The sequence below is a fragment of the Perognathus longimembris genome, chromosome 6 (assembly GCF_023159225.1).
Source record: "Perognathus longimembris pacificus isolate PPM17 chromosome 6, ASM2315922v1, whole genome shotgun sequence".
Classification (NCBI taxonomy): domain Eukaryota; kingdom Metazoa; phylum Chordata; class Mammalia; order Rodentia; family Heteromyidae; genus Perognathus; species Perognathus longimembris.
In genome coordinates, this window is record NC_063166.1 from 57,653,802 (window position 1) to 57,797,980 (window position 144,179).

Genomic DNA, 144,179 nt, shown 5'->3' on the forward strand with positions numbered 1-144,179 from the left:
TCCAAAAGTTACTTCTCTGCCCAATTCTCAACTGTAACAATTTTTACTGTTTTCTCTGAGTTTTCTCAGACTATCTTGATCTCATAGTAATAGATACTGGTTTATGTGAAACCAGAGTTCTAGACCCAATGCCCACCGCTTTGAAGGTTCTAACATATCAGTTCCAGACCCTTGCCCTAATATGACAAATGAAGGGACTATTAGTGGTAAAGGTTGAAAGAAACTTACAAGACACGAAGAGGCCATGATAGCACCTCTATTTCTAGACAGCGTTGAGATGAAGCCAAAGATAGAATCCCTTCAAATTTCTTTGTATCTAAAGGTGTTTGACTCCTTTTCCTACTAACAAGATGAAAGGCCTTGTGCTTTGTACAGGTTGATGATGGCCTAATGAAAGAGCCTGTTCCTTAAAGCCACTAAACGAGAAAGACAGCCAACCATATGAGAAAGGATCTACACCAGCGCAGCAACAAAGGCCTAATACTCATAATCTATAGAGAATTCAAGAAACTAACCTCCTCCAAGCCCAGTAAACCAATTATTAAATGGGCAAAGGAGCTAAAGAGAGACTTCACAGGAGAAAAAATAAAAATGGCAAAGAAACATATGAGGAAATGTTCAACATACCTGGCAGTATAGGAAATGCAAATAAAAACAACCCTGAGATACCACCTCACTCCTGTTAGAATGGCCTATACTCTGAACTCAGGCAACAACAAATGCTGGAGGGGATGCAGAGAAAGAGGAACCCTTCTCCATTGTTGGTGGGAGTGTAAACTTGTACAACCACTCTGGAGAACAATATGGAGGCTCCTCAAAAAAACTCAGCAGAGACATATCCTATGACCCAGCCATACCACTCCTAGGCATATATCCTGAACAACAGGTCCCAGGATACCATAAAGACATCTGCACATCGATTTTTATCACAGCACAATTCACAATAGCCAAAATATGGAAACAACCCAGATGCCCCTCCACAGATGAATGGATCCAAAAAAACGTGGTACCTGTACACAATGGAATACTACACAGCGAGTAGAAATGATAAAATAATGGTATTCACAGGGAAATGGTCAGATCTTGAACACATAATGTTGATCGAGACAAGCCTAGAACAGAGAACAAAGGCGCATGGTCTCCCTGATATGTGGTTGTTGAGGCGGGGAGGGAGAACAGCAGAGATCATGTCTGTAAAATGAAAAACTTCTTTTCAAATAGTATTTCCACTTTTGGTCAGCAACTTTACAGTATCTCTGAAACCAAACAATTACTAAATCAACATAAAAAGGTCTAGGATAGACATATCTGAGGATCACAATAGCTCAACTGCTACATACATATGATTATATAAGATGAGGCTAAGCAAAATGAACTCCAAGAGATGAAAACAGGAGAATTATATTGTTGTCGTTATGTTTAATGTACTAGGTGAATTTCCTTTTTCATTCCCCCTGTAGTCACTGTATATGATTTTGATGCCTGGATATTGTATATATGCTTATCTGAACTAGGGAAGGGAAACAAAAATGAGGGAGGTTGTAACAAATAAGACAAGAAATGTACTCATTACCTTATTATGTAACTGTACCCCTCTGTACATCACCTTGTCAATAAAATTTAATTTAAAAAATTTTACAAAAGCTCTGCCAGGCCAATTAACCAAGAATAAATATATCAAAATATATTTATAATAATTAAAAATAACAGTATAAATATAATTTAAAATACAAATTTCTGCTCAAAGATGTAAAAAACTGCTGGGAAATCAGAGGATCCTTAAAGTCAAACACCCAGCCCATTTGCAAACTAGGCAACACCCCAGGGGTGTTGTTCTTGCTAATAGCAACTTCCTTGGGAAATTGAAAGCTTAGGATCCTGATAGGCTCTGATCAGGAAAGGTACAGGGTAGAGCACTTTCTTTAGGTCAGTAAAAGTTTCCATTGTCACCCAGACACTGCAACCCCCAGACTCATCTGCGGGTTAGCAAACAGTGCACTAACTCTATCCCACTTTCCTTAGACAGATGGTTCAATAAATCGATTAACTAGAAGTACCGTGTCATTATTATGGTGTTTGCTAAAGAATATTTATTTTTCTTGACTAATTAGCCAGTTGGACATGGCTTAATACATTCAGTCTGGACTAGGATTTAGAAAAACTCTTTACCCATGACTGATGCGTTTTGCTTACTGAAAATTGCTAAAGCATAGGAGGAGCCTTCTTATTGCCAAGGTACACATTAAACCAAACCTCAAACGCCTTAAATCCAATATCTGTCCATGTTAGGGTTATTTTATTGGTCTTTAATGAATAATCAGTATGTGTATTCATTTGGTAATGATACATATTCATTGGTTATATGTTTGTTGGTGCATAGGGAGAGCTTATATCTTTATGGCTATTATGCATTTATGAGGATATACTGAAGTCAGAAAGGAAGTGCACAATAATTAGTTATCTACAAGTCTTAAAGTGCTTCACAGAAAACTCATCCTTGCAAATACATCTAGTGAGTCAAGAAAACTCTGGCTCAAAAAGTCTTTAAAATCACATCTTTCCAGACATTTGATTTATGAAGAAGAGTCTTACTCCTATCCTTACTCTAAGATCTCATATTCATTCTAGCAAATAACTCATATCACAAACTCATTCATTCCCAGTGAAGAGTGACTTGAATTCCCATGCCAAAGGTGACATGATGGGTGTGGAGGAGTAAGCAAAAGAAGACAAGAGAGAGTTCAGTGTGATGTGTGGTGCATCAAGTGTGGAGCAGATCATAGGGAGGTGCTGCTGGATGCAGCTTCTGTGCTGTACAGCTAGTCTTGGAGGAGGGAAAGTTAGGGAACTCTGACTCACAGAATGCCATACCTCACTGTCCTTTCTGATGGAAGTGACTATGGATTCATTCTATCAAGGAGATTCTCAGCCTTGCCCAAATGAAGATGAAGGACAGACTTCCTTCTCTGGTTCTATTCAATCTACTACAGTGCCAATACATGCTTGCAGAAGGATGACACAGTCAGACTCCTTTGACCAGTGTTGCTATTCTCAGTCCCCAGCCACTCCAGGTAGAATTGTCACTGTATGTGAATCCTACATACTCTTCTATGAGCCCAAAGGTCTTGCAGAAGGAAAATGTGGTGGTTATTTGAACTGAGATTAGATTAGTAAACGACAACCCTGGATGTGTCTCTGTGGATGATTCCAGAAAGGATTAACTAAGAAGGGAACACTCACAAAGTACATTCTGATTACCTAGAAGGAACAAAAGGAGAGAAAGAAAGCCCTGCATGCAGGTATTCTGTTTCTCTGTTTCCCAGATGCTAGGATGTTAGTTGCTCTGCTTCACTGTGTCCTGCCTTCCATGAAATCTCTGAAACTGAGCCAAAATAAGTCCTTTCTTCTTGCTATGCCAAGGAGTCTATTGATGCAACCACTGGTGTGTGGTAATGTGAAGGAGAATCAAATTGGAAGGCATAGGGGTCAGGTGGCTAAGAGTTCAGGATCCAGATCTATCTGAGACATTGGGGTTGGGTCTCCGTTCTATAATTTGTTCACCAGAGGTTGTTGAGGAACTTGAAAAAACACACACACACACACACACTTTGCATCTGATCTCTTATCTTGTCCATGAAAGTTCAGAATTGTTGATTCAGATTAAGATAGACAAGATATTTGAAGTGTCTGATGGATTACAGTTTCCTAGGGACATTCTCAAATGAAATAAAGGAATAAACAAAAAAATTAAGCAAATTCACTTGACCAGTAAGTTTAGAAGCCCACACAAAGATCAAGTTTGTTTTTAGAATGTTTTTATGAAATCACATTTATTCTCAGTGTTTATTTTTTTCCTCATGTATTTCTGACTGCATTACAATTTTTTGATACTTGCAATAAGTTGTTAAATTTTGACACTGTCCTGAACTACTAAACTATTTTGCTCAGAAGTTCTATTTTCTTCCAAGCTAATGCATTTCCAGCTTATTAGTAAGAATATTTATATCAGTATTTGAAAATATGATACAGCTTAATCGAGGTAGCTGGTGAAAATATTTTCTTTAAAATCTTATTTTGGTTTTCAAAGTCAAGAAATAAATTGACACATGCAGGACTGAAAGATATCACCTTTCCCTAAAACACATTAGCCTTCCCCTTATTTTCATTACTATGAAGTTTAGAGGATTGAAATGAGCAACCCGTTTTGAAGTAAATCATGAGGAAGCATTTTCAATTTGATTTTAGGAGTGAGTGATCTGAACATAAAACAGAGTCATAGAAAAAAAAGTATTTCCATAGTGGTATAAATAGAAAGGAAAGTTTCATAAGAAATAGTAAGAGCTGCTAGACTGCATTCAGGAAGCAAATACAGGAGGATAGGAGTTCTAGCTTAGGTTACATAGCCAGATCGTGGCTTACTGCAACTCTCCCCTTTGCCCTCCCCTCCAAAATGAATGATCCCAAACATAAAAGTTGCAATTTATAATCCCATCAACCCCATCTATCTGATCTCCTAATACCATTTCTTTGAGGGGAGAGTTTCAGCATAAGGATTTGAAGTATGGTAACACTCTTGATACTTAGTTCACATTCTTTCTCTAACCCATTTTCCAGATGCTTTGTATTCACTGCTAACAACTCAAACCTTCTCCCCTTCTTCATTGAGTTGCCCTTAGGTAATGATTAGCCATCATGGCTAGAAATATATACTCTGTATTCCCACAGAAGTAACCTGAAGCTAATTCTTACATAGTATACAGATGAGCATTGTCAGGTCTGTGGTCCATTGCTAAGTGTTCAAGATCCAGTCAAACTGCCCATCAGCTGAGACCACATCTTCACTTAGTTTCCCCTGTTCCCCTCCCACTTCCTTCTCTGTCTGAGTTTCTCTCTATAAGTTGCATGAACCCAGACTGCTTTCTCAAGCAATAGGTCGAGTAACCTGTATTTAAGATAGTTATTTAATTTACCACATTCACTTATCTATGAGACTTTTTCCATTTTTTTTGTAGTGCTGAGGATCAAGCTCAGGACCTGGTACATGCTTTGCAAATGCTCTACCATTAATCTACACTCCCCAGTCCCAGCTATTATCTTTAATATGACTTATGTGAAGATATCTATATAGTGTCCTTTATATTACATTGAGATAACAGGATGAAATCTTCAATTGCTACGTTTTCACTGCAACTTTGTCATGTAGGTCACCTTACGGTATTATCAAAATGGCTCGGTGGACCTGAATAGGGCCCTGAACGCTGCATTTCCTTAAGTCTCTGGTACCTCTGTTGCTGCTAATCCATGCACTGTATTTGACTAGTAAATTCTACTATATACCAATTATTTTAAGTGCTTCTCATTATGTAGCACTTTGTTTTATAGAGTAAGCACTCCATAAGTTGGTTGTTGGGTTATGAATTACTTAAAAACCATAGGACTTGAATGCATTATGATAGAAAAGAGGTATGCTCTTGAAGTGTAGATTCTCTCTTTACATGAACAGTTCTAAGTAAAAGTTACAAAGGGGGGCTTTTAAAAAGAGTTTCTAGATAATCTGAAACAGAAATATTTCCTGAAACTAATTTATTCTGTTTTAACACCCAGAGTTAAAAGGCCAATTAGTAATAGGATAGTACTTCTCAGACATACCAACATAAAAGTGGAAAATAAAAAATTTGAGATGAATTAGGATGCAATTTCTTCTTTGGTTTGGGAGCCAATGTCTGCTTTGGGCTATAGCTCATGAGTCTCATCTTCAACTTGTCATGCTTGGGCATTCAACATGACCCCATAGAAACAGTAAGAAAGTACAGCCAAGCTTCTGCTGGGATGTTCATCTCAGGTCACAGGTATGTGGGAGGCTTTCATCCCACTGTTTATATGGTCTATTAATTAGAGATGGCAAATAATTGATCTACCATTCTGGAGCCATGAAGTAATTACCTGACTCTGTTCTTAGTCAAAATTGAGAGTCCTTCAGTTTTTAGCCTTAGATCTAACTCTTGTAGTAAAAATTTTCCTTTATTGTGTTTTTCTGAGAAACTATGTGAGCATAACAAATCCTAAGGCCTAGACAATGGGTATATAGAGTAAGATAGCTGAGATAGTAGAAAGATGTAACTCTGGGTACATGAGAATTATTCAGACAGCTATGTGAAAATACAGTAGTTCTGGGGCAGAGGCAGGTACTGAAACACTTGAGCCATACCTGGAACCAAATTTTTGCTTTTCGGTTATTTTTCAGATGGAAGCTTTTACTTTTGCCTAGGCTGACATTGGACTGTGATCCTGCCATTTTTTTTCTTCCTGTGTAACAAGGTCCCACTCTAGAGTTGCCATGCTTGGCTTACTTATTTAGATTGCAATCTTACTAACTTTTTACTTAGAATAGTCTCAAACTGTGATGCTCCTGGTTTATCCCTTCTAAGTAGCTGGGATAGCAGATGGGAACCACTGTATCCAGCCCTAGAATTTTTTTTTGTTGTTGCCAGTCCTGGGGCGTGGACTCAGGGCCTGAGCACTGTCCCTGGCTTCCTTTTGCTCAAGGCTAGCACTCTACCTCTTGAGCCACAGCGCCACTTCCAGCTTTTTCTATATATGTGGTGCTGAGGAATTGAACCCAGGGCTTCATGTATACGAGGCGAGCACTTTACCACTGAGCCATATTCCCAGCCCCCTAGAATTTTTTTAATTCTCAGAAGGCATACGTGGGCTCAAAGTGATCCAGAGAATTACTGTTTCTCCCATCCAAGTACTAACCAGGCCCGACCCTGCTTAGCTTCCGAGATTAGAAGAGATCGGGCGCGTTCAGGGTGGTATGGCCGTAGACGAGAATTACTATTTCCAATAAACTCAGGTGATAACTGACAGAACTGGTTCGTGCTTACACTTTATGTTACACCACCATTGCTGCATGTTGAAATCACCTGAAGGAGATTTTAAATTTTCCATTCTCAGGCTGAGTACCAGCAGCTTCAAAGTAGAAATCTGGGTATCAGTTGTTTTTAAAATTAATGATTTCAGTGCTCAGTGAAGACTGAGGAGGACTGGTAGAGAGAGCAAAAGAAATCAGTTACCCTTAAATGTAGAGAAGGCTACTATGAGAACTCATACTTATGAAGATCAGCTTTCTGATAGGTTTAAATCCTCTCTGCCACCAAATTTCCAGAGGCCTGGGTGCATATCATCCAATCTAAACAACCGCCAGTTTCCTTATCTGTAGGTGAGTATTATAAAAAGAGTACCTTCCTCAAAGCAATGAGCTCATAATTTAGAGCTTTTGGCTCGAAGACTGATAGGGAGTAATAAGAACAGAGTGTATGCACAAGGAGATGACTGAGTCATTTATTTTCTTTACTGATTCTATTATGCGAAGAATAAAAAATATCCCCCAGCCACACAAACTGCTCCTTCTTACTACTTGCTCATGCTCAGTGTTCTTTACTTTAGAAAGTTCATGTTGTAGGTGTTGTGAGAATGGAGTAGCTTTTTCAACACAATTTTCCACATAGACAGATGGGAACATTTAACACTAAGAATTATTCATCCTTCTGTGAATATGTTTCCCAGATATTTCCCAATCACAAGTTTAAAGGGTGAGAATGGTATAAAGTGAACATCTTGATATTATAGAACACCTGAAGGGCAATAATAGAGAATGCTTTTAAAATTACTCTAAGCATTCAATCTATCCTTAACCCAAGGTCTTTGCAGTTAGTTCCCTCCAGAGGAAAGGTCTCTTTCTGGCTCCTGAGCCTGTGTTGACATGGAACTTGTTCCTGCCAATAGAATATAGTGACTCATTCTTAATCTGGTCCTTAAGAGTACATGAACACTTCTGTTCATTCTTTTGCTCTTCTGTCTCCATCACAGACAAATGTCAGTTCAGCTTGCTGGAGTGTGAGAAATGGGACATTGTCAAGTCCACTAACAGTTTCAACTAGGCTACAAATACATGGGAACATTGAGGCCAAATCGGCAAAGTTGTCTGGTCACCTGGGAAATCATAAGTAGTGTGAATCAGAGAAACATTCACTAAACCCATAGAATTAGAAGAAGTAATAAGTTGTTGCAATAAAATGAGTATCAGAAGGCTGAAACATGCCTCGTCTAAGGAGGGAAGGGCTTAAGGGAAGGAATGGATGAATGAAGAGAGGAATTTTGGATGAATGCAGTGGTAACACTCAATGCACATTTGTAGAAATGGGGCTCTGAGAGCTGAGGGGATGGGTGGAGTTGCTATAGATACAAGAGTGAATCATGGAAGAGATGACACTGATCCAGGTGCATTGCCAGCATAAATTGACATGTTGAATTAAAATTCCTTTATACAATTGTATAATGATTATCTAAATCTAAATATATATTAAGAATAGAAGTGATTGTTTTAAACAGCTACATTTTGGTGTGGTTTGTTATAGAACACAAGCTAATTCATAAAGAGATTGAATAAAATCAGTTTTTTTAAATCTAGAAAGTTGTATAGAATTGGTTATCTGAGCATATTACATATAAAATACATAATTGAATCTATTTTTTTATTTTCACAAACACACTTTTTAAATTTGAAGTCTTTAGGTTACTTATTCAAAGAACAGAATATTATTTTGTTGGTTTGCTTTTATTTAATCAGCAATCTGTAGACAAATTCAGGAAGCCACTAGGAGCAAAGACCTCCAAATGGATTCTGTTCCACAGAAGAACCCAGTGACATTTCTAGTGTGTAGGTCACTGACAACAACAATAATAGAGTGTGCTTTTCCATTTTAGACTTAAGAGATTTAGCAGATGCTGTAAGTTACTGACCTATCTATAAAGTCATTCTAAGGAGCAGGGATTGAGGAAAGGGGTCAGTGGGAAAACCACTAACTTTGCTTTCAAAGAAATTGCCTCCCAGGAACACGGACACAGCATTTATCTTTACAGAGCCTTTGGCAAAGCCACAAAGGAAAGAGTTTTGAGGCCATGAGCTAGTGGCACTGTGTACTTTATCGGGGTTGCAATCCCAGATAATCTGATTTACCCCTCAGGAGAGATAATATAGAACTACCACATCTTTCAGCAACACAAACTGTCCTTTTGTGAATGGGTTATAACTGTGCCACTCAATAAGACTCAAATGCCAGAGAATTTAGAATCCAATAATTTCATGCAAGAACAACTTGGGGTTTCATTTTTTCAAGTTTCCAGATAAATTGGCATGCAAGCTTATTGATGCCAATGCACATGTAAGATACTCCATTTGGCGGTGTTGTCTCTCTGTGTGATTTGATTTAGATAATTTGTGCTTTGCAGTGTGGAAGGAGCAGCTAAGAAATAAAAATTGTTCTCTGAGTTTACTTAGGGAGCAGTGACTGTGACAAGGATATATCAAATCCAAGAGTCAGTGATTATAGAATCAATGATTTTTAGTTTGTCATAAATAATTTTACTGAGCATCATTTTTGTAAAGAGAGACTGGGGACCAAAGTTTTGGCGACATTTTCCTTGTCTTTATAAAATGGGTAAAAGTAAAGGGAAACCAGATAAAGAAGTTAAATTACACAGTACAGAATTGCAAGCAAAAACAGCCTACAGGAGATCAAAGATACATATCTTTTTTTGTTTTGTCCTACTTGACTTTGAAAATATCAGAATGTTTGCTATCCTCTATTATCAGAACCACTGACTTTGGGCTTTCTGAGGGGTATGAGATAACCCCCTCAAGTTCGAAGAGAATTCCATTCCCTCTTTGCTGAAGAGAGGCCCATAGACTGAAATTACCTGACAAAAAAATAAGTCAGGGAGCCTTCACTTATCTAAGATAGCCATCCAGTTTTACCCTTCAACATAGTTTAAGGTAGGCCATTTCCTCCAGAAATACTAAATGTTTTTTTTTATTACTGTCCAGTTGTACAACAGTTCAGAGATACACACTGACAGGACAAGAGGTGGGGCACAGCAATTATCCGCAAGGTGGGATGAGGTGAGAAGTGACCAACCTTGGCTATGTCAGGATGGGGATTTAATTTAGAACTCTCAAAGAATGTATTCCAGGTGCTCCCATTCAGTTTATAGGGCACTTTAAAATGCCAATCACATGGACTACAATCTGTGTTTGTTCAGTTAAATTTAATGAAAACATAACACTAGTGTGGATGTACCTTGGGTCAAAGAATTTCTTTAAAATAATATTATGTCTGGTCTTTAGAATAACTCTGAATAGTGGGCATTATTGCTTCAGCTTCACAAATGAATACATTGAGGGTTAGAAGTAAAATTTCCTGTCAAATGGAAATATCACCAATGCCTGTGAGCTGGGAGCTGAGGTCAGGCCTGGCTTGTTCTCAGCTCATGTTTGTTCTGAAATGCCCAGTGTCTCAGAAACCCTATTGAAACAGCAGGGCAGCCTTTTAGATTTCATTTGCATATCTTGAGAAAGAAACATTTTTTATTTTTTAATTTGAGGTAACCCAACCTTTGGCTTCCAGCTGATTCCAGATCAGTACAGGCATGGTTTAAATAAAAAATACATGAGCTCTTCCTGACCTCTTCCAGATGCAAGATTTTATGAAGGATCCTGTAGAGTCTTCTCTAGTGGCCATGCCCCTCCCTCCCCTCCCCACCAAAATAGCTGTCGTTATAGCAATGTAAACTCTAAGGGATAGAAGCAAACCAATGCCCAAATAAGAAAAATAGCAAGTAAAAGGAAGAAGAAAAAAAATCTGTACCTTGTTTCTTGTTTTATAATCAACTGACTTCCAAGAGTAAAATTATGGGGTGGGATAAGACTGAATTTTACTACCATGACCAGGGTTTAATCAGCTAGTGCTTTTCTAACACAATAAGGGGAAACATTTTCCTGGAATCTGTGGAAGTCAATGACTACAAGAATATAACACCTATAAGAAGATTTCATCAAGAGAATACCGTGAATGTCTCTCCAGCCACTAGATATGGGATGGAAGGTGGCAAGAAAAGTCTAGTCTTTGCCTTATTACTTTCTGGACTGAGTTGTAAATATGTTTGAAAAAATAATGAAGTTATTATTAAGTTTTTCTGCAATGTCCTTCAATGTCCTTTCAGAGGGGAACAACATATATCTGACTGAGTGTTTTCACAATATACATGCCTCTATCCAACAATGTCTGTTGAGATTGATTTTTCTGCTTAGGTTGATGTAAAGGAGAATTATTCTTCAGATGAGAAAAACTTTTTATTTGAAGTCCAACATCAAAATAAATAAATACATAGTTGGGACATCTTTAATGTACATTTTGATATAAGGAATACCCCTTCAAGTTTGGTAAAAACTTCCTTTTGTTAGGAGAAGAATGACATAGAAGAGTGGATTTCTTTAAGGTAAGAAAAAACTCCACTTGGGAAGATATCATTATCCCAAGGCCCAATATACAGCGAATTATCGTAGTTTAGAGAATTATCATACTAGGGAATTATCACTGCTTGTGTTACCTTGCTTGATTTTCCTTGCTACAATCTGAGGGTGGGGGAGACAGAGAGACAGAGAGACAGACAAAGAGACAGAGACAGAGACAGAAACAGAAACAGAAACATAGACAAATAGAGGGACAGAGAGACAAATAGAAAAAGAGACAGATGCACGGACAGAGAGAGTGAATGGGATACTTTGTAAAGCATAAATTATAATCTAAAGGTCCAAAAATTAACATTTACTCCAATTCCCAAATTTTGTATTCTATTTCCCTTTTCACTAAAACACACACACACACGCACACACACACACACACACACACACACACACACACTTACAGAGAATTAGTACAGGATTTATTCCAGGGGTTTGACCATTTGATCTGTAGGTGCTAAGTCTAAGTCTGTTATTTATGAAGCTGTAGCAAGAGCTTCAGTTTTCAGGGCAGGCAGGTGCAAGGCCCAGGCAGGCTGATTTAGAGAAGGAGAGATGGAAGACAAGCACAAATCCACAAGGATGGATTGGAACTTCTACCAGTTTTCTTTCTTACTTCAACCAGTGCCTTGTAAAATCTAGAGCTCTTCATTAGGTGCTAAGCACACACCTGAGTCAGGAGCCATTAAAGTGGAAGGAGGGGGCAGGGAACGCTGGAGGAAATGCAGTCCTAGCTGCTGTTTTATAGCAGCATGTACCAAGAGATGAATGACAAGGAGTATGGATGTCACTGGATCTTGACTAATCTTTCAAAAATAAGAGTAAGAGGCTAATGACTCATTGCTATTCTCCAACTCTCTGAAAACTCTTGTGGAATACCCTCACTATCAACATAGCAGAGAGAAGCTCTGAGAAATAGAGTACAGCCTCATCACACTGAAATGTCACAAACCTAAATCAGGTACCTTCATGAGAGAACACTGACACTGACCCCATAGTACAGCTGTACAGTAATACAAGCTCAGGCATAGAATGATGACAGAGAGTGATGCCTATGACCAAGATCCAAAGACAGATGAACAGCTTGACCGGACAACCAACTCCACACACACGCTCTCAATATTCCTCATACCTTTCCTTCCTCAAGACATCTTTCTCAGTTTTCTCTTCATACTTTATAGATGAAATACATACCTGAGCCATATCCCTGCACACACATCCAAATTCTCTGAGACAAGACCACGATTCTTTCTTCATAACAATCATTGTTTTCTAAACTCTGTACATTTTTCTTCTAGAGGTTTGTAATTACAACAAGCTCTGTCTTTCTTTCCAGATAAAATATTTATATCAATTGGATGAGAGGGTTATTTTTTGTAGTAATACCCCTTCATAATTCAGCCTATTTGCCAAAAAATATAATTCATTGGGAAGTAAATACATATGATATATTATACAGGATGCAAACTTAAGATACTTGTGGTTTAAAGGCACTTAATATACATGAGAAACCAAAAATGCTTTGTTAGAAGGATGAGTATATAACAAAATTCTGGGTGTTGTACAGCATTTCAGTATCTTGAAATGTCTTATAAAATGACTGTTTGTTATATACGTGCATGTATTCATGTATGCATGCATGTATTAGTGTTAGTGTTCACAGAGGTGAAAAAAAGAAATAATTTCTTTGGGGACAGATGAAATGTGGTGAGAAAGCGAGATAGGATTGAGCAGGAGGAGGTAGGTAGGCAGTATATTTCAGTGGGAATAAAGACAAAAGGAGTAATTGTAGATAATCTTTATAGAGAAAGAAATGAGACTGAGTCAATTGGATGGAGTGTATTTTGTTTTCAAAAGATGTTCAACCACTAAGCTCACAAATCATCTACCTCACCGCTTCTCTTCCAATATAGCATAGACACATTTTTACTGAGAGACAGAATCAGTACTCCTTCCTTAAGATTGGCAGGCAGATGACTTTAATAGAATTGGCTTTGCGTGATGTCTAAAGCAATGACATCAAAGGGCTCACACAGTATTTTTGCCTTGTGTTCTCAATCTTGGGAAGGGCACACAACTTGGAATCCTCAGGTGTTGGGCTCTGGCAATACCTTTAAGGGGCGGTCCTGAGAGGCTGTCCCCTCTCCCGCCCCGGGGCTGTGTGGCTGTTATCCACTCCTACCTTTTCCCCAGGTCCACAACCCGAAAGGCGGCCCAAACCAGCCCTGCCTCCCGTCTTGGAGCACATGGATATCATAATGGCGCTGAGGGGAGCCCAAGGGGGCAGTCCTGTGGGCTGTGATCTCCGCCTCTGGGGGAAGTTCCATGACATCACTGTGATGGACAGCCAAGATCAGCCTATCACTAGTGACTCCAGATCCCTCTCCTTCCTGCTGCCATTACTGTCATATAAACCCCTCCCCTGAGTAAAACCGTGGAATTTCGAGAAGTCTTCCCAAGAAAGCCCATGTGTCCTGCGTCCTCATTCTTAGCATGTGAGGTGGGGAGGGGCGTCTTGCGGTCACACACACCCAAGGCTTGCACGTAGCCCTCACTTCAGCTTTGCCACCTGCGGGACGGGCGGCTTATGCTCGAGGGTGAAAGGGGACTACACAGGAGGTAATAAGGCCCTACACTCAGGGTAATAGTCTGTTTGCCTGAAGCTATCAGAATGAGGAGAGCATGTATTAGGAAATAGATGCCCAAAGAGCTCCAGCTGATGCAGTCTAGGTGCCCAACATATAAGTGATTTGGTCTGAATCATTCCAGTACTCAGCTTTGGGTGAGTCTAGTCTCTGTCGTCTACTTACCAGCACTCCAGCTTCAGGACCCAGGTATGACTGAGCAGAGTTGTTCCAGCCTCAGAATTCTCTGTATTCCTGCAACGAGGAATCTGTGGAGATTTTGAAATACTATTTTGCACCACTGAGTTTCAGTAATAATTTGTTACAGAAATTTGGGGCTGCAAGGAGCCATGTAGCTTAGTAGAGTAGATAGAAACATATGTCCAGAAAATATAAAAATGATCTAGAAGAATAGTTATTAATACAACAGTAAGAGTAGTTCAAGTGTTGTTATCACTGATAGTGGTAAAAGTAGAATTTGCGTTATTAAGTAAATATATATAATTTATGTCATATATATAATTTACGTCAAAGTTTCATTGTTTCATCAGATCCTGAAAATACTAAGGGTACTGCTTTTGTCAACCCCATTTTATAGAGGAGAAACCAGAGGTACGGAGAGATAGACTCATTTCTAAGGGGCCTGTAAGCGGGTGAGACAGATAAGGCTTCAGGTAGCAAAGCTTCATAGACTGCCCTTAAGTACCTGAAGACTTGGATGAAGGCTGCAAGGCAATAGGAGTCTTTAAATTACTACTACAGACAACTAATTATTCAGGCTTTCTACCGGAAATCATACTAAGGATTATAAGTAAATTGTCTTACTCAGCAATGTGAATGTCTGAGTAGGAGTGTGAATAATCTGAAAAACCTCAAATGGATGCTTTAAGGTGGGGGAAGTAGGAGGATGGAAGTTTCAAAATGTATTCATCCTTGCTCATAAATTTTAAAAAAACATTTAAAATATTTCAAAATAAAAATACCTAACATGATCACCCCAGAAGATACATGTTGTTACCTATTTTTAAGTTTTACTTTTGTTTAAGATTTCACAAAATATTTACTATTTTTACCTGTGCATATTTGCATATCCTGCATGGACATTATTTCTAAAATATTGGGTATAGTAAAAAAGAACAGTTCTAAAATGTTTTTAAAGGTGGTCATCCCAAGTCCATAAGCAAAGAGGTGAATGGAAGTAGAATGAAAATAGCAATGTAGATTGTGAATTCAATAGAAGTAGTTGCTGTGTGGCCCACAGCAAGCACTCAGGAAGTCCTCTTGTTTTAAGTTGACATTCTCAATAACTTTGAACAGTATTGGAAGAGAATGCCTGCAGGCCTACTTTAAAAATTAGTGTTAATATCCAGTGATGCAACATTCATTGTGAATCACTCATAATCATTTTCAGGCCCAGAAGAAAATTAAGTTCTGTGTTTCTCCCCTCATTTACTAGCAGAACCTCCCTAAATGAAAGCAGATGCAAATGTGTGGCTTGCTCATACACATCCAGAATCTACCATAAGATATTTATCTGATAAATCCAACCCTTTCAGAAACTGACATTTACTGCAAGATGAAATCTGTGGTGATGGGGCAGGAATTCTTTTTTTTTTCTGTAATATGTGCAGGCTATTTTAAACCTGTAAACTGCTCTCCATCATCACCTGTGCTTGGTCTCACTGGTGCTGTTTAGATTTAAACTAAGTCAGGAACTCCAAGAAAGCAAGGGCTACTCCATTCAACACAAATGTGCAACCCTGAGGCAGAACCCTTAGGTAGAAAAGGACTTGATATAGGAGACACAGTACCATTGAGTGATGGACAGAGTCAGTGATGCTTCATCCTCACAGCACAACATAAACCCTTTTCCACATCAACTGTGTGCTGAAATGTAGAAATGGAGCTTGAGTAGGTGTTAATCCTAAAGACCCTTTATCTCTTTTCTGCCCTTCTGAAAGGATAACCACAGGAAAGAATCTTGGGCTGGATTCTACTCCTAAATTAAAGAACAGTTTCTTTCTGCCAACTCTGTTTTTCCTTCCTACTTGGCATACATGCAAGGAAGCATTACAGGTGCTTTCTTGTAACCACATGGATCGAGGTAAAAAGTAAAGGAGGTAGATTGGGCAGGGGGTGGGGGTCTATAGTGGAGAGCTGGCTTTCCTTAGATTGCTTGCTTCCACAGGTCTTGCTTACCCTCTTGTTTCAAACCATTATTGGTCAAGTGTAATGTGGTTGTACCCAACCTCATCCTAAATCATACAGTACTGCTCTGGGTAGAGACATAAAGATCTTCATTGAAAAAGGAACAAGAATTATATCTCCCAGCTTCACAGCCCCTATAGGTTTTCATGGAATCTCAACCACCAAAAATGTATACTAGCTCTTCCTACAGCACATTCTTCATGCCCAGGACAATTGCCTACATTACCGCCTAACTGGACACAAGAATAAAGACCTTGGTTACATTGAAGAAGATGCATTATATTCATATACAGCTCTGGAAAATGGAAAGTCGGAAAGAAAAGATTGCATTCTTTTGTGAGGAATGTTATAGAAAAGGAAAGAGGGGCAAGGATGCTTTCAAGAAAGTCCAAACTCATGAGGAACATAAGGGAAAGGGAAAGAGCATAGGACTGCCATCAACAACACTGTAGGACAAAGATTGTTTTAATGACAGATATGCAATACACTACTTCTTATCTTTTAGCATGGTTTCTTTACCTTTTTGTGCATCAATTGCCTCACCTGAAAAATAAACACTGAAGTTTTCCTACATTATCTAAGTGTTCTGAGGGTTATGTAATGCTCTCATTACAGCACTTAGCACATACAATGTACATTATACTTGACAATATGGTTTTGGGAAATTGAAATATATTTTCTAATTACAAGCTACTTCTGCCATAGTCATTTATCCTCTCATTTCCTGGTAAGAGGGACATCTTACCTAACCCTTTTTTGTTTTTAAGTCCCTCAAATTTGCTTTTGAAAACATGTCCCTGCCCCCTCTTCCTTTGGTTGCTTTCACTTAATTTCATCCTTGTAAAAATATGGTTTATGAAGGATTGGTTAATATTCTGTGTTTTAGTCCCCATGTCCTGTTTGATATAGGCCTGATGGTAAACATTCTTAAGCTTCCCAATGGAGATTCCCTGCAAACCAAAGAACAGAATAAAACTAAACAGCTCCAAATTAACATTGATTTGTTCTAGGCCCCATGGCCTGCTTCTTCATAACTTCCCTGCCTCGTTTCATTTGTATCCCAATTGGTAAATTGGAAGGTAACAGTTCTAATATGTCCTGAGAGATTGTGAGTGAGGTGTGTGTGTGTGTGTGTGTGTGTGTGTGTGTGTGTGTGTGTGCTACATTTTATCCACCAGTGTTTTGTAATTTGATTGCATTTGGGCACCATGTACTCTGCCATTTAGCTCTACTCACCGGCTGCTCTTAGGCTTTTCACCGGTAGGAAAAGAAATTTCCCACCCATAATGCACTGAAGCAGAACCTCTTTCTATCCTGAGCCCTGGGTAATTTTTCTGTGTGTACCATCTGTTCTAATTCACCCCTACTTTCTGTTTTCTGGTGTTTCAAATGTTCCTCTTAAATTACTCCTAGGTGATTGACTTTCTGACCTGGTTTAGACTCTAGTCCTGAGAGTAAATTTTATTCCTGCATTTCCTCTGTGACATTTACAAGTTGCAGTATCCTACCCTTTAGCACAGAACTAGCCACAAAGAGATCTTCATCTAAACTGGACCCAGGTAGAACAAGTTGTAGATTCCAGGAAGTACAAGTTTATCTGAATTTTCTTGGAGGGAGAATATACCATAAAGTTAAAAGAAGAGAGCCTATCAGGTAAAGGTAATCAAAATAATACATGGAAAAACAAGAGTGTGTACAATTGGAGCATGGAGAGAAAATTCTGCAATCTGATTGGGCAAACAACTTTATCAAAGAGTGGGTAGGGGCTGGGGATATGGCCTAGTGGCAAGAGCGCTTGCCTCTTATACTTAAAGCCCTGGGTTCGATTCCCCAGCACCACATATACATAAATGGCCAGAAGTGGCGCTGTGACTCAAGTGGCAGAGTGCTAGCCTTGAGCAAAGAGAAGCCAGGGACAGTGCTCAGGCCCTGAGTCCAAGGCCCAGAACTGGCAAAAAAAAAAGAAGCCAGGGACAGTGCTCTGGCCCGGAGTTCAAAGAGTGGGTAATCAGCAGAGTACATTATGTTCCTTAACACTTCTTAGTCATCATATTCCTTCATATTCATCATCCTTCATACACATACACACCAGGCAATCTATCTTCCCCTCTCCAACACTAGAATTTTTGAAACACTGTCACCCCAGCAGCTACTAGCTTTCAAAACAATTTTCCACAAGCAACGAGGAACAATCCCTGTTCATTAAAGGCAACTTCAAATTTAATTAATAAATAGCTGTTTTAAAAAAAATCTCCAATAGTTAAATATCCAGAGAAGGTCATGTGTTTGCCACACAAATAATCAAATAAATAGATGAACAGGAACAAAATGACTCTGGAAGTGTAACTGTTCTATTATTAATTGTCAATCTGCATATCCTCCCCCCCCCCCAATTAATACCTGGAATGGGATCTGAGTCTTTTGAAACCTAATTACTGGCTTATCACTTTGTTGATTAGAGTCCTACAAAAGTCATTGTGCCTGCTTCATTTGCATGTGCTCTGCCAGCACCACCAAGTGGGGTGTCCATCACTTTTTGTCATGAGAAGGCTATGCTACAGTTTGAACATGCTGCTGACATGCATACTGCATTCCCATCACCCTGCAGTAAATGTTCTGTCATTCATATTCCTTATTCACTTAAGATGATGTGTCTCTGCCACCGATGTTTTCACCTATTCCTATGCATGTATAATGAATCATTGTAGGATGATTTCGTTAAGAGGATTAAGAGTGAGTGTGGAGGATCTGACTTCTATACATGGTATTCATCATTTTTCCTAAACAAATGTATGATTAAATTAATGGAACACTTCCCATTGAAAGATGTCACTCTTCCTCAGTGCCCTGAGAAAGATATCTTCTTACCTGGTATTCTAGGACAGGGATTGCTGCGCACTGGTATAAGCAAATGAAGAGTAGCTTGACAATGTCCTTCCATTGGACTCAACATGGATGAGTCCATGTGACTCTCCCTGGAAATAGTCCATTAGCAATTATATTCATTTCACTCCTATCAATTAGAATTTCCAGCATTTGTGTTTCTCTGTGTAGCTCTCACTTACATCCCCAGATTTGCTAGTTGAGCCTTCTCTCATCTCCTGAGCATTCAAGATAAGCCATATGAAGCTTCTCATCCACTTTGATGATAAAATTAAAGCAGGTGGGATGCAGAGATATTCCTTTATGGATACGACCTCATCATGCATTTGATTCTACTTTATTTATTTCTAGAAAGTCTGTCTTTGGATTCTATGGATTACTTGTGCTGCTAATATCAATCAATTAGGCTGTAGGTTTGAATAGAGAAGTTGGCAGAAGTTGGGCAATACCAATGGGATGAGAAGTGTCTCAATGCATCCAGTGCACAGGACTGTGAATGATATGAGTGTGTCTACTTCTCCAGTTGCATCTGTTGACAGATCCTTCATCTGGCAAACACGACAGCTCACTTGGCCACCTGTGAGCATAGCTGTTCTCTGCTAGACCTACCATGACTCCAGTCTCAACAAAAATTGTGGTACATTCTACTGGGAGTTCTTGTTTTCAGTTCATTCAATCATGCTCTTTCATCATGACTTACCTCAGATTTTACTACCTCTGAGAACTATTCTATAACTCTCACAGGATGTCTAAGCAATCCTCCCACACTTATCACTGTACTTCAGGAAATGCTTTCATGGCATGTATCATGTTCCATGATACCTGCCTTATCTTGTTCTTGTTAAGTCCCTTCACTTAAACTATCATCCATGAATTGAAAAAAAATCACTGCCTGAAATTTCTGAGTGAGAGAAATGATCTACAATTTGATTGATGTGATGATGACCTTGGCATTTATATATCAAATTCATCAATATATATATTCAATGCATTTTAATTTGCATGTGGAAATATCACCTCATAAACATATAATATGTTACTATTACACAACAACAATGAAGAGTATTGCATTGCATTTTATATCCATTTGATTCTTACCACTTTTCATAATCCCTACTATGACTGAGACAGAGATAAGTTCATTTGAGAGGCTGGATGGAGATGTGAGAAGTGGGTGAGAATGAAGAAAGGGGTGACATCCATCGAGATGTATTGTTCTCATAAACTGACAGATTGAGTTGAAAGCCCTGTATAAAACTACTTAAGGATAATTTAAAAAATCTTTTTAGAAGGTCATAGTGACAAAATTAAAAATAAAAAGGCATAATTTTTTGAGAAGTAAGTGGATGTATAATGTTCCTATTTGTGTTTGAAAAATAAACCTGTTCTTTTATGTGATTATGTTTTGATTTTCATTTCTGAGAGAAAGGTCTAAGCAGTATCATTTGTTTTCAATTTTACTCTCTGATGACCCAGCAAAAAGAGGTTCAGGCCTGAAAATGTTCAGCATGAACTGGTCAGAAAGAAAAGTGAAGTGTTCTCCATGATGAGACTAAGAATAGTTTCTTAGGAAGGTGGTGGAATGAAATTATTTTGATGGATTTCTCCTTCACCTTGGATTCACTTGGTAAAAATCTGCATATTAGTTAAAGGATAGATTAGAATTTTGAATCATCCCATGACCTTTTTTTTGTATCAGAAGACTTAAAAATGATCTTGGAATTTATTAATTTAGCCCGTTTCACTTTCCCAGTAGAGAAACAGAAGTTTCTTGATCTGTAATCTTTGCGGATGCTTTTGTAGAATTGTATAGAAAAAGTACTATAATCAGCAGTGAGCCAGAAAGGTATGGCCCTTAGCAGCAGGGAAAATGAGAAGACAGTATTACAAGTGGTGCCTTTGTAGGTTGTCATTTTTAACACTTATTTTTAAGCGATGCCCATGAGAAAGGATTCAGAGTGTTTACCCACTTAAAAAAAATTACAGCATCTATGGGGGGGGCGAGCATAGGTATTTTGTCCAAGAAGAGATATTCATTGAGCAAAATGTGGATGTCTATAGAGAAGTATAGATTTTATTTGGTAGCGACAAATGCTCTTGGGAGCAGAGAATAGAAGACATCATGTCCAGTCACCAGAGCATGTGTTCCTATCATTTTTTGTGGAGAGTTTTGGGAATATAATCATAGTCATTACTTGCAATCTTTCATGGGCAATCCAAGCGATGATAGCACTTCACTGCAAGCCCTTTACAGGCTGAGCATGCCACTATGTTCCTTCACACACTAGCTAGTATTTACATTACATATTACTTCAAATATTGCTTCTCTGCTTTGGGACTGATTGATGGAAGAATTTCTATGCCAAAGGAAATATTTAGTGAAACTTGATCAGTATTTTCTATCTCCCTCTATTTATGAAATGTGGAGGTGTTTAGGGCAGAAATGTGTGTGGGTGATTTCTTTTTTCCTTGTAGGACAACACAGAACCCAGCGGGGAGTTAGATTCACCTGAAATTGCTGGTGAGAAAGAGAGGAAGTGGCCCACTTTTCAGAGGATTGTTCAGATTTTCAGAACTTGAGCTTTCTAGTTGGCGTGGCCTGGAAGTTGGAGGTTAAAATGGCCAGTGCTTCAGACTTTGTATACCTTAACAATAAAATCATGTTACATGGCAGAAGAGTAACATCTGACTTATGGACAACTTGTTCTAGAAAGGCAGCTTAATGTAGTTTCAAGTACATAAAATAAAGTGAATTAGCAGATCGAAGTATTGATTTGCAGGTGATTCCTTTGGAGAACAGATAAGAATGGATGACAATTAGCCTATCATGATTTGGGTTGTTAAAGGACTTTAACAATTTATTCCTTTAACTAAGGTGAAAGCCAGCCTTACATTTTCACTTACTCCCTTACTACACTTAATCCTGAGCAAGAAAGCATTATTCTAAAGAAATGGGAGCTCTAGATTTTCTTTAATTTTAATTTTATTAGTCTCATGTAGTTGTACAATACAACATGTCAATTTGTGAGAACAAGGCATCTTGATCAATGTCACCCCATTCATCATTGTCCCTCATCTCTCCCAACCCCATGCATTCCCTCAATTTACCTGGTTCCATTTTCACATACATACACTGAATATGATGATTGCATTTGCCCACGTTTCTTCTCTCCATTCCTCTCTTCCCCATGCCACTTTGGCCTCATTCTTTCCCCACCCTGACCTAATATTGATTATGCTAAGCTGTTAAGTTAGTTGTTCAGTGGAGTTTCACAATTGAAATCCTGCCTTGCATATACTACCATATTTTAATTACATGGATTTATGTAGCTCTTATGTGTTATCTCCTGATCTATCCACCAACCCCAATTATTTGGTGAGAGTGAAAGAAAGGCTTGGGGTATCTATAGGTAAAGTGCTCCACTCCAAGCCATTTTCAAATAAAAGGCACTATCCCGTAAGTTCCCTGTGCAGTTTTTTCCCATGGATGAATTCTGTTTAATTCAGAGATGTAGGCAGAATTAACAGAATTGCTCCAATTTTGTTTTGCAATGTTCAGTTGCTATAGGTTCACAGTCTGTACATATCTCCTGTTTTTTTTTTTATTTGTTGTTCATTGTGGTGTTGGGGCTTGAACCCAGTGCCTGGGCTCTGCCTCTGAGCTTTTTTGTTCAAGTGGCATTCTACCATGTGAGCCACAGCTCCACTATTGGCTTTTGTTTTTGGTAGCTTTGTTGATTTTCTTGCCCAGGCTAAGCTTCAAATTGCAATCCTCAGCTCTCAGCCTCCTGAACAGTAGGATTGCAGGCTTGAGCCACAAGTGCCTCTCACCAAAGGGCTTATTCTTTGACAAAGATAATAGGGCTAACTGGAGGCCTCTAACAGTGGCATCCACAAAAATGCTTAAGTGGCAACCTTCACTGTTGGAAATCAATAGGTGACTCTGTTTCCCTGGGCTTTTTGGGTCTTCAACTTCATGATGTTTGATAAACATTGAATTGTTCCACTTTTTGTTTTTTATCTGTGTACATTCTTTTTTAAACTTTTGCTTTCAAAGTACTTTCACTTTTAAACCACATTTTTATTAGCAAACCTTAGTTGTACAGGAAGTTTATTGTGACTTGTCCATATATGCATGAGATATATCTTGATTAAACACTGGTTTTTCATCATTCTCCCTTATCCTCAACTCCTTCCCAAATGAATCTCAACAAATTTCATTGTTCCATTTTCTCCCTTGTACATAAAATATTTCGGCCCTATTTACATTCCTTCACCCTCTCCATTTACCTTCCCCATTCCTATTAGTACCTATACCCTGGAAGAACATATTTTACATTCCTGTCATTTAAAACCACACACATGTTAATTGTTCAGGAGGTTTTCAGCCTGATATTTCACAATTCATGTACTGTATTTTCATCATCTGCCTTACCCTCCATTATTCAACAACTTCCTATGCTTTCTTCATACAAATACACAAAGCATTTCAGCATTCGTCACCTGCTAACATTATTTTTTGTCTGTCTTTGGGCTTGAATTTGGAGCCTGGCCACTGTCCCTGAGCTCTTTTACTGAAGGCTAATGCTCTACCACTTTGAGACACTGTACCACTTCCGGCTTTTTTGAACCTTGATCCTCAGATCCCAGCCTCCTGAGTAGCTAGGATTATAGGTGTGAGCCACTGGCACCCAGCTGCAGCTCTTATTTTTAAAGCGGGGACTTGAAGGTTTTAGGGTAGGAATAGGACAATGGCAAAAATGACAAGGGAAATGGGAGACTGAAAAGTTTTGAGGGGACCTTGAGTGAGGGCTCTAGTCTTTCATCAGAAATAAGCTGAAGGGTGGAAGTCAGTGGGAAAAGTTATTTTTTTAATCAGTATGTCTATAATAAGCAAAGAATGGAAATATTCTTTTCTTTTTCCCTGTGTTCCCCATCCTCACTATCTTTCCATCTGATTAATAACTGAGTCTGGTGGTGGTTTGCCTCTTTTTCTGTTTTTTTCAACAAAAACTTCAAGCTGCACTATTTCTGGAACCTGACTTTTATTAACCTCCTTAGATAGAAGAGCTATAAGGTATTTTCTTCTCACTTCAATTTTCACATACACGTAAGGAATTTTCATCTAAGGTTGTATCCTGTTTGATCAAAAAATAGCAAGCCCTTCAAAGTCCAAAGGGAAATATAATTGCCATGCTATATGGATGAAAAAAAATTGTTCTCACCTCCTTTTTTTTTAGCTACAGTCATGGCTGCCAGATCGTTTTATTAAATACACAGTCCCAAATCAAACCCTTTGTCTAGGAAGCCAATGGGTATTGGAAAAATTCCATTAGAAAAAAAATGAAATCAAGCCTGTATATGATGATAGAATGGTGCCTATGATTCTGAAAATAAATGAGGATTTTGGCTCAGGAGGGCCTGCTTTGATACACAAATACTCTGCCTAATAGGGGCAGGTAAGGTTTCTGTGGAAAATTCCTAGTATCCATGAGATTGGCTGTAAAACTCCTGTGCATATAAATGTTCTGAGTCAGAAAATGGTCATCTGCCAAGGCTCTTCACAAGCAGGAAAAAGTAATCAATTTGTCAGAATGAGGTTAAAGATATTGAATATCTAGAGTCCCTTGATCTAGAGCTCAGCAGAACCTCCCATGGAGTTTCTTCAATTAAAGTAAGAGTGGTTTAGGCTGTGACTTTTCAAGTGAAAGAAAAGCTAACAATGATGTACTTGAAAGTTCAAGGTTAAAAGCCTTTCTAACACAGGCAAGTCTTTACTCATGTTGTCCTAATATATCAAAAGAATGTTACAAAATAATATTCTATCATGTATTTCTTTTATGTATATAATTCTTTAAACTAATCTTTAAATTGGTGTTAAATTGGTTCATTATTTATCACTAATATGTTGCTATCCTCCTCCTTGTCCTCCTCCTCATCATCATCACCCTTCTCCTCCTCCTGTTTCTTCTTTTCTGTGCTGGTCCTGGGCCTTGAACTCAGGACCTGGATGTTGTCCCAAAGATTTTGTGCTCATGCCTGGTGTTCTACCACTTAAGCCACAGCTCCACTTATGGCATTTGATGGCTAATTGGTGACAAGATTCTCATGGATTCTCATGGATTTTCCTGCCCTGGCTGGCTTTGAACCACAGGATAACAGGTGTGATCTGCTAGCACTCAACTTAAGATTATGTCTTCTTATTGAGAAAATTGAAAAACCGATATTTGGGGCTCTCCAGGAAAACCCTGGCAAAGTTTTAGGCTACTAAACTAAATGGAGGCTTGCTGTTTATCTGATAACAGCATAGGTATTGATCAAGGGTGACCATGTGTATAAACTTTATTTGAAGTATATTCTTAAAGTTCATGACAGTTTTAACAAAAATTCCAAGAATTTGTTGTTATGTATTAGGCTCTAATATCTTCTTGGAAATCAAAGATTACTACAGGTAATCATCCTTTGGGAGTGGGCCATTCAAAGGAATGTGTAAAAGTAATGTTTTATGAATTTTGAGGACAAAGATTTTAATAATTCCAATATTTATGATCATCGAGATTAATGGGCAAGATGCATGCAAGATTTGTGGAGCTCTTAGCCAATAGTGGGAGAATTTGAACAAGTATTGGGAGCATGGATGGATCAATGGTGGGATTCAATGAACATTCAGCTCAGTTCTGAACATTTTGCAGAAGATTCAAGGCAAAGCTGAGCATTACCTCAGCAAGATACAGATACCTCCTGGAAAGACCAGTTCTAGCAGATGAGAGCAAGCACAGAGACAAGTTCCCACCAACAAGTATGATGATGTCCAGTCAGCAAGGAAACACTGTCATCTCCCTCTTCCTTCAAAGGAACTGGAACCTAGAAGAATCTGAAGAAGGACAGTTCTTTTTATACAAATTAAAAATGTCATCTATTATACTGAAACAGACAGAATTGTAAAAATTGAAACTGATTAAAAAACTGACAAAATTTAGTTCAAAATTCAATGTGATAAAAAAGAGGTTTAGAAAAGTCGTGGTTGATAAGTTATTTAAAAGAAACAAAGAAGAAGAAGAAGAAGTTTTGCATTTTATCACTTTATGGAATGTCAGCTCCAGGCAATTAGTGATTTTTACTTTTCTCATTTCTGATGTTGCCATTTTTAAAGTAGTAAGTTATTTGGAAAGGTATATTGAATGAATCTATATTCTCTAGTGGGTTAATATTTTATAACTGTTTGCAAATACAAATGAAGATAAATCAAACTATTAATATTAAAGCTAAGGATGTTATGCATTAGTGATTTTTAATGTTCCTCTCTTTGAATTTCTGTTAGTGCCTACTTGTTTCCAGGAAAAGTGACCATCCTTCTGTCCCTTCCAATCTTTCACCTTCTTTCTGTCTCAAGTCATTGGCCTCTGCTCATTCTCAACTTGGACTATAGTCCCAGAATTTTCCTCTTCTGTATTTTCAGTTTTATTCAACTTCCAATTCATATTCTATACTTACTCTATACCTCACTGTCCTGTATTGCATGATACCCCATAGCAGTCCTAATAGCATTCTATTTTTTGGATTTGTTTTTTGGATAGCCTGTACTGCTTCCACTAGAAGATGAACTCTATGTGATCCTTTTTGCCACTGTTTCTCACATGCAGAGAGGCCTGTTCCTGGAGGCTGTGTTGGGCTGGGAATGTGGCTTAGTGGTAGAGTGCTTGCCTAGCATACATGAAGCCCTGTGTTCAATTCCTCAGTACTGCATACACAGAAAAGGCCAGAAGTGGAGCAGTGGCTCAAGTGGCAGAGTTACAGGCTTGGTCAAAAGAAGCTCAGGGACAGTGCCCAGGCCCTGAGTTCAAACCCCAGGACTGGCTGAAGTAAAAGAAAAGCAGTGGTGTTTGAATGCACTGAAACAGGAACTTGGGTTCAGGCTCTTTCTTTGGGATATCACCCAGGAATCAGAAATCATAGACAGGGAAAGTGAGAAGATTTAGACAATTACCAGTGAATGCTAAAGTACACACCACAATATGAAACGGAGGCTTCATCCCACCAGAACCATCAAAGGATGTGTGGGATTTTTCTTAATTATTCCAGTGAAGTTGGGGTGAAGCTTAGGTCTTTATCTGACTGTCCTTACATCTCATTGGCTGATGTTTGCTACAAGGAAAAAGGCCTCTTTACAGTTTGGGATCCAGACGAAGGCTGAAAGCCAGTGTTACAGATGCTTAGAGTGAGAATTATTTAGTGATCCGCATAGAATCAAAGGAAGCCCAGGTTCTAGGGAAATGTGCTGAGATAGCTATGAGAGTACGTAGTCAGTGAACATTGAAGGATGATTTGTTCACCCATCAAATTTGAAAGGTGATTAAATCACCTATCTAAAAGATAATTAATAAAACAGAAAGCAACATAGAGTATTGCCATATTAATACATAGCATGCCTCTAATATTATAAGGCAAGTCATATAAAAGACTTCTCCTCCACCTCTAGAATGATCCAAGAGAAAGTAAACAGTTAAGGCAGAAAGCTAAACATTATTTTTTTTCAGGTCAGTTATGCAAAATAATAAATGACTTCCTGGCAGATTTTCCTGTAGCTTTTACAATCTTATTTGGTAGAGACATATATATGTAAAAGAAGAGCAAAAGTTTTTGATAATTTATTGTTCATTTAGGAGCAATGATTTGTTCTAGTGGCTTCTCTTTTATGAAATAACTTAGGAGATGATAACTGTGTTTCAGAATAAGTTAGCTTTTCCCTTACTCTGAACACTACTGCACCTGCTCTGGGTTCTGTGCCTTAATAACCATGTGAAGAAAATAAGATCTCGTGTGATACTTTAAAATAGTGGCAGCACCAAGAAGTGGTCTTTTCAGGCTTCGACTGGCTTTTTGTGTTATTACCTCGCAGGCATTTCTAAATCATGTAGGTAATAATACTGTACTTGCCACAGCTCAACACCCACCAGCTCACTACTGCCTCCCCAGTCAAAATCACATGGAAATTCTTTAACCATTCTTTTTTCCTGGATCTAGTGGCTGTGGTTCTGGCATAAACTATAGGGTCTTGTAGCTTCCCTATACTGTTCCCCTTGTGAGAGGAACCAGCACATTCAGGCAGTGGAGCGAATATGTGATTGCTAAAGTCTATGACAAATTGGACAGGTCCCTTGGAGTTCAGACTTGGGTAGGAACACAGGCTTTATCGCCCCCTTGTGGTTCACAGAAATCTAAACGCGGGATTTAATGGCTGAGAATGGGTCATGCAAGGCCTGCTCACAAAGCTAGTCATTTGTATCTGTCTTGAACTTAAAAATGCAACATCATCAACAACAACCCCTTGTGATCATTTCAAGTTTGCAGAAAATTTATAAGAATCGCACAAAAAAACTCTCATGCATTCACTTTTAATAATTTGCCTCATTTATTTTCTGTCTGTCTTTCTTTTATTTTTTCCTCGCTCCAAACTGTTATATAATAGATTAGGAACAGTGTGCTTCTTTATTCTGAATACTTCAAAATGCAATTTCAAAAATTGAGGATAATGTTTCACATAATTACTAAACAGTTATCAAACCCTGGATATTCAAAAGACATAATACTCCTGTATAATCTGAGCCCGGAATGTAAATTCAACCATTCTTCCAATAATATATTTCAAGAAGCATCTTTTAAAATGGGATCCAGCTCAGCATATGCATGCTTTCTGGTGAGTTCTATTCTTTAGATCTTAATCTGGAACAGCTGCTTAGCCTTCCTCTTTTGTATCATTGCCATTTTTAGAGAAAATTCAGGCAAGTTTTGTTGGTTTCTTGGTTGCTTGCTTGGTCTGTTTGTAATTACTGTCTATATGTAATACCTTGTGTGTGACTGAAACTCCCAGGGGACCAAAGAGAATGAAATCCAGCAAAAAGGAGCATATCTAAAACCCAGTCAGAAAGAATGACCAAGATAACATAAAGATTCACTCAAGCAAACAGGAAATGTTTTCATTCATGCCTGTCTCCTTCTAAGGACTCACCATCTCTCTCCCTAGACAAACTGGGCCATCTCATCCAACTACCTCTGACAGGAATTAAATGACCTCTTGCCTCCAGAAATCTCATTTTTCAAAGCACACCTCACAGCAGTCATGAAATATGAACATTTCCACCCAGTTACTTGTATCTTACTTACAGGGTAATTGATAGCTCTCCTATTTCTCACCTCATGTGAAAATATAAGGCACACAATATAGAATTATTCAAATGCATTCCTGGTTTGGCTTTCTTTATTTAAAAGAGCTCTTCTCTTTACTATTAGCAGTTATCAACATTAGATAACTCTTTGAAGTTTTCACCTATTTGTAATATCAAAAAGGACTCAGGAAACATTACATGACACAATTAAATGATGATATCCTAAACTGAACCATTTCACACACAAATAAAACATCAATAAGTGAAATATATATCCCTTGGCCAGGTACCAGGCTTCAAATCCAAGCAGACACACTTACTATTTTCTTGGGCTTTATGGTTGAGTGGATGAGAAAGAAAATGAATTATTCAGTTACAATTGATAAGAAATGCTATTAAGAAAGTAACCCATGGTGCTGAGGTACAGAAAATGACTTGCTATCAAGACCTCAGCGCCTGAAAGTCCCTTCATAGGAAGAATTCTTCTAAGCTCAGGCTCTGAAGATAAATAGAGGGTCATCAAACCAAGGGGAGCAGAGAGAAAGAGAATGATTCTGACAGAAATTGCAATCGGTGTAAAAGCTTGAAGAAAGTAGGTGGAGGAGGAAAAATCAGAGGAATCACAATCTTGTGACATACAGCGAATGCCACAAATTTTATTGGCTCTATACCACAAGTACTTATTTGTACACTTAAGAGCAGCTGGCATATAGTTTATCCCATGTACAACGGCATCAAAAGAATACCTGAGCATCAAACTATCATCCAGCTGGGCTCAAATCTAACACGTGGATTGAATTCATGTGTTCTTCAATGTGCTTATTCTGGGGATCCTGATGATATTCTTCTCATGAAATATCACTGGAGAAACCTCAAGACACTTGAACACACTTCAGAAGTCCATTCACCTGAAACAAATACTAGTACACCTTTGACCAAAACAGATTACAAAACCCAAACCCACTGTGATAAAAGCATACACTTGTCCCTCTTTCAAGAGGTGTGTGTGTGTGTGTGTGTGTGTGTGTGTGTGAGAGAGAGAGAGAGAGAGAGAGAGAGAGAGAGAGAGAAAGAGAGAGGAATGATTGTTGAAAACTAAACTGTCACATATGGGCCATCCCTATGGTATAACATAAACAACTGGAGAGTCCAGCTAGGATCATGTCAGCTACTTACAAAGTTCAGACTTCATCCACAAATAGTTTTCAATTGGTAAGAAGTCAAACACATTTTATGTTCAAGTGATTACATTGAAGCTAGGAGAATAGACTAGCAAAAAAAAAAAAAAAGAAGAAAATTGAAGCTTGGAGAACTGTAAGAAAGGTATTGTGTAGACAGATTCATTTTTAAAAATTACCTCAGGTAACTAAGCACAATATTAAGATATCCCAGACTAAGTTTGTAATTTTTTTTAGCTTCTTTAAGAGGCCAGAACAGAAATCAAGATTAGAAAAGGGCTGAAAGACAAAACATTTTGAATCACAACTCATAAAATACATCAAGAAACCCAGGTATCTGTATTTTCTATCATCTTTCTTTTCTTAATAATTATTTATTTATTGTCAAAGTGTTGTACATAGGGGTTACTGGCTGTTTTATAAATACTTTATTTTTAAAAAGTTCCTGCTCTATTATTTTAAGGAGTGAACTCACAAAACTGAGTCATATTTGATACCATTAATAAAAGTAGGATCCATGTCTAGAAAGGATCAGCAATCATTTGCCAATTTACAGAACCTTAAAACCTAATGTTTACCCATGGAATATGACCTATTAATAATGTGTTGGCACTCCATTACTGTAGAAATTCACTAAGATAAAACAACTAGTGAGGAGAAAAAGTTGACTTTGGCTCGTAGACACAGAGAATTCACTCCACCATCAGCTGGCTCCATTGTATCTGGGTCTGTGGTGAGGCAGTTGATGATGGTAAGATCCTGTGGCAGGGGAAGTTGTGTAAACAGGAATAGGATTGGATTATCAGGCTCCCTTTGAGGTCATAGTCCCAATGATCTAATATCTTTCCATTATGCCCCACCACTTCTCTTAAAAGTTCTACCTCTATTCAACAGTTCTGTGAGCTGGGGAGCCTACCTTTAACAAGTAGGAAACATATTCAAACCACAGAAATTGACATTTTTTATAAGATGCCCAGGTGATTCATAGGCATAAGAAAGTCTGAGAAAGCACTGCTGTAGGAAATGTAAGGTGGCAATACAAATCCAATAAAAAGGCAGCTTTCGTTGTTCAGTCACAGCCCTGCATTTTCAAAATACTAAGGTTAGCAAAGTGGTGCATACACAGATGAATTATTCCAGACCTCTTCTATCTAAGGAGCTTGCAATTCTGTAGGTTTAAAGTCACGTAGAAGCTTCAAACCTAAATATTACAGTCTATGATAAGAGTGTTAAGATAAAGTGTTAGATCATTAGCAACCAGTTTTATATATATATATAAAGCTTCCTCCAAAGAAATGTAACTGGATCAACCAAATGTGAGAAGAAGCAAAAAGATGCTTTGGAGCCAGCTGGTTTAAAATTGTATAAGGAGGAAAGTGAAGTTAAAATTAAAGATACAAATAGGAAATCCTGTATCAAGGATTCTAGAGGGAAGTAATCTCACTTGATATTTTTCTGTTCCATTGATCCATGCTGATTCTGGCCCTTGGTCAAGAGAGTAGTAAGTGATGAGAGCAGGAGCCAACAAATTCTTGTGCACTGAGGCTTTGTTTTGGAGTGGTATGCTGACACCACCATGATGTTGAAAATTCCAACAAACTAGTCTAGGTGAGAAGTCATGCAGAAGGAGAAATTGAGCCAGTTTAGTCTTTAGAGATGAGTGCATTCCATGGTCATTTATGATATTCAGGGCAATCACATAAATTATTCTAGGTAACACCAACAGGAAAGCCACCCAACCAACCTACAGAATACATAAGAATGAATGAATGTGAATTGACTTACAAACTACTGAATAGTAGAGTGTTGTTTTCTAGATCCAATTGATAACTACAAAAGATCTTTTAGGTTGATTCATTTATTACCTTACTTAATCTTTGCGATTTTCTGATGAGCTATGATTTACTCATAGAGAGAGCTAAGTAAATATCAAAATTTAACTTTGAGGAAACATCTCAAAAATAAGCAAAATAGATACCTTCTCTATGCTAGTCTGTAATGTTTCTTTTCTTTACTCTCTTTTTTTTATATGTCTTTAGATTTTTTCCCTGTCAGCATATAGACAACTATCTAATTCTTTGTAATATCTCGTTTTCTCTAGAAGGGATGTTTCATAATTCATGCAGCTATTCCCCTGCCGATGGGCATTACATTGATTCTCATTTTTTAAACTATTAGAGACCATTTTGTATCAAATATTTTTATACACATATTTCATTGCACATTAGCTAGTGTAATAGAAGCACAGATTTCTCAGAGTGTAATTTAAGGCTTAAGGTATGTGTGCATTTATTTTGTGATGTTTTTATTTATCATGTTCATATTCAATAAGGTTGAAATAATTTTTATACTCATCAAGAGTATATGAGAGTGCAGACTCCTATAATAAATTATTAATAATACTATAAATTATTAAATATTTGGATAGCTTCAAGTCTGATAGACAAAAAATGATAAAGCTAGCAATACATTACTAGTCCATATAAGAAGTGAAGATAATTTTCTTGATATAGAAACTACTCTTTCAACTTCAGAGTAAAAGAACTGAACACATAAAAAATATACAACATTCATGACCAGAAACCAGATCCATAAGTAGTTTATACTTAGGATTGGAAAATTTGTTCAACATCATTTTATTATGTATATTCATATTAAAACAAAATGAGACATTGTTTTTTAATCTACTACACTCAAAGCTGTTCACAAAAAATGTCCATAATTTTATGTAGTGAAATGTATCAATCTTCTATTTTTTAATTGTCAAGATGATGTACAAAGGGGTTATAGTTACATATTTAAGGTAGTGAATACATATACATTTCTTGTCATACTCGTTAGCCCCTTCCCCATTTTTTCCTGCCTTTCCTCTCCCCAACCCACTCCCCCTTGCTTTCATCATTTTTTTAACCTTCCCATTGATGGATATTGCCACTCTAGTCTACAATATTTCTGAACTTTATGAATATTAACAATAAACAATTCCTCCCAGGTCAGGTGGTATATGCATTTCTTTCCTTTTGCTTAGTGTAATCAGTTCCTTATTTTTTTTATCTCATTTCTTCCCTTAATTGAGCAAATTGTAAAATTGTAAGTGTCAGATGGAGCTTATTAGAATTTCAAGCCCTAACCCAGAGGCCTAGAGTCAGAATATCTGAGGATACATATCAGCAATCTGTAGCTTCACATTCTCTTCACATGATGATCATGCATGAATGAGGATTTCTTCTTCTTCTTCTTCTTCTTCTTCTTCTTCTTCTTCTTCTTCTTCTTCTTCGTATTATTATTATTATTATTATTATTACAGTCTGAGTCCTACCCTTTAGCACAGGGTGGTCTCAGTCTCTTGAGTGCTGGGGTTACAGGTGTGTACCTCCTGCCTGGGCGCATGCTGAGGTTTGAACACCATTGATTTAGACATCTAAATGAATCAAATGCAATTACAAACACTGCTTCCCACAAGTTCATTATCATTAGGTAAATCATGTACAATAAAAGGTTAACAATGCATACCACAGTGCTGGGAGCAATCAGTTTTCTCTACATTTAGGAATTTTTTCTCTTTTTTGTTGTTAAGTCCAAGATTATTTGATTTGGGGTGTGGGCTCTCTCTCTCGACTTCCCCTCGCTTGGTGGGGGGGGAAGGGGCTTGTCCGCCCCTTCCTGGGTGGTCCATTATCGCTCACGCGGGAGCGATGGCCACGGGTAGCCTCAGTGGCGTGTGGTTGCAGGGTGCCCCAAAGCCGCCAAGAATGACACGGATGCATGGGTCCCTGGAGAAAACCTCTAGGGCTTCTGTCTATTCAAATGAGGAGCCTCCCAGATATACTCCAAAGGCGGGCACAAGAGAGGGGCCCCTGATTGGTCCCAAGGGGCTGTCCGTCAAGTGATGTCAGACTTCCTTCTCTTCCGGTTAAAGACAGGAAGGGGAGGGACAGGCTGAGGTCAGCTGTGGCCCCTTAAAGGTGCAGCTGACCCCAACATTGGGGGAAAATAAACTTCCAGCAAACAAGAATTCTGTCTTTGAATGATGTAACTATGTACTTTGTTCTACCTTATGATCCAGGTCTTACTTTATAAACCGAAGATTTGGTTATGCAATTACGGCAGAGAAAAAGTGGTATTACGTTTTTGTTGTAGGAAAACATCTGCACCTGACACCTCTATAACACAGATGAAGTAGGAGGAGAAACTGGGATGTTTTCATACAGAATCTGACAAGAGAAGGGATAGTTGTGGAGAAACATGATTAGACCAAAAGGGGAAATGGCTTACAGGTAATACATTGGCAATCTAAAGGGAGTACACAGCAAACTACTTTGCTGGAGCTCTTTGTGGTTACTCTGTAGGGTATTTCTTCTTCTTCTTCTTCTTCTTCTTCTTCTTCTTCTTCTTCTTCTTCTTCTTCTTCTTCTTCTTCTTCTTCTTCTTTTTCTTCTTCTTCTTTAATGCCTGTTACATGAGGATCTTCAAAGGAAAAAGGGAGGGGTCCCCGAGTGTCCTTCATAGGTTTTATGGCTTGCTTCAGGGAACTAAATTCTATTTTCTATGACCCACTTGGGGGAAGAACAGTGATGGGAGAAAGGAGGAGGAAAAAGTCTGAGAGATTTATTTTCTTGCTTCTACAGTCTTTGGCATGTCCTTCAGCACTAAACTCTCCAGGGTGCCAAAGTGCTATATGTTGGGGGCAATTGTGCTCTGAACCCTGACAAGATTCACATGGCCTTTTCCTTCAGGGACCATCCCAGCAAAGAAATATAAATTTGAATCATAACAAGCACAAAGAGGATTACAGAAGAGAAGTAACCAGTTGCTCAGAATGCACCTATCTTAGGGTCTTTACCTAGGAGTCAGATGATGGACATTGCAGAAGAGACATCTCTGCTAATATTGTCATTGTTCTAGAGAAAAAGCTACAAACCATTCCTTGAAACCCAAATTTTGAAAAAGATCTGCTAGATTGGGGGTGTAGCTTAGTGGTAGAGATTTATAGAGCATGCACAAGCCCTGTGTTTGACCCTCAGTACTACCAAAAGTATGTAAATAAATAAGCAAATATCCCACCCCACTGGGATCAACATTATAGTAGTTTATGACACCAATGTTTTCAATCCATTATCTACATAAAAGAGATCTTTTTTACCTCATCTCTTCAAAGAATGCTTGGTTTGGTCTGAATTCCCTCAGTACAGATTTAAAAATCTATTTCCTTCTCCACATAGAATGATCCCTTTATCATTCTATGGACAGTGGAAGGCAAACTCACTGCAAACATGAGTCCAGTCAGGGGCACAGCGGCCTTGCTTTATCATAAGACAGAGACCACTATGAAATGTCTCAAAATACGCTCCATTAAGAGGACCTTCCCTGACATTTGTTCAACATTTAATTCTCAGATCATAGAGGTGAGCAAATGGTTCTAGGGGTGGAATTTTAAAGGGCTGAAAGTTGATTAAAAGCTGTGCTTAAATCTGGACCATTTAATAACAGAGTCTCCACGGGGTTAATGTGAAGCGTGGCGGTTATGTTTTTCATCTTCTTTTTAGAGTTCCAGCAAGGGGATTAATCCATCCTTGTGTATTCATTCTACTACCAGAGCAACAATTCATTTTGATTATTATGTTACAAATACCAGTGACATTCAATAGACCTTGCAGAGAAATTTTTATGAGTTTGGGCAAATATCCACTGCAGATCAGATATAGTAGCTTTTGGTTCTGGAACCTCACAGGGTCCTTCAGTGACATGCACTGAATTGGAATGTTAGCCTGGTGATTTAATTCACCATTATGACCTAAAGCTGCACAGTAAAGGCAAGCATAGTTCATATGTTTAAAATATCAACCTTTACATAGACTTACAGATAGTAGTAAATTTCAAAATCCTTTCATTACTAGCTATGATCTGCCGACTACAGCCTACAGCATAGATGGGATAACTGGCATATTCCAGGGTGCTAGGCCAGCTTTATGGTAGGATAACAAGTGAAATTGTGTGTGTGTGTGTGTGTGTGTACATGCATGTGTTTGTATGTTTAATAAACTCTGTTGGAATCCTAACAGGAATTATTTCTTCACTTCCCCTGGTCCTGTATATTATCTTCCCATTCATCAATATACTTGGGATCACAGGAATATTGAAAGGAAATGTAACCAGTCTGCTTCTGTTTTGTTACCCTGGGCATGGCAGAAGCTTCCTTACTGGGGATTGGGCTACATGGAAAACCCTGACTGGCCCACTTCTTCTCTTCCTTTTTCACTTGCATCTGAATACAGCAGAAATGCTCTCAGCCTTCTAGGGAGAAAAAGCCAGGTGTGACAGTTCCTCCTGTTTGAGAAGGATGTCTTTCTTTTCTTCTAGATTGAGGATGTGGTCCTTAGTCACCATGGTCTCTGCTTCACATTTAGAAAGAATCACTAAGACTGTCATCCAAAGGAGAAAGGGAAGGCCTATGTGTAAGTTTATTGTCTGCAGTTGGCTGAGAAATATCACACATGCCTGTTAGCAGGATTAGGCTCATCATAACAACTGCCAAAGAGTATCATTAGCAGTATACAACCACACAAAAATGGAAAAGTGCATCCCTTTCAACAGAGTTTGTTTTTGTTTTATTCTCCAAGGCTATTGAAACTCCAGGGTTAGCATGAGCATATTTTCCCCCTGCCAATATTTTCAACAAGCTAGAAAAAGTGTATCTAAAAGTAAACAGTCAAAGATGTGAGACTTCACAATAATAGAATAAGAACTACAAATCAGAAGTCTGGTTCATACCGCAAGCACAACCTTCCTAGCTCACATGTTCTATGACTCAGCCAGAGGCCACCCAGCGGTCAGTCATGATGTGGAATCATATTCCTGTTCTCTTCCAGTCCACACTGTAGATAGGACACTTTTTTTTAAAGCTAAAAATCATCAAACGACTGAAGCCTAGAAGAGAAAACAAGTCTCTATTTTAACATAGGCATACGAGGCCTGTCAAGACAAAGAGCGCTCTCTTGATCTCTTACACAAACACACATACATACTCTCTTTTTCTCTCTTTTGTTCTCTCTTTCTCTTCCTCATTCCATCCTTGCCCTCTTACCCTCTTCCCCAACCCCCATCATGAGCTTCTGCTTGGTTTAGTTCCAAATAGAACCAGGTGACCCCTGTCTATAATATTAGCTCCTCCCACCTCAATGCCTTATCTTCACAGATGCAGAACACAGCTGTACCACCATTACCTCCATCATCTGTCTTTCTTTGCCTGGGCTTTTTAAAATTTCTGTTGACTAGAGCCTATCCTGACACCTCTTTCCACCAGAACTGGCTTCTAGCAATAACTAATGGAAACTGTAAAAGCAGTGCTCCCTCACTCCTAGGGTGCCTAAGGTACAGAAATATACAGATTCCAAGAATTATCCAGGGGAATTAAGTTCCAGCTATCCTTACCGCAACTTGATTGGCTAAGTCCCCTTCATCCTCTACCTCTCTCTTACATTTTTGTCCAACAGACATTCCCGAGACAATCTATCAGATACTATCTTTGCATTAGACTTTTTGTCCCAGTGTCTGTGAGAGCAACTCGTAGAATTCAACAAAGAGCCACAGTGAGGAAGGGAATGGCTCCATTTGGGCAGTTGGCATTTCTTTTCAGATGCTCAGATGCCCATTTGGTCTTTCAATTTATCAGTACACACTGGAATTTTTCTAAATGCTCAAAGAACCTATTCAGCTTTGCTTAGGAAACAACATTTATCATGTTCTCTTCTTTTCTACAAATTCTTAGCAGTTATGTATAATCTTTGCATCAAACATTCTGTAATGAATGTGAGACACCTGGCAGCTGGTGGTGGAGAGAGACAGAACTTGGGAATCAAAGAATCTTGATGTTAAGTGTAGACAATCCTTTTTATGAGAAAAATTAAATTATAGTCCTTCTGTGCAGAAAGGGTATAGCCTTCCTCTGATATCACCTAAATGGATGCCTTTTACTGCCTCTTTAGGGGAACATAGAGTTCAGACAAGACCTTGAAGTCTCCAGTGTCTTTTATGTAGATAATATCCATTTAAAAGAAAAATCAAGGTTGCCTTGAATAGAGAAAGAGTGGGCAAGAGAGGCTCAATCTGCAAGAGGAAAAGAGGTAGAGAACCCCTGGTAATGAAACTATGGCTCTGAAGAAAGCTCAGATTATCTTTTGCATGAATTTGGGGCATATCAAGAGATTAATCAACACTGGAAGCTCAATTAAGACAGGATATCTCCATCCATCTAACCATCCATCCATCATTCATTTATTCATCTATTTTTCCTTTTATTCTTCTATCACTTCTATCCTTTGCAGCTCTTTTCTAGTTGTCTTTCGATCAGCCTTGTATCATTTGTTCTAATTGTTTTCCATTATTTTCTTTCTTCTTTAATCTCTTCAATCACATTTTTACTCCTTATTTGATCCTTCTTTCCACCCTTTCTCCTTTCCTTCTATTCATGAATACTTACTACATTGGCATTGGGACTTGATGTTTAAGGGTCACATTGAGTCAGGCTATCTAGGTTCAAACCCAGCTACAGTATCATTACACATAAGTATGTGGACAATTTTCTTAAAGTTCTTTTCATACTTTTGGTTGCTAGTATTTTGTTTTTCAGTGCTAGGAATTAAATCCAGGGTATTGTGCAGGGGAGAAACACTTTACCACTGAGCTATATTCCCAGCTCTTGATTATTTTGTGAAAGTCTCTTTACAAAGTAGTGCAAGCTGACTGGGAATTCAGCTCAGGATGGTCTTGAACTCATGAACTTCCTACCTTGGGCTCTTAGTGCTGAGATTACAGGTATACTATACACCCAGTGTGTATGTGTGTGTGCATGCATGTATTTTATATATTGGAGCTAATATTATTAGCCTGCTGTATTATTCTAATGTTTAGATAAATATATATAACAAATGTACATATTATATATTTACATACTGTATGTTATAATATATTAATATACATTTTGTATCATCTATGTTAGTGTATATATGTATATAATGTAAACAACAAAGGCTGGATTTGTATATTAACTGTTCCATAAATAATAGCATGCTCCTAGTATTCTGATAGAATCTATAATGATATATATGTAAGACACTACTTACTGAGGATTCTGTGTCTGGAGAGAGTTAATCCAACGTCCAAAGATTAGCAGATAATTCACTTTTCAAGAGGAAGCTTAGCTTACCGTGTTCATTTACTAAAGTGCCTAATTCAGCATTATCACCTCTGGCAAATGGTGAAAGATTCGAGGGTCTGATGTTTCCAAAGCACTGCTGCCCTCTTACAGCTCCTGACCTTTGGCCCATTATAGTTCCATTCTATCAAGTGTGTTCATCTGAATGCTGATTTGTACACTGGGTTCCTTGCCAGCCTCCTGCAATACAATTTCATGAGGCAATAAAATATTCTTGTTCGGAATAACTGCAGTTTAACAGAATGGAATGAGATTTAGGTTTCTTTGTTAGGAGGAAAGGTCTGCATGTTCTTTTGGCTCTATTGAGATGGGGCCTTTCAAGTGGTGACTGCTACTCTAGCACTTTCAGTCAACACTTTTTATCCTTTTGTTCCTTTTATTCATTTTTAATGGCACCAAGAAATTTCACACCAATACTTATGAACCATCAGGATTAATTCAAGAAGTTAAGGAAAAAAATAAGGTTAGCTGGGCACTAGTAGCACATTCCTGCAATCTTAGTACTCAGGAGACCAAGATTTGAGAACCACTGTTCAAAACTTTCCTGCTCAGGCAGGAAAGTCTGTGACCCTTACATCCAGCTAACCACCAGAAAACAAAAAGTGGATCTGTGGCTCAAGTGTTAGAGTACTAGCCCTTAGGGAAAAAAAAATTCAGGGACAGAGGTTAGGCCCTGAGTCCAAGCCCTATGACCAACCAAAAAAACAAACAAAAAGCAAAGCAAAGGAAAAAAAATAAAGGTAACCTGAGTGGGACTTCTGAAACTCCAACTAGAGTGTTTGAACAAATCTGCCTTCTGTCCTATGTCTCAGAGTCAGAACCTGACCAGTGCAACAGAAGCTGATATCTAAAGTCTTCATGATGGGCTGGGAATGGAGCTCAAGGGTAGAGTGTTTGTCCAGCATGCATGAAGGCCCAGGTTCGATTCCTCAGTACCACATAAACAGAAAAGCCAAAAGTGGCACTGTGGCACAAGTGGTTGCACACTAGCCTTGAGCTAAAGAAACTCAGGGACAGTGCCTAAGGCACTGAATTCAAGCCCCATGACTGGCAAAAACAAAAGTTTACTAAAATCTACATATTCACAAAACAAGAATTTACAACCTTTGCCAGAGTGAAGTGTTGCCTGGTGTGAAGTGATCAGATGTTAGAAAAGAGCAGTTTAGATCATCCTGTGGTAACAGAAGCAGTGCAAATCTCAGTGCTTATTACGGAATGTTTAAAGAGAAGACTTCATATCTGGCTACTGACTAATCAGACAGAAGTGAGTAGAAACTCACCTCCCTCTTAAAACCCAGATATCCAAAATCCTACATCTCCGATTTTCACCATCTTAGCATGTGACATGCAAGGTGTCTGAGACAGGCAGCAGGGAAAGAAGGGCATCCACAGCTCTTACAACTATACAGTGACATTCCTTATTTCTGTGTGTGGGATCCACTGACCAAAATGTATTTCATGGCTCCAACCCAATAGCAAGGGCTGGACAAATGAAAACACAGAATATCTTGGTCATAATTAATCTAGATGCAGACATGGCAAATCCAAAGCAGACAGGTAGTGTCAAAATGGTAAATAATAATAATAATAATTATTATTATTATTATTATTATATAGTGAAGAAACTGGATTGCCCCTAAAAGACAATGAGAGTGCTCAGACAAAAGCATCAAAGAATAGAGGCTCTGTCAATACTCATCCAGACACCAGTATAGCCTTTCTTAGAGCCATGTGGCTTAGTTTTAAAATTAAACTCTTTGTGAGTATAAAAATGCCAAGCTGCAGCTCTGTTCATCCAACCCTGAAAAGACGATACATTCTTCGTCTTCAAATACTGTCTAGCACAGTATGTGCCTTGCCAGGAATGTAAGGAGTACACTCTAAATGTTCAACAAATGATTGTTTAGTGCTGCTTATGAGGGTATATTGGCGATATAAGGAAAATGTCATTATTCATTTGAAGGTCACATGTCATTGTTGAATAAAGCACATTCTAAAGTGCAAGCTCTTTGAATACGTAGTGATTTATATGTCTTATTTATTTTAGATTTCTGAAGCAGCATCTCACTACATAGCTCAGGATGGCTTCAAACTCATGATTCTCCTACTTCTTGTTCCTGAATGCTTGGATTATATATGCATACCACTATACCACATTCATGATAATTAACTTTTATCTTGAATCTTTCCCTGTTTCCAGTCACAAAACTTAATGAACACACCTACCATGAGTCTATATGAAGCTCATTAGGCCACAAGATTTACATGGGCTTTTAATTATAATTCCTCTATCTCTTCTCCTTTCTTACCCAGGGATATTTACTGAACAACTAAAGGCAAGCCTCAAACTTGTGACTCTTGGAGGTACATCATTGCCTTCTGAGAAGCAGCAGCAGCTTGCCTAGCTTCTATAGAGTTTTCTGGATTCAGTTGTTCTATATCTTCTACCCACATGCCTTGCTGTTTCCTAAGCCACTCTTATTCCACTGTCTGAATCTAGGAGGCCCTCCTACATTCTGGACTTTTGGCCACTCAACTCTGAGGTCTACCTGCTTCTGAAAATCTTCTCCTTTATCCTCTACAACTCATCTTCATTGTATCTCTTTTACCAGAATTGAACTACACATAGGAAGAAGTACTTACTATTCTTACCATGTATCTACTCCTTAGATAACCAATTGAATGTGATATGGGCATAACTCAGGCAAGATTGGGTCTCTCCTCACTGTATAAAGTAGGAACAGACAGATTAACCAAAAAACTATATTATCCTGGGTGGTGATCAATGCTACAAAGAAAGGAAACAGAGTGATGTTTTGGCAAACTGAAGGGACCAGGAAAAACTTACCTAACTCAGAGAAAGAAGCAGCTCCGGATGGATGGAAAAAGTGACATGACAGCTAATATGTCAGGAATGTATGGACCTGTGAATACAGGACAGCAAGACAAGAGTCTCTTCTTTCTCATCCCATATGCAATAGAGGAATGTAGTGTTTCTTTTTTCTGATCTTCATTATGTTTGTCTGGATCCTCTTTGGAAGCAAGGACATAAATTTATATAACATGTAATAACTGAGCATCTCAGAGAAAGCTATCATTTCTCCCCTTTCCTGAGTGAGCATCTCTCCATAGAGCTAGACAAAACACCTGCTTTGATCTGTGGTCAAACTGCTTCGACCTTACTTTCTCTGTTTGGGCCAATGGCTGATGATAAATTAGAATAGAAACAACTGCTTGCTTTCTGCTTGCTTTCAATCAGGCAGACAGCGTCCCTCTGACTGATTAAGTCCCTGGGGAAAATATTTTCTCTGTTCCGATCACAGTTGATTGATGACTCTGGAGTGCAGTTACTGCTCCAGCCCTTATTCAAGGAGGCTATCAATTTCTGCAGATTTCGGGGCCTTGTCTATTACCATCTATCTCAGCAGGTAGAGAAACTGACTCAGAGACACATGTGGTTGTTTACCCAGCAAGTACTCAGTGAAAATGTTGAGGGTGGAGTAAGAGGAGGTTGAAAGGATGCAACGACATTTACTCACAAGACAATATGTTGGAAATTAATTTTACAAATTAGGAGGGGGGCTGGGGAGAAGGAAGGTGGGACAAAAATGAGGGAGGGAGTAACAAATATTACAAGAAACATACTCACTACCTTATGTATGTAACTGTAACCCTCTCTGTACATCACCATGACAATAAAATTAAAAAAAAAAAAAAAGGACTGACTCACCAATTGGATCAGCATTGGGTTCCCTCACATGAGATCAATCTCATTGTTTGGTTTTATCCAACACTGACCTTCTTTCTCTCCCTACCTTGGTGTAACATTGTGGTGTATTCCCAAGGCAAAAGCAATGACCAAGGAGGGAAAAAAAGGGTTGGATTCTATGCATGATGGATTGGAGAGAATTCCACTGTTTCAAAGTAAGAATGTTGGGCTGGGAATATGGCCTAGTGGCAAGAGTGCTTGCCTCGTATACATGAGGCCCTGGGTTCGATTCCTCAGCACCACATATACAGAAAATGGCCAGAAGTGGCGCTGTGGCTCAAGTGGCAGAGTGCTAGCCTTGAGCAAAAAAGAAGCCAGGGACAGTGCTCAGGCCCTGAGTTCATGGCCTAGGACTGGCCAAAAAAAGAAAAAGTAAAAATGTTCTCAAAGAGGCTTATCTAGAAGAAGCTCTGCAGTCTCCTTTTATTTTAAAGCACCATGCTTCTTATGCAATAGGAAAGATTCAGGAAAGTAAAATAAAGAACTTGGATAGATACTAGTTAAAATAGTAGTGTCTTTTACTGTGCCTTTCTAAAAATAAGTTATCCAATGTATCTACATATTAAGCTCCAACTTCTTATCATGGGGACACTCTAATGAGGGCTAGATGTACAAGAATTCTGAAGATACTGTAGTTACAGTCATCTCAAATTGTTCTTTTTTCAGCAAAAATTTGGAATGACTGTTATTATAGTACTACAAAGACAACAAAGGGAGATTATTTAATTAACTTTTTTCTACCTTGCTATGGAAAAAGGACATGTGAAAAATAAGTAAAAAAATGATTTACCCTTCAAAGTATTTCTTGATTTACTTTATGAAGACCTTATCACTTATTTTCTTATATTTGTAATGTGAAATGTCCTTATCACCTTATAATATTCAACAATTCATCTAAAAGTGCTTCTTCTTATGTTCTTTAAAGGGTGAACTAACCCAACAGTGATATTCACAAGACAATATGTTGCAAACTGACTGTACAACACAGAGTGGGGAGGGAGGGATGAGGGTGGAGGGAAGGTGGGAGAAAAATGAGAAATGACAGGAAATGTGCCCATTACCTTATTTATGTAACTGAAACCCCTATGTACATCACCTGAAAAAAAATTAAATAAACAAAATAAAATAAAATTTTTAACGTTCCAATTATTCTTTCTCACTCACAATGAGACAGTCAAGGTGATTAGAATTAAACAGTTTTGCATAGAATTTTAATAGAAATTCCTAAATTCCATTTCATACAAAGTTTAACTGAGATTAGAAAAAGGATGAACAAAGTATTTTGTTTCTCGGGACGCTGAGAATGGACTTGGAAAGTCAGACATTAAAAATAAAGGGAAACCCAGAGCTATAGAGGAGAGCCCTCCTGGAGCCAGGCCATATATCTTTACAAGTTTCCATGCCGACTATCCACAGATGCTAGTAATCAACCACAGAAATACACAGCCATTGAGCAGCTTGGAATCTTTACTCTGCAGGTTTTGCCGGTCCTGATGATCCTGATAGTGCTTCCATCTTTTCCCACAGCTTTTTTCTCAGCATGGCTAAGATGGTAGCTACTCCTGAAGTAGACCCACATGTGTTTCCCACCTAGTTGGGGAAATCTTGGCTATTCTCCAGTACAATGAGATTCATTTTCATTGATCAAAGTCTTCCTTCTCTAATTACTCCAGGTTTGGTAAGGCTTCCCAATCTTACATTGTAGAAGAGTCATGTGACAATCTTAAGGATGTTTGTCCCCACATTACTATTTCAAGCCAGTTCCCCAAGGTTCCTAGGGATAGGGCCCAGGTTTAAATTACCCTTGGTATGTTCAACTTCTATCTTAATCTGTATTACAATCTGAAAAGTGTAGCATGAGGATTAAATTTGTTCTAAGGTGGGAATATGAGGTACTGCAAAGCTACTTTTCAAAGCTACTTCAGAACTACTTTTTGACTCCTTACTTGAGTCCATGAATTAACTAGGAGCAGGATAAAGGTTAGTTACCTCTGATCTCTCATTGTGTGTCTATGTCCTGTGTTCTGAGCCATTATCCTGGGAGGAGCAGACCAATGATTCTTATAACAAGGTCCCATTTGAGCAATTGTGAGATCATGGATCCTCAGACCATCTCTGACACCATGTCTGGCTTCCAGTGACCAGCTCTGAGCACACTAATGATTTGGGGATGTTTTATCTATGTACATATTCTCCCTTCTTCCAGCCAATTCCCTTATTTTAAACTAAGAAAAATGTCATCCCCAAATGACTGAAAATGCTATCCTTTTTCCCGTGGCATGTTCATACCATGAAATAAATCTCCATTTTTCTTTGCTTCATTATGTCTCCTTATTTGGCAAGTCTCTTCAAATGGCCAGACCTAACCCATGCAATTCCTTAAATCTGGACCAGGGTTAAAGACTCCAGTTTCAGAAATGACCTGTTTTGCTTTTATAAGAAACCATTTTTGATGGCAGACAATGCAAGGGTGTGTCATTTGATACCTTTAAGTTTTTGTAACTTAGTTTAGTGATGATGCATAATGAAGAAATAAGCAAATACTTAGCAGACTTTCAATACCAATTGAGATTTGGACTTATTTTTAACAATAAAACAACCCTAACAGGTACTGTGGTACAGAGAGGTTAAATAATTGTACAGTAGCATAAATAACTTGCTAGAAATAACTTTTAAAATCTATATTTTATAAAGAATAGGGCCTATCAAAGGATAACAGGACAGGGCACATATTATATCATATTTTCATTAGTTAATGAGTAGATGGGTTGGTCTCCTCTAAGCCCTCTGGGGAAAGGTCTTCACATATAGGCTCCTTAGGATGAAAATTCTTAGGAAAGATGTGATGGTAGAGCACTGGGGAGAGGAAGAGAGCAGGTGATTAAGATTTCTAAGCATAGCAGAGAGACAGGGGTGCTAAGCTAATTGTATGGTATGGCTGGCTCCTTAGCTGCATGTTTAGGAGCTAAAGGCACAGTTCTGTGTTCTGTTCTGGATAGTTACCTCTCTGGAAGGGACTATGAGTTAGACTGATTTTTCATTGAAAAGTTCTAAATGTGAGATGGATGCTTCCTATTGTTGGCTCTGAGTCCTTCTGCCTTCTTAAGAAGTGACATGATGTCTGGAGTGGCCAATTCAGCAGTGATCCCATTAGAGCTAGGCCTGTAGCTCCAGGCTGTTCAGGACTATTGGATTTTCTGTGTTTTCTGAGCAATAAAAAACATACTTTTAATTTCATTAATTCCATCCTTCATTATATTAACCTCCCACATGACTAGAAAGTAGAGCTTGGACCCAGGGCAACAAGAAACTGGCCATATTAACCACCGGGGCACTGAAGATTCAGGTCTCCCATGAAGAGATTGCTTCATTTTGCTTTTAAGCACAGAAAACCAGCCATGAAGCTAGACTGGCTTTTGCTACTTGCTGCCCACAATATCAAATTCCAATCCATGGCAGAGAGAGGAGCCAAACTGGTTATACAAAATATCCATCTGAGGAATTTAAAGCTGTTTTTGAAGTGATGAAAGTTTTTTATATTCAAAGTTATAATATTTCTCAGAGAGCATAGAAACCAATTTGCTCTTGACATTGGCCATGTTCTGCTGCTATGATGGTTATGCCTAGAAACTTGATTTTCTGTGGCCATGTTCACACTGCACATTGCTACTGATGATGATCAGAAATTTCTATGGCATTGCTTTCTTTCTACTAGATTACTTTTGGGAACCCCCACCTTTGATTGTTTCCTTTGGTATAGGTCCCAGGGCTTGAACTCAGGGCCTGGGTGCGGTCCCTGAGCTTTTGTGGCCAGCATAGTGCTCTACCACTGAGCAACAGCTCCACTTCTGGGTTTTTGGTGGTTAATTGAAGATATGAGTCTCTTGAACTTTTCTGCTCAGGCTGGCTTTGAATCGTCATCCTTAGATATCAGCCTCCTGAGTAGCAAGGATTACAGACATGAACTACTGTCACCTGGGTAGCCTTTTGTTTTTAATAGCAGTAGTTCTATAATGATAGAGCTACAGGTGTTGTTGGGACTGGCTGGCGGAATGTCACAAACATACCCTTGCCCTAGCTTCAAGAACAATGGGGGAAAGTGTATGGCATGTTAACTTCTAGGATATGCAGGAGTTTCAAATCCATATGGAAAGAATCATACCATTATACAGATGGCAGGCCATCAGCTTTTTATTCCATAACATCCATTCTCTAACTCAATATTTTCTGCTGCTAGTTCATGCTTCATAAAGCAGTCCACAATTTGGCTAGGGAGTATCCATGTTCAAATTTTGAATGTAGTGTTAATCAGATGTTTTACATGTCAGATGCTAATAGTAGAAGAAGGGCCAGGCCTAATGCTAAGTGTCTTCCTTCACTGTCTTACTTCATCAAGTAAACTTACCTCTAAGAGGGAGGTACTGTTTGCCTTATTTTGAGAATGAGCAAACAAGTTTATATAGATTAAATGCCTTGTTTAAGATTATATAAGTAACATGTAATCCTGGTAGCTTGAGTGAAAGAATTGTGATTTTTTTCATTCCTCTCTTTTGTTCAATCCCTTTGTCATGTCTTTGCCATTCTTCCCTCTGAGGCACAGTGCATGTAACTTCCCCATCATTTTCTACTTGTCCATGTGTTTTAGCATGATGAGGGATATATTGGCAGACAGGATACAAGCAAAGGCTTGAAATTTATCTGTGCACTAGGGAGTTTAAGCTTATGTTCTTCAAGTAGCAGTTAGCTGATCAAACTATAGGTAGCTGATGGTGTGTAGAAAATGATAACCTGGTGAAACATTAGTCAAAATGAGGCTAACCTAATGACGCCAAGCTAATCATCAGACATCAGAGGCAGAAAGAATGGCTATTGTTCTAAACTCATGGTTTTGTGATGCCTTTATGCACAATATTGTTAGCACAATAACTGGTTACTATTGAAAATCAAATGGAGCTGATTAACTTTATGTGGAGTCATGGGATTCCCCTGGTAGAGATACAGAAAAATAATTAAATGAAAAATAATTGAGAACAACTGAATTTCATCTATAATTGAGTGCAGAAATAGTTGAGTTTGCTTGTGTTCTTGTTTTTGTTGTTGCTTATTTTGTTTTGCTAAGAAATTTCAAAGAATTCAGAGGACACATGCTATCTACTACAGTGGAGTAAGTTTTATTGGCAAGGTAGAACACAAATAAACCTTGAGAAAGTGAAGGAAACAACCTCACAGCACAAGGTGATGGTCAGGGCCTATGATAAAACCCATTCACCTAATGCCAGGAAAGTAAAAAGAGAGATGAAAAGATCCCATAATACCTTCAGAAGGCAAGCCACTGATAGACCTAGGAACATTCCACAATGCCCTGTCTACTGAATGTCTACCTTCCAATATCCCCACCCTGTGGGCCAGGACCTCAATGTATGAACCACTGGGGGATGAACAGCTTTCACACCATTGGAAATTCTGAGTTGTCCCCAGAGACTGAACTGCTATCACTAACCCAACTGGCAATTTCATATAAGCCTATAAGTGAATGTCTTTCTCCACTGAAACCATTTTGGGAAGTCTGGAAGAGGTGATTGTTACTCAAGGCCAAAGGAAACATGAAAATTCAAGGAGACATGTCATCACAGCCAAACTGACTCTCCAACCACCAACAACAAAGAAATGTAGAACTAGAAATTGTGTGACATGGAATTCAAAAGAATTGTATTGAAGAAACTCAGTGTACCACAGGAACTTAGAAGACAGGAAATGCATAAAATACATGAACAAAAATAGAAGTTCATCAAAGACAGAGAAATATAGAGAACAATGAACAAAAGAGTACACCAACTGCTACATTCAATAAAAAGCTCCAATGACATATTTTATTAAACTGGAAAACTTGTGAATACAAAAGCAGATTATTTGAAATTATCCAAAGAAACAAAAAGAAGGGAAGGAGGGGAAGTGAAGGAAACTAGATGGACATTGTTATTGGCATAATATTCACATTATGAGAGCTCTAGAACGAGAAGGAAAAGTAAAATAATAAATGTATTAAATGAAAATTTGTATTTGCAGGGGAGAACTCAAATTGTGTAATTCCTTAGAAAAGCTAACAATCCAATGAAATGAATACCAGAAAACTGGTACTTAAAAGGTAGAAAGGGGGTGTTAAAGGAGTGGGGCAGGTGAATAAAGAGAAGGGGAGAAGTATACAATCATATTCAATACATATTCTATGAAATTTAGTAAAATTGTGGGGAGGGTTTGGGCTGGGAGAGTTGCAGGAGAATGATGAAAGGGCTGACATCTATCAGGAAGCACTGTGTTCACAAACCGGTTTGTTGAATTACCATTCAATTCCTTTCTACAACTACTTAAAAATAATAGAAATATAATTAACACTAAAGAAATAAGGAAAGAAAAAGTTCCCAAATACATGGACATAAATGAGCATTTAGATCTATTACTTGTGTGTGTGTGCATGCTCACGCATACACACATAGTAGCTTTGAAATTTGATGTACTCCCATTTTTCAATTCTTGCTATCATTTCCTAAGCTATTGGAATTTTATTTAAAAAGTTGTTGTCTATATCTTTTGCTTTTTGTTCCAGTATGTAGGTTTGAACTCCATGCCTCATTAAACTCCCTGCCCCACATTCTCATTCAACATTGTTTTTTTAAACTCAGAGCTGGTGTTCTACTGCTTGAGCCACACTTTCAGTCCAGTGGGGTTCCTTCCTTCCTTCCTTCCTTCCTTCCTTCCTTCCTTCCTTCCTTCCTTCCTTCCTTCCTTCCTTCCTTCCTTCCTTCCTTCCTTCCTTCCCTCCCTCCCTTACCTCTCTTGCTCTCTCTTTCTTTCTTCCTTTCTTTCATTTGAGGTAATCTCTCAGACTTCTCTGCCTGTGTTGCCTTAGAACCTCAATTCTCAGATTTCAGTCTCCTGAGTAGTTAGGATCATAGGTGTGAGTTTGTAATATGCACCACCAACACCAAGGCTTATCTCCATATATTGAGATATGGAGGGTTGCTCATGTGATTTATTTTCCAGTACAGGGATGACAGGTTGGAGCAGCCAGTATTTTAAGTCCTCCCTCCCATACACACACATACACACTAATACACACACACACACACACACACACACACACACACACACACACAGAATTTAAGATTTACAAGACTCAGGATTTTCCTATGGCAAGGACAATACATCTGTTGTCACGAGTTTGCCTGGCTTACCTTGTGGTTTTATCTTTGGCTTCTACTGCCAAATGAGATGTTGGAGTCCTAGACTATTCTCTGTGTCATCTTTCTGTTTCTCTATGCTTTTCTTATTTCTTAAAGCTATTCTTCTTTTCTGTCCCTGACATATAGCCTCCCTTTTGTTGTTTTTTGTTTTTTTTTGGCCAGTCCTGGGCCTTGGACTCAGGGCCTGAGCACTGTCCCTGGCTTCTTCCCGCTCAAGGCTAGCACTCTGCCACTTGAGCCACAGCGCCGCTTCTGGCCGTTTTCTGTATATGTGGTGCTGGGGAATCGAACCTAGGGCCTCGTGTATATGAGGCAGGCACTCTTGCCACTAGGCTATATCCCCAGCCCTCCCTTTTGTTACTCTGATTTTTCTCAGGGATTCACACAGAGGAAGGTTTGCATCTACCATCAGACCCTGGAAGCCCCTTGAGTTCTGAAGAGAATGAACTGGTAATGTCCTAATTAAATACACAAATGAACACACATGGAAACGAAGTAGAATGCTGGGTATAGATTGTGAGAATTTTCTACTACGTACTCATGTAACAAATCATCAAGTTTTTAACCTTCATTTTATAAAATTTTTAATTTTCAGCTATACTTCAATAAATCTGGGATGAGAAGACCCACTAACAAAAAGATGTTGCAATAACAGCATAGGGAATATTTTGTGCATCCTCCCTCATTCTCAGTAAAAGAAAACACAGTACTTGTCATATAATTTATATAGCTTTTATTTGCAAGGCACTTTTCTCCATCATGTCATTGTAGAGAATAAATTAATGGTGTTGAGTGCTGTAAAATAAGCTTTCCATCCCAGCTGTGTATATGTGTTGGTCTAAATATTTAGATAGAGTGCTTGTCAGAGCACTTAGGCAGGGAGAGAGAAAGTCTATTATAACTCGGGAATAAACAAGGTAGGTATAAGAAGATGAGGTAGAATTAATTGCTAAGCATCAATGAATTTTTACCTGGTTGCTTTCCTTTTAGCTACCCAGCAAGAACCAAGGCCATTTGGCATGTATCTAGCTAAATACAAACAAATCGAGAAAACAGAGTATTATGAAATCAAGTCTTCCTAGATTTATTAAAACCTTTCAGAACTGCTACATTATTTTATTCAAATGGGAAAATAAAATTCAGTCCAATAGCATTATATTGAAATATTTTAAGATGTAAGCATTAATTATACTAGAATGTAAGGTTCTTGAGAACATTGGCAACATTTGCTCTAGTGGAGGGATAATGCAAGTCCACTGAGTGCTAAGTCCTTATCTTTTGGTTTATCTTGAAGCCAGGGCTTGGTTTGGAAAGTGAGATCTGTAGAAACCATTCCTTGCACATCTCTTTCTGGCTTTCCTTTTCCAGCAACTGCATCATTTAGAGCCTTGTCTATGCATCCTTCCAAATTAACCCTCACATGATTTCATTACCTCCACCCAGCTTTAGCTGCAGCAACACTGGCTTTCTTCCCAAGAGAGCATTTCATTACACCAAATTGAATTCATTGGAGAAAACAGGCCCATGATTAGCCAATGAGCTCATTTCTTGATCATTCCCTCAAGTTATTAGAATGACTGATCAAATAGGCACTATAACCAGGGTCATATTTAGCCTCTGACACAAAGACACAGGGTAATTATTCCTTGAAATGTGTTGTCACATGACTTAGAAATTAGATAAAACATGTAGTCTCTATTGGTGCAACTTTCCTCCTCTGAAAATGAATGCTAAATTCTAATATTCAATAATTTTGTGATATGCCAAAAGTACTGTAATCCTGTGAGTTAATTCTCTCTCATAATATTAGGAGGAGTTAGTATCCCACTAGGTGAACAAGATAGCTGTTCTTAGTAATATATATCTGAAGTTCATCTCTTCCTTAGTTGACATGGCACATAGTGTAGGACTTGTGATCAAAGGTTTCATCTGGTATTCAGTTGCATGGTACTGGAACATTTCTTCCCTGTCCTGTGCAAACATTTCAACATACCTAAACTTTTGGCCCAGAGAGAAATGTTCTAAGAGACAGATGTCACATCTTGGCAGGCCTTTTAATTGTCATTCACAGATCCGTGAATTGAGGTTGAGCCTTGCTGGTTATACATTATAGATTTTTTAAACGCAGCACAATTTGTCATTACTAAAACATGGAACCAATCCAGATGCCCCTCAGTAGTTGAATGGATCAAGAAAATGTGGTACAGATACACAATGGAATTCTATGCCTCTATCAGAAAAAATGACAATGCCCAATTTATAAGGAAATGGAAAGAATTACAAAAAAAATACTAAGTGAATTGAGCCAGACCTAAAGAAACATGGACTCTATGGTTTCTGTCATAAGGAATAATTAGTACATATGTAGTAGGATAGTCCTAGCAGAAGATCACAAAAGCTCAGTAGTGATGCCAGTATGAACACATAAGATGATGCTAAGTGAAATGAACTCCAAGTTATGGAAACAAGTGGTATATTATTGTAGTTATTTTTAACATGTTATGTGAAACCCTACCTTTTTTTCCTCTCATATTCCCTTCCCATGGTTTTACTCCTGCTATCACTGTAACTGAATTTAGTACCCTGGATATTGTATATGTGTGTATTGGAACTAGGGAAGGGAAAGCAAATACAAAAATTGAGAGACAAAGGATAAAAAGACAAACCATTGCAACAGCAATACTTACAAAACCATATGGTGTAAACCAACTCTACAACTCATGGTGAGGGGAGAGGAGAAATTGGTGAGGGGGGATGTCAGGGGTTTTAGCCTCCCAGGCTCTCCTGTCCTGCAGGAGAGACGGGAAAACACACCCCACCTGGACTGGCCAAGAAGAGGAAAGGGCTGACAAACTGCCACCCCAGTCCCCCTCTCATCGGAGGACACACAGACAGTCCGGTAGCCAGTCAGCACCAAGACTCATTTAATGGTGGCAATGAGCTGTTCTTTTAAATGGGTCAGAGGGCGGCGGAAGGGCTACATGCACCTACGTAGGGGTTGTGATTGGACGCCTGAGCTGTCCATCAGGGTGGATCTCCGAGGGACCTCCCTAAGGGGTGGCCTAATTCTATGTCATGGCCCACAGGACAGCTTCAGGGTTCACCACCAGTGGCCATCTTGGCTCACACACAGTCTGAGGCCGGAAAAAGAGGCGGGGCCAGCTAGAACTGCCTCGTAATGATGCAAGGCATCCGGGCAGGTGTGCCCCACATCTCCCCCTTTTGTTTTTTATTAATAGAGGAGGGGTAACAGGCTGGGAGTATGGGCGGATGTTGTCTCTTCTGGAACTATTTCCTGCTGAAAAGGGGCGAAGTAGTCAGGGGTTCCTGATTCATCATTTGGCCTGTTACTGTCCAGTTTGGTTGGTAAGAGTCCTCATCATTTCCACGAGAATGGTTATCAGGGCCAATGGGTGTCATGGTCTCCTCTGGCTACCACCTGCAGCTTGAGCACATCAAGCAGTTTCTGGGGCTGGGCCTTCAGGGTCCAGTTCTGTGCTGGGCACAGCAGTGTAGTAAGAGGATGGCCTTGAACTGCAAGTTCCCAGGTGGAGACCTCAGTGAAGGATGTTATCATGTTAAAAGAGACTTTTGAAAAGGTCAGGCAAAAGGCTGACAAGTTCATAGGACCAGTTAACATAAACAACATGGGAGAACACACTCTTGGCATAAGCCAGAAAAGTTCCATTTGGAACATAAACCCAATTGTGGCCCATTACAAGAAAGGAGGAATAACTGGACTGGGGGCAAGAAGGAAGTGTTTAGGGATAATGGACTGGTTGGGAATAACCAGTCAGAATATACACAAATAGCAAGTAACAAGGGCAAGAATGCAAGTTTCTGTCCAGATGGAAAATGGTCAGGTATGGACATTAGGTGGGTAAACAACTATTCCTCTAGGTGAGTAAACAACTATTTCTCTAGGTGGGTAAACAACTATTCCTCTAGGTGGGTAAACAACTATTCCTCTTGATCTCCTGGCTCTGATTAATTTTGAAAGGGCAAGTTTAAACTGACTCCATTTAGGATGTGACATCATTCTCTTCTTACTCCTCTCCATGATCCTTGTTCCCTGAACTGGCTGAGTCCCAGGGGTCTAGGTGCTTGTTGCTTGGATGGCTTGCCCCCATTTCACGGGGTTTGAATTCAGGGCCTGGGCACTGTCCCTGAGCAATTCTGCTCAAGGCTAGTGCTCTACCACTTGAGCCACGGTGCCACTTTCAGCATTTCACTGGTTCTCTTGAGCCAAGCTTCCAGTCTGGCTCTTTGTTGGTTAGTTGGGAGATGGAGTTTTAGAGGGAGTTTTTTTTTCTCTCTGCCTGGGCTGGCTTCAAACTGCAATCCGAGGAGTTTTAGCCATAAAAGCCCTTTTTATTTCCAATTAAAGCAACAAGGAGAACAATAGGAATAGAGCTTACCTGTAACTTGTTGAGAATTAACCAACAACTACTTGCCAGAGTTCTGCCATAACACTTAGAGAACAGCAGACAGAATGAGATCCATGTGCCATCAAATCATATCATTTAACCTTACTGGAAGGTGGAAGAGAACACAAATGAATAACAATCAGAGGGCAAAGGGTCAGGACAATGTAAAATGCTCAGCTTCGGCAGTGGCTGTGTCTTCCATCCTGGATCAGCAGGCTTAATTATTTATGCGTGATGGAGGCAGGCAAGAAAGATGTGTTGGATCTGGGCATGGCTGTAGTTGCATCTCTCAGAATCCTCTGGATAGATTGTCACACCTCTGCTGGGTTGCCTGCAAAATTCTACACTGACTGGTAAAAAACATTTGAAATCTCCCAGTATTCCCTGGTTGCTTACTCTGAGTACTCTTGCTTTTGTAGGCTGATGCCCTACTGCTTTAAGCAGGATGACAACTTTAAACAGATTTTAGAAGGCTTGGGCCTTGAATCATCTTCCTAGTCACAAAATCCACACAGACCAAAGGCCAACCAAGTCTGCTCTCTGTAGCAGCCATGACAGTTTTTGAGACATGAAGGGGGGGGAAGACCAATGCTACCTGTAATAGGGAGGCCAGATCTGCCCAGTGCCATCAATAGCTGTGGAGGGACTTCAGGTTGACTCCAGCTCAGATAAGAGCAGAAGCCAACTCCATCTCCACTAAGCCCTCCCCCACCCTATTCAGGGAAGCTCCACTTTACTATGTAGATTGACTACCTGAGGCCTGGGAGCTTCAAGAGAACCTGTGTCCTCCTCTTTATTATGATAAGTTATGTAGATTAACCACCTGAGGCCTGGGAGCTTCAAGGGAACCAGCTATGAGTAGGCATATCCGCCTGCATCTTGTGAGCCCCGCCAAATCCATGCGGCAATTCTAACTAGAATGATAGGTTAGTTCAAATAAATATTATGAGACAGACGGTAACTCTATTGGCCACCTGCGTGCGGCCTAGCATGCTCTGTAAGTATTGTATCTTCATTGGTCACCTGCGTGTGACAAGTTTGTCTGTGATGTTTGCCTTATAACCAGGCTGGAAGGCCACACGGACACACGCGGTCCCAGCTCCCGAGTCTGGGCTGCACAGGTGTACGCGGTCCCAGCTCCAGAGTCTGGGCCCTGACCTTGCACTCGTGGTCGGCAGTTTCAGCTCCCAAGTCCGGGCTGCGACCAAGGCCGGTCGGTTCACTTTTTGTTCACTTTTTACTTTCCCAATAATACTGGAGACTGTGTGGTGGACTCTTGGGGGGACCCCGTTTCATTGTAGTGAACCCCCACTCTACTTCACTACTCCAAGGCAACTTTGTGGCCACCAAACATAACTCTGATGCTTTTAATCTTGGAGTAACTCTTATGATAGGACTGTTATGAACCCAACTCTAATCTTGGGAGGGGGTGGGGCAGAGCCAGAGCAGGAGTACTCTGGGCCTGTCAAAATCTTCACAGGACTCCTAGATCCCCTGAGCAGTTTTCCATGGAAGAGAGAGAGAGAATAAGGAATCAGTGAAACCAGGCAGTTTGGGAGCAAATTGTGGAGGCAGCTTCATGAACTGCCACAGTCCACATAGCTAGCACACATGTTGACCTGTATCCTATGAAGCAAAATATTAATCCTGAAATGTTTATGAGAGCACAGGAGAGAAAAATGGAGAAGCAAAATCTTAGTCTATACCAAAGAATTGTCAGGATCAGATGTACATTTGACTTTTAGCATAGATAGACATAAAAACTAACACACTGATTTTACATCATTGTATACCACATGCTGCATATTTGAACCTTTTGGAGTTTTTGTTAGACACATTTGCTTGCACCCAAACACGATCAGTTTGGGTTTAAAACCTGGGTTTTTTTTTTTGTTTTGTTTTGTTTTGTTTTTTGGCTTGGAGTCTGTTGATAAGTCAGGATGCCTCCAGGCTGTTTACTGTGACCCCCACCTATAGGCTGCAAGGATCCGTTTAACATAAAACTTAAGCAAGTTAAAATAGTTAAAAAGGCAAGTGATTTTTAAACCATGATGCTAGTTTTTACATGTTTTACCCACAGACAAACAAGAACAGACAGACAGACATACAGACAGTTGTGCACAAGCTTTGGGTGAGCTTAGAAAAAATTTTCTTTTTCTGAATTGGCCATGTAAGTCTTCTGGAATTCCAGTGGCAAAATGATATTATTTTGCCCATATTTTAGAACCACGTAGTCAGTTAGAAAACAAAAAACTTTTCCGGCAAACAAAAATGTTCACAGATTATCCGGTGAGGAAATGGAGAAGACACATTTTGAGAAACCAGTTCATCTCCGATGAGGAGCTGAAGTGGGATGCTACGACCAGAGAAGGTCCAGGAGATGGGAGACAGGACATGTGCAGAACAGACATGTGGCATGGCTTAATGGTGGCAGAGCTGGTCAGAGCCTTAGCAGGCTTACAGCAAGACACCTTCAAGTCCCTGCCCAGCCTTGAGGAATTTGGCATGCTCATCACGTGGGGGATGGGTGGGCTCCACCTCGAACTAATGTTTAGGATTTATCCAAACAAGCAGAATTTAATCAAATCTCCAACTTAGCAAACATCAACAAGAACCTAAAGACTTTTTTTTTTTGTCTCTTTCAAAGCAGATTAGCCAACAACAGATGCTAAGTAAATAAGCCCTTTTTCCTCCTGGGCAGCCAGGGTGCTGTCTCCCCCCATCAAAGACATTTTTTAGCAATGCTTCCCAGGCCTCAGAAGCAGGAGGAGTGAGAGTAAAAGGGCCCCTTCTGTCCCCAGGGTGGGTCCGCAAAAGATGGCAGGAAGCCTCCGGTGGAGGAGGGGTAAGGAGGCGGCGGTTGTTCCAGAGCCAAGGCGTCTGGCCCGGGATCCAGGGGATGAGGACAAGACAGGTCTAACAGCCCATCGGAATGAGGCTTTGAGCCCCTCTCCTCCTGGGTTGTGGGAGGGCTGTCCCCCTCCCAAGCAGCAAGGCTGAAAAGGCCAGCAGCCGCAAGCCAGAATGCGGCGAGTTTCAATGCTTCCCAGACCCTCCTGGTCTGGGAGTCCGAGACCCCCAAACCTACATTTTGTGGCATGAAGCTCAGCGCTTTGAGCACTTGGTCGTCATGCTGAGTTTGTGCCTGCCCCATCTTTTCGGGGTACCCTCACCTCGGAATCCGATTGGGCTGGCCCGCCAACAGTTTCACCTCATACGTCTTTCGAGCCCCATGTTTGGGCTCCAGAATTTCGGGGGGTTTTAGCCTCCTGGGCTCTCCTGTCCTGCAGGAGAGATGGGAAAACACGCCCCACCTGGATGGGCCAAGAAAAGGAAAGGGATAACGAACTGCCACCCCAGCCCCCCTCTCATCGGAGGACACACAGACAGTCCGGGAGCCAGTCAGTGCTAAGACTCGCTTAATGGCAACAATGAGCTGTTCTTTTAAACGGGTCAGAGGGTGGTGGAAGGGGAGGGGTACATGCACCTACGTAGGAGCTGTGATTGGACGCCTGAGCTGTCCGTCAGGGTGGAGCTCTGAGGGACCTCCCTATGGGGCGTCCTACATTTACGTCATGGCCCACAGGACCGCCTCTGGGTTCACCACCAGCAGCCATCTTGGCTCACACAAAGTCCAAGGCTGGGAAAAGAGGCAGGGCCAGCTAGAACTGCCTCGTAATGATGCAAGCCGTCTGGGCAGGTGTGCCCCACAGGGGGAGGCTGGGGAAAATGAGGGAGGAGGTTTCAAGTTGGATAAGAAATATACTCACTGCCTTACATATGAAACTGTAACCCTTCTGTACTTCACTTTGACAATAAAGAAGAAAAAAATGCTTTGAAAGGACCTTCCTCCAAACAAAAATGAGGGGAGGATCGGATTTTAATAATACTAAAAATGTAATATTATTCCGCTTTTCCAGTGATAGTCATAAGAAAGTCTACATGAGTAACACTCAACCATTATCAGTCTTCCTTTATTTAATGAAGAGACAATGAACTCCTGCTATATAGTAGCCAAAATGAATGAACACAGTATATACTCTCCTGTAAATATGTAGTTTTGTTTTAAAAACTTAAATACATTTTTAATCTATCAGGAATGTAAGAAAATTCTTTGGCCAAAACAAAATAAAACAAAGGAGAAATACAAAAGTATGTAAATTTGAGCTGGTAGACACTCTGAAGATTTGATCTGATCTCCACCTTAAAGTTTAATTATAATATCTGCATTGTAATAATGATAAACTCAAAGACCATCCAAACTAGAATAAAGCAGACATCCAAAGGCTTACACCATCATTTGAAGAATGCATTAGGTATATAAAAGAAGATCCTCTTATATTTGAATGGATGTTTATTCATCCTACATTTTACTCCATATATGCATAAGAAGATAAATGTAACAAAGTATGTTTAAATTCATAGTGGAAGAGCAATATACTTTTTTTTTACTTCCCCCCCACCTTTATTGTCAAAGTGAAGTACAGAGGGGTAACATATGTAAGGCAGTGAGTACATTTCTTGTTCAACTTGTTACTTCCTCCTTCATTTTCCCCCAACTCCTCTTTCCCCCCCATTTCCCACTCCCCCCATGATTTGTACAGTTGGTTTAAACCAAATGGTTTTGTAAGAATTGCTTTTAGAATTGTTTGTCTTTTTATCCTTGGTCTCTTGATTTTGGTATTCCCTTCCCCTTCCCTAATTCTAATACACACACACACACACACGCACGCACACACACACACACACACATATATACTATCCAGGGTACTAAGATGAGATACAGTGATAGCGAGGGTAAAACCACAGGAAGGGAATATGAGGAAAAAAGGGGGGGGGGGTTATGGTTTCACATGGCATGTTGAAAATAATTACAACAATGATATAATCAATTATGAAAACCATATGCATTTTTATTAACAAATATTTCAATGATTTCTGTTGTCTCACATTTGTAATACTAGACTCAGGAGGCTGAGATCTTAGGTAGTCCTTCAAAGCCAGCCAGAGTAGAAAAGTCCATGAGACTCTTATATCCAATTAACCACCACACCAAAAAAAGCCAGAAGTAGAGCTGTTAGTCAAGTGGTAGAGTACTAGTCTTGAGCAAAATAGCTTAGGGACAGTGCCTAGCCTCTGAGTTAAAGCCCCAGGATTGGAACAAGAAATGGAAGGAAAGAAAGCAACAAAGCAAGAAAGCAAGAAGGAAAGAAGGAAAGGAAGGAAGGAAAGGAAGGAAGGAAGGAAGGAAGGAAGGAAGGAAGGAAGGAAGGAAGGAAGGAAGGAAGGAAGGAAGGAAGGAAAGAAGGAAGGAAAAGAGAGGGAGGGAGGAGGAAGGAAGGTAGGTAGGAAAGAAGGAAGGAAGGAAAGGAGGGAAGAAAGAAAAAAGCAAAAGAGAAAGAGGAATGACAGAAAGAAAATAAACATTTAAATAGAACTGATAAGACATGCCATATTTCTAGATGGAAATTTTCAGAATTAAAAAAATAAAATTATTTTTTCAAGTAGACCACATTTGGGTCAACAGGGTTATGATGGGCTAGAGAGAAAATGTTTCAGGCTTTACAGACACAGAATTGCTGTCATTTGTGCTCAGAGATATCTATGTGAAAGCAACCATTGAATACAGGAAAAGGAATTAACATGGTTGCATTCCAATGCAACTTTATGTACAAACTGAGTCAAACAGCAGGCCAGATTTGGCCTATGATTAGTTCTCTGCTAACTCCTGATCTCATCTACATAAGCTACCATTAATGTAATTCTAATCAATACTGGGAGTAAATATCTTTGTATGTATGATGGGTACATAAGTATATGTGTATATAATTTAAGCTAATGTTAATTTTAATTAAATTTTATTGACAAGGTGGTGTACAAAGGGAGTACAGTTACATAATAAGGTAGTGAGTACATGTTTTGTCATATTTGTTACACCCTCCCTCATTTTTCTTTCCCATCCCTACTTCAGGTAAGCATATATACAATATCCAGTGGACCAAAATCATATACAGTAACCATATGGGGTACACCAAAGGAAATTCACCTAGCACACTGAATGTAATGACAACAATAAAATCCTCCTGTTTCTTTCTTTTGGAGTTCATTTTGCTTAGCCTCAACTTATATAATCACATGTACATATTAAGCTAATTTTTTTTTTTTTTTTGCCAGTCCTGGGCCTTGGACTCAGGGCCTGAGCACTGTCCCTGGCTTCTTCCCGCTCAAGGCTAGCACTCTGCCACTTGAGCCACAGCGCCGCTTCTGGCCGTTTTCTGTATATGTGGTGCTGGGGAATCGAACCTAGGGCTTCCTGTATCCGAGGCAGGCACTCTTGCCACTAGGCCATATCCCCAGCCCCTAAGCTAATGTTTTTAAAAAGCAATTCGTGACCTACTAATATGCCATCTGTGACCAAAACTTTCAGAGAGAAGAACAAAGTAAAGTCACATATTGTATCAGAAATAAAGGTATTATGAATATGAAGTGAGTATGGTGCTATACTATTGGTAAGAAACAATCATCAAGTAGATGAAAGGAACAGGACATAAAACACAGAACCTGCTGTGTGACAGAGGTGACATTGTAGATCATGGCAGAATGGATAAGCTATTCAATATGTCATGCTGACACCATAATTTATCAGTATGGAAAGAGACTGAAATTAAATTCCTACTTTAATTCATAGGCCAAATTTGATTCTGTATGAAATATGGTCTTTAAAAGTAAAAGTACATTTTTAACTTTTGGAATAAAATATGAAGATATATTTCTCACTCAGGAATAAAGGAAAATTTCTAAGGACAAAATTGGGCCAACTTTAAAGGAAAATCTACTATGTTACTTAGACCACCATCAACAAAATCATCTAGGTAAGACTTAAAAGTAAAATAAGCTGTTGTGAAAATTTTTTACATGTAATATAAAAACAAAGCCTTAATATCTGTATTAATATTTTTAAAAGAATGATAAAAATAAAATGCATCAGTGGGCATTTTCAAGGAGAGTTTGCCATGTATGTGAGGCCAATATTTAGGAAAGAAGATCACTTATAAGAATTACCTTGGAAATGAAAATTAACATTACACAAGACAGTATTTTATCAAGAAGGAAAAAAGCAGAGCACAGAGCAGACAACTAGATATTCCATTGTGAGTGAAAGCTGTTAGATTCAATTTAGAATGTACTCTGGAATTATCAGCTAAAGTTGAAGGATCATACACTAGGATTCAGAAATGTCATTACTAAGCAAATAGAGAAATGATTATGCCTATGTTAAGCACACATTTTAATATATTCACCACAATATTTCTTAATAAAACAAAATATTGCAAACTACCTTAATGTAGTCTCCATTCCACAGATATGTTCATAAAATGCAATTCTATAGAGCAGTTTGAATGAAATAATTAAAGACAAGTGAATGGATATTAAAGATATTAAAAGAGAAGTACTGAAATAGAGAAGTAAGTAGCAGATGTACCAGCAAAGATACATTAGATTCTATGCCTTTAAACAATCAATACATAAAACTCTTTTCTTTCTTTCTTTCTTTCTTTCTTTCTTTCTTTCTTTCTTTCTTTCTTTCTCTTTTTCATTCTTTCTTTCTTTCATTCTTTCTTTCTTTCTTTCCTGTCTGTCTATATATCTACTGATGATTGATCTATCAATTTAAATATCATCTATCTATCTATTTGCATACACACATGTATATATGATGTATATATGTATGTGTATTGAAGTTTGAACTCAGGACTTTGGTTTTGCTAGGCAGATGTTCTACCATTTGAGCCATGCACTCAGCTTTAATTTTCATTTTAGTTATTTTCAAATAGGGCCTTGCATTTTTGCCAGAGTCTAGCCTTAGATTGTAATCTACTTATCTATAACCTCCTGTGTAGCTGATATGACAAAGTGTTACCATGCTTAATTTAGTTACTGAGTCATGGTCTTGCTAATTTTTTGCCCAGGCTGTCCTTAAAAACAATTGTTCTGTTCTCCCAAGTAAATGTGAGCCCACCACTCCTGGGTAAAACAGTGAATAAGACATTAATATGTTAAAAATATTTTCAAATAAGATACATACATGTAAAACTTGGGAAATGGGTTATTTCTACTCAATGTTTAAAACATTTTATTGTTATTATTAAAGGTATAGAGGGGTTGTAATTACATAAATCAAGTAAAGAATATATTTCCTTCTGTACATGTTACTCTATACTTGGGCTCTCCCCAGTTTTTTGCTCCCAATCCCATCTGTAAGTTGCATAGTTAATTTTCAACATAGTGTCCAGTGAGTAACATTGCTGCATTTGTTCATCCTTTATCCCTCCATTCCTGTCTCCCATTACACTCAGGACATAAACAAACAGGACAACAAGAAAACAAAAACTACAAAAAAAGAAAAGAAAATCTCTTCATTCCATTTACTAGAGTTTCAAACTTATTTAAATTATTATTATAAAGGTGATATACAGATGGATTACAGTTATATGAGTCAGATAAAGAGTACATTTCTTTTTTAACAATGTCATCCCTTCTCTCCCCCTCTCCGTTTTTCCTCTAATCACCATCCACAAGCTGTATTGTTAATTTTTAATTTAGTGTTAAGTTCACTGCTGTACTTTTCACCATTTGTCTCATCTTTGTGTCCATCTTACCCTCCCAAAGACAGATAAACTAACAAAAAAGATGAAAGGAAAATTAAAAAAGTAACAAAGAAAAAAACACTCCTGTTTCCATTTCTTGGCATTAATTTCAATAAATATCATTTTAGGTGATCAAATGCAAATAACAATTTTACCTTTGTTATCCTCTCCTAAGATTATCATCCTATGGTCTCTGTGTGAATGCCTGGAGACCTGTATAATTTATCATATCCCAGTGTATTTTTTTTTTTTTTACCATTCAGTGTTTTTACTTATAGATTTATAGGCCTATTGTAGTCACTACAAATGAAGGAAACCAGTCAACCTACGTTTATTTGGGTCTGTCTTACTTCTTTTAATACATTTTTCCAAGTCTTTCCATTTCCTTACAAGTGGTACAATATCATTGTTTCTGACAGAGGAGTACAATTCCATTAAGTATATGTACTACATTTTTTTAATCCATTCATCCACCGAGGGGCATCTGGGTTGTTTCCATATCTTGGCTATGATAAACAATGCAGCAATAAACATAGTTATAATGGTAGCTTTAGTATGGCCTCGTTGGTGTTCTATTGGATAAATGTCCAGGAGTAGAATTGCTGGGTCACAGGGAAGCTCTATGTTTAGTCTTTTGACAAAATCTCCATACTGCTTTCCAGAGTGGTTGCACATTCCCACCAACAGTGTAGTAGCATTCCATTTTGACCACATCTGTATCAGCATTTGTTAGTTTTAGTTTTCTTGATAAGAGCCATTCTAACTGGGGTGAGGTGGAATCTCAATGTTGTTTACATTTGCATTTCTTTAAATGGCCAGAGATGTTGATATTTCTTCATGTGTCTATTGGCCATTAGTACTTCTTCTTCTGAGAAATCTCTCTTTAAGTCTTTAGCCCATTTATTAATTGGGTTGCTGTTCCTTTGGGGATAAATTTTTGGGAGGTTTAATTATTTTGAGCTCTAAGTATATATTTTAGATACATAGTCCTTATCTGGAGTCTGGAGTGTCAATATTTTTGAAACTTAAAGGATATGAGTCTAGGATCTTTTATACTACCTTCTACAATATTATGCTAAAATACCTATTAAGTCTAAGCAAAATGTAAACTTGTACTTTCCATTAAGTTATAGATGACAACCATTTTTATCAGTATCTGTAAGCATTATCACCAAATTTAGACTGATACAATGTTAAGAAGAGAACCAATCATTAAAACCCCATCATTTTTATGATGAAAGCTAGTAGTCAATTACCAAAATGACTACACAATAGATATTACAATAAACTCTAAGCATAAAACAAAAGGAGCCATGGTGTCTGTGGCTTTGTCCTGCTTTATTGATGGCATCAGAATCTTTGAGGGTGAGCCTTGACATTTTTCAAGTTTCCCAGTGTTCTAATGTGCATGCAGGACTGAGACCTTCTAACTTGTCAGACTTCCAATTTTTGTTTCTTCAATGGGAAGGATGAAACTCACAGCTTTTGCAAAGCAAGCATTAATAATATAGGTGGATAGCATTATTTTCAAATCTTTTACATTTTTCTCACACATCTGTAAATCAACACAACATTAAAAAAAAGAGTTTCAAAAAAAAAAAAAAAAAGAGTTTCCCCTTGACTGTTTCTGATGCAAGCAACTTTGCCCTTATAGGAATTTTAACGATTTTCCTTTATTCATACACCAGTGTGATTTTAATAAAAATAGAGTTACATGGAGTAACATGTATGATAATAATTAGTAGTTCTGGCAGCAGTTATGGCTGGTAATGTCAGATTTGGGAACAATATAGCTGGGTCATGGGAAGCTTTAGAGAGATGCATGGGGAATCTTTGAGTGTAAAATATTAATCACAACTGCTTGGTTTCTTGTCCATATTATTATTAGTATAGAACTAAAAGATTCTTTTAGTAACAAGATATGGAAATTATTTAAAACAGTGAAAAGAAGAGAAATTAAGTCAATGTAAAGGGGTACTTTTTAAAACCACTGTTCAGCAAGAATGGCAAAAAAATTCTAGAACAACTGCAATGAGGACTGGTGGGGGGAAATATACTTCCCTTCCTAGGTGACAACCTCCATTACATACTACCTTGCTCATCTGAGGAATTTTGCAAAGTTATCTGCTCTGTAACTGTGAACAGGAAGTAAACACCCCATAAGGGAAGAGAAGCAGAGTAAAGGGTAGTTCACACACACTGCATATTGTGTTTCTACAACTTGGATGATGAATTAAAGGAATTAAAAAACCTGTACAATGTATGAATCCGAGGAGAAGGATGTATGACTAGAGGATGAAGGATCTTCTTGAACACCCAGTAAGAGAGGAAATCTGAAAAATCTTGTCTGTTATTTACCTTTAAAGTGTCTGCTAGGACACTCTTCAAGGATGTATGTGGGAGCTGAGATGGTTACTCATCAAATGTTAGCTAATCATTTGTTGAAAGAAGTTTCTGAGGCCATTATCTCTCTCTCTCTGTGTGTGTGTGTGTGTGTGTGTGTGTGTGTGTGTGTGTGTTTAGTAAATGCTGATACATGGTCTTGCTATATATCCTGTGCTGGCTTTGAACTCACAACCCTCCTGTTTTAGCTTTCCAAATCCAGTAATTATTGGCCTGGGGTTTCACCCTCAGGTGGGATCATTAACTATTAGTATATGATTTGAGAAGAATTTGAGGCACATGTACTCTCATGGGAAAGTCAAGAGGCTCAGTTGTTAATGCTAACCTATATTTGGTGTTGGTAAGAGGTGGGCAGGCTGATACTGGAGAACCTTAAAGGTGTCTTCACATGCTCAGCATCTACTGCTGTGCATTTTAGGTGTTCCCATACAAGAACTGTGAGGACACCTGCACAGCCTGTCCTATGGTACTTTTATGACTGAAGTTTACTTCATGATGAGGAATGCAATTTGCCACCTCCATGCACGTCTCTGGCACTGTACATTGTTACTATCAGTTTATTATTCAATGTGTAAGTGCTGGCTCAGGGATGTGACCTGGACACTGTTACAATAGACTAAGTCTTGAATATGCTCAGGTGTGTTGTGTACCTCTGAAAGAGATATTTTCAGACGAATGTATTATAAGGTATTAGATGGCCCCCTGGTATGCATCGTGATCAGAGAGTCTCCAATGATAAATTTTAAATCTCAGCTCATGTGTCTTTTTTGGTTATTACTGGTAGGATACAAAATGTATTGATGATAGGAAGGGTATCTCTCTTTCTGAATATTGGATGTGCCATTTGATTTAATCATAAACAGAGTTCCTCTTTCCAGGACACAAGTTTAAAATATTCCTTAACTTATTTCAAATGATTAAAATGAAAAGATAAAAATGGATAGATTTGAGAATAGGGAATTAGCCAAAAAATTGAAAATTTCATTGAAGATCAACCTGTGTAAATTAAAACAGAAGAAATTATATAAAATACAAATTAAAGAGTCCTTCCTGGTCATAAACCTACTGGCTTAAAGGTATTTAAATATGTGAAGGTATTTCAAGTGAATATCAGCAAACACTGACAAGGTTAATAAGTATTAGGGGAAATTGGTATTTAAAAAGAGTAACAAATTTCTTTGTAAATACTGGGACAATGGATCTTTTGGTTATAAAATGTGAAATGGATAAAATAATGCAGTTCCTCTTGCACAGTTTTGTGGTTACGTTTATGGTCCAATAGGTATTTCACAGCTATTCTTCATTTAATGTGCACAGGACACAGAAATGATATGCTTAATTATTGAAAGGTTAGTACACTACAATTCCTATACACCCACCACAATAAAAGTGTGACTTGACTATGAGTTCCTAATGGCTAGGAGAAAAAAATAAAACACAGAAATATCTTTAAGAATGTGAAGAGGTATGGCATCCAATTTTGGGTGGTCATCACTGGAATAAAAAGTTGCTTGTGAAAATTATATTTTAAAAAACAACAATTAGCCATAATACTGAATGAAAAGTTCAAATTTTTGTTCTTGAAGGCATTGATTTAATATTTATACTTAAAAGTATAATTTTCTGGCTCTGAGAGTAGCTATCATGAAAAGAAGTACCAGAATGCTTGTAAACAGGAAGCAGAATCATGTAAATGTGCCAAATTGCTTTACTTGCATAGGAAAAAAAATCAGAGTTTACTATTGCTTTCTTAACTTTGACACAATAAAACTTGTAAGTTGAGCAATAGTTTTGAAAACATTAAATGTAACCATGAAGGAAATCACATGGAAAATATATGGTTTTCAAAAGAGGGAAAGATTAAAAATCAAATGAAATATAGGCTATACAGCTATATAGCAAATGACAGAAAACAAATGAAACCACAAAGAAGCATGTAAAACTAATAAGTAGATAGAAACCTGCCAACCATCATGAGCATAACAGCTCTGACAATAAACACAAAATGAGTGAAGCTCCTATACTACAATTCATACTTACAGATGGATCATAAACCAAAAACGCAACAATTTCCTGCCTGAAACTGATATCTAAAATAAAAAAATTTCAAAGGTTAGAAAGGGATATACAAAGTAAACCTAGAAAATGAAATGGAAGTAAAGGTAGGCATTACAGTGTTACTATTAGACAAAGTAAAATTCAAGATGGAACACATAAAAACTGTGCAAGGAGAATTGTTTCATAAGAATTGTAATCCTTATGAGCCTATGCATTCTGAAACACCACATAATGTCAAAAAAAAGATACAGCTTTAGCAGATGTACATAGAAATCCAATAGATTTGTATTGATTATACTGCTATAATTTTTGACAGATCAAGTAGACATTAAAATAAATAAGAATATAGATGAATTGAATGAAAATAAAAGAGGTTATTTTTCTCTCAAATATACACAGCTTACTGATGAAAACATATTTCAATACTAGGTCCTCCAAAAATATCTATCAAAGCATAAATTATTTATATACACAGTTATTCTATGAGCCACACTCCAGCATATGGAAGTCATCCTGGAATTGGTAAAAAATCAAGATTGTACTGGTTTTTGGCTTCACATTTGACTTGATCTTTTTTTTTTTTAAGGTTTTATTATAAAACTGATGTACAGAGAGATTACAGTTTCATACGTTAGGCATTGGATACATTTCTTGTACTGTTTGTTACCTTGTCCTTCATACTCCCCTCCCACCTCCCCCTTACCCTTTTCCCCCCTGAGGGGTTCAGTTCACTTACACCAAACAGTTTTGCAAGTATTGCTTTTGTAGTTGTTTCTCTTTTTTTACCCTGTGTCTCTCAATTTTGGTATTCCCTTTCAATTTCCTAGTTCTAATACCAGTATACATGGTTTCCAATATACTCAGATAAGTTTACAGAGATAGTGTAGATACAATCACAGGAAGGTGATACAAGAACATCATCAATAATAGAAGCTACAGATACACATGGGATGTTGAAAGTAGTTACAACTGTGATATAACAATCGTTTCCATAACATGGAGTTCATTTCACTTAGCATCATCTTATGTCATCATGAGGGTATAGCTATTGGGCTCTTGTGATCCTCTGCTGTGACTTGCCTAAACCTGTGCTAATTATTCCCAATAAGGGAGACCATAGAGTCCATGTTTCTTTGGGTCTGGCTCACTTCACTTAGTATAATTTTTTCCAAGTCCTTCCATTTCCTTACAAATGGGGCAATGTCATTCTTTCTGATAGAGGCATAAAATTCCATTGTGTGTATGTACCACATTTTCCTGATCCATTCGTCTACGGAGGGGCATCTGGGTTGGTTCCAGATTCTCGCTATGACAAACTGCGCTGCAATGAACATTGTTGTGCTGGTGGCTTTACTGTGATTTTGTTTGTGGTTTTTTGGATAGATATCCAAAAGTGGGGTTGCTGGGTCATAGGGGAGTTCTACATTTAGCCTTCTGAGGAATCTCCATCCTGCTTGCCAGAGTGGCTGAACCAGTTTACATTCCCACCAACAATGAAGTAGGGTTCCCTTTTGGCCACATCCCCTCCAACAATTGTTATTGTTAGTTTTCTTGATATAGGACATTCTTACTGGGGTGAGATGGAATCTCAATGTTGTTTTGATTTGCATTTCTTTTATGGCCAGTGATGTAGAGCACTTTTTCATATGTCCCTTGGCCATTCTCATTTCCTCATCAGAGAAGTCTCTTTAGCCCACTTGATGAGCTGGCTATTGGTTCTTTGCGGTTTTGTTTTGAAGGAAGGTAATTTTTTTAGTTCTGTATATATTTTTAGATATGAGGCCTTTGTCTATTGAATGGCCGGTAAAGATCTTCTTCCAGTCTTTGGGCTTTCTGTTTATCTTGTGAGCTATGTCCTTTGCCATGCAGAAGCTCTGCAGTTTGATGCAGTCCCATTTGTCCAACCTTTCTTTGATTTGTAGCTTTTCTGGGTCTTTGTTAAGGAAGTTCTGTCCTGAGCCAAGGAGCCCAAGTGTTTCTCCTACTCCTTCCTTTAGTGTTTTCAAGGTGTCTGATTTGATTTCGAGGTCTTTAATCCATTTGGAATTGATTTTGGTGCAGGGTGATATATAAGGATCTAGTTTTAGTTTGTTGCATGTGTTGAGCCAGTTTTTCAGCACAATTTGTTAAAGAGGCTATCTTTCTTCCAAACTATTGTTTTAGCTCCTTTATCAAAGATTAAGTAGGCGTAGTTCTGTGGGTTCATTCCCAGGTCTTCAATTCTGTTCCATTGGTCTTCAGGCCTGTTCGGGTGCCAATACCAAGCTGTTTTTATTACTATAGCTTTATAATACAACTTGAAGTTGGGTATTGTAATTTCTCCTGCACTGTTCTTTCTGCTTAGGATTGTTTTTGCTATTCTAGGTCTTTTATTATTCCATATGAATTTCTGGATTGCTTCCTCTATTTCATTAAAAAATGGTGTTGGGATATTAATGGGTATTGCATTGAATTTGTAGATAGCCTTTGGCAATATTGCCATTTTGATTATATTAATCCTCCCAATCCAGGAGCATGGGAGGTTTTTCCATTTCCTTAGTTCTGACTTAATTTCATTTTTCAAGCTTTAAAAGTGCTCATCAAAGAGGTCTTTCACTTCTTTGGTTAAGGTTATTCCTAGGTATTTTATGTTTTGGGGGGCTATTGCAAAAGGAGTGGCTTTCCTGATTTCAGCCTCTGTCTTTGGGTCGTTAGCATAGAGAAAGGCTGTTGATTTTTGAAGGTTTATTTTACATCCTGCCACTTTTCCAAAGTTTTGGATAAGCTCTAGTAGCTTGGGGGTAGAGTCTATGGGATTCTTTAGGTATAGGATCATGGCATCTGCGAAGACAGAAAGTTTAACTTCATCTTTACCAACTTGGATCTCCTGTATGTTTTCTTCTTGCCTGATTGCTCTGGCTAGGAATTCTAGTACTATGTTGAAGAGCAGGGGGAGAGTGGACAGCCCTGCGTTGTTCCTGATTTTAAAGGGAATGGCTTTAGTTTTTCACCATTTAGAGTTATGCTTTCTGTTGGTTTGTCATAAACTGCCTTGATTATATTCAGGAATGTTCCCTGGAATCCCAGTTTTTCCAAGGCTTTTAGCATAAATGGGTGCTGGATTTTATCAAACACTTTTTCCGCATCCAGAGATAAAACCATGTGGTTCTTTAGCTTGCTCCGGTTGATGTGGTGGATTACTTTAATTGACTTGCGTATATTAAACCAACTTTGCATCCCTGGGATGAATCCAGTTTGATCGTGGTGTATGATTTTTTTGATGACCTGTTGAAGTCGATTGGCCAGAATTTTGTTGAGAATTTTTGCATCTAAGTTCGTCAGGGAGATCGGTCTATAGTCCTCCTTCTGTGATGAGTCCCTGCCTGGTTTTGGTATGAGGGTTATACTGGCTTCATAGAATGAGTCTGGAAGTGAACGTTCTCTTTCAATTTCCTTGAAGAGTTTGAGAAATATTGGTGTGAGTTCTGTTTTGAAGGCCTTGTAGAATTCTGCAGTGAATCCATCTGGACCTGGGCTTTTCTTGGATGGGAGATCATTTATTGCCTTTTCTATTTCAATACTGGATATGGGTCTGTTTAGAAGGTTTAAATAAATCTTCATGGTTCAGTTAGGGGATATGAATTTTTTCTAGGAAATCATCCATTTCTTCCAAGTTCTCGAATTTGTTGGCATAAAGGTTTTCAAAATAGTCCCTTATTATTTTCTGAATTTCGGTTATTTCTGTGGTGATATTACCTGTTTTATCTCTTTTCTTGTTTACTTGAGTGTGCTGCCTTTGTTTTTGGTCAGGTTTGCCAGGAGTCTGTCTATCTTGTTGATTTTTTTCAAAGAACAAACTCTTTGTTTTGTTGATTCTTTCGATGGTTTTTTTCATCTCTAATTGATTTAATTCTGATGTGATTTTAATTATTTGCTTCCATCTATTTATTTGGGGTTTGGCTTGTTGTTCTCTCTCAAGGAAATTAAGGTGCTTCCTTAAATTATTGAGTTGCTGTTTCTCCAGTTTGTTGATGTATGCACTCAGAGATATAAATTTTCCTCTGAGTACTGCCTTTGCTGTGTCCCAAAGGAGCTGGTACTTTGTGTCCTCAACTTGGTTGAATTCCATAAACATTTGAATTTCCATTTTAATTTCTTCAATGACCTTCTGATGGTTCAGCAGTGTGTTGTTTAGTCTCCATGAATGGTAGCAATTTCTGTGGTGGCTGTTTGAGTTGAGCTCTAATTTTATTCCATTGTGATCTGAGAGAATGCAGGGAATGGTTTTGATACTTCTGAATTTGTATAGATTTTCTTTGTGCCCTAAGATGTGATCTATTTTGGAGAATGTTCCATGTGCTGCCGAAAAGAACGTGTATTCTGTTGTTGCTGGGTGGAATATTCTGTAGATGTCGGTTAAGTCTAGTTTGTCTATGCAATTGTTTAGTTCTGTGGTTTCTTTGTTCAGTTTTTGGCGTGTTGATCTGTCCAGAGGTGATAGTGGAGTGTTAAAGTCCCCAACTATCAATGTGTTTGGGTCTATGAGTGTTTTTAGAGTCAGTAGTGTTTGTTTGATGAAGTTGGGTGCTCCTGCATTTGGTGTGTAGATATTTAGAATGGTTATTTCTTCCTGTAGGAGAGATCTCTTTACTAGTATGTAGTAACCTTCTTTGTCTCTTCTTACCTTTTTTAGTTTGAAGTCAATTTTGTCTGATACTAGGATTGCAACTCCAGCCTGCTTATGGGGGCCATTTGCTTGATAGATTTGTTTCCAGCCTTTCACTTTTAGAAGATGTTTACTTTTGCTGGATAGATGTGTCTCTTGGAGGCAGCAAAAAGATGGATCTTGATTTTTGATCCAACTTATGAGCCTATGTCGTTTGATTGGAGAATTAAGTCCATTAATGTTGAGAGTTAGGATTGAGAGATGATCGTTTGTTCCTTTCATTATCACTATCTTGTTTAAAGCTGTGTCTTCCCATTTCTTGATCTGATGTTTACTAATTAGGGTTCATTTCTCTGTCTGTATTGGGATCTTGATTATTATCCCTGTATAGTACATCTTTGAAGACTTTCTGTAAAGCTGGTTTGGTGGAGATATGTTGTTTCAGTTTTTCCGTACTGTGGAAGACTTTTATTTGACCTTCGGCTATGAATGAGAGTTTGGCTGGGTACAGAATTCTTGGTTGATAGTTATTTTTATTTAGTGTTTGGTATACTTCATTCCAGGCTCTCCTTGCTTTCATGGTCTCTGCTGAGAAGTCTGGGGTAATTCTGAATGCTTTTCCTTTATATGTGATTGTTTTCTTTGCCCTAACAGCTTTGAGTATTTTTTCCTTGCACTCTACTGAACCTGTTTTGATCACAATGTGTCGGTGGGATGTCCTATTCTGATCTGGTCGATTTGGGGTTCTAAATGCTTCTTGTATCTGTATAGGCCTTTCCTTCTGGATATTTGGGAAGTTCTCAGCTAATATTCTGTTAAATAGGTTGCCTATCCCATTAACTTCTTTCTCCAGGTTTTCCTCAATACCTATTATCCTTAAATTGGGCTTCCTGATTGTGTCTTGAATCTCCTGTAGTGATCTGTTTTGTTGATTGGACTGGATTTGTATTGAGTTTTGATCTTTCTCCATAGAATCTAAGGAATCTTCAGCTCCTGAAATTCGAACCTCTGCTTCAGTTAGTCAGGACTGTAGGCTAGCTACTTGATTTCGAATCTCTTTTGCTTCTGACTGGTCTTTCCTGATAATTTCCATGTCATTTCTTAGGTCTTGTATGGACTTCTGTACTTCATTAACTTCATTACTTTGGTTTTGAGAGTTGTTTCTCAAATCTTTAAGCTGGTTAGCTATCTTTTCATTTGACTCTTGAAGTTCATTTATCTTTCTATTTGTGGATGCCATGAAATTCTCCATTAATTTTTGCTTTGCCTCCTCATGCTCTAGAATAAGTGACTGAAGAGATTCAAACTTTTCATTTATCATGTTTAACAGTAGACTTTGTAGAGCTTTTTGGGGGTTCTCTTCTATGTCTTTGATTGACTGCTCTGCTTTCTGCTTGTTTTGAGTGGGGGATAAGACTTCATTGTTTGCCATCTTTCTTGTGTTTCTTCTGCCCATTTGAATTGGGGATGCCAGTCTACCAGCACCTGTGAGCACCGTTTAAGACCCAAAGCAGCTCTTACCAAGCACTGTTGTGTAAATCTTACAAGTTCACAATTATGTACAGATACCCTGTATACCTGTCTATAAAATTAGATTTGGTGTTCCTAAAGAATACAATTTCAATATAACAACTGATCCTGGGCCCTGTATTCAGTAGTTACTTATTTACTGTTACAACCCTATACGCAATTCTTGTTTTTTATATTAAGTTCTTTTAGGATTGGCTTTCTCTATGAACCCCTTTGATTCACTCAGATTAAGTTGGGATACCCTCTATCCAATAACCAGGAGTCATTGGAGACTGGAGGTCCAGGCAGTAAGTCAGGAGGGTAAGTTGGAGGTAGTAAAGAGAATAGAGTAAAATGTATTGGGGAGGGGAGGTGGTGATTTTGGTTTAGTTTCAGTGACGTGGAAATGTGGAGAAGAGTAGAATCAATACAGAGAACAAGGTTGCAATGATAGATAATGGAGAGTTAGCAGAAAAGAGTGGAGGTGTTCTTCATAGGAAAGTAAGTTTTCAAGAAAGAGAACGCAAAGAGAGAAATAAAGTAAAAATAGTGGGAGACAGATGCACACAACAGAGAAAAATTATTTTAAAAAGAAAATAAAATAAAAAGGAAAAAATCAGAAAAGGAACAACCCAAACAAACAGAAAAGAAAAAAAACTTGATAAAACAAACAGGTAAAAATAGAAAACATGGAAAAAAAATGACGACGTTTCCGATGTTTCCGAATTGAAAAGAAAAAAAAAATTTTTTTTTTAAAGTTTAAAAAATGTTGAAAAGAAAGAGAAAAAAAATGGAGTCTTCCTTGTTTGGGTGGTCTTTCCCCAGTCTTCGGTTTCCTTGTGATGGTCAGCAGTCTATATTCCTGATTGGGTTTGGCAAATTTCAGTTTGCTCCTCTGTCTGCTTCGGGGCCTCGGCATTTAATGCCTGGCTTTGAATAGGCTGTGGACTGAGCAGGGCGGGGCACCTCTGGCCTGTTTTACCCGGCTGAGAGTTGCTTGCCTGTGTGAGGCTTCTGCCTCCTGGGCGGGCCGGCCTCCTTGGCGGAGGTGTCTATGAAAAGGAGCTCCGATTCAGGCTGGGAATTGGGCTTCCTCTGTGACAGGACCTTTTAACTGTCTCAGGATCTATTCGTTCCTCCGTCTGGGGTTTCTGTGCTGCTGGGAGCTGCTGGCTGTTGTCGCGTTAAATTTAGAATTTCTGGTGGGTAGAGCAGGGCACCTCTGGCTGAGCCGTGGCCCTGGACACGCCTCCTGCCTGGGCAGGGGGCGTTCTCCTGGGCGGAGCTGGCTCTCACTGTTTGGTCCCTCTTGCCCTTTTCAAAGATGGCTACTTTGACCTCGCTTTTCCCAGGCCCGCTTTAGTTCCAGTCTGGTCTGACCCTATGCCAGTGGCAAAGATGGCGCTTTGCTCTGGTGGTGGGGAAAGGGCTGCCTTGCAGAAGCTGCTCTGTGGGCGCGAGTGAGAATATCTTTCGTGGGGTACTCACGCTTTCTCTGTGATTTCAGGTCATCCGTGCTCAGCTGCCGCCTGGTCTCCACTGTGTGCTTTACCTGCATGGAGTGCGGGTTGCTGTGCCGGGCGCTGTGCCGGTGCCGGCACTGGCATGGCGGTGGGACACCGCCCAGAGCTCAAATCTGTGTTTTCAGACGAGCAAAGTCGATTTTTCCTTCCTGGCCAGAATCCCTGTACTGTTACAACTTATGCTGGTTGTCTTTCTAGTAGTAAAAGTTTCTATGGGGTGAGAAAGCTGTGATGCTGGAGGGAGCTGAGCTAGTGCACTGCAGCTCCTCTGCTGTCTTCCCAGAAGTCTCTGACTTGATCTTGCTGACAACATTATTGGACTTTTTCCAGAGATTTGTTCTATGTCTTATCTAAATCTTTCAATTTGTCAGGGAGGTAAAAGGAAAAAATTTCCTAATGTCTATTTTCTTTGGTGAATAAAAATTATACAAATGGTAATAACATCATTATGTATGGATATTATGATTGTATATATAGAAAAGCTGAGAGAGCGAAACAGAAAATTACCATCAAAAAACAAAGGTTATATCTATATATTTGAGTATAAAATACAATCAGAGAATATAATTCTTTCGTATCTATGTATAATGGTCAATTAAAATATATAATTAAATACTTCATGTACAGTAGTACCAGAGCAAACTTAACAAGGAAAGGTGAAAGCTATGTAAGCAGAAACCATCTAAAAGGTAAAGAATTAATAGAACAAAATGGAAAAAAGTATCTAAGCAGTTACAGGGAAAGCGTGGCATCCATTTTCAGGTGATGTTCACTGAGATAAATTAAACAAAATTGCCCATAAAAATTTGGCTATAACATTGAATGCCATGTCAATTTCAAAGATTTGTTTTCCAAGACACTACTTAAATGTTAATACGTTTTAAAATTATATCTTTCTGGCCCTGTTTTACTTCAAAATAAAAATGATATAAAATATGAAAAGGCAGAAGATGACATATGAATTTAGGAAAATGTTTATACCATGTGCAATTATATCTAATGGGATCATTTCTAAAGCCATGAATATAAAAAGATTTCTGATAAATTAGTCCAAAAACATTTTTTTTTATCTATTTTCTATTTTTATTTTATTTTTAACTATTAAGGTGATGCTGTAGAAAATAAGAAAGCATTTCACAATGAGAGATACAGATAGTTTCTATACATAGATATATGTGCAAACACATTCATAATTAAATAACTATATACCAAAAAGGACATATTTTGCTAATTTCCACCCCTCAGATCATTCGTCTCCAAGTGGGCTGTCTCAGTAGAGACTTCACAAGTTTCTTGCTTACTCGATGAATGACAAAAAAAAAAAAAGTGTTCTTCTAAAGATAAAGTGTTTCTGCAGATTGATTTCCCCTTTGTTTGGGGGTTTTGCAGGAGCTTCTTCCTGTACCTGGGTTCATGCCACTAGAAAGTACTGGACCCTGTATTCCTCAAGCCTTCATATGAGAAGAATGATGCATAAATCTAGTTAAAATGTAGATTCTGGGTTGAAATGACCTCATGTCATCAGAGACTTCGCATTTTTAACTAGATGACCTGGCATGCTGAGACAGCTATTCAGCACCACACTTTAAAAAGGGGAAAAAATTCTTTCAGGAAAGCACAAATGAATTCTGGGTCTTGCAATGTGCCCTCAATCTATTTTGCTCTTTCTCCAGGGGTCAAAATTGGTTGCAATTGCAGATGAGAAAACTATTTCCTCCAGCAAACAGCAGACCCAGGATTAGAACCTTTCTAAATTGGGGTTGGGTCTCAGGCCTGTCATGTGATGGGATGGTTTGCAGCCCAATTCTTTATATTATTTGCTTCATCAGAAGGATTGTAGTTTCATTTCCCCAAGTCTGGGTAATGGAAAGCAATGAGCCATCAGTCATTTAAATTGCAAAAGACAAGATTGAAAATTGGAAGTCCCATTACAGAAGGCAAGATCAAGACATGAAAAAAAAATTATTGGAACCCGGGCAGACTAGATTTGGGTTAAGGAGATGCCACCTTTTGCTTCTTGACTGTGTCTGAAAGACAGAAGTGCTTGGGGAAGTTGTGTAGTGATATAACTGTTTTCCCTGACTCAGATACAATTTTCCTGTGTCCATCATAGGGCATCTCCAGCAAATCTACTTTTAGTTGCTTATAGCAAATCAAAGTAGAATGAAGTCTAAAATGTTCCTTTCTGCTGTTTTCTAAGACTTGAAGAAATTTCATCTTATTCCATTGAGATCCAGAAGAGTTCTAGGTAGACCCCTCTTTTCTATGTGTATAGGAAGGAGAGTGAACACAGTTAACAAATGACTGTTTTTGTTCAGTGCTGGTATTTCATGCCTGTAATTTTAGGAGTCTGAGATGTGAAGATCTCAGTTTGAAGCTAGCTTAGGCAGGAAAATCTATGAGACATTTATTTCCAGTTAATCCAGAGTTGGAGCTGTAGCTCAAGTGTAGAGTGCTAGACTACAGCAAAATGTTCAGAGACAGCACTCAGGTCCAGAGTAGAGCCCCAAGGATTGGCATAAGGAAGAATACCCCTTTTCACCTTATAATCAATGGCCTTGACAAATAAGTCTTCTTAAAAGAACAAATCAAAGCTGTTGAAAACTACATAGTTGCTGGGGTAATGAAGCCTTTTTTCAAGGTTCCATGTCTGAAAGTGTATGTATCATTTTAATTGTCAAACTCTAAAACGTTGGAATTCAGAATATGATAGAGATAAAGTTACACAGTATATGCAACTTAGTTACAACCATGGTCATGATGACAATTTTTATATGAATAAAAACATACTCATGAAAGAGTCAAGAATGGGGAATTCACTGAAGCAATTGAAGTACATCAGACAATAAAGTACTAGAAGTCATTAAAAACCACGGTTGCAAAGAATATATGATAAATCTGATAAATCGGTAAAAGCAATAAATTGCTAGGCATTTTTATTTATTTTCTATGTATAATATGGAAATTTACTCTTTTTCTGATAACAGAAGAAACATAAAATTTAGATAGTAATGCCAATAAAATTGAGGAACGAGATGAGAAGATGATCATTGTAGGTATATTTAAGTGACCTTGTTTAGAATTGGGCCTGGGTTAGATAAGCCCCTAAGGGATTACCTGCATGCATCTAAATGAAAGTAAAGAATAATGTAACATTCTGTCAACTCCTGACATAAACTATAAAAAAATAATGTATTCTGCAAAGACAATAGCCATTCCAAACTAATGGTGTGCCAAATGATACTTTTGGACAGAAGATGATAATTTTGCCCTGGGAGCAAAGCCAATGAATGCAATCCGACTTCACTTATGTTTCACTATGTTTAGAACTGTTCCTTCTGCCTCCAATGTTCTAGAGGATCTTTGATATTTACAAGCTTTAAATCTCTTTTACCAAGCTGTTTGGCTTTTAGGGCCTGGCAGTCCCAGGCTCACTTGTTCTTCTTGAGAAGTTTAGGAAACTGCTTTACCTGCAGTTTTCTCTGAATCAGAAAGTACATTACTTCCTGGATTTAAAATGCTCTGTAGTGTCAACAAATTGGTGAGTTGAAATGGATTAGAGGCAGTAAAACAGGCAGTAGGCTAATGTATTCTGTGAATTACTAGTAATTTGCTATAGGTTGAATTAGATCACTCTATACTATATGTATGATAAAGTACTAAATACAAGCATCTATGGATAAGGCTATTTAGAAATGAGATCTTTGCAGATACATTGAGGACTTCCAGGACATTCCCTATATCCAATATGACCACCATCCTTCTGAAATGGGAAGATGGTCATGGGGAGGCTAAGACTCACAGCAGCAACAGAATGCGAAAACAGAAGCAGAGCCTGTGTGATAGAAGTATAACTCAAGGAAGGCCAACCATGGGCAGCTGCCACCAGATATTAGGAAGCATCAAGAAAAGATCTTCTATATGTTTCAGAGAGAACAAGACCCTGCCAACAACTGTGATTGGGACATCTAACCCCAATAGTTGCAAATCAACACATTTTGGTTGATTTAAACCATCTAGTTTAAGGTACCATGTTAGAAACTGTGCTGAGGAACTCATACATATGAGTCCATGAATTATGTCAACTCAATGATAAAGTGGCCTCATATTAAGCACCTCTGTATATGGATTCCTTTGTTCTTTTCTCATCTTTACAATAATCACAAGCAGTGGATATTAACATCCTTGTGTATCTTAAACCAATTGTAATGCCATAAAAATGAATCATAGATTGGAGATGATTTATAAAGAACAGAAATTTGTTTTTATCACATATGAAATTAAGAAAGTCCAAGTAGCAGCATCTGATGAAAGTTGGGCTCTGCTTACTAACTGACATTTTGAAAGCAGGCTGCACCAGGGGCTGGGAGGCATGTCTTCACATCACAAAATATAGAAAAGCACCAAGGACCACATACTCCACCAGCCCCTTTATCACAGCATTAATTCTCCCAGTATGTCTTACTGTAAAAACTACTGCCTTGAAGACTGTTTCCATCACATGAAGTTAGACCTAACACTGTGATTCTATATATTGTCTTTTCCTTCATCCACTCTTCACAGAGCAGCTGCCATTTTGACTTGGTTCTCATAGGTGGTTCATGCTTTCCAGACTTTGCTTCATCATTCTCTTCTTGGCCATGTCTGTGATGACATCATTTTCTATGACAGGTTGCTAGCACTTTCAGTTTCCTTGACTTACAATTTCCAGAATGCAGTGAAAAATAAAAATGATTGGTCCTATGTCCAAAAAGCAGGAAACATTTCCCATTAAACTGTTTTCTGTGCTATGACATGCTCTCTTTTTCCTCTGTCTCTTTTTTCCAAACCAAATTTTCAAAAACTGATATTTGTTGTTGGTCGTAGGGAAATAATAAAAATTTAACTCACTGGTTTAAATTGTATCATATACTTTCAACTTGGGCAATAATTTTATTTATTGTATGTTTATGTTTTAATTATTTTATAGTTGCTATTATCTTCAAGTGGTTGTACAGAGGGGTTTCAATTCAACATTTCAATGTATGAGTACAATGAATCTTGGTGATGATAGTTCATTTTTTAATTAACTTTTATTGAAAAGGTGATTGATGTACAGAGGGGTTACAGTTCCATAACTCAGGTAATGAGTACATTTTATTTTGAACATTGTCACCTCTTCCCTCATTTATCTCCCAATTTTTCCCTCCTGACCCTCTCTGCAACAACTTGTGTAGTTCATTTTCAACATATTGTCACTGCTGCATTGTTCACCCTTAGTCTCACCATTTCTGTGCTCCCCCTAAGCCCCCCTCAGCAGATAAACTTACATAAAAGACAAAAGGTGCAGAAAACAAAGACAGTGACAAAGGAGAAAAAAAATCAACACAAAACAAAGCAAAACCAGAAACCTCTTGCTTCCATTTCTTAGAGCTCCCTTGATAAGCATCATTTTATATGATCATATGCATACAACTGTTGAGCCCTTGTGATCCTCTCCTAAAAATATCCTCCTTAGTTTACACTGTGTGAATGTTTAAAGTCCTGTTTAATTTATCATATTCAAGTGTATTTTTTCTCTTTTACCTCTACTGTGTTTACTTGTAGATTTATAGATATATTCTAATTAGCACAAATGTGGGAAACCATGCAACGTATGTTTCTTTGGGTCTGGCTTACTTTGCTTAACATATTTTTTTTTCTTAGTAAAGATCCAGAATCACCACAAATCAAATAAAGACGGGGTAAATGAGATTCCATCAAACAAGAGTTTCTGTATGGCAAAGGACATAGCTAACAAGATAAATAGAAAGCCCACAGAATTGGAGATATTTTAAAAACTTTGCATCAAAGACCTTATCTAAAATATACTTAGAGTTAAAATAATTAAACCCAAAGAAAATCAAAATTGAAAAATTAAGCTAAAAGCAACAACAACCCAATTAATAAATGAGCAAAAGAAAAGAGAGACTCCTCAGGAGAAGTAAGAATGGGCAATAGACACATGAGGAAATTTTCAACATCTCTGGCCATAAAAAAAAAAAAGTGAACCTAAACAACAGTTAGATTCCACCTTGCCCCAGTTAGAATGGCCTTTATTAAGAAAACTAAAAATAACAGGTGACAGCAGGGATGTGGACGAGAAAACTACTACATTGTTGGTGGGAATGTAAACTTGTTCAACCACTCTGGAAAGCAGTATGGAGATTCCTCCAAAGGCTATATAGAGTTCCCTATGACCCAGCAATTCTACTCCTGGGTATTTATCCAATAGAGCACAGATAAGGCCACACTAAAGCTACCAGCATAACTGTATTCATTGCAACACAACATTATTTACCATAGCCAATATATGACCCAGATGCCCCTTACTGGACAAATGGGAAAAAAAGTGTGGAATTCTCTGCTTCCATCAGAAGGAATGATATTGCACCAGTCATAAGGAAATGGTAATGATAGTTTTAAATGAGAATACAATAGCACATCATTCCTTTCTTTTTTGGGGGGGGGTTTCATGTAATCTTTATTTTTATTTATTTTTTAATTAAATTTTATTGACAAGGTGTTGTGCAAAGGGGGTACAATTACATAATAAGGTAGTGAGTACATTTCTTGTGATATCTTACACCCTTGTTTTTCTTTCCCTTCCCTACATCAGGTAGGCATATATACAATATCCAGTGTACCGAAATCATATACAGTAACCACGTAGGGTACGCCAAAGGAAATTCACCTAGAATTTTAAACATAACATCAACAATAGAATCCTCCTGTGTCCTTCTCTTGGTGTTGTTTTGGCTTATACTTGTCTTATATGATCATGTGTACATAGCTGTTGAGCTATTGTGATCCACTGATAGGTCTATTCTAGACCTTTTTATGTTTAGTAGTTGTTTGGTTTTATGTATATAATGTAAAGTCGCTGACCCAAACATGTGGAAATACCATTTGAAAAGAAGTTTGTTGTTTTGCAGACCTGATCTCTACTGCCCCCCTCCTCCCTAACAGTCATATATCAAGGAGGCCATGTCCCTTTGTTTTCTGTGTTCTAGGCTTCTCTCACTCAACATTATTTGTTCAAGTTCTGACCATTTCCCTGCGAATACCAATATTTTATTATTTCTAATTGGTATGTAGTATTCCATTGTGTATAGGTACCACATCTTTTTGAATCTATTCATCCATAGTGGGGCATCTGGGTTGTTTCCATATTTTGGCTATTGTGAATTGTACAGTTATAAACATGGATGTGCAGATGTCTTTATATCCTGAGCCCTGTTGTTCAGGATAGATGCCTAGGAGTGGTATGGCCGGATCATAGGGTATGTCTCCGCTGACCTTTTTGAGGAATCTCCATACTGTTCTCCAAAGTGGTTGTACGGATTTGCACTCCCACCAACAGTGGAGAAGGGTTCCTCTTTCCTCGCATCCCCTCCAGCATTTGTTGTTGCTTGAGTTCAGAGTATAGGCCATTCTAACAGGAGTGAGGTGTTATCTCAGGGTTGTTTTTATTTGCATTTCCTTTACTGCCAGGGATGTTGAACATTTCCTCATATGTTTCTTTGCCATTTTTATTTCTTCTCCTGTAAAGTCTCTCTTTATCTCCTTTGCCCATTTAATAATTGGTTTACTGGGTTTAGAGGGGGTTAGTTTTTTGAGTTCTCTGTAGATGACGGATATTAGGCCTTTGTCTGTTGCTGTGCTGGTGAAGATCCTTTCCCATATGGTTGGCTGTCTTTCTAGTTTAGTGGCTATGCCTTTAGCTGTGCAGAAACTTTTTATTTTGCAGTAGTCCCATTTGTTGAGACTCTCCCCTACCTGTTGTGCCCCAGGACTATGTTCAGGAAGTTCCTACCTGTGCCTATAAGTTCTAGTGACTCTCCTACTCTGTCCTTCAGTAGTTTCAAGGATTCAGGTCTGATGTTGAGGTCCTTAATCCATTTTGAGTTGAGCCTTGGTGCATGGTGAGAGTCTAGGGTACACTTTGAGTTTTCTACATGTAGCTGCCCAGTTTTCCCAGAACCAGTAGTTGAAGAGGCTATATTTTTTCCCATTGTGTGTCTTTATCTCCTTTGTCGAATATCAGCTGACTGTAAGAATGCAGCTTTATTTCTGGGTCTTCAATCCTATTCCATTGGTCTTTAGGTCTGTTTTTATGCCAGTAGGAGGCTGTTTTTGTTATGATGGCTCTATAATAGAGCTTGAAGTCTGGTATTGTGATTCCTCCTGTGCTGCTTCTTTTGCCTAGAATCGCTTTGGCTATTCTAGGTCTTTTGCTGTTCCATATGAATTTATGGGTTGTTTTCTCTATTTCAGTGAAGAATGTAGCTGGGATCTTGATGGGGATTGCATTGAATTTGTATAACATTTTGGGTAATGTGGCCATTTTCACTATATTGATTCTGCCTACCCATGAGCATGGAAGGTCTTTCTTTCTCCTGGTGTCCTCTTTGATTTCCCTTTTTAGATTTTTATAGTTCTCATTAAATAGGTCATTCACATCTTTAGTTAGGTTAATCCCTAGGTAACTTATTCATTCTTTAGCTATTGCAAATGGTATTATTTTCATAATTTCCTTTTCTGCTTGTACATTGCTGGTGTACAGAAAAGCTGCTGATATTTGTGGGTTGGTTTTGTATCCTGCCACTTTGTCAAAATGATTTATTAGTTCTAGGAGTTTGGGGACAGAGATTTTTGGGTCCTTCAGATATAAGATCATGTAATCTACGAATAGGGATAGTTTGATTTCTTCTTTACCAATGTGGATCCCTTTGATGTCTTCCTCTTGCCTATTGGTATGGCTAGGGATTCCAGCACTATGTTGAATAGAAGTGGGGAGACTGGGCATCCTTATCTTGTTCCTGAGTTTAGGGGAAATGGTTTTAGTTTCTCCCCATTTAATATGATATTAGCAGTTGGTCTGTTGTATATGGCTTTTATTGTTTTTTAAGAATGTTCCCTCTATTCCTGTTCTCTCCAGGGCTTTTAACATGTATGGGTGTTGTATTTTGTCAAAGGCTTTTTGGGCATCAGCTGAGATGATGATGCGGTTCTTGGTCTTAGCTCTGTTGATATTGTGAATTACGTTTATTGGTTTGCGGATGTTGAACCATCCTTGCGTCTGTGGTTTGAAGCCTACTTGATTGTGATGTATTATTTTCTTGATCACTTTCTGGATCCAGCTAGCTAATATTTTGTTGAGGATCTTTGTATGTGTGTTCATTAGTGATATTGGTCTGTAATTCTCTTTTTTTGTTGGTTCTTTGCCTGGTTTGGGGATGAGTATGATATTAGCTTCATAGAATGAGTTTGTGATTTCTCCCTCTGTTTCTATGTCACGAAAGAGTTTGAGGAGTACTGGTATTAGCTCCTCTTTATTGGAGAATTTATACCATTTATATTCAAAGAGATCATGGATAGGTGTGGTTTTTTTTCCCTTCCATTTTCCTGTTAGGCTGTGTTTCCTCTCTCTTCTTACTTGTCTTTATTGAGCTGCTCTTCCTGTTGGGCTCTGGCTATTGTAGTTTCTTTCTGTTTCTGTCTGGGGGTCCTGAATGTTTTCTGTTGGGTGGGGTTATCCTCTTAGAATTTGCTGTAAGGCTGGTTTTTTATTCACATAATCCTTTAGTTCCTCTTTGCTATGGAAAGATCTGGTTTTTCCCTCAAAGGTAACTTCTGATTTTTCTGGGTACCAAATTCTGGGTTGGCGGTTGTTGGCCTGGAGGACTTGGATTGTGTTCTTCCAGGCACTTCATGCATTCTTAGTTTATAGGGAGAGGTCTGCCATGATTCTGATCTTTTTTCCATTGTAATATAGTTCTCTCTTCATTTTTGCTGTGTTCAAAATTTGCTCCTTATTCTTGAGATCTGAGGCCTTGATTAATGTATCTGGGGGAGGATCTTCTAGGGTCCGGTCTACGAGGTGACCTATATGCTTCTGTTATTTGGGTGAGGTTTTCCTTTTGAGATTGGGAAAATTCTCTGTAATAATTCTATTGAATATGTGTTGTATACCTCAGCTCTGATTTGCCTCTCCTCTTCTGTTCTGATTATATGAAGATTACATCTCTTCTCCCTGTCCACTATCTCCTGGATTAGTCTGCCATGGAGTTTGACAGTTTCTTGGATTGTGATAATCTTCTGGTTCTTATCAGCTGAATCATCATCCAAAAGAGAGACTCAAGATTCCGGATGATCAATTCTTTGTGATGTGGCTTCGAGTGTGGTTTGCATTGAGGTGAGTGAGCTGTTTATGGTTGCCAGATCAGCTATCATTGTGGCAACTTCTTCTTTTAATGAGCTGTATTTTGATTCAATTTTTTATGCATTTTGTTTCGCATGATGTTAAGGTCTTCTTTAAATGAGGAGCCGACTGTATCTATTTTTGCTTCCATTTCTTTCTTGACTTTCTGAAGATCCTTTGAGAATTCCATTCTAAATTTCTGGAATTGTTTTTTTAATTCATTCCTGAGGCTTTCGATCATTTCTGCTATCTTAGCCTCAAGTGTTTCTTTTATTCTCCATCTCCTCTTCAGTCGTACTGTTTTTTGGAGCTGGTGAGTTGGCTTAACGTTTCATAAAATTTGTAATATCTCTTTGTGATTTATGTTTCTGGTATGAAGGAGTTATTGATTCTTAATTCCCTCCTGTACTTCCTTTTGTGGGACTGTAGGTGGTGGCCTTGGCTTGGCTTTGTGTTGTTTTCCGCTGGTCCACCGGCAGGGACTTGTTTGTATCCTGAGTTCTGCTCTTGAACCTTACTGCTCTATGGGTTGGTGTGACCATCTTGGTTGTTGCCAATGCAGTTACCCTCACCGCAGTTAGGGGTGGGTAGGCTTTCTCTGCGGGTCTGTGTTCTGCTGCCATGCTGTGCTGACCCTTGTGAGCCCTTGTTGGGGATTCACGGGTTGCTGATTCAGCATAGCATGGAGACTTCTCTCTTTTGTGTTTCTTTCCCTGCTAGTTGCTGTAGGTCAAGAGTGCTGGCCTCTCAGAGTGAGTGTTGCCGCTGAAGGGCGGCTTGCCCACCTGTGCGGAGTGCGCCTATCAGAGCAAGGGTTGCCGCTGAGGGGGGCCGCCCACCTGTGGAGGTGCACCTATCAGAGCAGGTGCCTTTGAGGGGCAGCTTAGCTTGCCCACCTGTGCGCTTCTGTGGGAGAGTGGGTGCAGGACCCTGCTGCTGGACAGCTAGAACCCTGACCCACGTGTGCCCTCTGGGAGGCACGTGCATGTGAGCTCTTGTTCTTCTTTTGGGGCGCACTGTCCCGGATTGTTGGAGGGTGATTGTGCTCTCTCCCTATTCTGCTGTGGGGCGTATGCATGGCCCCAAGCAGGTTCAAGTGTCTGGGTGAGGATTGGTGTCCACGGCCTCTCTGTGCCTCCGCTGTGAGAAGGGAGCGTGTTCTTGGGCCCAGGTGATTCTGTACACAAACACAAGTGTAACTGTTGTTCAAAAAGTCTGCACACACCCAAGCGCCTCAAGCAGAGGTCAAATGCCCACCAGTCCCCGGGTCCCTGCTGGGGGGGGCGGTGGGTGGCTGGTGCAGACAGATTCAGGCTCCCCAGCTAGGGCTTTGGAGGACACTGGCCTAATGAGTCTCGCCAGCCACTTTGTTTGGAGTTGCTCCGGCCCACTGCTAGCTCCTGTGTTCTCCCAGGGGATATAGGGTCCGGCAGCTGCCAGATATGGGGCTATTTTGTTCCCTCGGGGCAGGGAGGGTGAGGGAGGGAACTCTAATTTCTTTGTCCCCTTGTAATGAGATCTATGTCAGGTTTTGGGCCTCTGTCAGAGCTGATCTCCCATTTGGGAGGGTGGGGGCAATGGGAAACTTACTGGTCCTGGATTGTGTGTGTGTCCCGCTTTGCTGTGGGATTTTCTGGGGTGGGGTGTGGCAGTGGTTTGGCGGCGGCAGTGGCCCTGGCTCTGCGCATGCATGGTGCCCGGCTCCCTTGCTGTTGTCTGGTCCCAGGCCCTTTGGTCCAGCGCCACCATCTGGCTCGGTCTAGTCTGTGCGTGGTCTGGGTCCTGTCGAGCTCCTGTGTCTGGTTTCTGCACTTGAGGCCAGACTTTTCTCATCACTCCCTCCTTGGATTGCTGAAATATACCATTTGTATCTGTAGTTTATGCATGAATATATATTTTATTCTTATCACAATTGAATGCTGTACAATGTAACCAACTTCTTGATATGTGCCCAGTCTAGTAACACTACTTTTTTGGGGATGTGCTAATATGCTAATATGTGAAGGAAATTGGACAGGAAAGGACCTGTGTGAGTACTTATCTTTGTCTTTTCTTCTAAGCCCTCATTTCAAGCATAAACAGTTGACTAAGTCATGCTACAAGTAATTGGCATCTTTCTATTGTTCCTTTGTAAAACTCCAAAGTTAAAACTTCAATTACAAAATATTTCAAGAAAGGACGAGTATCTAATCAGTTGTGGGAGAGGACATGAACACAAATATGTAGGTGCCAGAACAGTGTTTGTGTGACTGTGGAAGTTAGCCCTGAATCATTTCTTCTTGAAAGTAGCTCTTCCAACATCTCTCTTGATCCCACATTAAATTTTGTGTGTTAAATTACTTGTCAGTCCTGGAGTCTGTTTTCCTATTTAGACCCTGTGAAATTCAAACAAACCTAAAAATGCAGTTAGGAAATAAACTGTGAAAGGCTTTACTGAACATAGTCACAATAAAAGACAAATCCTTATTTTACTGAGTGGTAGAGAACAAGGAAGGTAGGACCAAACCTGACAGGCTGAGAGATGCATCAGATGAATTTATAAGGAGAATGAGCCAAACTATATAAATAAACTGTATCTCTTGTTACACGTGATAATTCTTGACATAACATCAGCATTTCTCTATAACCATCACACCCTGTATACTATTTGCTTTCTCTGGGGAAATTACAATTCTGCTGCCACCAAATGCTAATTATCTAGATACTGGTATTAGAATTAAGAAAGTGAAAGGAATATCAAAATCGAGAGACAAAGGATAAAAAGACAAATGGCTCCAAAAGCAATACTTGCAAAACCATTTGGTGTAAAACAACCGAACAGCTCATGGGGGGAGAGGGAAAAAGGGAGGGGGAGAAGGATTGAGGGAGGAGGTAACAAACAGTACAAGAAATGTACCCAAGATCTAACATATGAAACTGTAACCTCTCTGTACATCACTTTGACAATAAATAAGTATAAAAAAAGAAAAAATGCTAATTATCTCCAGAAAACTCTTATTCTTTTAATCTCAACTTTGCCAAGTACCCTGACACAATAATATAACTCTGAATTCCTAAGTCACCTTCAAAAAAACCCCAAACCTATCACTTTTATTAAAAGGATGTTAGAGCTTAAAGAAGAAGATGGAAAATAAAATTGTAAACTTAACTTCAACATTTTTGCCAATACAAATTTACTTTCTTGGTCATAGGAAAGCCAGCAATAGGAGAGAGATCTCTTATTCTATTAAGGTAATGATCTCTTGTTTATGTATGTAAATTCAAGAAATAATTACAAAGAGCAAAGTGTATGTCAAAAACTGGACTCCCAAAAGCCAGAGTTCTCATCAGCTCTTATTCTATTATGAGAGGAAGGGCTGATGTGTGAGATGCTATATCTATGTGACAACTGTCACAAATTTGGAAAGGGGAGGAGAGGATGCTGCCTTTGGAGATGGGTGAAGCTTGTCTGATTTTGAAAAAAGAGGAAAACTGAACATTTAGGACATCATATGAGCTGATGGAGATCTTGGTTCCAGTAGTCAGACTAACTGCCTGAACATCTAACATTTGAAGGGAGAAGATCTAGGGTTTGAACTTGATGCCTACCAAGTGGTCTACAACTTGAGCCTCCATTCCTAAAGCCCTTTGTGCTTTTGTTTAGTTTTCTCAAGAATGGTCTTACATATTTTGCCTTGTGCTGACCTTGGACTGTAATCCTCCTACTTCTCTCTTCTGGGAGATGTTGGCATGCACCACTATATGAAGGAGCCCCTCTCCTCACCCCAAAATTAGAACTCTGCAAACCTGCTCCAATTCCTAGGCAGTATGAATTATATTTCTAATTGAAAGTCTTTGACTTGGTATGCAATAGAATGTGGTTCCAGATCCTCAGTCTCAACATCACCTAGGAGCTTATTACAAATGCAGAATTTTGGCTCAAAGCTATTGATACAAACTCTCTAAGAATGAAGCTTAGGAATATGTAGTTTAGGAAATTTCCCAAGGGATGCTTATACACGCTAAGCTTTAACAACCACTATCCTGCTGAATACATTCAGCTAATTCTCTAAAAATTGATATCAATAACAGAAGGAATTTAAGAAGCAAAACAAAACCACCTAACACAATTGCGAATATATCTTGATATTTGGAACAAGTTGTTTTCATGGCACATACAATATGCCTAGTACCAGAGCAATCACAGCTTCAAGAATTCCAGGGTGAGCCAGAAGGGCACTGGGGAAGCAACTGCCATATATTTTTCATTTTTCTTATTAAAATTTTAGATTTACCTGCACTGCTATCCCTCATTACAAAGACTGAAGACTGAAAAATGAAGACAAGAGATTCAGATTTATTTCTTTAGAATTTTTTAATTCTAAAGAACCAAACCAGAAACCAGGACAATTATAGTAGATTCTTTGTTTTTCTCTTTTTTTCCCCAGAGAAAAGGTGTCTGATAAAATTTCATTTATATCTGTTTAGCCCTTTGGATATGCTAATGGTAATAAATATGATCTCATTTCAGACCTTGAGAAATGCAGAATAACTATTTCCCATTATCAGAAACCATGAAAACAATCATTCTGAAGAATTATTCCAGATAAATAATTTCTCTTTTTAAAAATACTGTCCTCTACAGCAACATAAGTTTGCTGTAATAAACTTGGTTTATTAGACTCATGGATGCAATCAAACCTCATTAATTTGGTAGCATTTGGAGGAAGATACAGATTCAGTAAGAAAATAAGAATTATGAACTTTTATTTATTACTTCTGTGCAAATCATAACTCTGTAGACAAATTGTTTACAAGCAGAGGCCAATATCATCTCATTTAATTCTATTTAAGAACTGGATAACCCTCTACATGGGAAAAATGAGTATTCTCAAGTCCAAGAATATCTTAATTTTCTGAAATTGTTTAGATAATGATTTTCTGAAACACTGTACAATACAGTTCCAGGAAAAACACCTTTAGAGATTTAGGAAGCTCGCAATTCCCATTTATATTGTCAGTGCTTTTAAAGTCAATTATTCATTTGGGCATTGGTGGGCCATGCTTGTAGTTCTAGCTACTCAGGAGCCTGAGATTTGAGGATTATGGTTCCAAGTCAGCCTTAGCAAGAAAGTTTATGAGACTCTAATCTACAATTAACTAACAAAAAGCCAGAACTGAAGCTAGATTATAATGTAAACAAGAAATGGAATTTTATTTTGTTTCATATGGGGATTGTGGTCTGATGCAGATAGTTTATATTATAATACCTGGGTTGGTTGTTCAAAATGAATAGAGAGTGAAGTCCTCCCCCCACAAACTCAAATTGAACACACACACACACACACACACACACACACACACACACGCACACAACGATCTAATGGTGATACCATAATAAAAGTAACCAGCAAATTCTTCTAAGCTCTCCTACAGTCTGTGCTGCAGAGCCCTTCAGAAATGTGTTCAAATAGAGTGCATGGATTAGGGAAGATGATGGGACCGTGGCTGCTCCCAGAGAAGCTGCTGATACAGAAGGCAGCATTTGTACCCCAGGGAGGTGGGGAGATTGGTACAGGTGGAGAAAAAGATATCAATTGTTCTCTCAGAGGGATTGTTGACCAATTGTATTCATGAGTTGACATCTGTGCATACAGTTGAGGAAATCATTAGAGTATGACCTGATTACACTTGCCAGGACTATGAGTCTTTATGAAATAATGTCTTCTGTATGTTTAGAAATACCTCACCTGTAGTTTAGGGTCAAAAAACACCTACCCTTCATAAATTGAGATATACATTATTTTTCTGTCTTCTTTAAAGAACGTGCTTTCCCCAAGCCCTTTACTTTTCAATTCCCATGGATTCAATTTCCCTCAAGAGCCCTGAAATGTTTAGATTTTATTTTATTATCTTCATGCAACACACATTTGCTCCATCTTTCTTGTGTTTTGCTGCTATTATAACTCTTTTGGAATGGATCCTAACATCTCCAATGTTATATTCTGAGACTTGGAAAACAGGCTAGCCATTTTCTCTACATTAACAGACAGAAAAGTTCTGTCCTCAGGGTAGCATTCTGATTGCTGACTACAATAACTAGTGTCACTTACACAATAAAAAGTTTTATGTGGATTTTTTTATTGTCTCCTCCTGGAAAATTATAGCCGTTGCTCATCCAGCAGATGTGTGAGGCTGGAGGCTGTGTGCATCTGTTTCCCCTTTACATGGTCACTCTGGTCTCTACTCCAGCAGAGAGGCAAATTTCCCAAGTCATCATTGTACATCAAATACAGAGAACAGGACAGTTGTTGCAAACCCTTCATAGTTATGCTCCCTTTTGTCTAACCTAACCTCAGTTCATCATTTGTCATGTAAGATAGCAGAGGGTATCTTTTCCTAATGTCTTGGTACAGGTTTCTGAGAGGTTGACCTTGAATGCAGTATTTTAGAGCAAATAGTTCATCTGAGGTGCAACCCACAAAATGAAAACAACCAAGAAATGGTATGTTATCAACCACCCTAGGCAACTTGATCTCAGTCTCACTGGGGTCTTCCAAAAGCACAGTATGGAGAATTGCTCGGTATTTTCCCACACAGAGGGCAGAGAACCAATTGCCATCACTCACAGGTACAGAGTTACTTGCTGGTACTGTCAAGTCCCTTGGAAATTTCAGCTGCTGCAGGGGTGGACAAAGTCCCCAGGCACTGAGATATAAAAACTGAGCTTTCAAAGTCAGGTTAGTATATAAAAAAGTAATGATATAGGATATGAGCAGGTACTGATGGCATCCTCTACAGCTGAGCAGAAAAATCAGGGTCAACTCAAGGTATTTTTTGAAGTCTGAATTAATAGGCATCACCTTAGACATTGGCAGAGGAGTTATAAGGGGCCTTTGCTCACTTTTATTTCCTCCTCATTTACAGGTGATTTTGATATATTGCTGCCTAAATAATGTAACTTCACAAGGATTTGGAAGGCTTCTTCGATCCTAGAATTTTTCTCTCTTTATACTCTGATAGCCAAAATTCCAAAGCTAATCAGGCTTCTGATCATTCCATATTTTTTACCCCAGTTAAACCATAAATTCTCTGAGACCACAGAAAGTAAACAAGAAACTTAACCCTCATTCATCTTAACAGTGGATAAGCCAATCAGATGCTTCTCCGAGACTGTAGCTATGAGGTCATGAGATATGACAGTGCTGTGATTTGTATATTGTGTGCCTTCTGAAGATTCACATGCTGGCTGCAAAGCCTCAAGTGCCTTTGTACTGAGAAGTGGTTAAACCTATAACAAACAGGGCCTAATGGGAGTTGAGTATGTCACAAAAAGCCACCATCCTCAGAAGGGATTAATGCCCATTTTGTCTTTTATAGTTTTGGTTTTTTTTTCCAGAGGTGAAGACTGAACTCTGGGCCTTGTGTTTGCCAGGCAGGCGCTCTTCCACTGAGCCAGATCCCCAGCCCCAATAATGAAATGAACTAAGCTGTGGAGTGATTTTTTTTTGCCAGTCCTGGGGCTTGAACTCAGGGCCTGAACACTGTCCCTGGCTTCTTTTTGCTCAAGACTAGCACTCTACCCCTTGAGCCACAGCTCCATTTCTGGCTTGTTCTATATATGTGGTGCTGAGGGATTGAACCCAGGGCTTCATGTATACAAGGTGAGCACTTTGCCCACTAGGCCCTATTCCCAGCCCCCCATTTTGTAAAATGGGTCACAAGACTGGATTAATTACTATGAAAGTAGATTGTTAGAAAGACAAGCTGAACAATGTACTGGTTTCCTCTGTACATGACACCATTCTCACACATGTTCTTGCTCAGGCAATGAGATATCAGTTACACTGCATGTTATGAGTAGTGTGAGGTAGCATGATGTCCTTGTCAGAAGTTGGACAGATGGTGCTGCTTAGTCTTGGATATTTCTGTCTCAAAAACTAAATAAGTCTTTTTTTCTTTATGAAAGTATCTCCTCTCAGGTGTTTTGTTATAATCACACAAAACTGATAAAGGAGAGAGTTTGAGTGATGAATATTACATGTTCATGAATAGGTGGCTTGCATGCTGTGAGTGTATTATATATTTGTTATATACGACTGTATTTACACAACGACTTTCCACCAAAATGGTAGATTTTACTGAGGGAGGTTCTGAAAGCACGTCCATCTTTTCTTTCTCCAAGGCTACTGAAGTTTCTTGTAGTGTCCCTTCCCTTCAGAGTTCCACTACTTTCCTCTTGCTTCTGTCTCCAGCTGTGTTGTGGAATCCCTGTTGTTCTCAGATTCACTTCAGCTACAACTGCTGCTGCCTAGGATGTGAAGGAGGTTCCATGGTGTTCTTATAAAAGATCATTGTCACGGATCTCCTCTGAGCCACAGGATTAGGCTCAAAGACAGTTGAAAACCCAAAGAAGATGAAGGGGGTTAAAAAAATAAAAGTCTTAAGTGAGAAGGCTATGCCTTTCCAGAAACTTACAGGAAATGACATGAGCGTACCTGAAGACTTAATTAACTTGGGAACTACTTATTTTTTAGTTTTAATACCTGCCTTATTTCTTTCTATTTAGGGAGCAAACCCATTTTTTCAGGAACGTTTACTCTGTTCCTTGATCTCCAAAGCAAGAAACCACCAGACCATGGTGCTCAGCCCTGGTTCCACCTTGGGAAGGACGGCTGGGATATTTTGAAACACCAATGCCTTAATTTACCCCGGAGGTTCTTCACATTATTGGTTTGGGAGCATAACTCTAAGAAGTTCTCATGTTGAGAATTGGGTTATCTTAAGTTCAGAAAAGAGATCCCAGAAGGTTTTTTGGTTCGTGTAGAATATCTGATTGCCGTTTCAAAATGACACTTAAACATTTAACATTAAAATGTTATTGAGGGAGAATACTAAAACAGAACTTCATGTGAATTGATAAAAACCGCACAGTGAAATTCATTGAAATAGTTTTAAGCAGTGGGAAAGAGAGGGAGATGGAGTGGGTGAGTTTGATAAGATACTTTGTATGTGTATGGAAACATCTGAATTAAACCTGTGCCTGAGCAACTAATACATGCTAATAAAATATTTAAAAAAATAACACAGCCAAAACAATGCTCATGGTTTACCCCATAGAGTCACCTATTTGCTCAAGGGAAAAAGTGTCTGAGTTTTCTCTTAGATACCCCATATTCTGTTTGTCAGAAAACCAGGGAGTCTCTGCCTTCTAAATGAATCTGAAAATAGATCACGTGTCATAATCTATACCTTTACTACCTGGCTAAGGTTTATGTAATTTTCTCACCTGTATTATTGTACTCTTCTCCTAACTCTACAACCAGCATTTGATTTTTCTCTTCTGACAAATCTCATGAAGCAGAGAAGTAAACATTATAAACCCTAATAAGTTATGCTCTTCTTTTGTTCAAAACCCTCTAGTAGTTTCTTCCCCTACTGTGAATAAAACTCTGTATGTTAATATGTTCCTATCTAAACTGCTACCACAGACAGAGAGGATTCTTCTTGCGTCTGTGGAAGCAATTCTTTGTTTAAGAAAATACCAGAATTTTATGGTTGAACAAAATTAAATGAGTATTGTAAGATTCCTCCCAAACTATACATGCAAAGGACCATTATGATATCTCAAAGATGTTGTATGCAGCACCTGGAAAACTCAGCAGAGAAAAGTTTTTGGAAATATTATCCATCTTCACTTGACATTTATATGTATATGAACCAGCCTTTTCTACCTGTTGAAGAAGTCTTACTAACGTAATCATTTTAGCATTAGTGAGAAGGGCCTTGAAGAAAATGGCTAAACCTCTCACTTCTGTGGCCAGATTAAGGAAGAGTTCAAGCTAAATTGTTGATTTGTATTTTTATGATCTTTTATGATTTCCTAATTATATATTCTGCTTTCTAATTTCTGCTCTTGGTAATAAAAGTCTATTTAATGGATTTATGACTATGCCTGGGGAAGAAAAAGGAAGGAAGGAAGGAAGGAAGGAAGGAAGGTAGGTCAGGGAGTGAGAGAGGAAGGGAAAAAGGAAGGAAGGGAGAGAAGAACAGAGAAAGAAGAAAAAAGAAGGTAAGAAAGGGTCAAGGAGGGAAGGGAAAGGGAAGGAAAGGAAGAGAAAAGACAAAGAAAAATGAGGGAGGAAGGAAGGAAGGAAGGAAGGAAGGAAGGAAGGAAGGAAAACAGCACTTGTTGAGTTTTATTATGAGATTTGCTTTGATAAGGTAGAAGAGTGACTCCTTAAGTCTTTACATTAGTGCTAATTTTTTAATTTGAAAACACCTATATCTCATAAATATTATGCTACTTATGTGGACACAGACAAAAATATCTGAATGTATTAAGAATACTTAAAGATGAAGGTAGTATTCAAGTCAATTTCTGTCAATAAAATCTATCAATCAAGCTTAAGCTTACCAACATCTCATTTGGAGGGTAAAATTGCTGGTCCATACTCTTTATTGCTCTTACATATGTTTGTAACTGGTAGAAGACAAAGTATCGCTGTTTCCCAGAATAGATGAACAGAAAATACTTTCCAACTCTGCAAGGTGTATATTGCTCTGACAGCAAGGATTTCTGAAACACAGAAAAACCTGCCATTCTAACTCATTGAAAGTAATGGCTTGTGATCTGGCATGAATGTGCTATGAATAGAGCAACCAACCCTCAAGCTTCTACCCCTGCACTTCCCATCTCTCAGGATCTTCTATGTTCCTTCCAGTCCTCAATGTGAAGCCAGAGAAGCTCAGAGTCTGAGACATAACTTGGCTCAACTGTTGGCTTCTGACAGCTATTCCTGCAGCTGCTCAAATGGCACTATCCTTCTCTCTCTTTCTCTTCCTGCTCTCCAGCTAAGCACAAACATATGACATATTTCTCCAAACAAGCCATGTTAGTTTTTTGTAAACATATAAAGCAATCAATAAAGTGAAGCCAAACTTAGCAAGGCCAGGAATGTTGCCATAAAAATGACCTTATAGTTACTTGATTATAAAAGAAGAAAAGGATATTTGCCAAAGCTAATATAGAAAGAAATCGTATTTCCCCATTTAAGTTTTACAACTAAAAGGAAAATGCAATAGTGTGAAGAAAGAACAAACTTCTTTGAGTCTTTGAAGCCAATGGATTTCAGCTAAACATCTACTTAAGCAATCAGGGTTGCTTTATGTTTCATTATAAACCAACAGAAACAATTGTTATATTCATTGTTCATTGATGGTACTTCTTCGTTTTTGAATTATTCTCAAATATATTTTCTTATACTTCACAAAATCTTTGGACAGTTAATTTCAAAGGCAGATATGTGTACTTATCTTACAAAATGAAATGAATCCATCTTTATTATTTATGGATACAACGTTTACTTAGTAGAAGCTTTCTACCAGTTAATCATGCTGGAAATCTCCTTCAGGAGATAGAGGAGGCATATCTGAAGTAAGTTAATGGTCATAGGTGACAGAAAGAATGTATTGAAAAGAGCTTAAGATGATAAATATTTAGACACAACTGAAATACTGGTGTTAAAAAGAAATTTTGCTTACTGAAAAACTGAGCCTGAGGACCTTTACCATAAAATCCTCCTCATCTAAGACATAGGCTTTGAATGCCTATTATGTAACAAGTAGTGCTTTAGGTCTACCTGCTAGAAATAACAAATAATAAGAGCAAAGAAAAAATGTCTCCCCTCATGTAGTATAATTTTAGATGGCAAGTAGACTTCACATATATCCAGAAAGTAAATCATAAATAGAATATGCTATACTTTACATGTAGTCACCGTAGAGGACATTTTTTTAAATAAATAGAAGAAGGATAGTATGTAGAGGAAGTAATGAGCATAGTAGTTAATAAGAAATGATGGAAAACCTTACTGAAAACATGCCATTTGAACAAAGCTCTGAACAAGTGAGAGAGTATAGCTAGAAGACATCTTCAGATGGAGTTTGGGACAGAGGAAAAAATGATGAGGGGAGACGTTGCCTATCTTCCAAGGGGCACCAAGAAGGCTGGTGTGCTGGATGGAGCAAATGCATGGAAAATGGTAGGAAACACATACAGACAAGTGGAGACAACAGTATGCTAAGCAGAGATATTTTTGTGTCATGTGTGACTGCCTAAGATACCTACTGAGGGGGGTTGGAGGGAGATCAGTCCTCTTGTCAACAAGTGACTGGCTCTGGTGCAGAGTGGTATTTGCTGGATGGTGTTAGAAGAATTTTATCCTCACAAAGACACTGACCATATTTTCACATTCAAAACTTGACTTGAACTACCTTATAGGCTTCTGAGCCACTTAAGTGACAGGGATTTAACTCAGGGGGTGATGGGGTCCCACTGTATAATTTTGATCCAGTGGGAGATTTTATCTGATTTGTTTAGCAGGAACACAAGTCACTTTGTTGAGGACAGACTGGACAGGCACAATTGGATAGTCAGGAACCAGCTAACAGGATACAAAATTAATCCAGCTAAGAGATGATGATGACTTAGGCCAGCATTATTGCAGTAGCTATGATACAATTGATAGGACCGCAGATATTTTTTTTTCTTTTGGAGCGGGTTATGACATTTTCTAATGCAGACGAGAAGTAAGACAAATGTTAGAGGCTGTTTGAACTGAACATCTGGAAGGGTTGTGCTTCCATTAGTGAGGTGGAAAGGCTCTGAGAGGAGCAGGTAGGGGAGGAAAGAGAACATCAGGAAGGCACTTTGAGGTGCTGATTACTCATCCAAGGGGGCTGTGAAGCAGGCAGTTGTATATACAAATGAGTGTGGGGTTCTGTGGAAGTCAGACTGCAAATAAAATGTTGGGAATCACTAGAATTCAGCCGTCTTTAAATCAAGGACTGCATAAGGTCACTGAGAGAGTAAGGATAGATGCGTAGAGGTGATTTGTCACTTTTGAGCCTTGGAACTCTCCAGTATTAAGAGAAATACAAGGACTGATATAAGAAAGCTAGAAGTAGCTGTTAATGGGTAGGAGGAAAATCTGGAATGTGGGAAATCCTGGAGACCAAATGAAGACAGGAATGAGTTATTAGCTGTAGAATGCATTAGCTAATATTGGCCAAGGGTCCACAATAGGATATAGCAATGTGGTGACATTGACAGGTTGTTTGTCTACCTCTGTGGGGAAATTAAGAAGCCTCATCACCAGGTTTTCTTCAATGTGATGGGAAACCATAGCTTCTATTGTTGATGATCCTCTTGTATCCCCTTTCTGTGGTTGTACCTGCACTATCTCTGTATCTTATCTGAGTACTGGAAACCGTGTATACAGGTATTAGAACTAGGAAACTGAAAGGGAATACCAAAATTGAGAGACACAGGGTAAAAAAGACAAATGATTACAAAAGCAATACTTGCAAAACTGTTTAGTGTAAATCTACTGAACAACTCATGAGGGGAAAGGGAAAGGGGGAAGGGGGAAGGGGGAATGAGGAAGGAGGTAATAAACAGTACAAGAAATGTATCCAATGCCTAACATATGAAACTGTAACAGCTCTGTATATCAGTTTGACAATAAAAAAAATAAAAAAGAAGCCTCATCACTGTGGATTTGAAAGAGAATGAGAAGAGAGCAATTGTGGACATAGAGTATTGCCATTTTTGAAAGGAGTTTGAATGTAAAGGTGGCAAACAAAGGGTGATAGTTGGAGAGAGCAGGGATTGAAATTGATTGTCTTATAAAAGAAATGACAATAGATTTGCTTATTGATTTGGAATGCCCACTAGAGAGGACAAAACTGATGAAATAGGAGAGGGGGAGACACACTGCTCTCCTGTTTGAAAAGTAAGAGAGGGGTTACAGCACATAAATTAATATTAGCAGAAAGCCTTGTGGATTAACACAGTAACTGGGCAGAAGACAAGGTCCATGAGTCCAGCTGCTAGCCTTGGGTAGACATGCAGTGGGATCCTGTACAAATTCTCTTTGGAATACTGTGACTTTCTTGTTGAAACAAAGAGATATTTCATCATCTGAGAGTGAGGAATAGAATGGGATTGCAGTTTCTGGAGGAAAACCTACTTCCCACAAGTAAAGTGCCATCATTTCATATTATTACAAGAGCACATTCTATCAGCATTGCATATTATTATAAATGTTGGCCTCACTAACCTAACTGAAGATGCTTGTATCTGATTTATCCATTGTAAGTTTATGTTCTTTACCTTTTGACACTGGAGTCCTTAGAATGAAAGTGTTCTGGGAAGCCCACACTTAAGACAGTTATATTTGAATGTAGAGAAGCACTGAAAATGAGATTCTTCTTAGAAATATGAGTATTTCTACCCATTTATTTATGTGATCATATCTTTGTATTGTTTTAGAATTATTATTTCACACATTGGGTTATCATTTGTAACTCCCTTTTTTTTCTACTCATTGGGCTCGAATTCTGGGCCGGGGCATGATCCCTGAACTCTTCAGCTCAAGAGTAGCAGTTTTGAGCCACAGTGCCACTTCCAGTTTTTAGGTGGTTAATTGAACATAGGATCCTCAGATCTCAGCCTCCTGAGTAGGTAGGATTACAAGCATGAGCCACTGGTGCCTGGCTATAACTCACTTCTTATGGCACTCTGCTCTAGTTTTGGAAACTCTTTCAATGGTTCTGTTTGTTTTTTTTTTTTTTTTTGGCCAGTCCTGGGGCTTTAACTCAGGGCCTGAGCACTGCCCCTGGCCTCTTTTTACTCCAAGGCTAGCACTCTACCACTTGAGCCACAGGGCCATGTCTGGTTTTTACTGTATATGTGGTGCTGAGGAATCGAACCCAGGGCTTCATGCATGCTAGACAAGCACCCTACCACTGAGCCACATTCCCAGATCAATGGCTCTTGAAATATACTCCTCTTATGGTATGATTTGTTCATTTCTTAGCATTTACTTTTCAGTACCACAATAAACTCAAGGTTCAGCTTATACATTTGTTTATACCAGTTATTTCTCTAGGCAACTTTGCTTCCCTTTATTGAAGAATGGAATTAGATAACAAAATCTAGATTCTCGGTTTTCTTTTGCTATTTATTGTAGCTCTCGGTTAAGAAAGCAAAACCCAAGTATGTTTAATAATGATGTCTGTACACAAAAGCACAAATTATTATGTATATTATATTATAATAGACATGTCTACAGGTAACTATCTAAACAAGTTCATCTAAATATAAATTCATACTGCCATTATGTAGATCATTATAGCTACCTCTAGCTCTTTGTCTTTTCCCATGATGTTGGGACATTTTTTAACTCAAAGCCTTATTGGTTTTTAGAGAGCAGGAGTCAAGGAAGTCAAATAAGTACTCTGAGATCCAGGGATCATTTCATCTAAATGAAGAATTTTAACAAATGGAATTTCAATCCTTAGACCCAAATTTCAGGAATGTCTTGTGTCAGGTCCATCTACTGCTATTTTCTCTAAGCCTAATTAAAAAAAAATGATGAAGGACAGAGAAATAGGCCTGATTCTGTACAGCCATGGAAAGGTATTCAGGTGTCAGCCATTTTCAGGTGTCTTTAGGAGCACAGCTATTTGCCTTGGGTGTCACCTAGGGACAATTGGGAGGTGAGCATGCATACAGACTCAAGACGTAGGCATATTCAGAGGTGGTCATGGGTGACATCAGGTGGTCTAATAGTATCAAGATTAGTCAGATGGGGGCTGGCCCATTACAACAATGCTAATTGCTGCCTAACAGGTGGTACAGGGGCTTAAACTCAGGGCCTGGGAACTATCACTTAGCATTTCCATTAAAGATTTGTGTACTAACACTTGAGACACACCTCCATTTCTGGTGTTTTGCTGGTTAATTAGAGATAAGCATCTCACAGATATTACTGCTCAGGATGGCTTTGAACTATGATCCTTGATCTCAGCCTTTTGAGTAGCTAGGATGAAAGTGTGAGCCACTTGGACCCAGATTCCTTCCTCCTCTTGTGACTCTTTCTGTGGTAGAAGTAAGCTTCTGTATCATGAACAGTTTATGGAGAGGCACATGTGTTAAGGAATTGATCTTTCCTGTCAAATGCCAAACGGATCTGCAGCTTGGATCTGGCTTCATTCCTAATTAAGCCTTCAGATTACTGCAGCATTGGCCAATACATTGATTGTATCAAATGTGACAGGACCAGCTAAAGTACACCAAATTACTGACTCACAGAAACTGAGATAATGATATGTATTGCTAAGTTGTTCAGGGTGGGTATAATTTGTTAGGCAACAGTGGGTAACCAATAGTGTTGCATCAAATCACGATCCCACAGACCTCAAAATCATTACCTTAAGACTCTTATTTGGGGGTTGACTTATTATGCTGCATTATGTTTCATTAGACAATTGACATAAAATAAAATATATACCTTGTTCTTTTAGAGAGAAGGGAAATAGGATGGTCTAGAAAGAGGAATGAGGTAAATGACAGGCTCCTTATTTATTTACAAGTCCAGGGACAGAGAGAATATTTTTAAAGTTGATTTTTGTAAACAACTTTTAAAATAAATCATACTGTTTAATGGTTTTATTTTTTTACTTATAGAAAGTCTTTGTAGATTATAAAGCGAGGCAAATCAAACGGAGATGCAATTCATTACAAAAGAACAGAAAATATCCATTTTCTTAGAGCTGAGATGGAATACTCACTTCTTTCTTTTTTTTTTTTTTGGTCTACTACAATAAAGTGTCAATGGCATATTTTTAAATAATTTGTTTTTAAAATGTCATTTAGAGTGATGTGAGCAAGCTTGAAATCAATTCCAGATAAGTAGACTGATATAGAATATAAAATAATAGATCATACAAATGGATAGGTAAATAGACAGATAAATAGATAGTGATACACTTTTATGAAAGAATAAAATTATTCACTAACTGTAGTGGATGCTGTTAATTCTTTGTCTAAGTTTCCTTTTCCAAGAGAGTAGAGCATTTGCTCTCTGAACTCAACTTCACCACTAACAAGCAGTTGCTGGGAACTTTCATTGGCTATTAACTGGTTCTAGGCTGCCCCTTTTTGGGAGACTGCTATCTCTATAGAGATTTTTACACCATCACATTTGAAGTGATTTGCACAGAAACAAAGTGTCTGGACCCCTCCCTCCCTGGGTAAATGAACCTTCTGGTGTAATTCATGCTTCAGAGCTTTCTCTATTTGCTCAGGATGAGGCTCAACTCCAGAGGTCACTTTCTTTCTGGGTCCCTTGCCCTGTTCCCCCTTGGTCCTTCTCTCCAAGGCCAAGAGATTTTCCTCACTAAATCACACATTTGGAAATCTTATATGAAACTCAGGGTTTCCTTTCGGCTTCCAGAAATCCTGACCTAATGCTTCAAATACTTCTTTGATATCACTACACAAACTTACCATTTAGCTTTACTTCCTAAATATTGGACTTCCCACTTCGGTGTGGTTTATGTGCATGTGTTTCTCCTGAACAGAATGAAAATAGCAGGTCACCACATTCCTGAGTCAGATCAACTTGCTATACCTTCATTCTGCACCAACTTTCAGTGCCCAAAGTCACCCTTAGCTTAGACTTGTTTTGGATTGGAGGTGCTCAGTCAGCAGGAAAATAAAGATTTTTTTCTAATTATTCTTGCAATCTGGCTGTGTTAGAGAATTAGAAGTTCCTAAGGAGCTCATGAAAGTGAAAAAAGGGCCTGAGATCTGAGCTTGCTACACAGGTCAAGAAGGGAACAACTCACATATAATTCATGGTGACATTTGCCTCTGTCTCTTGTATCCTTCTGAGACAGTTCTTTCTTATGACCAAAGTCATCAGCCTGACAAGCAGCAGCAGGAAGATGTGTCTTAAAGACACATGCTTTTTGTTTTCAGTTGTGTGTATTTAGCTTCTTTGAGATAACTTCATTGGAGAAAGAGGCACAGGGGACTCATGATTATCAGAGCTTCCACTGGAATTAAAGTTGCCTCTTGTAGAAAGTGACATGAATTCCAAACTATGTCAGTATTCACATACTTTCTAGAGTAGGTAAATCTTTTGATTGTTTCCACCACAGGAGTCTTCAGCCTACAAACAGATTGGTTCTCCTCCAGAAAGTGAGTGAGATAGAAAGAAAACATCTCAATAGTAAATCATAGTGCTGTGGTGGTCAAATGCATGTGATGTACATGGCAGTATGATTCGTTAGCACTGTGCTCACCTAAGAATTCAGGCTCTTCTCAGGTGGTGAATCATGAGGTGGTGGTAACAGGGGCAAAATTCTTATATAAGAATCTATTTAAAAAGTAGACTGAGTTTGAGAAAGTTTAGAATAAAATTAAGGTTGAAAAGCCTATGAAGGGAATTCAAAGATATTGCTAGGTGACATTATACTGGTCTTTATGTCTACTCCTCCTAAGTAATATTATATAGTTCTAATAACAACGGAATGATAATAGGTATCAATGGAATCCCTATTTTACAGGCGAGGGTAGATTAAAGTAATATTTTCATGGAATGAGAGAGTCTTAGTGACCCTGATGATATTGAACAATAAATGATGTTTAAAATTAGCAAATAGATAAAGTAGCAAGTCATATGGAGCTGAGTGACTGTGAGGAAACCTTGCTTTGTGGAGGAAGCTGAAGGGGAGGAATATCTGTGTTATTCATCCTATCTTAATGGAGAGGTAAATTATTTTACAAGATACAAATCCAAATAATAATAATCATGATGATGATAATGGTGGTGATGATGATTATAATAATAATAAACATGGTTTCTGTACCTACTTTGTCAATCATCTTTTGGAATTTAATAGTCCCTTTCTTTGAGCCTTGATTTATCTATCCTTTAACTGGAGTGAATAGTACATACTATCAGTAAGTATCTAGGTAAACATGACCAGGAATGAGGAGATGCCCTCGGTTATAACTCTCCCTTCTAGAATCTCAGATGATCCACACTCTGGATCAACAATTAATGGTCATGTCTCCTTATTGTGAGCCACTCCTCCTCTCAATGAAGTGTGCACACCTTGAAAATATAAGGACTGTTTTAAGACCATTCTACTGATAGGCTAAACCAGGAAGGGCAGAGAGGATCCGCTGCACAGTTACGTTCTCTCATCCTTTCAAAATCACAGGCAATTGAATTCACATACCTGGGCAGCCATTGCATAGTTATAAACAAGCCACAAGAGCAGAACTTTAGGGACTCCTTAGTTACCTCAGACCTTACAAACCCATTCAATGGAATAGTAAAACTCCAAACCCTGATTGCTTCTATGTAGTTGTCCCTTATTTAACTGCCCAACTCATACTCTCCTGCATACTTCCACTTCTTATTAAATTATTCCTTGCTATATGTCTACTCTTTGTGGCTCTTTTCCTGCACCTGGGACAGCATCCTAATCTCAGATGCTGTGCACCTTTAGAATTGAGAACTATATGGAACATTCCAACCACTGATGACACTATATTTCTGGTTACTCTAGAGTTTCTAGATGATAGGTGTACAGGTCCTGGCATAGGAAATGACTAAAGGCAAATAATAACCAGTTGATTTTTTTTTATTATTTTCTAAACCTACTCAGTGACCAATGTAACCCTGCATCCTGTAGATAAAAGTTAGGCAGAGTGGAGACCTAGATACTCAAGACAGTCAAAATGCAATTGCACTACATACTACACAGGTGAAAAGAGAACATGATAAGACAAATTACGGGTTAAAGTCCAAATTTCAGTAAAACCTGGGCTATTTTCACATTTATTCCAGCTATCATGAAGAATGTGGTCTTACTTCCCACTCTGTCAGGCCTCCTGGTGCCCTACCATGTCTAGATTTGTCCAGAAATTCCTTGTTCATGTCTCAGATTTGGGCTTTGATTTGTTCTCCAAGAGCCACCTTCTTTGGTACTACTAGATCCTTTCCCTATCTTACACAACAGAAGCTTCTACTTTCCCCACTTGAGCACTTATCCTTCTGGATTGACATTTATCACTCGCCTTGGCAATTGATATATAACTGGGGATCCGTCTGGCCTAGTCTGTGGATAGTGTTACTTATTAAAAAATAAAACTGAAAGAGGAAATCCAGTTTGATTCACCTGTGAAAGCACTAGGGGACAGGCTATTGTAAAGTGGGTGAACTCTTATGAAAAAAAAATATTTTCTTTCAATGTATCTTCCACTTTAAGTACTCTTCTCTGGCTTAGAAGATGCTTAAAGCAATAGGATCAGTAAAGGGAAAACTCAAGTAGTCCCTTTGCTGTTCTTGTCTTTCCCAAAACCATCTCTCACGCTTGGTCACCAAAGCATTCATTCACTGCTATTGCTCTCATGTACGAGAGAAATCTTTATTATGTTCACCAAGTTAGCTTTTCTATATTACTGGGATTGTATTTGCCTCTTGATTTGCTAAGAGATGTAGACCTGATGAGAAAACAAGAATCTTTCTTCAACTGGGGAACTGTCATAGAGACTGGAAGAAAGGCTGTGAGCACTCACACATTTATACTTTGGATTCATTCCTTATCTATCTGTGTCTTCAAATATGCCTTCATCATGCTGAAGAAAAGGATGGTGCCAGATTAGATCCTTTATTATCAACATTTAGTATGGTACCTAGCAGAGAGTGAGCATCAAAATAGATGAAACAAATGAAAATCATAGAAAAGAAGAAAATTATATTGTCTATAAGTAAATAGCACTCATGAGTCTAATTTTAAAGCCTATGAATATTGGCCTCTAGTTTTTTGTGAGCAGAGAGGATTTCTGAGGTGACCCTCATGCACATTTTGCAGACCAACCATATGGTGTTTAGAATAAGCTTAGAGTAGCTTAAAGACCAAGAACATTATAATGTGGAAAAACAATATCAGGAAATGCAGTTACAAAATCCAGTGCATATTCTACAAAATTAAGAAAATGGGGGGAAGGGGGAGGAAGGGCTTGGGAGGGATGAGAGAGAATGATCAAAGTGGTGACACTGATTAAGATGCATTGTATTCGTATAACACTTTGTTGAATGCTAACTCCTGCATACAACCACTTAACTATAAAAATGTAAAAATATCAACCAAAATTTGACAAATACTAATTCAGTAATATGCTAGGTACTCTATGGAACTACAAGCTGTTAATTGGCATTTTCCTTATGTTTAAGGGTATTTTTTAGCTGTACCCTAAGAGTCAGAGAGTTAGGAAAAAAGTTAATTATCTGGAGAATCTGGAGGCAGGAATTATCACTGTGTCCTTTCATTAAATAAGATAACCCTGACTGCCTTGTGCATTCTATTTCTGAGCTTTGGGGTCCCTATATTGACAGACAACTGAATTTAAAATAATTGTTAAGCAGTATACATCCTATGAATGAAGAAGTTTGATTTTTGATACTCAAGTATGAGTATCAGCACTCAATTCAATTCTTGTTATTTTATGTGTTTTGTAAATTTTAACCCATTAATCCACAATGGGTGGGTAAAGGGGGCAGATTAGAATGAAAGAATATTGACTCTGTCTCAGCTAGGTTGAAACCTGAAATTGTAATTTAATGAAATGTAATATGTGTGCATGTATGTAATGTATGTATATATGTAGTACAGGAGTACTATACTTTTGTAATTCTGAAGGACAATGATATTTCCACATTAGCTCAATGTTAATAGACTGTCTAACAGATGTGGTAAAACTTAAGGGAATTTCCTATAGAAAATACTTGGATTTTTCCCTACCTATGAACCTCACCTTAAAATGTCTTAGCTTCTCTTGTACTTTTTCAAATAACCGCAGTGTAGATAAATGACTGCTGTAAGCAAGACCCAGCCCATACTATGCTGCTTAAATTAAAATTTTGTTTCCCACATGATATCACGTCAAGCAAGACACAGCATTTTAAACATTATCAATTAGATGTTTATTTTCCTTGGCATTAAGTAATAATTAGATGCTAATTATCACTGGGTGATATCTCCTTTCTTCAAAGACAAGTAAACCGTATGACTGGTATGGAAACAGAGGAGAAGAGGTACTGTTTAGCCTGAGTAGAATAAGGTTTTAGAACATACTGTCTTGGGGCCATGTGCAGAAGAACAGAGAGGTGGTTAAAAAAAAAAAGTGCAAACATATGGAATTCATTCTTGTTTATTCCCCCTCCCCAACTTTCCACTGTACTAAGGAGAGTCCTTTTTTCTGCTAAGAACCTGTGACCCAAATAATATCCTGTTATGTTTTTTAGAATCAAGTACTCCCAAGCATTAAAATGTATACATATTGGAAATGGAGATGTGGCTCAAGTGATAGAGTGCCAGCCTTGAGGGAGTAAAGCTAAGGGGCAATGCCAAAGCCCCGAGTTCACTATGAAAAAACAAAACAAAACCCCCAAACCCTCAAGTCTCACTGTTTCCTGTGTTCCTATGTTGTTGCCTTGAGTCTTGCTTCCTGCAAATGAGCCTTATCCCCATAGCAGGAACCTTAGCACACAGCCAACAACAGTACCTGGATCAGGCATCTATGTTTCTGGCCCTCACAGAAAGGCTGCCTTATGCCTTATGCCTTTCATTTTGACTATGGTTAGGGAAGTAGAATTTTCTAATGAGACAGAATTGTATATAAGACTATTCCCAGAGAGGGGGAGGCTATCAGGGGCTATATGCCACAAAGAATGAAATCTACCATGGGAAATATAGAAAATAAAGAACAAAAACATATTGTTTTTTTTTGTTTTGTTTTTGGTTGTTATTGTGAAGCCTACATCTATGAAAGAATTGTCATTATTTATCTGTGTTCTGGAACTTTTGTTTTAAGATTATATTTCCTGTTAGACAAAGATTTAAGGGTCAACGAGATTGAGAATGGAAAACATACTGTAGCTTTATTACTTTGCTGAATAATATTCTAATTCAGGATTTTCTCATAAGAAAAGCTGGACAATAAAATAAAGAAATCAATTATTTTGGAAAACAAAAAAAAGTATACATATCTTTTAGAAGACTTCTAAGACAAAAAAAAAGAGAAGAAATAGTATTGCCATTAACATTCATACACAGTTTATATTTGTAAGGATATCCATGAATGGATAGGAATATTAAGTGCTGGTAAAAATGACAACAATAAGATATTTAGGATTAAGTAGGATTTAAGTTGACTCTTTAGTCCCCACTGGCAGAACAATGTTGATCTAGCTATAATTTTGACAACAACCTTTGACTTGGAATTGTGCTCTTTATGGTCAAGGAGAGAAAGTTCCAGGGATTGATTTCCATCACAAGGCTACCCTTAGTGAGGAATGTACAAACATATTCCAATGGCAAGTTAACACATTGAAACTCCAGGTCTAGAGGTCAAGACCTGGCTTGTTGTGTCAGGGCCTAGCTGAATACACAACTTTAGGTAAGGGCCGCAAGCCAGGTATCTCATTACCCAAAGCTCATATCAATATTCATAATTCAAATCAAGCAAGCATATCTCTAGTCTGCATGGGAAAGGGCTGGATCGTGCAAGAAAGGTGGAGTCTTTACCTAAACCAGTAAAGTCTCTTGAGCGCTTTGAAGTTCTTTCTCTGTAGATCAGTAGCTGTCACTCGCTTTCCTCTTTTCTCATTGATTTATTTTTTCTCATGAAGTAAACTCAATTGATGTAGTTTTGCAGAAAAGAAACAATTTATCTCTGGTCTCCAGAAACTGGAAATAAATAAAGCTATTGCTTATTGCGTAGCTTGTGCTTAACCATCTGCCCTTCACAATGACACAGCATTTAGTATTGCTAAGAAAAAGTAAAATCAGGATTGGATTTTTTAAACGAACTTTTTATTATTATTAAGCTGAATTACAGAGAGGTTACAGTTTCATACATTAGGCATTGGATACATTTCTTGTACTGTTTGTTACTTCATCCCTCATTCCCCCCTCAAAGAGTAACTCTTTTTTTTTTTTTTTTTTGGCCATTCCTGGGGCTTGAACTCAGGGCCTGAGCACTGTCCCTGGCTTTCTTTTGCTCAAGGCTAGCACTCTGCCACTTGAGCCACAGCGCCACTTCTGGCCATTTTCTATATATGTGGTGCTGGGGAATTGAACCCAGGGCTTCATGTATACGAGTCAAGCGCTCTTGCCACTAGGCCATATCCCCAGCCCCTCAAAGAGTAACTCTTAGAGAAGACATGGGCAGTTCAGTTAAATAGTTACTGGTGAAGTTTTAGTATGTCTTATATTAAACTGATTTCTAGAGGAGTCTTCAAGTTGTAAAAATTCACAGTAGTAATGGACACTTGGTACTAACCATCTCTGAAACACTTTAAATTATGTAAATCACTGTCATGCATAATTCTTTAAGCTCATTTCCTCTGGGAAATAATCCAGTGATGAATATACATATGTGTGTGTGCATATATATAGTCATATATCCATCCAATTTTGTATGGAGTAAAGGAGGTCTTGGAGAGATTTAGAAACTCAAGGTCACACAAATCTAGAAAAGAATAACTTTAGATTCCAAATGTCATGTTCTTTTCTGAGGCACCTTATTTATATCCTGTGCAGTGATTTGGGCTCCTGAGTGGTAAAAGAAGCCTGTTTAAAATGTGGCTAAATAAAAAAAGCATCAAAATTGCTTGAACGATGCAGTTTAAACTATCTGAAGACACTGTACTCCAATCACTGTCTTTCATGTTTTGCCTGAACCCTGCCTGCCACCTGAATGAGAAATGATTAGAGCAGATTGCCACTAAAGAGAATGCTGCCTCCCACCCAGGCAGCAGGCATGATAAAAGAGATCTTAAGGATTGTGGCAAATGAGAGCTGCAAGTCTGCATTTTTTTAATTTTGTAAGCTGATACAAATCACAGGGACCTGTCAGGGAACATTGAAAGGTACCGGGAAACTCAACTTCAGAGGTAAGTGAGGAGTAAAAGCATCTCACTGCTCATCATAATTAGAGCTGGTTGTCTTTAGCAGTTCCAGCTCAGGTGGGACTTTCAGCTGATTTTTACTTTTTTTTTCAAGCTTAGAATAAAAGATAAAGAACCCCAAGCAATCCTTCTAAATTTGTAATGTACAATATCTTTTGGCAGAATTGTGTGGGTCACTCAGCTTTAGACCTCTCTCTCTCTCTCTCTCTCTCTCTCTCTCTCTCTCTCTCTCTCTCTCTCTCTCTCTCTCTCTCTTCCACTAGAGATGTCTGGATAATCACTCTGGTGGCTCAACAAAAGAGTAAATTAGCTGATATCAATCCCAGCACTAGTGTTCTAGGATTCTGTGATGTTTTTCATATCTAAGCGTCTAACTAGATAGCTCCGTATAGAAGATTATACCTTGATTTTATGTACAATGCAAGGAGACATCTTACCTTGAAGATATTTATATATGCACTGGGAATTCTTCAGAGAAAAGTTCCCCAAGGATCCTACCGCATATTCAAAGTCACTGAATTTTATTAGGGACCTTCCAGGTCAATCAACTAATGCAGAGTTCATTGAGTATAGGTTCCTCTGGCTTTCTCAGATTCAGAACTTTTACACATATTACTGTCATTCCATACTGGACATCAAAGTAGAATTTGGTGGTGGGCTGGGGATATAGCCTAGTGGCAAGAGTGCCTGCCTCGGATACACGAGGCCCTAGGTTCGATGCCCCAGCACCACATATACAGAAAACGGCCAGAAGCGGCGCTGTGGCTCAAGTGGCAGAGTGCTAGCCTTGAGCGGGAAGAAGCCAGGGACAGTGCTCAGGCCCTGAGTCCAAGGCCCAGGACTGGCCAAAAAAAAAAACAAAAAAAAACAAAACAAAGAATTTGGTGAACATTTCTCACCTATGTTTCATATTTTAATATAAATATGCATCCAAATAAATAACATCTTGAGCTTTTGAAATTTACATACACATTACAGTGCAAGTTTATTTGTTTAGGTAAAGCCATGTTTTTGAGATGTATTGCATCATTGTATATAGATCTAGTTTGTTCAGAAATGTAATATAATGCATTCATTAACTTTCTATTTACACTTTCAGTTTTCAACTTATTTAATTAGACTTATTCATTTCTAAGACAAATCTTTCTTTGAGAAACATGTACATGTTGACAGTTGATTTCAGTAGTAAGATTGTTCCCAGAATTCATAGTTTTTTTTTAATATTTTCTGATATTTTTGTATAAAGTACATTATGCTAATTTAGAATGTTTTTGAAATCTATTTTATACTAATTTTATTCATTTTAATTTGTTGTTCTTTGCTTTTCATAGATCATATGGAAGATTTTTAATTAATTAATTTATTGTCAAAGTGATGTACAGAGGGGTTACAGTTTCATACATTGAGTACATACAGTGAGTACATTTCTTATCAAACTTGGTACCTCCTCCTTCATTTTTCTTCCACCTTTCGCCCTCTGCAATTCCTTCTCCTCCTCTCCCCCAAGTTGTACAGTTGGTTTACAGCATATTGTCTTGTAAGTAATGCTGTTTCATTGGTTCGTCTTTTACCTCTTGTCTCTCCAGTTTGATGTTCCACTTCGTTTCCCTAGTTTCAATAAATGTTCTTAAAGATAGCTTTTTAGTTGGGTACCGGTAGCCCATGCATATAGTCAGGAGGCTGAAACTGGAAGTTTGTGGTTCAAAGGAAGCCTAAGCAAAAAAGTCTAAAAGAATATCTCCAATTAATGAGCAAAGAGCCTGGAGGTGGGGCTTGAGTGGTAGAACAACATCTGAGAACAAGAAAGAAGAGATAATTTGAGGCCCTTTCGCTAATTTTTAAGATTAATGTTTACATAGCTCATTCATTAAAAATGCATTTGAAATTATGAATTTTCCTATAGCATGAGCTGAATTTTATTCCATAAATGTTATAGAGTATTTTGATTGTGATTCTGGTTTTTTCCTGTTTTTCCATCATTCTCATATTTTAAAATAATTTATTTGCATTAATATTGTGAGTACATTTTAAGTATTTTTCTAATAGGTAATAGTTTATTATGACTGTATTTAATAATGAGAACTTAGTAGAAACTGTACAGGAAAAAATATTGGCATTATTCCAAAAGTTAGGAAGTCATCACTCATCATGCTTCAATTGTATGCTTACTAAATTTCCATTCTTTCCTATAGGATCATTTCAGTACAGATCTGAGCCATTATGGTGTATCATCTGAGGCCCTATATATCTCCTGGTCTTAGTCCATTTTCTGCTGCTGGAACATTACTACCATTTTCAAATTGACAAGACTGATAGAATGGTTAAATAATTGACCTTTGTTACCATAGAGTTTAGTAAATAGTGGAGAAAAAGGAAGACATAGATATTGTAAAGATTCATCTGGTCTGCTTTGTGCTATTATTGCATTGAACATTTCCATTTGAACTACTCTATGAAACAACAATCTTTGGTGTGATCTATTTAGTGTGATAAAAGCAGAGCTCCAAAATATCAACATTTTTCATAATAAAATACTCTCATCATTATTTCCTTCCATCTTTACTGTTAGTAACCTGCCTTTATACCCACATACATATAGAAATTCAGGGAGTGAAAAAAGTGGTAATTGAATATTTTTCCTCCATTAAATGTGAATTAAGTCTTGTTTACTACCTTTCAATGGCTTTTCTTAAACCATCACAGTTTCATTTTAACTACTTAAGGGAAGACACATTCTTGCATTGGGTCTTTAAAGGCATAATTTAAGGAAAATGACTATACAACATCACAAAAAGCTAAAAAGAAAATAAAATATATGCTATTTGCTTTGTTCAACATTTCCTCACCTGAAGCAATAGGAAACTATCACACAATTAAGGCATTCACATTTAAAATGATCAAAAGTCCAGCATGTTCACTTCTCAGTATTCCTTTTCTTCATTCACATTGTTCCTTCAGTGCTGTTTGGGATCAAATTCATTCTTTTGATATTTTCCATTTCCCTTTCTATTAAGCACAGATTTTATGATTAATGCCCTGGAAAATGCCAGAAGATCTTTCTAAGAGATAGAGAAAAGTGCTGTTATTTCTTCAGTAAAATAACATTATGGGCTAACAACCCCGAAAGTGCCAGAATTTTAGCACTCAGGGCAAAAACCATTGTAACCTAACATTAGCTCTCTGGCTGGGGATGATTTATCTATTTGTTATGGCATGTTAAACACATTGTGAATAGTATCTGTACCTGTATAAAGGAATATCTCAATAAAAATAAAACACTTTTTATGTGAGGTGTTATATTCCAAATCAAAATGAGCAACCTGGAAATGACTATCATTCAACATGTACTAAACATAGTACTAGAAATATCCTCCCAATGAGCTCCATAAGTCAGAGTGAAACTGTTTAGCTTTTCTTTTGCGAATGCCCAAAGAATTTATGTGCTCTTCCTTACCAGTTTTCCCATATGTTTCCCATTATAAAGACAGTAATATTTAATGTGTGTGATTTTCCTTTCTGTTTTCTTTTTTTTTCATATTTATTGTGAAAGTGATGTACAGAGAGGTTACAGTTTCATACTTTAGCCATTGGGTACATTTCTTGTATTGTTTGTTACCTCCTCCTTCATTTCCCCCTCCCGCTCCGCCTTTCCCTTTCTCCTCATGAGTTGTTCAGTTGGTTTACACCAAATGGTTTTGCAAGTATTGCTTTTGGAGTCTTTTTTTTATCCTTTGTCTTTCGATTTTGTTATTCCCTTTCACTTCCCTAGTTCTACCATGAAGCTGTAGGTGGTGCAGTGAAAATCAATTTATACCTCCAATTGTGGTGACTTAAGTTTACTTGAGAAACATATTTGGTTTGTATTCCTATATCCCAAAATATGTCTTGCTTTGTACATATCTTCATTTAATCCAACATATAACACATTTGATTAACTTAATCACTGAGAAATATGTGAGAACCAAAGCATGATAAAGTGAAAAGTATGATAAAGAGTTGACCAAGTGAAAAACACAGTATTTTCAGGCATATTGATCAGTGTAGTATAACCACTTACCTTATATTGATCCTGAGGTTCACTTATGTAAGTGACCTGCGCTAAATGACATTCCACCAATAGAAAGATATAGACATACAATCTGAAACAAAAAACTATCCAACAATCCTCTGACATATTCATCTGCATACTTCAGCAATCAACAAAAATATTCTCATACCAGAAGCAACTACACATAAGAAAAAGTTTCAAGTAACCAAGAAAGTATAAAAATACATTAAAGAATCTATTAAAATCTTTAAGATGTTACAGATGAGGAAGAAACATACACTTGAGATGAAGTATGACATAAAGAAAATTACAGGTTCAAAGAGAAGCTCCATATAACATGATAGGAAAAATTGCAAAGAACTTCTGTGAGTGGGAATAATGGCAAAAAGTTCTTAGGAGTTGACTCAACTACAGTGTAGAAAGAAAAATATATAGTGTGTCATTTTAACAACTGTATGTTGGAGAACAGCATTGGAAAAATAAGCCTTCTTGCATTTCTTTTTGGTGTAGCCCATGACATCATTTATACTAAAAGGAAGGGTCTGTTACAAACCATTTAATTTCTGTGGGTCCAGATTCCTTTACCTATGAGATCTGTATGGTCAGGCTTTGTCTTTATGAAATAAATTATTGCTTGAAACATGCTAAAAATAAAACATACATTTGCTGGTTTAGCCTAATCTGCAATGATCTCTGTTTAGAAAAAAACATTGATAGTGCATTTTAAGGAGATCTAAAGATTTGACATTAATTGGAAATCAATGACTTCATCTCCAAATTAGCAGGAGTAGCACAATTTAGGAATTTTGCTTTCTTTTTACTTAACAATGCAATATCAGCATCCAGTCTGAAATATAGTAAATTATTTATACTTGATAACGTATATCATAAATTATATATACCCAATGATGTTGCTGGCCTCCCTATAATGGCATTTTGTAGTACATAAAAGTCAACCCTTTAGAACAAGAGAAAAAATGATGTGATTATAATATTTTGGAATGGAGGCCTGTCATCTACTATCCACCTCCAGTGATTTTTATAGAAAAAAATCTCTTTAGTTTTCTTGTGCTCCTTTTTTCTTAATATCTTCCCTACATATACATCCAATTTTCTCTGTTTTATAAGGTTATTTGGGTATCTCATCCAGGAGGATGGTTTTGACATTAAAAAAAAAATCTTAAAAATAGTAAGTGGGAAGGTTGAATAGGGTATAACAACTAAAACCTCTTTCATTCTAAAACCAAAGAAATGGAAATTAGCCTTCTCAGTATCTCCCTCAAGATAAATCCTTATGACAAATATGCTTTTAAACAAGGCTTATTAGAGAAAAGTTGTTTCATGTAATAAGATGAAAGTTGAAGCACACAGTCTAGAAAATTAAAGGGATGAAAAATCTCCCTTTGTTGTTTTTTAAAAGACAGAGAGTACTTGAAATATTTCTTGCTTTTCAAAATACCACCATGACTGAGAGTACATTTGAACATTGGTTCTGTTGCAATGTATTACTTCCCCAGGTTTAAACACAGAAATTTGGCAACTAATAAATGTTCTGGGTTTCCTACCAAAAGGAAAAAAAATGAAAGGAAAAGATTGCACCCACAACTCTCAAAGCACAAAACCTCTTGTTTCTCTACTGCTTTTCCTTATTCTTATTAGATTTCCTGGTGTTTAAAAATAACTGTCCAAATTAATTGGAAGCTGCTTAAATTTTTAGATGGACATTAAGATGTCAAAAATGCTAAACCTAAGGATGGCCCTATCTCTCTATAAGGTCACTCAAGCTTTGTTTAATTTTCATGTACAATTTAACTAGCCTGGCTGGAGTCTGCTTGTTTGTTTGTTTTTAGAACTTCTTTGAATTGCCTGACAGCAATGTCATTTCACAAAGCATTCATTCTGGATAAATAGGGGTGAGGAGAAAGTGTATGCTTCATTCAAACATCTTTTCTTCACAAGAGCTTAGGAAAAGGTCAAAGAAGTGGGTTATCTCTTAGATGAAAATATCTGGAACTTAATTTCAATAACACCCAAATAATTAGTGAATTATATCATTAAGTCAAACTCACTTGATCTATTTTGCATGATAGCATGCTTTGGAAACAGCCATTAGAAAATCATGTAAATGATATTTAACTATGGGTGAGATAGAAAGGGGGTAATTAATGGGTGGAAATAATAAACCAGCGTTAATTGAGTGCTTATTATAAGCCAAGTGCTGTTCTATGTCCTATACATGAATTACTTTGTTTAATCCAAATAGGATATATAAGGAAAGAGCAGGCAAGAAACTTACTAAAGGTCCCATATGTTAGAAATTGGTAGAGCCTGGCTCACACAGGCGCCATCTGGTTCTGGAACCTACCTTAGTCACCACAGCAAACCCAAGAGAGTGGTATTCACAAGTACTACTTATAATTATAATTCACACTACTTATAAATTTCATATTCAAGGCTGGGGATATGGCCCAGTGGCAAGAGTGCTTGCCTCATATATATGAGGCCCTGGGTTCAATTCCCCAGCACCACATATACAGAAAACGGCCAGAAGTGGCGCTGTGGCTCAAGTGGCCGAGTGCTAGCCTGGAGCAAAAAGAAGCCAGGGACAGTGCTCAGGCCCTGAGTCCAAGGCCCAGGACTGGTCAAAAAATAAATAAATAAATAAAAATAAATTTCATATTCAATGCTGTCTTTGCCCGAGTTTCCCTGAAGGACTCTTACATATTGTGATTCAGAAAGTTTTTATGCATAACATTTTGAATCATATCAATCACCAATCTGGGGGGAGGTAAGAGGAAATTATTGACCGTATTTTGTCTCAGTAAATGCCTTTTTCTGTGGCTCTGCATGTGTTTCCACTCTCACTTATTGCCATTCATGCTACAGGTGAGTCCATGCTTATAAAGTGATAAAAATGGGGGCTTTTTGAAAAATGACCCAGAGAATACATGTTAAAAGAATCTACTTCAAAGCTCTTTAAGTAAAAAGTAGGTTTTAATAAATTAAAGAGTATGATGCTGGATTTGATCGTCCATAAACAATCAAGGAAGTATCCTTAAATATCTTAAGGTAGCTTGTAAACATCTTCAGTTATACTCACTGTACTTAATCTGAAGAAAATATGTATTTTGTGCTATTGTTAGTTTAGAATTACCTAATTACCTGATAATAATATCCTAGTCTCAGTTGTTAGGGAGCCGAGTAGGGGTGACCCAGAGAAGACAAAACATTTTACTGATTCTGCTTAACTCTCATCCAACTTTCTCAAATCCTCCAGTTCAGAAAGTAAGAGGACTGGGATCAATTAGTATTTACTGAACTCTTGCTCAATACTTGGAATTTTATCTCTGTTGCCTCAGATGCTAAATATAAAGGACTATTGCAATTATGTAAAGTTCTTCCTTTAGAAACCTTGTAGGAATTGACTTGTCTTCATGGAAAGAGGCATTATACTATGTGAACTGGCTCCAGAAATTAAAAAAAAAACAAAACTATACTGATCATAGAACTTGGAATATTGTATTTTAAATATACATTGATCAAGATGTACTCATAAACTGACTTGTGAATTGAAACCTTTTTGTATAACTATGTAAAAAGAAACAGGCAATACTTTCTAAACAGGTTAAGGTAGAGATGAAGTTATGTTCAGGGTGTTTAGTTCCTGCTATGTGAGAAGTATAGACCCTTTAGTTATGTAGACATAAAAAAAGTCCCATCCCATTCATGAGCAAACCTGAAAACTTCATTCAGTTTGAGGGACTAGATGCCACAATGAGAAATGACATGTGATATTTATATTTTTCAATTGGCTCATTTTGCCAAATATAATCATCTCAAGTTCTACCCATTTTCCTTCAAATTACATAATTTTACTTCTCTTTATGGCTGAATAATACTCCACTGTGTATCTATACCAATCTCTCCAACATTATGGTGAATAAATGCAGTCATATATATATATATATATATATATACACATATATATACATATGGAAGATAATGATAAATAAATGCAATTTTAATTTTCGGTTAAAATAGACTGGGGTTGTGCTGGGATGGAGAGAAGAGAATGATGAAAGGGATAACACATTGATCAAAATTCATTGTATTCATAAAATGATTTGTTGAATGATAAAAATAACATAAAAGAAGCATTGCCAATGAAAACACTGAAATGTGCATTTGTAATTTTCAAGTTCATATTGTGTTACACATTTATCACTATTACCTTTACATATTTTATAGTCATAAAAGTCTCCCTCCTTTCCTAACTTCCTTCATCCCTTCCCTTCCCTTCCCTTCTTTCCCTTCCCCTCCCCTCCCTTTCTTGTCCAGCCTCATGTTGTGGTGATTAATTGGATGTGGATTCTTGTGGACTTTTCTACCTTGGCTGGCTTTGAACCTCAATCATATGATGTCAGTTTCCTAAATAACTAGGATTATAGGTATTAGCTTCCAGTACCTGGCTGTTTCTTCCATTTTATTTCAGTTGTAATATAAAATAAGATAAATTTGTAAATATATATACATTTAATAAAAGCATATTTCTTTTATTTTGACATATTTCATATATGGAAAATTAACTTATTAATTTAATAAATATAACTGAGAACATGGAATTCCTCCTATGCCTTTTCAAAACTGCTTTGGTTTCTCTTTCTGTATAGTTTTCCATGATTTCAAATATCACTTTGTTTTACTTTTTCCTGTTACAGTTTTCCAGGCCTTTATAAATGCTTAGCTAAGCATTTTGCCAAATGTATCTACATATCTAATCCTGACATTATGCTACAATACTTTTTTATATTTAGTAACTATTTTGTTATACTTGGGCTCCCCAAGGGCATTCACATCTTATGGCTCAGGTACAATAAATACTTGTTTAGTATGAGAGTCTAAAATTGATATTATCATCATAATCACTAAGTTGTACACTCCTGAAGAATAAAATTGTGTTTGGTACTTACAGGCAGTTCACATTATTAGAGTGAGTCAATGCTGAATCTTCAAAAATACCACTGAGGGGAAAACCAGTGAGCATATTGAGAGATTCTGCAGCCTCCTGAACTTTAAGAGGTTACATTCAGAAGGTATAAGGAAGAAATTACTACCTGGGACAGAAAATAAAAAACATCATCAACTTGCAAAATTTTTGAAAGAATTTTAGTCCAAAAGGATCTTTGTTCATTGATGATTCTGTAAAAAATAAATAAAGCAAGTAAGCAAGCAACAAGTTTACAAGATGAGAAAAATTATAGGCCTCTACCAGTGGAAGTAGCAATGCCTTGCCTTCAGCCAGGTTTTGCAAGAATTCTACCAAATACCCCAATAAATACCTATACACAAAGTAAATACCTATACACAGAGTTTTACAAGAGTCACTCTGAGGTCAGATTAGAATTATATTGTTTGTGATGAAGTTTAGGTACAGATCCATCACATCAATAAAATATATTGCTCTCTGATGATTAGTAATAAAAATGTAAAAGTATTTTTAAAAAGAAGAAAGGAGACATCTTTTAACTGTATCTAGATGAGATTGTACTTACTAAATAAATGTCCTTGCTTTCCTTTGGGTAGAGGTTGGTGGAAATCTGATATTATGCATATTTAGTGGACACTTTAGGTCAATCATGGATCATATGTTCTTTTGTGTTCTACTTGTTGATGCTTCTGAGAAGATTGGGATAAGATATGAAGGCTGAAGAAAAGGTAACTCTTGCCATCATGCTTGATGATCTGGAGATCATGAACCTTTTCTGAATGATAACTGGCTAAAGAAGCTTGGCTGAAGAGGACATCTGCTTCTTCTCAGGCTTAAGGAAAGGCCAGAGAAGAGTGGCTTTGCCTTTTGTTTAAAAAAAAAAGTCCCTTCAACCTTCAATCATATTATTAATCTGAGAATATATTATTAGCAATTCCCATTTAGGGTGACATAAGACAACTGCAGAGAGCAGTTTAGTCATTTAAAAAAAATAGTGATGGCTATAGTTTACATTATGGTGAGTTTTCAGTATCTTCTACTTTCCCCCAACTTCTAACCAGATCATTTCATAAAAGGAATAAACAGGCCTACAGCCTACATCTCATGTTTGATCTAAAGAAAGTAGAAGAGTATCTCATAGAAAATAAATTTTCCCTCAATGTTTGTAGAATTAATAGTGTCGGGAAGGAAATTATCTGACTTTAGATGGGTGCTCTGGTTTTATCAGTTCCACATGAATAATGGCTGTTTATGTAAGATTATGTCACCAGCTGGGTGAGTATAAGCTTTCGTAGTGACACAGACTTAAGTAAATGTGCTTTGCTAGATATGGCACATGAGGGGCTGGGAATATGGCCTAGTGGCAAGAGTGCTTGCCGCGTGTTCATGAAGCCCTGGGTTCAATTCCCCAGCACCACATATACAGAAAATGGCCAGAAGTGGCACTGTGGCTCAAGTGGCAGAATGCTAGCCTTGAGCAAAAAAAGAAGCCAGGGACAGTGCTCAAGCCTTGAGTCCAAGGCCTAGGTCTGGCAAAACAAAACAAAACAAAACAAAAATAGATATGGCACATGATGTGTTCCATGGAGATGGAAACTTTTACTTTTTATATAGAAATTAATTACAGATGAAAAGCACAAAACCAGACACTAAGTCAAGATTCGGTTGCCTGGAAATATTTCTTTTTAAATTTCGGTTATCTATTGCTTTCTCCAATTAATCCTTATATTACTTGAGTTAGCTCCATTTATTTCATGATCTTCGTTTGAGTTACTCAGAGGTGGACTCCAAGACAAGACTTCAAGTGCAAACAATTATTAATTAATGTGGTGGTGAACCCACAAGGCAGAGGGTTGCAGTTGGATACAGAGGAAGAGAAGACAGTTAACAGAGGTTTACCTCATAAACAGAGTGCCACTGTGAGCAACTAGGGCCCCATCCTGCTAAGGAGTATTGAATGAATAAGAGAAAGGAGTTGAAGAGATTTCCCATCAACTGTGGGCTGTCATAAGTTGAGGGTAACTCTCATCATTTTTAGCCTTTTAGCCTTTTAGCCAGTCCTACACACAGGACAAGAATATGTTTTAAGGCAAACAAACCTTATAGAATAAAGACAATAGGAAAGTACAGTGAGAATCCATTTATAATTACAAAAAAGGGAAGTGTTTAGGAGATGTGGATATGTCACTGACAGTATCTTCTATATACATAGGAAAGCACAAGCTCAGTTTAGCACTTAAGGAAATACATACATTTACATGGAAGACAGTAGAAGACTGTGTGTTTATATATTTATGTACATATATGTATTTATGTTTAATTTAAGAACTGTATTAGAAAGACAATGTAAGATGCACAGTACTGTAGTTTCTTACCCTTCTGAATGTTTGATACTTCTTTTACCTAATCATTTGAAAACATCCCTATCATATGTGTTAAAAAGCATATAAATGAATTTATATGTTATTGCACAATGTACTTCTATTTTTACAGCACACAGTGTATAGTGTGATGTCTTGAATACACTAAATGCTTACTTGTCAGCTGGTAAATAAAAGGTGTTTCCCCTGTCCCAGCGAACATTTGCTTCTTCCCTTGTCCTCAGTTGAAAAAAATATTCTTGTACCCCAAATGATGTGGGGCTCAGCCATGAGACTTATTTGGGTCACAATATAGACTGAACATCTCATAGGCCCCACTGCTTGACTTTAAAAGTGATGCAAAAAGACATGTGATTGTGATTCTGTATTTTCATATGGGAGAAAACAGCCACAGGTTAAAGGAAGATGAGAAACAGAATCTGTGTCTAGGAGGCAGCTGTGAATGGTGTCCATTTGTAGCCAGCTTTGATCACATTCCCACAGACACATGGGCTAGAATAGGTCACTATTTTAGGAAGTAATACTTGGACTGTTTGTTACACAGGCACTATTAAGGCATTAGCTGAACACCATATAAAGTCAGCATATGAATCCTTCGAACATCAGAACAAGATAACTTGGCTATACATTTTATTTTATAGACTATTAGGAACAATTGAATGAAGAAGTGATTTCACTTTCTAATAGTTTCCCAATATCAATTCACTCAAAGTTCTTTTTTATATGGAAAGAGTCAAAAAGCAGTGGAAACAATACAAGCTGGAGTTCATTCTTGATTAGCACCAAAAGTTTAAGAATACATATACAAAGAAACATAAAAGTACAAAATGAAACACACTGCAACCTAGTCTATTATGTCTTGAATCAGATTTTCATGATCTCATGGAGATCTCTAAATACCTTGCCTCAAGTTGCTGTCATTAAACTTCTCTCCTTAGTATGCCACTTCTTTTCTTCTGAGAAGTATTATATTTCAGTTTTCATCTCTATATGTAGTTATCATGTATTCCCTACTAAAATGTAAATATTAAGATCAGGATATTTTTCACTCATCTTTACTTTTCCTAATATGGGGTAGGTATGGAATACATAGCTTTTTATAAAGTCTTGGTTTAACAGCTATCAATAATGGGAAACACTTGTCATATTTTAGTTATTCCTGAGGCTTTTTTTATTAAATTTTAAATCAAGTTAAAAATTTAAATATTTGATCAATTTAATATAAGCTTAAGCCTTCATTATAAGGTGTTGCTGAATACTTGGTTAATAGGTCAAGTTGCATTAGACTGGATTTCTGAATACAGGGTCATTTTTATTTAGCCTAAATTCCAGAGAAATATATACAGTGATTTAAGGTATCTGCCATTCAGCTTAGTGGAACTGCACCCAAATGAAGGAGAAATTACCCACCAGCACACTTAGCCTTTATTGGATTTTTCTGATCTTGTTATTCATATCCTCTGGCAGTTGGCTTCAAAACAAGCAAGCGAGCACTACTTTCCAAATTGCATTTTTAAAATGTGAGTATTGTGCCTGTTACTTTATGTTTTATGCATTGTTTGCAAATAGGAAACACGGTCACTTCATATTTTATGGATTTGCTTTGGAAAATGATTTTAAAGGAAGTTCAATCTAAGGAACATAGAACTTACCTCCGACATTGGTGATGCCTGGCTTTTTCTCCCTTGACATCTAGTTTCGTAACAGAAAGAATAATTTAAAGTTTTGCCCTGCCATTTGACCTCATTACTATAATCTGTTAAAGACAAGTCTTGAGTTATGGGTACTCAATCAATATGCACATAGCCATAAATTGTAAAAAAAAAAAAAAAAAAAAAAAAAAAAAGTACTGTATGGACCCTGAATTTAAATGGTACAACATTTTTTTTTTCAAAATACAGCAAGCTTAAATTAGCCTAACTGAATAACATGTAAAAGCAATCCTGTGAAAATGTGATACATCTTTATATAATTGCAAACTTCAGGGCTAAATTGACCAGAAATTTTATCAGTAGCTTCACTCACTAAACTGAACAGGGTTCTTTTTTCTTTTTTTTTTTTTTTGTCGGTTATGGGGCTTGAACTTTGGGCCTGGCTGGCTGTCCCTGTGCTCTTCAGCTCAAGGCTAGTGCTCTACCACTGAAAGGGGTTCTTTTGATTATAATTACTCTTTTGAGTATATGCTTTCTTTCTACTTATAGTACTGAAAACCTGGTAATTTTTTTTCCAGAAGAAAGTTCGTGTTCTATGTCACTTTCTGAACTTACTCTTCCCTGGTCATCAATCACATCATATGTGGATCCCACTGCTCCTGCCACTAATATTTTCCTGTGTTATGCTTAGTATTCTCAGACATTTTTCTCTTATTTATTTGCTAACTATTGTTATCTGTTCCTCTTCTGGAATGTAAATTCATCAAAGCAATTCCCTTATTGTGTCCAAAGCTTTGGAGTGACACTTGGCTCATAGAAACTGATGATGATGATGATGATGATGATGTATGGAATGTTTACAAACCTACAATAGAATACAGGTACCCAGTACAAAATGGGTCAAGAGTTGGGATCTAAAAAAGTTCAATCATCCATTGATAGAAAAACATGCAAACCAAGTTATCAGGTGATAAGGCTTCATATACTCTCTCATGCCTATAATCAAAACAACAGATACAAAGATGTATGGAAGAGATTGGCATATGTCACTGAGTGAAATGTGAAATGGATCAGGTATCTTAGACAATGTTTAACAGTGCTTTAAATATTAAACCTGACATCACCAAAAGACCCAAAATTCCTCCTCCTTCATATCCATTCTAAAAAAGTAAAAATACTAATTCACACAAAATGCATACATTAATATCCGTCATAGAATTATTCATAAAAATTAGTAAAGTAATGATATCCTGAAAGCCCATGATTGATGGAATGGGTAAACTAAATCTTATATACACCTACCATGGAATAATTTGGAACCATATCATAAAGGAATAATGCATCTAAAGAAATAGAGCACAACATGGATAACATTTAAGAATACAATGTTAGGTTAAAAGAAGCCATTAAAAAAGGCCATATATTATATCATTACATTTCTATGGAATTTGTAGCATTTTAGAAAGTGCATATATTCAGAAATGGAATTAATACAAGCCAGAGATTGGGGCAGGTAAGAATGGGGAGTATGTAAGCATTCAGAAGTACTGTGCAAAGCTGGGAATATGGCCTCACATACATGAAGCCCTGGGTTCAATTCCTCAGCTCCACATATATAGAAAAAAACAGGAGTGGTGCTGTGGCTCAAGGGTAGAGTGCTAGCCTTGGACAAAAAGAAGCAAAGGACAGTGCTCAGGACCTAAGTTCAAGCCCCATGACTGGCAAAAAGAAAGGGAAAAAAATCGAGAAGAAGTACTGTGTCACGATAATACTCTATAGAGAATATACTCTATACAGAAATAGTTTCATATCTTCATGAAATATTTAAAACCCTAGAATGTTTATTTGAAAATGAGATTTTTTGTTTTATGAATTATATCTTAATAAGAAAAAATGCAGAAAATATAATCAATGATAACAGCTTACCATCTGTAGATGCTTAAATTTCAGGTATTATAAGGACTTTATGTGCATAATGAATCTTATGAAAACCTTTAAGGAAATTTGATGACTAGCCTCATTTTGCGGATGAATAAATTGTTGAAAAGTTTAAACGACATGCCCAAGACTGCAGAACTAAGCAGTGGTGGAGGTAGGAATACTGAGATGAGAACGTAGCCCTGAGTCTGGTCCTGGGATGGAGCAATTGTATGTGCTGGCATTCTCTAGCCTAAAAGATATACTTAACAATGACTTATTTACTGTCAAAGTGATGTACAGAAGGGTTAAAGTTTCATACCTAAGGCAGTGAGTACATTCCTTATCCAACTTGCCACCTCCTTCCATTTTCTCCCAACTTCCCCTTTTCCCTCCCCCATCCCCATGAATTGTACAGTTGGTTTAGAGCATATAGTTTTGTAAGTACTGCTGCTGCATTGGTTTGTCTTTTATGCTTTGTGTCTCCACTTTGATGTTCCCCTTCCCTTTCCTAGTTCCAATAAACATATAATGGGGAAGATATACTTTCATTGAGATAGGTGCTTGTATTTTGTTTAACAATGGCGGCTCTGGCTTCAAAGTATTGCAGAGAACAAACTCTTCCATCCTTACTTATGGGTATGTCTTAAACAATGAGGAAGAGAGAATATAGTTTTATCTAAGTAAATTAAATATTACTATCCCAGAATTGTTTTGATAGCTATATCTCTGAAATAAATTACTACATCTCACCTTCTGAAGTTCACCTTCTGAATATCATAGCTTAGTTTTGCCTGCTTACAACATGTGCAAGAGTCTACAGTTGGGCAAAATTGTCTAATATAAAGGTTGGTTCCTAAGAAATGGTTGAAGATTTTGTGTGTAACTTATTAGATATAGCACACTGTCCAGTATCAGGAATTTCTCTTCATTATTTCATGGCTGATTATTTACTGCTCTCTACCACAAGGAAACTCTCTTCCCACATATTGATAGTCAAGGAAAATATGAGAAAATTCAGAATTTAAACAACAAGTTCTTCTGGATGCTATTGCTTTTTGCAACTCTCAAAAAATAAAAAAGAGAATTATTATTTTAACCATTATATATTTAGGACCAATTGGAAAATAGAACCGTTATAATAATGTGAGGACTCAATATTGACTCTTTTACTTTCTGCCCAAGTTCCATCCCATCAGCCCCCCAAAAAAATCCTTTACCTAATTTCCATTAACTTTTTGTGGTTTTCATTGATAATGATTATGGGGGTGATGATAGTGATTTGCCTGCAGGTTCTGAGACCCACATAAAACCAAACAATACATGCAGATTTATCTTCAGAAATGTCTGCCTTTCTTCTTTCCTTTTCCCAGCTCTTTCCTGCAGTATTGATCCTACCTTTATCCTTTTCACAAAGCCCTGCAATAACCTGGCTCCCTTCACTCCTGGCTCTGGTTTTGTGGTAGGATTTATTATGAACTCGGGTTTAGAGACTTTAAACAGTCTATAATCCTGGCCAGACTCAAGTCCAGCCAGTCCTGAAAGCTTGCTAAATGAAGCATGATAAACACACTCTCATTTAGTGCTGACTGGTGACAGCTGGGATGATGATGTATCTGTATCAGTAACAAAAGCAGGACATTTATCTAGTAATACCCTTTATCCCCTTTCTCCTTCTAGCTTCATAGCCCAGCATCTAAATACCCTCCTTCTCTAAGACAATTATTCGTTCAACTGCACTTAAATTTCCTGTACCCAGCATCACCTGCATAAAAGCATCTTCAGAGACAGTATGACAGCTTGGATGTGAGTTGGTGTTATTTGTTTCCCTGACAGAGAATTAGACAGCATCACTGAGGCAGGGCCTGGGGGCGCCCATTATCTCAGCTTGAAATGACATTCAAAACTGAGCACCAACTGAGGGAGAGCAAGGGAAGGGGTGACATTGTCTAAAAAGAAATGTCTTCTTTACCTTACTTAGGTAACTGTAAACCCTGTGTACATCACCCTTATAGTAACTATAAAACATTTAAAAAAAAAAAACCTGAGCATCCTGTGCCTTCCAAATTCATTATGAAAGAGATGAAAAATAACATCTTTATTTTTTAAATTTTATTTGATTGTAAAGGTAATGTACAAAGGGGTTACAGTTACATAAGTAAATTAATGAGTATATTTGTTTTCAAGCTGTGCTACCGAACTTCCTCATTTTTCTCACTCCCCACCCCCCTCAAGTTCTCTCCCTGCAACAAGTTGTAAAGTTCATTTCCAACATAGTGTGAAGTGAGTACTGCTGTTGCATTGGTTCATTTTTGTCCCACTGTTTCTGTGATTCCCCTTCCCTTCCCCAAATCAGATAAATTTATATACCAGACACAAGGCACCAAAATCAGAAACAGTGACCACAGGGAGGGGGGAGGGGTAAACCAGAGGAGAAAAAGAAAAAAGACAGAAGAAATAACTGCTAACAGTCCCACAGAAAGAAAGAATGAATGAATGAAAGAACGAGGGAAGGAAAGAGAGAGAGAGAGAGAAAGAAAGAAAGAAAGAGAGAGAGAGAGAGAGAGAGAGAGAAAGGAAAGGAAAGAAACCAAAGAACCATAGAAAAACCCTCTTGTTTCTATATCTTGGAGTTTATTTCAATCAGCATCATTTCATATGGTCATATGAACATAGTTATTGAGCTGCTGTGATCTGCTAAAACTATCCTAGACATACATTAATTATTACAAATGAGAGGAACCATGGAGCCTAAGTTTCTTTGGGTATGTGTTACTTCACTTAATATGATTTTTTTCAAGTCTTTTCATTCCCTTACTAATGGGGCAATGTCATTCTGATGGAAGCATAGAGTTCAATTGGGCTTATAAATCACATTTTCTTGATCCATTCATCTACTGAGGGCCATCTGGGTTGATTCCGTAGCTTATCTATGGTAAATAATGCTCTGATGAACATAGTTGTGCTGGTCGCTTTAGTGTGGCCTTCTTTGTGATCATTTGAGTAAATACCCAAGGGGTGGGGTTGCTGGGTCATAGGGAAGCTCTATGTTTAGTCTTTTGAGGAACCTCCATACTGCTTTCCAAAGTAGTTGAACCAGTTTACCTTCCCACCAACTGTGTAGTAGTGTTCTCTTTTGGCCACATCTCCCTGCCCCCAGCATCTGTTATTATTTGTTTTCTTGATAAGGGCATTCTAACTGGGGTGAGGTAGAATCTCAATGTAGTTTTGATTTGCTTTTTTTTTTTTTTATGGCCAGAGATGTTGAACATTTCTTCATGTGTCTATTGGCCGTTATCATTTCTTCTCCAGAGAAGTCTCTTTTTAATTCTTTAGTCTACTTATTAATGAGGTGGTTGTTTCTTTGAGGAATTGTTTTGGAGGGGCTTTAATTTTTTTAATTTTTAATTTTTTTTCTTATTGTCAAAGTGATGTACAGAGAGGTTACAGTTTCATATGTTAGGCCTTGGGTACATTTCTTGTACTGTTTGTTACCTCCTCCCTCATTCCCCCTCCCCCCTCCCTCTTTCCCTCTCCCCCCATGAGTTGTTCAGTTGGTTTACACCAAATGGTTTTGCAAGTATTGCTTTTGGAGTCATTTGTCTTTTTATCCTTTGTCTCTTGATTTTGATATTCCTTTTCACTTTCCTAGTTCTAATGCTAGTATATACAATTTCCAGTGTACTCAGATAAAATACAATGATAGTGTGGGTCTAACCCCAGGAAGGGGATACAAGAGGATCATCAACAATATGTTAGATATGAGGCCCTTTGTGGATGTGTAACTAGAAAAGATCTCCCAATCTGTGGGCATTCTATTTATCCTACTAGCTATGTCCTTTGCCATGCAGAAACTCTGCAGTTTAATGCAATTACATTTACCCATCCTTTCTTTGATTTGCTGTGTTTCTGGATTTTTATTTAGGAAGCTCAAATTGTGCCAAGGAGCCCTAATGTATCCCCTATCCCTTCCTGAAATATTCTCAGGGTATCTGATTTTACCTCGAGGTCTTTGATCCATTTGCAGTTGATATGTGCAGTGTGATATATAAAGATCTAATATGAGTTTTCAACATGTATGTAGCCAATTCTTCCAACACCATTTCTTCCATCTGATAATTTGGGCTCCATTATCAAAGGTTAGGTGGCATCATTTCTAGGTCTTCAGTTCTATTCCACTTTTCCTCAGGCCTTTTTAGGTGCCAGTACCAAGCTGTTTTTATAACTATGGCTTTATAATAGAATTTGAAGTTTAATATTGATATTTCTCCAGCACAATGCTTCCTGCTAAGGATTGTTTTTACTATTTATGATCTTCTGTTATTCCATATGGATTTTAGTATTGATTCTGTATTTCATTAAAGAATGAAGTTGTGATAGTGATGGATATTACAATGAATTTATAAATAGCTTTGGGCAGTATTGCCATTATTCACAATGTTAATCCTCCCAATCCAGGAGCATGGGAGAGTTTTCCACTTTCTTAAATCTGCTCTAATTTCCTCCTTCCAGGTTTAAAGTTTTCAGCATAGAAGTCTTTCACATCTTTGGTTAAGTTAATTCCTACATGTTTTATTTTTTGAGGTTATTAGAAAGGAGTTGTTTTCCTGATTTTTGTGGGTTACATTTTTTTTTTTTTTTACCAGTCCTGGGGCTTGAATTCAGGGCCTGATCACTGTCTCTGGCTCCTTTTCCTAAGGCTAGCACTCTACCACTTGAGCCCCAGAGCCACTTGTGACTTTTTCTGTTTATGTGATGCTAAGGAATCAAACCCAGGGTTTTATGCATGCTAGGCAAGCACTCTACCACTAAGCCACATTCCCAGCACCTATGTGTTAACGTAGGTGCTCCTTTCCCGAAGTTTCAGATCAGCTAGAGTAATGTGGGAGAGGAGTCTATACAGGATCATGTCATCTGCAAAGAGGGAGAGTTTTACTTCTTTCCCTATTTGTACCTCCTTTATGTTTGTCTTTTGCCTTATTGCTCTAGCAAAAACAAATAGCATGTTTAAAATTATTATCTTAAAAACTGGTCTAATGAAATTTGGGTTGAGGTGTTAATGTCTCCTGCTTCTAATTGCCCATGAGAATTAGAAAGATCTGCTATTGACACATAAGGAAAAGCCTGTAAAAGTTAATTTGGGACACTCAATTCTCTAGTATGTATTGGTATTTCTTTGGGAGTTTGGGTTTCATTTTCTCAATGATTAATGATTATAAGCACCTTTTCTTGTACTTAAGCTTCACCAAAATATTGTCTTTAGTGAAGTTCTTACATGTTTAGCCATACTTTATTAGCTTATATTGTGTATCTTTATTGATTTGTAAGAGTTATTTTATGCTTTACACATTCCAGATAGAAAGTCCTTTTTCTGCTGTTGAGTGTGTATGTGTTGCCAATACTCTCTCTGAGTCTTACCATTTTATTTTCTTAATAATATTTATAGTTTTTTAAATATAGACCAGTTTCCTTGTGTTTTTTTCTTTTATGATTCATGATTTTATGTTATATATCGTTAAGCATCTTTGGCTTCATAATTACCAAGACTTTTTAATGTTTTGTCCTAGAAAATTTGTAATTTTATGTTTGGCACTTCAACTAAGTTATTTTGTATAGAGTATCAGATAATAGTCAAGATTCATAGTTTTTTTTTAATTGTATTTTGAGCATTTAGTTGACCGAGAATCATTTGTTGCCAAGATTTCCACATAACCGTTCAGTAGCTTTGATAATTTTGTCATAAATAATTGAGAGTAAGGTGTACTTTCTGCTCACTGATATATGCCTCTATTTGTGTAAATCCCAAACTGTGCTTTTACGTGTGTATGTGTGCATGCATATACCTGTATGTTCAGGTCTTAGGCCTTTTATTTAGGGCCTGGAGTTCAGGGCCTGAGCTTTTTTTTTTTTTTTTTTTAATCAAGGCTAGTGTTCTCCTGTTTGAGCCACAGCTCCACTTCTGTCTTTTTGGTGACTAACTAGAGTTAAGAATCACAGATTTTCTTGCCTTGGCTAGCTTAGGATCAAGATTCTCAGATGCAACCTGATTTGGTCATTGGGATGTGGAATGCCCAAGCTGGATTTTGAACCTTTTTTGCCATCTCCAACTCTCTTAGTCATATTGATTCTAATACTTGCATCATCTTTTCTGTTAGGTCCTACATCAGGATATAACCTTAAATCCAGTGCATGATCTGCTTGCCTCAAATGTTAAAATTGAACTCTTCAGTATACTATTCCCTGAGAACTCTGCTACATACAAAGGATACATTTAACTGTCAGAATACCGGATAGAGATTTCCCCTTTAGTTGATACATATAGTTGATATATATTTCAAATTATGACTTTAAAAATTACTATCAAATGCCAATATTTATTTTTCATGGTAGTCGCCTTTGTCACCACAATCATGCTCTGAGGTAATAGTGAAACTGGAGTTTTATATCTAAGGCCCAAACCCCAAGGGTTCCACATGTCAGATCCAGTTCTTCAGCCCTATGTGCCAAATAATGGCACATGGTGAGAAAGAGAGAAGAGGTATTAATTACAGTACAGCTTTGGATATTTTGGGGGAAGGGGACAAACATTAGTGTTAGACTAAACAGGGAGATGGGGTCAAGGGTAAGGAAAGTATTCATACTGATCAGACAGTACCAGTCCTGGTAATGGCCTGCTTGTCCATTATCCATATTTTTGTCACGGAGGAGTGTCAGGAAGTGATTATCTGTTATTGCTTCATCATTTGAGGGGAGCAGGAACAGAGTCAGTCACTATTGCCTGGAGAGGGTTCTGTAGTTTTGGCTATTCTGTTCTTTGGGGACAATTTCCTCTGTGTTTCAAGATGATGAGAAGATGGTATTGCTTGTCTGAGAGCAGTTTGCCTTTTGTTACAAGATGCTGCTCTATGTAACCCAAAGGATAAATGATTGCCCCCAGGGAATACGGAACTGACGACGTATCTTTCTGTGTAAATCATCTGACCTACTTCATTTCTTCCCTTTACTGTCTGGCCATACACTAGAGTCAGTGGGTCTTTTCATAAGCTGCTGTTCATACTAATAAATGCTATCTCATTTTGCTGGTCTGTGCCTAACTTGATCTTCAAGTCTTTTTGGTAGCCTGACTTTCATGGAATAGAAGCTATTGGGTTTGCTTTCTCATTGGCTATATGTTGTCTGCTTACTCTTTCAGCTTCCTTCCTGAGCCTACATGCATCATTTAGTTTGCATTCAAGAAAAGTCTTCCTGGCTCATTTAATTACATGGAAAGAGGATTTCCCCACACAGGGTGCTTTTAAAGTTACAGGAAAAGCTCCATTAAATAGCTTCTTATCTTTGTAAGCTTGAGGCAGAAAGGGTTTTGGTTTTTTTTTTACTCATTATAGCAATTATTTTCCACCTGCCCTTAAATATATCTGAAGATTTCAAATCATAAGAGTGATTTACCTATCAAAAGTGCCATAATATAAAAATAATTTAAATTCAAACCAAATAGACTAAAATGATGTCTAAAACAGCTGAAGATAAGTTTGCATCAGAGCTTTAGTCCAGGCAATCTTCATTTCCCTGAAAAGACTTATCTTCCACATCATTACATTTTTATTTCTGTCACTCCTGGGTTGTTTGACCTAAGGGAATCTTTCATTGCCTCGCATTATACTTTTAGAGTGTTCAAAAATTTCATGGAAGTATAATGCACAGGCAGGATACACAAATCTTAAGGGCATCATCTGATAAAAGTATACTTATGCCTACCTTGTGTAATCATCTTATGGATTAGGACGTGAGAAATTGACAAAAATCTGAAATGTTTCTTCATATGCCTTCCCATTCATTATCTGCATAAAAAGATATTCACATTACTCAATTGTCATCACCATAGATTCACTTCCTCTTCTCTGACCCATACAAATGGAATTATACCTGAATCCTAATATTAATAGCAAGACTATATTTTACATTCTTCCCAATATTAGGATTAATGTAGCCTTTAGGTTAGGGTTAGCCTTAGTGTTCCAGTTAGGGTTATGGCTAGAAAAAGGGAAATACATTGGTTAAAATTGCAAGCTATTTAAACAAGTATCAGTTGCTTCAATGTTAGCATGAAAGGCAACTAGTGTATCTGTATTCCTTTCAGCATTTAAGGGTCATTAGGGTTATAGTTAGGATTAATTTCTTAGTTCAGTTTAGAGTTAGGGTTTTGGAACGGTAAGCGTTAGGATAAAACTGAGTTTTCTACTAACCACTAGAAATAAAATACATGTGAAATTTAAAAGAAACTACAGTACTTTCCTTACTTTTACAATTCAGGTCAATTAGGGCTACAATTAGGGTAAGATTTTCCATTGGGGTAGAGATAGAGTTAGCAAATGAGTAAGATATTAAGTAAATCTGAAACTTATTTTAGGGTATAGAAGTTCAGGAATAGCCATTATTCATACAAACTCTTTTCCATAGTATCAGGATTGGAGGTCAATGGATGGAAGGTTTCATGTTAGAGAACGAGTTAACTTAGAGCTATGGTCAGGAAATCTGTAGGAGTTTAAGCAAACTACAACTTCTTTCAAGAAAAAAGAGTATCAGGATGAACCCTAACTCAAAATTTTTTTATGAAAAAAATGGGGTCCTGAGACATCACCAACATGTCACCAGACCTTGAAAACTGACCAATCCCACAAGTTCTACCATCAGAACTGAGCAGTTGCATGTTAGTGTGTTCAAGTGATATTTAAATTGTGTGTGTGTGAATATATACAAGGACATATGCTTACAGACACACATGTATTGACTAAAGAATATAGAGAATTCCAGTGGCGTAAGTCCTTCCAAGAATTGACAGACAGTCTAACAAAAATGAACAGCAGGCAGTTGAACCTTGAGGTGCAGGGGAGGGGCTGAAGCCAAAGGGTACAGCTGGAAAGATGAAGGGGTGCACATGCAGTCATTATATTAAGTGTATATAGGTGAACCATGTGACTGGAGGGGGTGCTGGCATTGGAAGAAGGAACAACCATGGAAGGGGTGACATTGATCAAGTTGCCTTGTACTCATCTACTTATGTGTTAGGATTGAACTCCTTTGTACGACTACTTGAAGATAATTAAAAATAGAGGAGAGACTATCAACTAGACAAAGTAAAATAAAAGAAGGGAGGGAAGGGAAGAGTGAGGAAGGGAGGGGGGAAAGGAGGGAAGAAGGGAGACAGAGAAGGAAGGAGGGAGGGAGGGAAAGGAGGAATAAGAGGCATGGCAGGAAAGGACGAGAGGAAAAGAAAGAAAGAGTCAAGGGGGGAGGGAGGGAAGGAAGGAAAGATCGAGCAGGAATAAATTAAGGTAACATCCATGCTTAGCTGAGCACTGAGGGTTTTGGATGATCAGATATACCAAGTCTGGAGAGTGAGGGAAGTTGTAGAATACATGCAGGCACAGATCACCTCAGGAGCCCTGTGGATATCATGGTGTCTATCACCAGATGGGTAGCTTTTGTGAGGCAGATGAATCCCCCATGACCAAGCACTGGGACTGCAAGCTAGCCATCCACTCCTCTGTGCATCAGGGGATACTGATGACTTGCAGGAATCCTGGGTCCCCATCCTCATCACTTTACTTAGCCTGGGACAATGGAGTTGTTCCAACCGCACAGTGGGGACATCTAGGTCTTGGGCTGCACTTTCAGCACCTGTCCTCCTTGATATGAGGTGACAGTGTTTCATGGCAGGGTCATTATGCTCCCTGTCTCACCATCTCAAGAGACCCAGTAGTTCGCTTTCTCTGTAGTTCTCCAATTCAGTTGTCTGATCATTGCTATAAAACATCAATTTTCTGTGGTGTGTAATAGGCCTTAGCCATCCATGGAAAGGCCAACACAATTGGTGGATGCATCATGTTCACCATATAGAATCTGTCTCCAGCAACTTTCCATCAGCACATCTAAAAGGGTCTCAGGGCTCACCTTGTGTGTTCAGAAGCTTTCCATCAGCCCCAATCAGTGGTGAGTGTGTGTGTGTGTGTGTGTGTGTGTGTGTGTGTGTGTGTGTGTGTGTGTGTGTACTTCACTCTGAGAGTCTGGAATGACAGCCAATGACTTAATCTCCACTATGGCCTGCTAGGCTTCTCTATCCCCAAATGAGGCAGCATAGGAGGGAAAAAGACAAAGTCTAGGAGGAAATAAAAGAAAGAAAGCTCCCACTCTGGGAACTCAGTGAAACTGGATTGGGAAACTCAGACACTGAGAAAGAAGGAGCTGCTTAACAGGGCTACCAGATGCTCTAGTCCCTGGGATCACTGCCAAGGAAAGAACAGATTGGCAGGATTGACAGCAGGAAGTCCAGATGTACTGGGGTAAGCCAGCTCCCAGGGTTCCATGGGTCACCTGGTGGGGTCCCTTGGAAGTATCTCTTTCTGGTGCCTGTGGCTCCTGCCTCACCCCCACCATAAGTCACCATGGACCACTGAGGATGGGCTGGAGGGCCTGGGATGAAAGACACCTCTCCCCAAGTTAGGAGATGGTTCCAAAGCACACTTGTGTGGTCTCTGCACTTTGAGGTTTGCATCTGCATTGTCAAGATCTTCAAGGAGGAAGGGAGTCCTAATAGCTTTCTGATATGAGTCATGGGCAGGAATTGATTGCAAACACCTACAGAGATCAGCAGGACTAAATTCTCCAGTGCATAAATACAAGCCCCATAGGCATTTTAGGCATCATGAAACCTGCAGTATTTGAAGTGTTGAGAAGGTGGTGGAAGAGGCCCAGGTGCTTCAAGTTTAGGATGTAATAGAGGCCCAGTTGCATTAAATTGAGAAGGCAATAGAGGCCACGTTGCTTTAAATTGAGGAGGTGGTTGGGGCCTACTTGCTTTAAGTTGAAGAGTTGATGAAGAACCTGGTTGAGAGGCTTTTTAAGTTGAGAAAGCACTGAAGACCCAGTGGCTTTGTATTGAGAGACAATGGTTTAATTTGAAGTAGTGTTAGAGGTCCAGTAGCTTTAACTTGAGAAGACTTTGAAGTCCCAGTTATTTTAAGTTGAAAAGGAATGAAGGCTTAGTTGATTTAAATTGAGGAGGTGATGCAGGCCAACTGGGAGGCCCAGTTGATTTAAGTTGAGAAGGAAATGGAGTCCCATGTGCTCTAAATTGAGGAGATGATGAGGTCCAGCTGCTGTAAGTTGAGAAGGTAGTGGAGGCTCAGCTGCCACATAGAAAAAGGTGGGAAACAGAAGCGGGGTTGCTTAAGGGTAGCTTCAGAGTCTGGGTCAGGATTCTGAAAGCCTTTATGGAGTCTCCTCTATTTCCAGGAAGGAACAGAAGGAAGAGTGCAGATAAGACAAAGACTCATGGGCCCTGCATCCAGAAACCAGAGAGTAAATTTTAGAATTACAAGCTGAGTAGGATAAATGTAAATAAGAGTCTTGTTATTAATATTAGGATTTAAGTACCATGAAGGTTAGGGTTAACCTCAGTATTCCACTTAGAGTTAGGGTTGGAAAAAGGGTAAGATATTGGGTAAACCTGCAACCCATATAAACAAGAATTGTTTGATTCAAGGTAAAGTTGAGAGAAAACTAATGTATTTGTGTAGGTTTTAGGATTCAAAAAGGCCTTTACAGATAAGGTTAGGGTTAGTTTTCCAGTTCAGTTAAAGGTGAGAGTTATGAAAAGGTAAGTTTTAGGGAAGAAAAGAGTATTCTACTAAAAATTAGAACTAAAGTACATGTGAAATTTAAAAGCAACTACAGTATTTTCCTGACTTTTACTATTCATGTTAAATTAGAATAAGCATTCCAGTAAGGTTTAGGGGTAGGGTTAGAATGAGAAAACAGTTGTTAATTAAACCTGAAGCTTATGTAGGTTCTACAAGTTCAGGAATAGTTATTATCAATGGAAACTCTTTTTCCCATAATATATATGAATGTGTATACATATATGTGTGTGTGTATATATATATATATATATATATATATATATATACATATACACATTGAAAGTCAATAGGTGGAAGGCTTCATGCTAGAAATCTAGTTATTTCAAGAAACATGACAGGAGTATCACTCAGGAGAAATAAAAACTAGTGTATTTCTGGTGAAATTGATTGGGTACCGTGAGGATCAAAGTTAGAGTGAGGTTTCCAGCCAAAGTTAGGGTTAGGATTATGGAAATAGAAATGTTAGGGTCAAAGTGAAAGTAGCTTCAAGAAATACAAGCTGAGGTATGCCAAACCCTAAATAAAAATAACTTTCAATGTTGTTTTGATTTGCATTTCTTTTATGGCCAGTGATGTAGAGCACTTTTTCATATGTCTGTTGGCCATTCTCATTTCCTCATCAGAGAAGTCTCTTTTTAAGTCTTTAGCATACTTGTTGAAGGGGCTGTTGGTTCTTTGCAGTTTTGTTTTGGAGGAATTTGCCCCTCAGTAGAAGAATGGATCGGAAAAATGTGGTACATATACATGATGGAATTTTATGCCCCTATCAGAAAGAATGACATTGCCCCATTCGTAAGAAATGGAAGGACTTGGAAAAAATTATACTAAGTAAAGTGAGTCAGACCCCAAGGAATGTGGACTCAATGGTCTCCCTCATAAGGAATAATTAGCACAGGTTTAGGCTAGTCACAGCAGAGGATCACAAGAGCCTAATAGCTATGCCCTTATGAACGCATAAGATGATGCTAAGTGAAATGAACTCCATGTGATGGAAATGACTGTTATATCACTGTTGTAATTACTTTCAACATGCCATGTGAAACTATCTTCTGTTGTTGATGATCCTCTTGTATCCCCTTCCTCTGGTTTTACTCGCACTATCACTGTATCTCATCTGAGTACACTGGATACTGTATATACTGGTATTAGAACTAGAGAAGTGAAAGGGAATATCAAAATCGAGAGACAAAGGATAAAAAGACAAATGACTCCAAACGCAATACTTGCAAAACCATTTGGTATAAAGCAACTGAACAACTCATGGGGGGAGAGGGAAAAGGGGGAGGGGGAGGGGGGAATGAGGGAGAAGGTAACAAACAGTACAAGAAATGTACCCAAGGCCTAACGTATGAAACTGTAACCTCTCTGTACATCACTTTGACAATAAATAAGAAAAAAAAAAAAGAAATAGGGCTGGGAATATGGCCTAGTGGCAAGAGTGCTTGCCTCATATTCATGAAGCCCTGGGTTCGATTCCCCAGCACCACATATATAGAAAACGGCCAGAAGTGGCGCTGTGGCTCAAGTGGCAGAGTGCTAGCCTTGAGCAAAAATAAGCCAGGGACAGTGCTCAGGCCCTGAGTTCAAGGCCCAGGACTGGCACACACACAAAAAAATAATAATCTCAAAAAAAAAAAAAAAGAACTACAAGCCAAATGAGAGTTAGGATGAACGTGAAATAGAATCTTGCTATTAATATTAGGATATAGTTATAATGAGAGTTAAGGTTTGCTACCTTTCGGATTAGGGATAGAAAATGGGTAATATATTGGGAGCAACTGCAGCCTATTTTAACAAGCATGAGTTGATTCAAGCTTGAGATGAAATAAAACTGGTGTATTTATGTTCCTTTTAGCATTCTATGATCATGAGGTTTAGGGTTAGGGTTAGTTTTTTTAGTTTAGGTTAGAGTTAGGGCTATAGAAACATGAGCTTTAGGGAAAAACATCTTTCTACTGACAATTCAAGTGAAGTACATGGGGAATTTAAAAGAAACTTCAGTATTTTCCCTGCCTATACTCTTTGGGGTCAGTTAGGGTTACAGCTAGTATTATGTTTCCAGTTAGGTTTAGGGGTAGGTATAGGGTTATCACATGGTTTTGATGTTATGGAAAAAAATAACAAAAATGAATTATCCCACAGGGAATTTTTTTTATTTGTTTGTTTTCCTGTATATATCTCAGGTTCTACCTGCGCTTGCTGGCTTATTTTTTTGTTCGTTGTTGCTTAAGATTTCATTTATTAGTATGTAAATATATAATGTTCTATTCTACTCTGTCTTATGCTTAAGCTTATGAAAATGTTCAATATGACTCACCACTAGAGAATTGCAATCAAAATGACAGTTTGATGAAAATGATGAGAGTAAAAAAGACAATGGTGGGAGTTTTTTTTTTTTAAAGATATATAGAAATACTAACACTCAACTGAGATATAAATGAAACATTGTGCAATAACATTGGCGAGCAGTTGGTCAGTGTCTTAATTGTTAAGTATAGAGTAATGTTATTTCTCAGCATTTCCACTTTTTGATTCATAGTTAAGAGAAATGCTAATATAAGTCCACATAAAATATGTGCCTGAATATTCATATCAGCATGATTTATGATATGTCATGACTGAAAACTAAATATACCAAGTGTGGTATATTTTAACCATGAGATACTCTTTGGCTATCAAAAGGAATGAAATGTTCTTGCAGGTTCAATACAGATTCTAACTAAAAGCCAAGTTGAGAGACTGATTTCATTTATGTCAAATGTCTAAAATAGATAAATCTGTAGATATAGAAAGTGAGTAATTGCATGTAGATATGTAAAGTTTATGGAAGCAATGAGAAGAGGCTGCTGATGGAACAGACAGTAGGAGAAAAAGTGAAATGTTCTAAAATTAATTGTCGTGAGAGTTGCTTTACAGTGTGAATGTAATAAAAAAATCCTTCAAACTGAATACTTTATATAAGTGAATTGCATAGTAAGAGAATTATATATCAATAAAGCTGCTTTTTTTTAAAAAAGGTGCGTTATATTTTATTTCAACTGAACAAAATTGTTTCACCTTACTGGCCTACCTTTCTCATCTAGGTTTATGATCTACCTGGAATTGATTTCTTGATGTTTAGTGTGAGTTAAGACCAAAGATTGTTTTTCATGTGGACATCCAACTGACACAGAATCGTTTGTTGAACAGATAGTCAATTTATCATCACAACAGTACCTGTACTATAAAAGGGCATTTTTTTTTGTTCCTGTTGAAGCAGGATAAATCAAGGTGAAGTTATGGAAATTAAATTTAATAAATATTAAAAGGACCATACTGATGCATTAAAACCAGGGAATAACTGAAAAAACAAACCAACTGTTCCCCTTCCCATCACATCTACTTTTAGATGTTAAGTTACAAGAATCGAAAACATAAAGGGTCAATGACACCTGCCTTCTCAAGAGGACCCCAGGGAGGAGGCTGGTGCTGTGGCAATTCTCAGTGGGTTCTTTTTGTCTCAGAGTGGCAGCACACTTCTTGACAGAAGATCTTGTGAGTGATGATTTTGTTTCATGCCCACTTTCCTGGTCTTCCCCTGAGTGTCTCTTTATTGTTTAGGTATGTGACAGTTACAGCCAGGCTAGCTTCAAACACAATACTCTGGCCTCAGCCTCCTGCATGATGGGATTATAGGCATGTACCACCACTCTAACTGCCTTTTGCGTACATCTTTCATGATTTTTAAATATTTTTATAGGACAATATTTGTTTTGGGTTGATAACAGTAAGAAATAGTTAGTTCATTTGTTTTATTTGTTTCTACATTTTTTCCCTCTTCTTTCTTATCTTGGAGTTAAAGCTGGTGATATGACTTTAAGAGCCATCAAAAAGCAATGAGATTGAATGAGACCAAAAAAGGAGCATTAACACCTAAACTATTCTGAAATAATTGGGAAGCTTCCTGCATTTGACTTTGGAAAAAGAAGATGATAGAGCAAAGAAGATAGAAGCCAGAGGTGTAGGAGAAAAATCTAAACAATCATGTTGTCCATATAAGAAGTGGTAAGGAGGAGTTGATGGAAGAATATAAATAATTTTTTTAAATCAAGGAGAAATCTTAACTATCCTGATCTGATTATTATATACTATGCATATGAATTGAATGATCACACTGTGACATGTACATTTTATAATAAAATCATGATTGATAAAAATACATGGAGAAGATTTTCAAGGAAATATGATATAATTAAAACTTATAGCTAAAATTGAACAATTCAAAGTTCTCACCCCAAATTTGGTTTCCTTTATTTTATGAAAAGGAACTGTAGAAATGACTCAATAAAGAAACAAATACATGTAAAGTGTTTTGTGTGAAAACAAAGCAAATCAAATCTATTTGCCTGAATAGTCATATATGCACAGCCCACATCCTGCCTTTCCTTTATTTATTGTCACAGTATTTTACAAGAATTGGCACTTAGAAAGATTGCTTCCGGGCCTCCATGAGTACATAAATGATCAAAGATTTAATTACTTGCCCAAAATAGAGCCATGCATATTAGAAAAGTTGTTAAATAATGAATGTTGGTATTTTAAGGATGCTTGGCATGCTGATGACTATAATGTGGTAGAACTGGGACACAAATACATGAGTGCATAATGACTATATGCTTCCAGAATTCTTTTCTCTGGATGCACTCCACTTAATTTCTAACATCAACATACTTCTTTATCACTTCAAAGATAAGTGAAAAAGAAGACCACCACCATCATCTTCTTCTTCTTCTTCTTCTTCTTCTTCTTCTTCTTCTTCTTCTTCTTCTTCTTCTTCTTCTTCTTCTTCTTCTTCTTCTTCTTGTTTAATAAAGCTATGAAACTCTAGCGGGCCTCAACCTCATGATCTCCTGCCTCTACTGCCTAAATGCTAATATTGCAAGCATCATTCTGCCTGGCAAAGAAAGGATTTTGAGTTTAGTAATTTATATTACCACAAAGAGACAAAAAAATAAAATCCTATTATGTATTTTATCCACTTTTTTGGTACTGCAATTTTTTTTGGTTGTTATTATAGTATTGCTATACAGAGGGGCTATATGGTTACATGAATCAGGTAATGAGTATAATTCTTTTTGAACCATGTCTCCCAGTCCCCCCCCCCCACATTTCTACCCACAAGATATACAGTTCATTTTCCCATAGTGTCTAGTAAGTACCACTGTTGTATTTGTTCACCCTTTTTTTTAGGTGCCCTCCCATTCCTTCCCAAATACAAACTAGCAAACAAGACAAAAAGAAAAGAAAAACAGCAGCAATGTAAACTAAATGTGTCTCTTATTTCCTTTTCTTGGAGTTCATTTCATAGAATATTATTTTGTATGATCACATGCACATAGATATTGACCTTTAGTCAAACACTCCTACACATATCCTTCTTTGGCCACAGTGTGAGAATTTCTAGCACCCTACATAATTTATCCTACCTCAGTATGTAGATAGATAGATAGATAGATAGATAGATAGATAGATCAACTATATAGATATTTTAATCATTCAGTGTGTTTACTTTTAGATTTATAGGCTCTTTCTAGTGACCATAAGTGAGGGAAAACATGCATCCTATGTTTTGGCCCTGGCTTACTTTGATTAATTTTTTGAAGTCTTTCCATTTCCTTATGAGTGGTACAATATCATTCTTTCTAGTGGATGAGTAGAATTCCATTGCATATATATACCACATTTTCTTGATCTTTTCTTAGCGTTATCATCTAAAATTTTAACAAAAGCAATGCTAATAAAAATAAACTGTAGAGCTCAGTGCCAGTGACTCACAGCTGTAATCCATGGTACTCAGCAAGCTGAGATATGAGAATTACGATTTGAAGTTAGCCCTGAGAAGAAAGTCCACAAGACACTTATTTTCAGTTAGATTATTAAAGCAGACAAAAAAGCCAGGCATGGGGTTGTGGTTCAAGTGATAGAGCACTAGCCTTAAGAAAAAAGAAGCTCATGCCCAGTGTCTAGGCCCTGCATCCAAACCCCAGGATTTGTGCACAAAAACTTAATAAATCAATTTTTTCTCATTTATTGTCAAAGTGATGTACAGAGAAGTTACAGTTTCTTATGTTAGGCCTTGGGTACATTTACTGTACTGTTTGTTACCTCCTCCCTCATTCCACCCTCCCCCCTCCCCCTTTCCCTCTCCTCCCATAAGTTGTTCAGTTGGTTTACACCACATGGTTTTGCAAGTATGGCTTTTGGAGTCGTTTGTCTTTTTATCCTTTGCTCTTAATTTTGATATTCCCTTTCACTTCCCTAGTTCTAATACCGGTATATACAGTTTCCAGTATACTCAGATAAGATACAGTAATAGTGTGGTACAACCATAAGAAGGGGATACAAGAGGATCATCAACAATAGAAGCTATGGTTTCACATGGCATGTTGAAAGTAATTACAACAATGATATAACAGTTGTTTCCATCACATGGAGTTCATTTCACTTAGCATCATCTTATGCATAGCTATTAGGCGCTTGTGATCCTCTGCTGTGACTAGCCTAAACCTGTGCTAATTATTCCCTATGAGGGAGACCATAGAGTCCATGTTTCTT